This window comes from Staurois parvus, unplaced genomic scaffold (assembly GCF_062004578.1).
Source record: "Staurois parvus isolate SC_StPar_1 unplaced genomic scaffold, SC_StPar_1.0 ptg000198l, whole genome shotgun sequence".
Classification (NCBI taxonomy): domain Eukaryota; kingdom Metazoa; phylum Chordata; class Amphibia; order Anura; family Ranidae; genus Staurois; species Staurois parvus.
In genome coordinates, this window is record NW_028317994.1 from 16,437,699 (window position 1) to 16,576,460 (window position 138,762).

The following is a 138,762-nucleotide window of genomic DNA, read 5'->3' on the forward strand; positions in this document are numbered from 1 at the left end:
GACTGTTCCACACAAGTGCCCACAGAGAGTGAGAGAGACTGCTCCACATTGCCTCACACAGAGAGGCTGTACCACATTCCCCTACACAGAGAGAGAGACTACTCCACATTATCCCAGAGAGAGAGAGATTGTTCCACACTGCCCCACAGTGAGAGAGTCTGCTCCACATTGCCCCACACAGAGAGACTGCATTACAAAGCCAGAGAGAGAGCCTCAGCCTGCCCAGCAAACAGAATAAAGATACTGCTCACTTTTTTTCAATAAACATGAATTTTGGATTAGTTTTAAATTAAACATTCATCTTTATCTCTCATTCTGAACTCCTAATCTATTCTAGATCTGTGAAAGTATTGAAGTCATTAGTCCTTCATTGAGGCCAGTCAACTAGCATTTTGAGATGGTGATGATGATAATACCAACTGGGCACCCCAAAAACTGGGTGAGAGGACACAGGTCAGCCATGACATTTTTTAGAATAAGCTGTGATTGCCCGCTCCCCTTCAGAACATAGCTTTAATCCCAATACCATATCCCTATAGTCATTTAACTTGATTAAATCGTTTGCTAAGAGTCTGGACACTTCAAAAGAACCTTAGAGTAGCATCAACTGTTCTGCTGACCTTTGCCTAGCAGATAACTAATAAACAGGCATTTGATAAATCTGTCAATATCTAATTGAATGTTTAACAGGGGATCACTGCAGTATGTCGGGGTTTGCTTATCATCTCCATGTTTGTTAACAATAAATATCTACAGAGGTCATCAGCATTTCCCACTGAGTGAATTGGGATTAGCCATTGTAAACCCCCTTAACAGAATTTAACACAATACACATCCCTGTCTCATGCTAACAGCCCTCATAAAACCTTCAAGTCTAGGCTAATGCAGGCCATAGACGGGTCGTTTATCGGCCAAATTTTTGTTCGAATTAAAAATCGGCCGATATTCACGCCGTTAGTGGGGCAATGCCGTCGGCCGTTTTTCACGGATCTTCTCGTTTCTTTTTATGGGTCATGCTGGAAAATCCAAGAAAAACATTGGTGGCAGCATCCATGGCAGCAACGACCGATTTTTCGTTTATTGGCCGATAAACAGCCCGTCTATGGCCAGCCTAAGTACCTGCTTATGTTATGCAGATACCCATCCTAGCTAATCACTGGCTGTAAATAGTTGGCCTGGTGTAGTTAGCGAATACACATTTCTGTCTATTTCTTCCTGGAGAATCAAGACTTCAGTGTATTTCATAACTCCTGAGCTGTTATTAGTACAACCAAAATAAGGACATACAGTATTTACCTGTATCAATTAATTAGCAGCACTTTAAGCCCAACACCACTATCCTAGAAGGTACTAGAAACAGATTAGGCCCATTACCTCTCCTAGGTGAAGGCATCTGATACCCATCATATTTGTTCTCATTCAAACAGTAATTTAATGTGGGACTATAATATACAAATTCCCAAATGCAACCAGTAGGTAATCTAAGATATTAATATACAGTGGGGATCGAAAGTTTGGGCACCCCAGCTAAAAATTTGTATTAATGTGCATAAAGAAGCCAAGGAAAGATGGAAAAATCTCCAAAAGGCATCAAATTACAGATTAGACATTCTTATAATATGTCAACAAAAGTTAGATTTTATTTCTATCATTTATACTTTCAAAATAACAGAAAACAAAAAAATGGCGTCTGCAAAAGTTTGGCCACCCTGCAGAGTTAATATCTTGTACTGCCCCCTTTGGCAAGTATCACAGCTTGTAAGCGCTTTTTGTAGCCAGCCAAGAGTCTTTCAATTCTTGTTTGAGGTATCTTTGCCCATTCTTCCTTACAAAAGTCTTCCAGTTCTTTGAGATTTCTGGGCTGTCTGTCACGCACTGCTCTTTTAAGGTCTATCCATAGATTTTCAATTATGTTGAGGTCAGGAGATTGTGAAGGCCATGGCAAAACCTTCAGTTTATGCCTCTTGATGTAATCCCCCGTGGATTTCGAGGTGTGTTTAGGATCATTATCCATTTGTAGAAGCCATCCTCTCTTTAACTTCAGCTTTTTCAGAGATGGCATCAAGTTACCATCCAAAATTTGCTGAAATTTTATTGAATCCATTTTTCCTTCTACTCGTGAGATGTTCCCTGTGACACTGGCTGCAACACAACCCCAAAGCATGATTGATCCAACCCCATGCTTAACAGTTGGACAGAGGTTCTTTTCATTCAATTCTGTGCCCCTTCTTCTCCAAACGTACCTTTGCTCATTCCGGCCAAAAAGTTCAAGTTTAACCTCATCGGTCCACAGAACTTGTTTCCAAAATGCATCAGGCTTGTCTATATGTTCATTTGCAAAGTTCAAACGATGATTTTTGTGGTGAGGACGTAGAAGAGGTTTTCATCTGATGACTCTTCCATGAAGACCATATTTGTACAAGTATCTCTTTATAGTGGAATAGTGTACCACAACTCCAGTGTCTGCCAGACCTTTCTGGAGGGATCGTGCAGTCAAACGTGGGTTTTGAATTGTTTTTCTCACAATCCTGCGAGCTGTTCTGTCTGATATTTTTCTTGGTCTTCCAGATCTTGCTTTAACTTCCACTGTTCCTGATGACTGCCATTTCTTAATTACATTCCGAACAGAGGATATTGACATCTGAAAACGCTTTGCTATCTTCTTATAGCCTTCTCCAGCTTTGTGAGCATCAACTATTTTCAGTTTTCTAGACAACTGCTTAGAAGAACCCATGGTGCTGATTGTTGGGGCAAGGTCAGATGAGTCTGGGCATTTAAAACCTTTGAGATTGACATCACCTGGTCTTCCCAGACGATTGAGAACAATCCATGACACTGGCAGGTCTCAGCTTGGCAAAGGGGGCAGTGCATGCTATATATTCTGCAGGGTGCCCAAACTTTTGCAGACGCCATTTTTTTGTTTTCTGTTATTTTGAAAGTGTAAATGATGGAAATAAAATCTAACTTTTGTTGACATATTATAAGAATGTCTAATCTGTAATGCCTTTTGGAGATTTTTCCATCTTTCCTTGGCTTCTTTATGCACATTAATACAAATTTTTAGCTGGGGTGCCCAAACTTTCGATCCCCACTGTATGTATAAGACTTTTCATTGGTCAGATCATTTCTGTCAACACCCTTCTCAGGGACCAAAAAAGAGGGACTGCACAGTAGTCTGGAGCTCTCTTTTTCCTATCAAACAAGGGACATCAGCCAAAGTTTATGAAAGCCACTGATCCATTCTATGCTCATTGACTGGACGTTGCTGCACTTAGAACCAGGACGCCTGTAACAGTAAAATCAGTCTGTATATGCAGTAAAGCATGCTTGTTATACTCACAGTGGTACCTAAGGGGTTAATCCTCTGCATTGTGTAAAAAGGCTGTTTGATCCTGTCTTCTCTGATCCTCCTATTGTTCTGCTGTCCCCAGTCCATCTGCTGATAGCACAGAGCTTTTTGAGTCACTCTGCACATGTCCAGTTTGGTGTGTATTGCTAGAGAGTTTTTTTCTCTTTGCGAGGGTGTATGTGATCAGCACAGGGCCAATCAGCACTGTCCAGACAGAGGGTCAGGGTTCCTGCAGCCTCATAGGACAATCAGAAGAGAATGAAAACTCCTCCTACAAGCTTTATCCAGTGCTCTGCTGGACACTGATAGAGTCACAAAACTGCTATACTTTTAAGTATCTTCACTTCTAAAACCCTTTTTATTTTTCTGTTGCATATTTGTCTCTTTTCCTTTGTTACCCTTGTTTCTGCAAATAGCCATTCTACCTGTTTGTATTATTAAACAATGTTTACAAATTGCTGTTTCGGTCTCTAATGCATCTAGCCAGAACTTAAAGAATCCCTGCTTCTTATAGCACTACTATATGGTAACTCTCTGGATATTCCTGTCTGTGATGACAGTGGGTAATACAGACATTTAAAGAACATCATAACTAAATTAAAATGAATAGAAATAAAAAAAAAAGAGGTCATAACTGATATTGTGAATGTTTGATAGGAGTAAAGAGTTAACTGCGTAGTTGACGAAACCTAGTAACATTCACTCTCGGTCTGCTTGCACTAAGAATATAGTCCTGCAAGCCGAAAAATCTTTGTGCGAGGTGAGGCCGAGTGTCATTGTCACGAATCAGTGACAACACAGTATGAGTTTGAGTTGGTGAAGATGGCCAGGATCTGACACCATGTCTGCCACAGAAGGAAAATTCATAAATGGCATCCATATTATTTTAAATGCAGGTTTCCTATACCCAAACCAAACTATGTTATGTGGCCTGTGGGTCCATTTTGTGAAAAGAGCGGTTTTCTCTTTAGGTTGGAGCTTACAGGTAGGCATTTTCTGTATATAGGATTCCTTGAATCTTGGTCTTTGCTTCAGTTGTAGCTAGGAAGCTTGCACCCCCTGGGTCACCTTCTTGACTACTAATATGAATTGTTTGAAAACATGCAAATCAATTGTGCATATGCTATAGGGTTGGTGTTTGAACCCCTAGGGTCATTTTGCACCTGTTTGAAAAACCCTGTATCACCAATTGTGTACATAATCATTCATGATTGTCCATTATTAAAAAAAAGACTTGTAAATAGACTACTGCCGTTTCTAGCTACACTTCTACATATTATTCATATTGTCAAGGAAATACATGTTTTTTCCCAAAGATATGACTGAATATGTATTAAAGTGAAACTGAGAAGGATCAAAAGATGAAACATCTGTACCTTACTTTAAATGTGAGCTCCCTTTTATGAAAAAAAACAACAATAAATGTTTTATATATGCAATATTTAGTGTGATTCCGCACATCAAGTAAAATAAACATTTCAAAATTGTACATTTTTTTATGTAATTACTTTCAAATACTTGTATGTCCCAAAACATTTTTGCTATTGGAGTTACTTAAGTTGATGGGCATAAAACTTGATCAAATCACTTTTTTAGTGTGAAGGATTGGAAGGATAGGTTGGTAAAAAGCATGCCAGACATGTTATTAATCCAATGTGCAGTGACGGCTAACCAGCTTTATACTAGTTGCTACTCTTCCAAATACAATGTCTGAAAAAGGCAAAAGTTGCACATCATAAAGGGTTCTGTTTATGGAGGAGCTTTCTAGCACAAGAGTAAGTGTTTAAATTAAGTTCCATTTGCTTTAGAGTGAACACGGTTCTAATGGTGTGAAGTCAGGCTTTCCACTAGTGTAAAATGTTACTAAAATCTATACAATATACAAATTGAGAACAAAAATATGCAGAAATGGGAAATACTGCTGAGAAAAGGCTGTTATTGCTGACACCTTTCTTAACCACTTGCCCTCCTGAGGATTTACCCCCCCTTCCTGACCTGACTATTTTTTGTGTTACGGTGCTGTGTTACTTTAACGGACAATTGCGCAGTCATGGAATGCTGCACCCAAATGAAATTTACGTCCTTTTTTTCCCACGAATTGAGCCTTCTTTTGGTGGTATTTTATCGACTGTGCGGTTTTTATTTTTTGCGCTATAAACAAAAAAAAAAATGCTGACAATTTTGAGAAAAAACTATATTTTTGACTTTTTGCTATTAAACATGTCCAGGAAATTTTTTTTTAAAAAAATCAAATTTCGGCATAAATTTAGGCCAAAATGTATTCTGCTGCATGTTTTTGCTAAAAAAAAATCCCAATACGTGTAATTTAATTGATTTACGTGAAGATTATAGCGTTTACAAATGGTGATATATAGACTGGGATTTTTTAAAATATTTTAAATTTTTCTTAGTAATGGCGGTGATCAGCGGGGGGAACTGACTTGGTGTCACTGACATCCCTAGCGATACCAATACAGTGATCAGTGCTAATAAAAAGCACAGACACTGTACTAATGGCACTGGGCAGGAAGGGGTTAACATGTGGTGTGATCAAAGGGTTAACTGTGTGCTGTGTTTTACTAGGGGCTGTGTGTTAGTGCTTCACTGTAAGCACACTGCTTTGCATGGCATGCAAAGCAGTGTGCACGAGTTGACAGGGAGAATTGTTTTGTTTACTAACAGTTCTCTTCCCCCTCGGAGATGCTCGGCAATCACTTGGCGCAAGCAAGTAATCAACGGCCGGGACCCGGTGATTGACAGCCGTGGATGGCGGCGCGGGTAGAGTGCGCACATACCTCGCCCACGCCCCCTACCCGAAAATGCGAAATCACATATATATATGTGATTGTGTGCACTCGTGCCACCCTATAGCAGTATATCTGCTTTAGGGCGGATGGGAAGCTGTTAAATGCGCTAGCTGATTTGGATGTTTGAGTCGGTGTTTTTGCACTATTGGTTTTATTTACTACAGCTATATTATCAGTAAATAAATAAATCAGTAATCCAATCTCCTCTTAAACTGCTAGATGATTAGGAAGTAAAAATAGTAAGTACTGTAAGATTAATGTTTTCATGTTGTCATTTACTGTGACTGTTTTTCATGCATGTTGATTAGTGCGCACAAATAGCAGGTTGGCATTGCTTTTGTGTCTATTCTAGAGTGTGTAGCTGAAGAAAAAATATAATAGATGTTATCTCTCACACAGTACGCCTAAGTAGAAAAGGCTCCCTCCTGACAGCATGCTGCAGAATTGGGGGAGCAGTGATCTCATTGCAGAAATCCATTTTAGTCTTTACTTGTAATGGTGCTGCCTCTAGTTTATCAGATGATTTGTAAATGTTAGTTTGTTTGAATGCTGTGTAGAATAGCTTATTATGACCTGTTTTTAATACAACACTACTAAGTGAATGAAGATAGCAACAAATACATGTACTGTATGTCTTGTAAATGAAAGAACATATATATATATATATATATATATATATAACACATACAGTCAGGTCCATAAATATTGGGACATCGACACAATTCTAACATTTTTGGCTCTATACACCACCACAATGGATTTGAAATGAAACGAACAAGATGTGCTTTAACTGCAGACTGTCAGCTTTAATTTGAGGGTATTTACATCCAAATCAGGTGAACGGTGTAGGAATTACAACAGTTTGCATATGTGCCTCTCCTTTAACTGGCTCTCTGGGTAATGAGTGGGGAAGGAGCTACAGCGTCGTGACGTCACACCGCCGGCACCACGAAGGTCCCGGCAGCCATCTTTATATCCACCTCATGGTCAGTATTGTTATTTTTTTTCTCATGCCATACTGCATCCAATAAATTTATTCCCTAAACGGTATTACACTATTGGCCTCCTTTTTTCTTTTGGCCCTTGGTGAGCCACTCATTACCCAGAGAGCCAGTTAAAGGAGAGACCAAGGATTACCAGCAGTATTAAGCAGGGTGAGGAATACCTGACCAGACCAGATCCAAATCTTTAGGAATCATCAACAGATCCAGTAGAGAAATTTGTCTCTAAATGCGCAGTTACACTGTGCATCTGGTGAGCGCACAGCCTTCACTTAATTCATTATCACGGCTTGGAAGAAGCACTCTGATGGAGAGGGATTTTCATCTCCCACATTTTCACTAAGACTGCTATTTTGCACTGCGTGTCACTTTGTTAGTGACGGAATACATGTGATCACACAAGTCACTTGATATATGCTCACCATATATTAGCATCGACTATATTGGCACTGTGGTTATTAGACACTTTTTAATATTGTTTATAACTATTTGTATTTAGCGCCGCATCTTTTATACTCTGAGTTTTGCAAGGTTTTTGGTATCCTTTTTGATGCTGTGGCTGCTTCTTTGCTTTTAGCACTCACTATGTTTATTAGAAATCTGAGGTAGGATGGTTTACATTGCCTTTAAAATTATCTGGGATCTGCTACAAAAGGCATGGGTTGAAATTATCCCTAGACATCTTACTAGAGATGAGCGAATCGAAGTATCCGAAGTGGAATTCGAGTCGAATATCGGAAAAATTTTGATTCGTGCCGAATCCGAAAAATAGCCTAATTCGGACGCGCGAATCGAAATTTTTCAGAAAATGGCGGCTGACATGTGCGGAGACGGAGCGGGGATGTCTGGGAAGGCGCGCAGACAAGGCGCGCTGACCCATAATGCATTCCTCAACTACATGTGATCGCATCAGCCAATCAGCAGCCAGCCAGCCAGCACTGTGTAATGGTCGAGCTATAAATAGCGGCCATTTTGGAATTCTTCATTTGCCTGCAGTTATTGAACAGAGGCAGACCGCTCTGTACTAGGGACAGGGACAGAGTTAGGGCCACAGAAACGATAATTGGGGACAGAGAAAAGTTACTTAGGGACAGAGAACCATTACTCAGGGACACAGACTTGTTAATGAGGGCCACAGAATCGTTATTTAGGGACAAAGAAACGCTAGTTAGGGCCACAGAATTCATACTCAGGGACAGACAGAATTGTTACTCAGTGCCAGAGAATTGTTACTTAGGGCCACAGAAACGTTATTAGGGCCACAGAATTTTTACTCAGGGACAGACAGAATTGTTACTGAGTGCCAGAGAATTGTTACTCAGGGACAGACAGAATTGTTACTGAGTGCCAGAGAATTGTTACTTAGGGCCACAGAAACTTTAATTAGGGCCACAGAATTTTTACTCAGGGACAGACAGAATTGTTACTGAGTGCCAGAGAATTGTTACTCAGGGACAGACAGAATTGTTACTGAGTGCCAGAGAATTGTTACTTAGGGCCACAGAAACTTTAATTAGGGCCACAGAATTTTTACTCAGGGACAGACAGAATTGTTACTGAGTGCCAGAGAATTGTTACTCAGGGACAGACAGAATTGTTACTGAGTGCCAGAGAATTGTTACTCAGGGCCCCAGAAACTTTACTTAGGGCCACAGAATTTTTACTCAGGGACAGACAGAATTGTTACTGAGTGCCAGATAATTGTTACTCAGGGACAGACAGAATTGTTACTGAGTGCCAGAGAATTGTTACTTAGGGCCACAGAAACTTTACTTAGGGCCACAGAATTGTTACTCGCACAGACACAGAATTGTTACTCGCACAGACACAGAATTGTTACTGAAGGCCACAGAACTGTTACTTAGGGCCACAGAATTGTTACTCGCACAGACACAGAATTGTTACTCGCACAGACACAGAACTGTTACTGAGGGCCACAGAACTGTTACTTAGGGCCACAGAATTGTTACTCGCACAGACACAGAATTGTTACTCAGGGCCACAGAACTGTTACTTAGGGACAAAGAAACGCTAGTTAGGGCCACAGAATTCATACTCAGGGACAGAGAGAATTGTTACGGAGTGCCAGAGAATTGTTACTCAGGGCCACAGAAACTTTACTTAGGGCCACAGAATTTTTACTCAGGGACAGACAGAATTGTTACTGAGTGCCAGAGAATTGTTACTCAGGGACAGACAGAATTGTTACTGAGTGCCAGAGAATTGTTACTCAGGGCCACAGAAACTTTACTTAGGGCCACAGAATTTTTACTCAGGGACAGACAGAATTGTTACTGAGTGCCAGAGAATTGTTACTCAGGGACAGACAGAATTGTTACGGAGTGCCAGAGAATTGTTACTCAGGGACAGACAGAATTGTTACTGAGTGCCAGAGAATTGTTACTTAGGGCCACAGAAACTTTAATTAGGGCCACAGAATTTTTACTCAGGGACAGACAGAATTGTTACTGAGTGCCAGAGAATTGTTACTCAGGGACAGACAGAATTGTTACGGAGTGCCAGAGAATTGTTACTCAGGGCCACAGAAACTTTACTTAGGGCCACAGAATTTTTACTCAGGGACAGACAGAATTGTTACTGAGTGCCAGAGAATTGTTACTCAGGGACAGACAGAATTGTTACGGAGTGCCAGAGAATTGTTACTCACGGCCACAGAAACTTTACTTAGGGCCACAGAATTTTTACTCAGGGACAGACAGAATTGTTACTGAGTGTCAGAGAATTGTTACTCAGGGACAGACAGAAATGTTACTGAGTGCCAGATAATTGTTACTTAGGGCCACAGAAACGTTATTAGGGCCACAGAATTGTTACTCAGGGACAGACAGAATTGTTACTGAGTGCCAGAGAATTGTTACTTAGGGCCACAGAAACTTTAGTTAGGGCCACAGAATTGTTACTCAGGGACAGACACAGAATTGTTACTGAGGGCCACAGAACTGTTACTTAGGGCCACAGAATTGTTACTCGCACAGACACAGAATTGTTACTGAGGACCACAGAACTGTTACTTAGGGCCACAGAATTGTTACTCGCACAGACACAGAATTGTTACACAGGGACACAGAACTGTTACTGAGGGCCACAGAACCGTTACTTAGGGCCACAGAATTGTTACTCGCACAGACACAGAATTGTTACTCGCACAGACACAGAATTGTTACTCGCACAGACACAGAATTGTTACTCGCACAGACACAGAATTGTTACTGAGGGCCACAGAACTGTTACTTGGGGCCACAGAAACGTTAATCAGGGACACAGAATTGTTACTGAGGGCCACAGAACTGTTACTTAGGGCCACAGAATTGTTACTCGCACAGACACAGAATTGTTACACAGGGACACAGAACTGTTACTGAGGGCCACAGAACCGTTACTTAGGGCCACAGAATTGTTACTCGCACAGACAGAATTGTTACTCGCACAGACACAGAATTGTTACTCGCACAGACACAGAATTGTTACTCAGGGACACAGAACTGTTACTGAGGGCCACAGAACTGTTACTTAGGGCCACAGAACTGTTACTCGCACAGACACAGAATTCTTACTCGCACAGACACAGAATTGTTACTCAGGGAAACAGAACTGTTACTGAGGGCCACAGAACTGTTACTTAGGGCCACAGAATTGTTTCTCGCACAGACACAGAATTGTTACTCGCACAGACACAGAATTGTTACTGAGGGCCACAGAACTGTTACTTGGGGCCAAAGAAACGTTAATCAGGGACACAGAATTGTTACTGAGGGCCACAGAACTGTTACTTAGGGCCACAGAATTGTTACTTGCACAGACACAGAATTGTTACTCAGGGACACAGAATTGTTACTCAGGGACACATAATCGTTTAATTAAAGAGTATGTCAGACAACATGCAGAGGAGTGGCAGAGGAGGCAATGTTTTAGGAGCGAGCAGACGTGGCAGCAGAGGAAGGGGTCGAGGCAGCACTATTCGCAGCCAGAGGCCAGTGCTCCCGGTGTCATCCAGCGGTCGTGTCTCCACCGACAACCCTGCCGTCATCGATTGGTTGGCTCGGTCGTCTTCCTCTTCCCAGGTCACCTCTGACACCTACAGCCAACGGTCGGTGGGTACGTCAGACACAACCGTTAGTTGGCATGGCCCGGGACCAAGCCCACTGAAATCACGTGTCCTCTACCTGCCCCTGTCCTTTGGTGTTCCCTCACCAAGCGAAGTATCGCATGCTGTGGGCTCAGCCCCACTGTACAGTGAGGAAGAGCTAACAGAGGGCGGTCAGGAACGGGGGGGAGACATCCGCCTTTTCAGCAGCTAGGCGAAGAAGTAGTGGCGAGGAGAGTGGCCCGGTAGCCGGTCTAGAGACAGGTCTGTCTCCTGACCCAGACGCAGCCGAGGGGGCTAGTAGTGAGGCGGAGACCCTACTTGATGATGAGGAGGTTGATCGCACTTGGCAGCCTCGTCGTCATCAGGCAATTTCTTCCGCATCATCAGGAGAAGAGGGTGGCAGCTTGGCAGTGAGCGAAACAGTCGGTGGGTTGCCCAGGAGACAGCAGCAGGGTCGCAGCAGTGTCAGTGGAAGCAGTGTCAGTGGAGCCAAACGGCCACGGAGTAGAGCACCAGCTCCACTGCAGCCTACCACCACGGCCAGTAGTGGTGCCGGTGTGCACGGAGGAAGCAGCAGTCAGCCAGTGAGGAGTATCGGGGGCAAAGTTTCCTACTCGGCGGTGTGGCAATTTTTCGTCAAGCCGCCCGAGGAAGTAAACGTAGCCGTATGTCGACTATGTGGCCAGAAAGTCAAGCGTGGCCAGGGGGCCCATGTTGGGACTATTTGGGCCATGTTGGGACAATGGGAGACCTCCCATTGCTGCTGTCTCCATCGCCACACTCTGCCATGTGCCACTTTCAGGTCTCCTCACACACTGCTGGTGTGTTGAATTTTTTGACATAGGGTGCTGGCAGATTACGGGCCTCCCATAGCTGCTGCCAGGCCCCTAATCTGCCATAGGCCCCTATATACCGCCTCCTCATGCTGCTGCCAGGTCCAGAGTCTCTCATGGGTCCCTGTACGGCCTCCCATTGCTGCTGTCTCCATCGCCACACTCTGCCATGTGCCACTTTCAGGTCTCCTCACACTGCTGGTGTGTAGAATTTTTTGACATAGGGTGCTGGCAGATTACGGGCCTCCTATAGCTGCTGCCAGGCCCCTAATCTGCCATAGGCCCCTATATACCGCCTCCTCATGCTGCTGCCAGGTCCAGAGTCTCTCATGGGTCCCTGTACGGCCTCCCATTGCTGCTGTCTCCATCGCCACACTCTGCCATGTGCCACTTTCAGGTCTCCTCACACTGCTGGTGTGTAGAATTTTTTGACATAGGGTGCTGGCAGATTACGGGCCTCCCATAGCTGCTGCCAGGCCCCTAATCTGCCATAGGCCCCTATATACCGCCTCCTCATGCTGCTGCCAGGTCCAGAGTCTCTCATGGGTCCCTGTACGGCCTCCCATTGCTGCTGTCTCCATCGCCACACTCTGCCATGTGCCACTTTCAGGTCTCCTCACACACTGCTGGTGTGTTGAATATTTTGACATAGGGTGCTGGCAGATTACGGGCCTCCCATAGCTGCTGCCAGGCCCCTAATCTGCCATAGGCCCCTATATACCGCCTCCTCATGCTGCTGCCAGGTCCAGAGTCTCTCATGGGTCCCTGTACGGCCTCCCATTGCTGCTGTCTCCATCGCCACACTCTGCCATGTGCCACTTTCAGGTCTCCTCACACTGCTGGTGTGTAGAATTTTTTGACATAGGGTGCTGGCAGATTACGGGCCTCCTATAGCTGCTGCCAGGCCCCTAATCTGCCATAGGCCCCTATATACCGCCTCCTCATGCTGCTGCCAGGTCCAGAGTCTCTCATGGGTCCCTGTACGGCCTCCCATTGCTGCTGTCTCCATCGCCACACTCTGCCATGTGCCACTTTCAGGTCTCCTCACACTGCTGGTGTGTAGAATTTTTTGACATAGGGTGCTGGCAGATTACAGGCCTCCCATAGCTGCTGCCAGGCCCCTAATCTGCCATAGGCCCCTATATACCGCCTCCTCATGCTGCTGCCAGGTCCAGAGTCTCTCATGGGTCCCTGTACGGCCTCCCATTGCTGCTGTCTCCATCGCCACACTCTGCCATGTGCCACTTTCAGGTCTCCTCACACACTGCTGGTGTGTTGAATTTTTTGACATAGGGTGCTGGCAGATTACGGGCCTCCCATAGCTGCTGCCAGGCCCCTAATCTGCCATAGGCCCCTATATACCGCCTCCTCATGCTGCTGCCAGGTCCAGAGTCTCTCATGGGTCCCTGTACGGCCTCCCATTGCTGCTGTCTCCATCGCCACACTCTGCCATGTGCCACTTTCAGGTCTCCTCACACTGCTGGTGTGTAGAATTTTTTTACATAGGGTGCTGGCAGATTACGGGCCTCCTATAGCTGCTGCCAGGCCCCTAATCTGCCATAGGCCCCTATATACCGCCTCCTCATGCTGCTGCCAGGTCCAGAGTCTCTCATGGGTCCCTGTACGGCCTCCCATTGCTGTTGTCTCCATCGCCACACTCTGCCATGTGCCACTTTCAGGTCTCCTCACACTGCTGGTGTGTTCAATTTTTTGACATAGGGTGCTGGCAGATTACGGGCCTCCCATAGCTGCTGCCAGGCCCCTAATCTGCCATGGGCCCCTATATACCGCCTCTTCATGCTGCTGCCAGGTCCACAGTCTCTCATGCCATGTGCCACTTTCAGGTCTCCTCACACTGCTGGTGTGTTGAATTTTTTGACATAGGGTGCTGGCAGATTATGGGCCTCCTATAGCTGCTGCCAGGCCCCTAATCTGCCATAGGCCCCTATATACCGCCTCCTCATGCTGCTGCCAGGTCCAGAGTCTCTCATGGGTCCCTGTACGGCCTCCCATTGCTGCTGTCTCCATCGCCACACTCTGCCATGTGCCACTTTCAGGTCTCCTCACACTGCTGGTGTGTAGAATTTTTTGACATAGGGTGCTGGCAGATTACGGGCCTCCTATAGCTGCTGCCAGGCCCCTAATCTGCCATAGGCCCCTATATACCGCCTCCTCATGCTGCTGCCAGGTCCAGAGTCTCTCATGGGTCCCTGTACGGCCTCCCATTGCTGCTGTCTCCATCGCCACACTCTGCCATGTGCCACTTTCAGGTCTCCTCACACTGCTGGTGTGTAGAATTTTTTGACATAGGGTGCTGGCAGATTACGGGCCTCCTATAGCTGCTGCCAGGCCCCTAATCTGCCATAGGCCCCTATATACCGCCTCCTCATGCTGCTGCCAGGTCCAGAGTCTCTCATGGGTCCCTGTACGGCCTCCCATTGCTGCTGTCTCCATCGCCACACTCTGCCATGTGCCACTTTCAGGTCTCCTCACACACTGCTGGTGTGTTGAATTTTTTGACATAGGGTGCTGGCAGATTACGGGCCTCCCATAGCTGCTGCCAGGCCCCTAATCTGCCATGGGCCCCTATATACCGCCTCCTCATGCTGCTGCCAGGTCCACAGTGTCTCATGCCATGTGCCACTTTCAGGTCTCCTCACACTGCTGGTGTGTTGAATTTTTTGACATAGGGTGCTGGCAGATTATGGGCCTCCTATAGCTGCTGCCAGGCCCCTAATCTGCCATAGGCCCCTATATACCGCCTCCTCATGCTGCTGCCAGGTCCAGAGTCTCTCATGGGTCCCTGTACGGCCTCCCATTGCTGCTGTCTCCATCGCCACACTCTGCCATGTGCCACTTTCAGGTCTCCTCACACTGCTGGTGTGTAGAATTTTTTGACATAGGGTGCTGGCAGATTACGGGCCTCCTATAGCTGCTGCCAGGCCCCTAATCTGCCATAGGCCCCTATATACCGCCTCCTCATGCTGCTGCCAGGTCCAGAGTCTCTCATGGGTCCCTGTACGGCCTCCCATTGCTGCTGTCTCCATCGCCACACTCTGCCATGTGCCACTTTCAGGTCTCCTCACACTGCTGGTGTGTAGAATTTTTTGACATAGGGTGCTGGCAGATTACAGGCCTCCCATAGCTGCTGCCAGGCCCCTAATCTGCCATAGGCCCCTATATACCGCCTCCTCATGCTGCTGCCAGGTCCAGAGTCTCTCATGGGTCCCTGTACGGCCTCCCATTGCTGCTGTCTCCATCGCCACACTCTGCCATGTGCCACTTTCAGGTCTCCTCACACACTGCTGGTGTGTTGAATTTTTTGACATAGGGTGCTGGCAGATTACGGGCCTCCCATAGCTGCTGCCAGGCCCCTAATCTGCCATAGGCCCCTATATACCGCCTCCTCATGCTGCTGCCAGGTCCAGAGTCTCTCATGGGTCCCTGTACGGCCTCCCATTGCTGCTGTCTCCATCGCCACACTCTGCCATGTGCCACTTTCAGGTCTCCTCACACTGCTGGTGTGTAGAATTTTTTTACATAGGGTGCTGGCAGATTACGGGCCTCCTATAGCTGCTGCCAGGCCCCTAATCTGCCATAGGCCCCTATATACCGCCTCCTCATGCTGCTGCCAGGTCCAGAGTCTCTCATGGGTCCCTGTACGGCCTCCCATTGCTGTTGTCTCCATCGCCACACTCTGCCATGTGCCACTTTCAGGTCTCCTCACACTGCTGGTGTGTTCAATTTTTTGACATAGGGTGCTGGCAGATTACGGGCCTCCCATAGCTGCTGCCAGGCCCCTAATCTGCCATGGGCCCCTATATACCGCCTCTTCATGCTGCTGCCAGGTCCACAGTCTCTCATGCCATGTGCCACTTTCAGGTCTCCTCACACTGCTGGTGTGTTGAATTTTTTGACATAGGGTGCTGGCAGATTATGGGCCTCCTATAGCTGCTGCCAGGCCCCTAATCTGCCATAGGCCCCTATATACCGCCTCCTCATGCTGCTGCCAGGTCCAGAGTCTCTCATGGGTCCCTGTACGGCCTCCCATTGCTGCTGTCTCCATCGCCACACTCTGCCATGTGCCACTTTCAGGTCTCCTCACACTGCTGGTGTGTAGAATTTTTTGACATAGGGTGCTGGCAGATTACGGGCCTCCTATAGCTGCTGCCAGGCCCCTAATCTGCCATAGGCCCCTATATACCGCCTCCTCATGCTGCTGCCAGGTCCAGAGTCTCTCATGGGTCCCTGTACGGCCTCCCATTGCTGCTGTCTCCATCGCCACACTCTGCCATGTGCCACTTTCAGGTCTCCTCACACTGCTGGTGTGTAGAATTTTTTGACATAGGGTGCTGGCAGATTACGGGCCTCCTATAGCTGCTGCCAGGCCCCTAATCTGCCATAGGCCCCTATATACCGCCTCCTCATGCTGCTGCCAGGTCCAGAGTCTCTCATGGGTCCCTGTACGGCCTCCCATTGCTGCTGTCTCCATCGCCACACTCTGCCATGTGCCACTTTCAGGTCTCCTCACACACTGCTGGTGTGTTGAATTTTTTGACATAGGGTGCTGGCAGATTACGGGCCTCCCATAGCTGCTGCCAGGCCCCTAATCTGCCATGGGCCCCTATATACCGCCTCCTCATGCTGCTGCCAGGTCCACAGTGTCTCATGCCATGTGCCACTTTCAGGTCTCCTCACACTGCTGGTGTGTTGAATTTTTTGACATAGGGTGCTGGCAGATTATGGGCCTCCTATAGCTGCTGCCAGGCCCCTAATCTGCCATAGGCCCCTATATACCGCCTCCTCATGCTGCTGCCAGGTCCAGAGTCTCTCATGGGTCCCTGTACGGCCTCCCATTGCTGCTGTCTCCATCGCCACACTCTGCCATGTGCCACTTTCAGGTCTCCTCACACACTGCTGGTGTGTTGAATTTTTTGACATAGGGTGCTGGCAGATTACGGGCCTCCCATTGCTGCTGCCAGGCCCCTAATCTGCCATAGGCCCCTATATACCGCCTCCTCATGCTGCTGCCAGGTCCAGAGTCTGTCATGGGTCCCTGTACGGCCTCCCATTGCTGCTGTCTCCATCGCCACACTCTGCCATGTGCCACTTTCAGGTCTCCTCACACACTGCTGGTGTGTTGAATTTTTTGACATAGGGTGCTGGCAGATTACGGGCCTCCCATAGCTGCTGCCAGGCCCCTAATCTGCCATGGGCCCCTATATACCGCCTCCTCATGCTGCTGCCAGGTCCACAGTGTCTCATGCCATGTGCCACTTTCAGGTCTCCTCACACTGCTGGTGTGTTGAATTTTTTGACATAGGGTGCTGGCAGATTATGGGCCTCCTATAGCTGCTGCCAGGCCCCTAATCTGCCATAGGCCCCTATATACCGCCTCCTCATGCTGCTGCCAGGTCCAGAGTCTCTCATGGGTCCCTGTACGGCCTCCCATTGCTGCTGTCTCCATCGCCACACTCTGCCATGTGCCACTTTCAGGTCTCCTCACACTGCTGGTGTGTAGAATTTTTTGACATAGGGTGCTGGCAGATTACGGGCCTCCTATAGCTGCTGCCAGGCCCCTAATCTGCCATAGGCCCCTATATACCGCCTCCTCATGCTGCTGCCAGGTCCAGAGTCTCTCATGGGTCCCTGTACGGCCTCCCATTGCTGCTGTCTCCATCGCCACACTCTGCCATGTGCCACTTTCAGGTCTCCTCACACTGCTGGTGTGTAGAATTTTTTGACATAGGGTGCTGGCAGATTACGGGCCTCCTATAGCTGCTGCCAGGCCCCTAATCTGCCATAGGCCCCTATATACCGCCTCCTCATGCTGCTGCCAGGTCCAGAGTCTCTCATGGGTCCCTGTACGGCCTCCCATTGCTGCTGTCTCCATCGCCACACTCTGCCATGTGCCACTTTCAGGTCTCCTCACACTGCTGGTGTGTAGAATTTTTGACATAGGGTGCTGGCAGATTACGGGCCTCCCATAGCTGCTGCCAGGCCCCTAATCTGCCATAGGCCCCTATATACCGCCTCCTCATGCTGCTGCCAGGTCCAGAGTCTCTCATGGGTCCCTGTACGGCCTCCCATTGCTGCTGTCTCCATCGCCACACTCTGCCATGTGCCACTTTCAGGTCTCCTCACACACTGCTGGTGTGTTGAATTTTTTGACATAGGGTGCTGGCAGATTACGGGCCTCCCATAGCTGCTGCCAGGCCCCTAATCTGCCATAGGCCCCTATATACCGCCTCCTCATGCTGCTGCCAGGTCCAGAGTCTCTCATGGGTCCCTGTACGGCCTCCCATTGCTGCTGTCTCCATCGCCACACTCTGCCATGTGCCACTTTCAGGTCTCCTCACACACTGCTGGGTGTGTTGAATTTTTTGACATAGGGTGCTGGCAGATTACGGGCCTCCCATAGCTGCTGCCAGGCCCCTAATCTGCCATGGGCCTCCCATAGCTGCTGCCAGGCCCCTAATCTGCCATGGGCCCCTATATACCGCCTCCTCATGCTGCTGCCAGGTCCACAGTGTCTCATGCCATGTGCCACTTTCAGGTCTCCTCACACTGCTGGTGTGTTGAATTTTTTGACATAGGGTGCTGGCAGATTATGGGCCTCCTATAGCTGCTGCCAGGCCCCTAATCTGCCATAGGCCCCTATATACCGCCTCCTCATGCTGCTGCCAGGTCCAGAGTCTCTCATGGGTCCCTGTACGGCCTCCCATTGCTGCTGTCTCCATCGCCACACTCTGCCATGTGCCACTTTCAGGTCTCCTCACACACTGCTGGTGTGTTGAATTTTTTGACATAGGGTGCTGGCAGATTACGGGCCTCCCATAGCTGCTGCCAGGCCCCTAATCTGCCATGGGCCCCTATATACCGCCTCCTCATGCTGCTGCCAGGTCCACAGTGTCTCATGCCATGTGCCACTTTCAGGTCTCCTCACACTGCTGGTGTGTTGAATTTTTTGACATAGGGTGCTGGCAGATTATGGGCCTCCTATAGCTGCTGCCAGGCCCCTAATCTGCCATAGGCCCCTATATACCGCCTCCTCATGCTGCTGCCAGGTCCAGAGTCTCTCATGGGTCCCTGTACGGCCTCCCATTGCTGCTGTCTCCATCGCCACACTCTGCCATGTGCCACTTTCAGGTCTCCTCACACTGCTGGTGTGTAGAATTTTTTGACATAGGGTGCTGGCAGATTACGGGCCTCCTATAGCTGCTGCCAGGCCCCTAATCTGCCATAGGCCCCTATATACCGCCTCCTCATGCTGCTGCCAGGTCCAGAGTCTCTCATGGGTCCCTGTACGGCCTCCCATTGCTGCTGTCTCCATCGCCACACTCTGCCATGTGCCACTTTCAGGTCTCCTCACACTGCTGGTGTGTAGAATTTTTTGACATAGGGTGCTGGCAGATTACGGGCCTCCTATAGCTGCTGCCAGGCCCCTAATCTGCCATAGGCCCCTATATACCGCCTCCTCATGCTGCTGCCAGGTCCAGAGTCTCTCATGGGTCCCTGTACGGCCTCCCATTGCTGCTGTCTCCATCGCCACACTCTGCCATGTGCCACTTTCAGGTCTCCTCACACTGCTGGTGTGTAGAATTTTTTGACATAGGGTGCTGGCAGATTACGGGCCTCCCATAGCTGCTGCCAGGCCCCTAATCTGCCATAGGCCCCTATATACCGCCTCCTCATGCTGCTGCCAGGTCCAGAGTCTCTCATGGGTCCCTGTACGGCCTCCCATTGCTGCTGTCTCCATCGCCACACTCTGCCATGTGCCACTTTCAGGTCTCCTCACACACTGCTGGTGTGTTGAATTTTTTGACATAGGGTGCTGGCAGATTACGGGCCTCCCATAGCTGCTGCCAGGCCCCTAATCTGCCATAGGCCCCTATATACCGCCTCCTCATGCTGCTGCCAGGTCCAGAGTCTCTCATGGGTCCCTGTACGGCCTCCCATTGCTGCTGTCTCCATCGCCACACTCTGCCATGTGCCACTTTCAGGTCTCCTCACACACTGCTGGTGTGTTGAATTTTTTGACATAGGGTGCTGGCAGATTACGGGCCTCCCATAGCTGCTGCCAGGCCCCTAATCTGCCATGGGCCCCTATATACCGCCTCCTCATGCTGCTGCCAGGTCCACAGTGTCTCATGCCATGTGCCACTTTCAGGTCTCCTCACACTGCTGGTGTGTTGAATTTTTTGACATAGGGTGCTGGCAGATTATGGGCCTCCTATAGCTGCTGCCAGGCCCCTATATACCGCCTCCTCATGCTGCTGCCAGGTCCAGAGTCTCTCATGGGTCCCTGTACGGCCTCCCATTGCTGCTGTCTCCATCGCCACACTCTGCCATGTGCCACTTTCAGGTCTCCTCACACTGCTGGTGTGTAGAATTTTTTGACATAGGGTGCTGGCAGATTACGGGCCTCCTATAGCTGCTGCCAGGCCCCTAATCTGCCATAGGCCCCTATATACCGCCTCCTCATGCTGCTGCCAGGTCCAGAGTCTCTCATGGGTCCCTGTACGGCCTCCCATTGCTGCTGTCTCCATCGCCACACTCTGCCATGTGCCACTTTCAGGTCTCCTCACACTGCTGGTGTGTAGAATTTTTTGACATAGGGTGCTGGCAGATTACGGGCCTCCTATAGCTGCTGCCAGGCCCCTAATCTGCCATAGGCCCCTATATACCGCCTCCTCATGCTGCTGCCAGGTCCAGAGTCTCTCATGGGTCCCTGTACGGCCTCCCATTGCTGCTGTCTCCATCGCCACACTCTGCCATGTGCCACTTTCAGGTCTCCTCACACTGCTGGTGTGTAGAATTTTTTGACATAGGGTGCTGGCAGATTACGGGCCTCCCATAGCTGCTGCCAGGCCCCTAATCTGCCATAGGCCCCTATATACCGCCTCCTCATGCTGCTGCCAGGTCCAGAGTCTCTCATGGGTCCCTGTACGGCCTCCCATTGCTGCTGTCTCCATCGCCACACTCTGCCATGTACCACTTTCAGGTCTCCTCACACACTGCTGGTGTGTTGAATTTTTTGACATAGGGTGCTGGCATATTACGGGCCTCCCATAGCTGCTGCCAGGCCCCTAATCTGCCATAGGCCCCTATATACCGCCTCCTCATGCTGCTGCCAGGTCCAGAGTCTGTCATGGGTCCCTGTACGGCCTCCCATTGCTGCTGTCTCCATCGCCACACTCTGCCATGTGCCACTTTCAGGTCTCCTCACACTGCTGGTGTGTAGAATTTTTTGACATAGGGTGCTGGCAGATTACGGGCCTCCTATAGCTGCTGCCAGGCCCCTAATCTGCCATAGGCCCCTATATACCGCCTCCTCATGCTGCTGCCAGGTCCAGAGTCTCTCATGGGTCCCTGTACGGCCTCCCATTGCTGCTGTCTCCATCGCCACACTCTGCCATGTACCACTTTCAGGTCTCCTCACACACTGCTGGTGTGTTGAATTTTTTGACATAGGGTGCTGGCATATTACGGGCCTCCCATAGCTGCTGCCAGGCCCCTAATCTGCCATAGGCCCCTATATACCGCCTCCTCATGCTGCTGCCAGGTCCAGAGTCTCTCATGGGTCCCTGTACGGCCTCCCATTGCTGCTGTCTCCATCGCCACACTCTGCCATGTGCCACTTTCAGGTCTCCTCACACTGCTGGTGTGTAGAATTTTTTGACATAGGGTGCTGGCAGATTACGGGCCTCCTATAGCTGCTGCCAGGCCCCTAATCTGCCATAGGCCCCTATATACCGCCTCCTCATGCTGCTGCCAGGTCCAGAGTCTCTCATGGGTCCCTGTACGGCCTCCCATTGCTGCTGTCTCCATCGCCACACTCTGCCATGTGCCACTTTCAGGTCTCCTCACACTGCTGGTGTGTTCAATTTTTTGACATAGGGTGCTGGCAGATTACGGGCCTCCCATAGCTGCTGCCAGGCCCCTAATCTGCCATGGGCCCCTATACCGCCTCTTCATGCTGCTGCCAGGTCCACAGTCTCTCATGCCATGTGCCACTTTCAGGTCTCCTCACACTGCTGGTGTGTTGAATTTTTTGACATAGGGTGCTGGCAGATTACGGGCCTCCCATAGCTGCTGCCAGGCCCCTAATCTGCCATGGGCCCCTATACCGCCTCCTCATGCTGCTGCCAAGTCCAGAGTGTGTCATGGGTCCCTGTACGGCCTCCCATTGCTGCTGTCTCCATAGCCACACTCTGCCATGTGCCACTTTCAGGTCTCCTCACACTGCTGGTGTGTTGAATTTTTTGACATAGGGTGCTGGCAGATTACGGGCCTCCCATTGCTGCTGCCAGGCACGTAATCTGCCATGGGCCCCCGTACCGACTCCTCATGCTGTGACGTTGCAACAAGGTGGAATTCAACCCTACATATGTTAGACCGCCTTTACGAACAGCGAAAGGCCATCACCGATTTCCTGATGTTAAAAGCGGATAAAGGTACTCCCTGTGTAACTTAGATGTCAGCCATTGGCAGCTCATGCGTGACACCTGCGCTTGCTCAGGCCCTTTGAGGAGGCCACGCTATTCGTGAGTCGGCAGGACTATGGGATGAACGACGTCATTCCTCTGTTGCACGTCCTGGAACAAATGCTGTTAACAATGGCTGGTCAGGGTGCGGTAGACGTGGCGCACAGATCTCAACGCCACATGACCCCTGTGGGGGCAGGACAGGAAGAAGAGGAGGAGGTAGAGGAGGACATTGGTGCTCAGGAATTATTGAGTGAAATGGGTGGTTTTTCCACTCAGCGGACAGGAGTGGAGGAGCAGGAGCATCTGGTAGAGGAGGAGGAGGAGGAGGAGACAGAGGACCCAGACGCACCGTGGCAGTATGCTGTGGAGATGGAGGCAGGGAGTCCCTCGCATTCCTTGGCACAAATGGCCCATAGCATGCTCGGTTGCTTGCGTAGCGACAGCCGAATAATAACCATCAGACAGAGGGATGACTTTTGGCTGTCCACCTTGTTGGACCCTCGCTACCGTTCAAAAATGGTGGCCTTTTTCACACCTGCTGAGAGGGAGGCCAAAATAACGTACTATAAAAACCACCTATGTAGTCAGCTGGTCTCTGCCTGTCTGCGCCAACGTCCATCCTCAGACACTGTGGGCCCTGTGCGCTCGCGTTCCGCTGCCATGGCAGCAGGGGAGGGGTGGGGTGGTAGGAGCAGTGGCAGCTCCACCAGCAGCGGCTGCCTCAGTCTGCAGTCGATGATGAGTAGCTTTCTTCACCAGCGCAGTGAGGAAACTACTAACCAGCCGCAGCAGCAGCAGCAGCAGCAGCAGCAGCATCAGGTGGACCTGGAGCAGGACCTCAAACAACAGGCTTAGGCCTACTTGGACAGCACCCTGCCAACCGAGGTAGACAATCCCCTTGACTACTGGGCAACGAAACTTGACCTTTGGCCCCAACTAGCTGAATTTGCCCTTGAAAGGCTGTCATGCCCGGCCAGTAGCGTGGCATCGGAGCGCGTGTTTAGTGCGGCAGGAGGTATTGCAACTCCGCGGAGGACATGACTGTCCACCCAAAGTGTGGAGAGACTGACGTTTGTGAAAATGAATCAGGCGTGGATTAGTCTGGATTTCAAACCACCAGTTCCTGACACAACTGACTAAATCCGCCATGAATCATGCCCCAAACATGTGCCACTTTCAGGTCTCCTCACACTGCTGGTGTGTTCCATTTTTTGTCATAGGGTGCTGGCAGATTACGGGCCTCCCATAGCTGCTGCCAGGCCCCTAATCTGCCATGGGCCCCTATACCGCCTCCTCATGCTGCTGCCAAGTCCAGAGTCTCTCATGGGTCCCTGTACGGCCTCCCATTGCTGCTGTCTCCATCGCCACACTCTGCCATGTGCCACTTTCAGGTCTCCTCACACTGCTGGTGTATTCCATTTTTTGTCATAGGGTGCTGGCAGATTACGGGCCTCCCATAGCTGCTGCCAGGCCCCTAATCTGCCATGGGCCCCTATACCGCCTCCTCATGCTGCTGCCAGGTCCAGAGTCTCTCATGGGTCCCTGTACGGCCTCCCATTGCTGCTGTCTCCATCGCCACACTCTGCCATGTGCCACTTTCAGGTCTCCTCACACTGCTGGTGGGTTCCATTTTTTGTCATAGGGTGCTGGCAGATTACGGGCCTCCCATAGCTGCTGCCAGGCCCCTAATCTGCCATGGGCCCCCGTACCGACTCCTCATGCTGCTGCCAGGCCCGTAATCTGTCATGGGCCCCTGTTGTCGCTTGTTGGCATATTCCGCTCGTTCAGATGCTCCTTCTCCTGCTACTCCTCTTCACGGATTCCGTCAGCAGTCTTTCTTGGAATCCGTTTCCAAGAGACAACAGTTTGCGAGCACGCACCAGACGGTGCAGAAACTGAACGTCCTCCTGTCCAAGTTGCTGCTGCCAGGCTCGTAATCTGTCATGCGCCCCTGTACCGCCTCCTCATGCTGCTGCCAGGTCCAGAGTGTGTCATGGGCCCCCGTACCGACTCCAAATGCTGCTGCCAGGCCCGTAATCTGTCACGGGCCCCTGTACCGCCTCCCCATGCTGCTGCCAGGTCCAGATTGTGTCATGGGTCCCTGTACGGCCTCCCATTGCTGCTGCCAGGCCCGTAATCTGCCATGGGCCCCCGTACCGACTCCTCATGCTGCTGCCAGGCCCGTAATCTGCCATGGGCCCCTGTACCGCCTCCTTATGCTGCTGCCAGATCCAGAGTGTGTCATGGGTCCCTGTACGGCCTCCCATTGCTGCTGTCTCTATCGCCACACTCTGCCATGTGCCACTTTCAGGTCTCCTCACACTGCTGGTGGTTTCCATTTTTGTCATAGGGTGCTGTATGGCCTCCCATTGCTGCTGCCTCCACCGCCACACTGTGGCTCCACACTCTGGTTTTGGCCCCGTGACTGCCCAAATGAGTGAAGTGTGCGGTGATTCTAAGATCGACGGCACTCATCTGCATGTCATACTGCCTGACAGTATTATTTCTCTTCCCCAGCAGACTCCAAGGGCATTTAAATTAAAGGTACAGTGTTCAGCACTAATATTAAGTCTCTCTGAAGCCTAGAAACACCCTTTTTTAAGTTAAATTCACAGCGAATATATTCGACTCGAATCGAAATTTTTCCACGAATTCGCCGAATCAGTCGAATCGAATTTTTGAATACTTCGCTCATCTCTACATCTTACAAATGCACAGCTAGAATGTAGGGCTTGATGCTTGATCTCCGGACCTGAAAAATAATTTTACCACTGCCACCATTGGAGTGCTTTGCACTTAGACTCTTCAATGATTAGATCTTGCAGAGATCTCCAATTGCCTGCCACTGTTCATGTTAAAGCAAATATAGCAAATGTAAAATCTAATTTCTTGCAATTAAATTTAAGTCTCTTGCCATAATACCACAAAATAAAACAATTAAAAAAGAATGAAAAATAACATTGATTCACTTAACAGATGGCAGGTTACAGGAAATACCAGTCTTAGGTCTCTCTCTCTCTCTCAGATGCCATCCTTTCCATTGCAGTGGGAGGACCAAATGTGCAGACTACACTGCAGGCTGCTGAGTTTCAATGGTCATGATGGTATATCTTCCATCGTTAAGCATCGTAGAGCGCCTCCCCCCCACAGCAGACTTTTGAGTCTCAAGTCTTAAAATGTTAGTAAAACCAGGACTAAATTCACTATATCTGCTCTCCTACAGTACACAGAACATGGTAGTACAATTATTTTAGTAAATATAAACTGCTAAATACCTTTTCTCATCAGCAGTATATAGCAGTCTTGTGACTTCAATCAGTGCCCAGACAAGCACTGGTTTATCTTGTAGGAGTTTTCATTCTCACTTGATTGTCCTAAGAGGCTGCATGGTCCTTGACCCTCTGTCTGGACAGTGTTGATTGGCCCTGTGCTGATCACGTGCACCTTCCCAAAGAAAAATAGAAAACTCTCTAGCAATACACACTAAACTGAGCATGTGCAGAGTGCCTCTTAGAGCTCTGTATTATCAGGAGATGAAATTGGGACAGTAGAAGAAGGGATCAGAGAAGACAGGATCAAACAGCCTTTTTACATAATGCAGAGGATTAACCCCTTAGGTTCCACAGTGAGTATAACAAGCATGCTTTACTGCATATACAGACTGATTTTACTGTTGTGGGTTTAGTACAATTTAAGGCTATTTCACTGCATTTTAAAATGCCTGTCACCGCAAGGACACACAGATAATTGTTTCCTGCGTGATCCATTCACACTGCAACGCAGCCTGAAGCAACAAAGGAATATGCTTATTCCAGGTTGATAAGTTGTTTGCCCTATTTTATTCAAAACCTTTCTAGCAAATGGTACAACCTCAAATCAGGTTACCATGACATCTAGGCCTCTCATGGAAAATCTTATTGTGAGATGTCTCTTTGACCTCAGTTCTTAAGTGTGAGGTCTGAGAGAGAGAATTTTCTTCTTTGGAAGAAAGACCTTTGCTTGTGTCCAGGACCAGACCCAAGTATCCCCAGTGACAGGAGGCACTGTGAATTGGGGGGAGGCTTTGTGTCCACAGGGTGAGGTTGCTGTGGTTGGGATGGAAAAGTGAGGTAGTTAGGTGGTACTGATCCTCCATTTACTGTATCTGCCAAAAAATGTATCCGCCGCTTTGGCCTTCCACTCACTTACCTTATGAAGAACTTTATCAGTGCGACTGACAGCAAACTTGCATGTTCAACACATGCCACAAGAAAGATGCGCTCCCATCTCCCCATTCACTCCTTTTGATCAGTGTAACACATGGCCACCATGTACATGGAATTCTCTGGTCTCTGACTTCCCTTTGACTCTCTGCATATCATCTAGCAAAGGAAATCAGGGATCAGAACTTCTGTGTATCTGTGACTACAGCAGTTAGAGGGCAATGTGAGCACATATTCCTTTGGTCATATGTTGAACATGCAATGTGAGTGCCAGCTATGCTTATCAGAGGTCTCCATGGGGAAGGTGAGTAGATAGCCACAAATGTTTAGGGACTGGCAAGCAGGTGAGTGAAGGTTCGTGAAGTCAAAAGTGCAGGCTTACAACAAGTTTTGAAGGTCAGAGGTGAGCTGCAGGGATCTGTGTTCCCAGGTTAAAGGTTAAGCTTTGGGGATCTGGTGGGACCAGCATGCAGGAAGATGAGTGGTTGCATTGCCAGGTGGATGTAGTGGAAGAGAACACAAATTGACAACAGGCTTTGCAAGAGCAATGTGCATTGCAGGAGGTGAGTGATCAGGGAAAGGTGTAACAATAATGGTGTATGGTAATTGGGCATAACAACGAATGTCATGGGGAATGTGAGAGTCAGAGAGAGAGGAAGCCTACCTGTTGGCTTAGAAATTGCTACTGGAGGCAGAATCCCCCAGTAAAAAAATTAAATAAAAAATAGGATCTGGCAGAATCCCCCAGTAAAAAAAATAAAATAAAAAATAGGATTTGGCAGAATCCCCCAGTAGCAGAACAAAAAGTGACTTGGGCATTATCAGGGAAGGAAGGATAGATAAAGATTAGAGTAAAAAATAGGGGAAAAAGGACTGGTTTAACTATCCTTGTGCACAGTGCCACCTTGTGGATATATACAGAGACTTTGTGTTCCAAACAGAAGTAGTTTATCAACTGTAATGTTAAACAGCGAACACATTTTTCTCAAGCAACATTTACAAATAAGACACAGGTAAAAGAAATCCTTAGCATGTTTTTAATAAATGCAAAACATCATTTTAGATCATCACACCTATAAAATGTAAAATATGTACATCTTAACAAGCATGATTTATACATTTTCCTATGAGGTGACTGCCAGTCATTAACATTCAGAAAAGCAATAGGCAAGCTGTGGATTTCTGATAGCAAACAAAGCATGTTGGAAAATGTATTTTTGAAAAGCTGCAGAGCTACAGGTTGCCCAAGCTTTATTTAAAAAGGCATACATGGCATATTTAACATTTTATTTAAAAAAGCCATCAACACCTCTGTCTCATAAGTATTGATATAATAAAAACAAAATAAAATCAGAACTGCAATCTTTCTGTTCAGAATAAAAGTACACATAGGTCTAATAAGTAAAAATTTCCCTCTTCATTTAGCAAAGGGTAATATTCATGAACCGAACAGGCTAATTTTTTTTTTTCCGTTTGCCTTTGGAAGATCTGAAATTATGTATAAATATCTACACATCCCTGAGGTATTTTACACAACACAATATATTTAACAATTAATTTTTTGTACATTGCTTTACAGTTAAATTGCGCTCTCACTTAAAATTCCAAACAGTAGCAAGTCTGAGGACGCATGTGAAAACAAGTTACTTCCACAAATTAAAAAAAAATGTACAGAGTTTTGAGCTATATACAATATTGGACAGCAATAAAAATGGTTATATTTATATATATATATATATATATATATATATATATATATATATATACACACACACATATATACATATATATATATATACATATATACATACACACACATACATATACACACACACACACAGCATTGATAAAATGTGATGCAAGAATAAGAAATGACTGCCTAAACAGTATTTGTGGCAATCTAAACACAAACATAAAAAAAAGAAGTCTGCTAAAGACTTTCATACTGGCACTGACAATTGTAAATTCTATTTAAATAAAATATCAACAATATTTTGAGGTAATTATATCAATATACATGAATATATTGATTTGTACTGTTGTTTTCACGCAACTACTGCTCAAGTAAATGCCCTTCAGGACGGGAAGGAAAAAGACATGTATAAGAGCCTATTTATTCTCAGAGACTGCTTTTTCACAACCTATCACTCCCTCATTTGAAAGAAATAATTACACCAGGTTTACAACAGCATAAATGATTCTATACATTTAAAAAAAAAACTGACTTCTAAGATATTTTAACATGGGTAAAAAATAATACAATTGCCAGGGTAGCTTCCTAAAATAGGGTGAAACTGTCAAAATCTTTTACAAGAAAAATAAAAAATTTAAATATTGATTTCATTATTGTTATCCATTGTTATTGATTATCCGCTACTACAAGAACATTTTAAGTGTGAAATGAGCCTTTTGGAAACATTTTATTAGGATCCCTTCAATCTGCTCATCTTTTTTGTGCTTTTGGTTTTAACTTTTGTATATAAAAGGTTAATCTTTTAACTAAAGGTGCATTTCCTTGCTGTACGGTCACGTGCTTGACTATCATTCAGAGGATGGAGAATTGGAATACACTATTTCCACTGTTCACCAAACAGCTGGATCATTCAGGAAAGTTTGGGCTGCCCATGCTGGACTGTAGGCCAGGTATTACACATGCACTGTGTACAGAGTAATTATTTGATTATATCCCCACCTTCCAGGCACTGGAAACTTTGTTCAGTAAGCTTTACTGCATTGCAAACTCACTGCTGGTTTGGAGGATGAAGGACGCCACTGCTTTGCACAATACAAGAGAAGAGAAACTAAATATTTGCCAGCAAAAGTAGTAACTGCACAGAGCTTGCACCTTTTTTCTATGATGTCTGTTCATAATTCAAATTTAAAAATATAATTTCCTTAAAATATTAGTTATTTACACCCAACAGTTTTTTACGCCTAACAATTGATCGTGAGAAAATATCCAATTAATGAGGTCAGCTAATGTATGGCATCTCCTTAAAGTGGTTGGAAACCCTCACATATAAACAGTGAAGTGACTGGGCTCAGGTGATACATAGAGATGAAACAAATCCTCCAACATAAGTTGTACCTGTTTATCTGCAGTATCATATTCTCTACATCTGTTTAAAGTGCTGAATTTATAAAGCTTGCCTGAACTTCCAGAAAAAGGGACAGAGCTGAAATTAGTGGTGCACCAAAATGAAAATTCTGGTGCCGAAACCAAAACCGAAACTTCAAAATGCACTTGGCCGAAATCGAAAAAAAAAAATGTATATACCCCAATTTCTTGGTAAAATATGAAAAAGGATGTTACGGCGAGAAAACAGATACCAAACGTGTCATACTTTAAAATTGCGCACGTTCGTGGAATGGCGTGAAACTGTGGTACTTAAAAATGATGCTTTGGGTGATGCTTTAAAAATGTCTACAGGTTAGCAGTGTAAAGTTACAGAGGAGGTTTAGTGCGAGAATTATTGTTCTTGCTCTGACATTCATGGAGATACCTCACGTGTGGGGTTTGAACACCATTTACATATGTGGGCATGGCCTACGTATGCGTTCACCACTGTGTGCGAGCACGGGGGCACTTTAAACATTTTTTTTTTTTTTTGCACTGTCCCTTTAAAAAAAAAAATGTAATCACTTTTATTCTTATCACAAGAAATGCATGCATCCCTTATGATATAAATAATTAGTGACAGGTCCTCTTTCCGGAGAGATAAGGGGTCAATAAGACCCCACATCAAAAAAAGCATTGATCCAGTGCTTTAAAAAAGGGCATAGAGATGAGTGGAGGCCAACTTTCCTTCACTCATCTCTATGCCCAGTGCCGGGATTGCTCGATGGTTTCTCAGGTAAGACTCAGAACTACTGAGCAGCGGCCGGGCGTGCGGCGGTGAGGGGCGGGGTTTATTCGGCAACTGTGTCGGTGCTTTTTTTTTTTCATTTCGCCTGACAGCCGAAAGGGGTGTTTTCGGCCACTGAAATTTCGGGGCATCCCTAGCTGAGAAATTTCACTCTACTCTCAGAGCTCTCCTCACTGAGCTCTGCAGATTGGAGGGAATATACACCCAGCACATGGGAACAGACTGAGGCTGTAAATCTGCTGGAGGTCCCTCCCCGTCAACATTTTTCTCTTGGTGTCAGGAAAACTTGTAAGAAAAGAGCCATGTTAATAGCAGAGGAATGAGGCAGTAGACAGAAATGACACTTATGCTCTTAAAAGAAACAAGTACACACTATAGAGGGATAAGATTTGTTCCTACTTCATGTCTGAGATTTACAACCACTTTAAACATCACCACTGATTGCTTTATTTCCAAACACACCTTTGTTAATGACCAACCAAACAGGCACAATGGCAGCAGACTGAAAACTATTAACATTTATGGTTTGTGGCTGCTTTGACGCACAGTTGATTAGGAACAGTGGAAAATTAGATTTGAGTAGTTTTCAGTGCTGCTGTTAGAAACCCTGCTATTCAGCTGTTTGCAGAGTTTAAAAGAACAAGAGCCCTGCTAGGTCACATTTAGGGCTAAAACCCTTAAAAAAAAAAATCCATTCCCACTACTGGGTAGACAATCTAGTACTTACCTGGCATCAACACGCAACATGAGGGGAACCTCTACTACAAGGACACAGGCAGAAATAATAGTTTTTTACAGGGTTTTTTTTTTTTTTTAAGAGCTTTTATTGCTGTTTGTGTTGCCATTTGAGAGTTCCCTTATTTCCTGCCATGTCACTGGGGACAAGAAGAAAGAAAATTGTTCCAACTCGTAAAGCAGTATTAAACACATAAGCATTTATTATATTGCAGCTTACCAATTTTTGGACATGATAACTGCATTTGTTTTCTTTCTTTCCTTTATTTTTACCTGTTGATCCTGCCAGTAAGACTGTTTTTCAAAAGAACAAACTCCCCTGCAAATTTATCAGTTAGGAGTGTTGAGACAAACCTATCACTTACAGGGTTGCTTACAATGATCAATTTTATTTATGTAAAACCTTTATCCCAAATGGAAACAAAAACTGCTTGTGCAGCTGCAGTGTGAGTTTGAGTTTGCCTTCAAATTAGTTACTTAGTGTATCTAAATCTGCTAGGACATCTAATACTCTAATACCCAAATTAGCGATGCTGCTGTCCGTTGTGCCCATGTGCTCCTTCATCCAGAGTGGGGGCACTCTAATACAGGAGGTGTGTCACTGGCAAGATCACCAGTTGTAAACGGGAAAAATCCTACAAAAAGAAAACTAAAGCAGCCACCATATCTAATGATTAGTAAGCTGAAATATATAAAAATTTTTGGTTTTGAGTTTAATATGACTTTAAAAAGTGCCTGGAGTTCAACCTTTTAGTCAGTATCGGGGTATTTAAACTGGATCTGTACTTCAAAAAAAAAAAATAAATGCTAGTTTAAAGAGTATAGAATTGTGAAATGTAATTTTGCCTAGGCAGTACCTTCTACCTTTTTGCCCTGAATGTTTTCTAAAATACAGCAGTGCAGTTACTGATATTAGACTGCATCCAGACACTCCTATGCCTTAAGATATATGTATATATATATATATATATTTTTATTTTTTTTTGCAGTGCGATATAATTTAAGGCACTGCGATCTCTGACTTCTGGTCTCAGGAGGTTTGGTGATGTCACTACTGTGCTGCTCACTTTTTCCTGTCGGCTTAATATAATAAAAAGATAGCTGTATTTAAAGGACCTGCAGTGCAAGCACTCCGCTGCTTCGTTCTGTGTATCTGTGCTTTCTACATCCTTTCTGTGGCCTCCTAACCATGACCCCACCAGTCAACAAGGAGCAACACTAGCATGATGAACCAATGGCCTGCTCCTCCACAAAGAGGGCCACCTTCACACACAATGCAGAAAAAGGGCTGAAAAGTCAGCAATGGGGAAAAGATCAGCTGTAAAGAGCTTACAGCCAATATTTGTGATTAGTACTTTATGTGCTGCTTTTTTAGAGCTCAGCTTTCACAAATACAAGTCCTCTTTAACAACTGGGATTGCCCAAATAGCTTTTAAAAAAAACAAACAAAAAAAAAAGCTTAAACTATTTTTACCCTTTTCAATGAACACCAATTCAGTTAGATCTAGTGACGTGGGATACTCTTGCCTAATATGGTCATTTCTGAAGAAATAGTGACACATACATACATACATATATAGATCCGTGGGGTTATCTATTTGCATAACTAGAATAATGCCCGTTTGTTTTCAAGACTCCCAACAATTCTGCCTATCATTCTATCTATGGAGGATTTCATCTAGCATGCAAGGAACAATGAATGTCCAGTGAACAGGGATCTACAAAGTCTTATGCTGCCTAGGGAACAGAAAATATGCCCTCAGTGCACTGGCCCATTTATTCTTGTTTCATGGCTGCAGGTACAAGCAGAATAAAATGTACTGTGCTAAGTGCTATTTCTCCTACAAAAGGCACAATGGTATGTAATAGTTAAAGCAATTAAAATTATGCTACTGCTTTCTTTCAATGCTGATAAGCCAAAAAAAATTGCCAATCTTAATAGCAAGCTATATTTTTCCTTAAAGGCCTTGCACTTACAGAAGTGTCCAGTCATCAATTATACCTAAATTATATGACAAGATATCTTATTTATAATGAAAATTAACATGGTAAGGAGAGACCTACCAGCAGGTGTCTGAAGACAAGATTTCCCAAAGCTTTTTTGGTGCACAGACCAAAATAGTCATGACACAAGATCCAGGAAAAGTATATAGGCCAGTCACATGTAATCAATCTGACCAACTGATGCTTGCTGATAGCAGTGATTGTGCTCACTTCATCTGGAAGAGTCACCAGAGAAAACAACTCATACCAGTGAAGGTATCTGTCCATAAACATGTACATTTGGATAATATATTATTGAACAAGGGGCTCTTTCTTTTCAATTTTGACTTCATACAAATGCAAAGTATTATCTGGATGCTGCCTGTGCTGAGCAAGCAACATACTGTGTTCACAAAGCAGCAGAGAAGTCACTTGGAATGAGACCCAGAAGCTAGCGGAGGTCACTGGAGTAACGGCACATACTACAATTTCCAGCTTCCGGAGGGATCCCACAGGTATGGCACATAAATACTTACACTGGTCCAAGCTGCACCAATATAGAAAAATGCTAAACCTGGAATTCATCTTAAGTGTCATTAAACTCAAATTTTTTGTGTGCTTTATAATATAATATGTCTGTTGAAGCTTTCAATAATGAATAAATATCTGGTTGATACAGCTTTTCCCATGGGACCTTCCTCTCCTCTGGTTGCTGCATTGCCACTTGCAGTGTGCATGCTCTGCCATGTGCCTTGAGGGAAGTTTTCACTTCCTAGTTTTCTCCCCAAGCTGCCCCATATGACTGTTAATCATCTTACAGAGTAGTTCTGACTGTATGACATCATCTTTCCCCCTCCCCTACTGTCCACCCACCAGGAGAATGACTGGCAGAATCTCTCTTCACACCAAGATCTGTCCTATGTGACACACAAAGCAGAGACTTGTGTTCAATTCATGGGACAAGTGTAAAAGGGAAACCATGGAATACATGGCTAACCTTCAGTAGAGTTTAAAAGAAAATGTATATTTTAAAACTGTAGGCATCTCAAATCTCGAATAAAAGCGCTTAAAGGACTATAAAAATAATGCCAATTGCTTGACCCCAGTGTGTTGTGCCATTTTAGCAGGACACAAAGCTGTAAAAGGTAATATTTTTAGGTCACCAAGAATAGGTGTGATGTATATATATATCTCTCTAGTTCTTTCAAAGATCATTAAATATCTTATTCTGTTCCATGTGTACAAAACAAGACATATATCTATAGGTTCAATATGAGCTAAATTCAACCAAGGAACATGTTCTAGGATTAACATAAGCCCTTAGAAAAAAGGTAATGTATAGTTTGTTGCCAACTGTACAATGATTCTGTGCATTTCATGACAAAAATACAAAAACATATCTTAATTTCGTCAAACATGATGAAGATGCAATCTCGCTGCACTGACTAAACATGGCACTGTCCATTTTCCATGGCTTCCATGGTTTACAGTCTATCAAACATATACAAAGTGAAGGTGATGCCTCCATTAAAGAAAAAAAAAAAGTTTTCTTTCTGCTCCAGAGTACAATTGGGTCTGCAGATTTTGGAGAAGCCTTATTTGCACTCCTCACTGCAAAAGCTAGTACGGCCATACAGCTTTGCCATACGGTGTATCTCATTCTGTTCGCCATAACACAGAAAGGTCCATGCATTATCCCAGCAAATTGTGCTATGTTCATGCTCCCATAGACTCCCGCATTCTTTCAACTTTTACAGTGAGCTCTTTAAAGGAAGGACGCAGACTGATAGTATTGTTCCAGCATTCTGTCATGGTTTGGTAGATCTGAAAAAAAGAAGTTTTCAAATTTAAGTATACTGTGTGGTTCCTTTAAGAGGATATTACCATTTCTAGACAAATTCCACAGCACCAATACAAATATGTGGATACATATAAATGGAGTGTGGATAAACACTAAGCACATTTGAGACAAAAGCACAGAAAACATTTTATTACAGTATGCACCCACTAATGTATTTAGGAGTTTTTTTGATTCCTTGGTGTGTTCTGCTTTTTGATATTACATATGTTATTATAATTTTTAAATCTACTTTCTCAGTGAAAACAACATTTTACCTGCTGTTACTTTGAAAATGGTATGCCACAATTATCAGGAGATATAAACTAGGTCAACTTTGGTACTGCAAAAGTCCCCATATTTTTTTTTATAGAGTAGCTTTAAGTAAGATTTAATGTGGAAAAAAAACCTCCAGTCCAGTATTAATGTGGTAATTACTTCATGCAAATGGAAATGCAGTGATTGTAATGCTTTTTATGGAATAAATAAATTAAAAAATAACTAAAGACAAAACATTTTCTAATTAGTGGAGAGGGATTAGAACACGTTAGCTTCTTACTGCTATCTGTCCCCTCATTAGCGAGATTCGCCCTATTTGTCATGTTTACCATGATTGCCGAAAGAGAAAATAAAGGAAAATCACAAATTTTGGGTAGTCCCCAGAACAGTGATAGAGGGGAGGGGGAATGTTCCACTTGGGGCAGTCTTGCTTTACTAATCTCCATTTATGATTTATTGACTTCTGAATGAGCATTTGTGAGAATGTACCTTTCATGTAATCAGAAGATCGGGGGTGCAATGCCAGGATCCTGCAGACTCTCAGTAAGTTGTCTACCTGTATCTCCCATACAGGCAGGCAGTTACTGAATGGCAGGAAGATTCAATGAACTACAAGAGTGATCACCAGCACCTTCGCAATTAATTAAGAACTACAAGCTGTCAGCAGCAATGGATGATGGTACTTGTAGTCTATTAATTCACAGAAAACTCTGAATGAAAGAGGTGGCTGTGTGAGCAGAGCCCCACATGGCCACGCAGTTTACAAATTGTGACAGTGGGCGCGGGGAGAAGAACTCTTTTTTCCACTGTCAGAGAGAGGGCAGCGCTGGTGGAGGGAGGTGGGGGCATAGGAACATGATACACCCTAAATATTGGTGTAACATATAACATGCTTCTAAAGGTGAACCTATCCTTTAAAGCACAGGAGTTTTAGTGGAATGTTACATAATATAAAAGATCAATCACATGGCATTACAGTGCTGTACCATGTTAGTCATATAAATATCCAATTATCTCTATCCATACACTGATAGAAACTGAAATGTGATAAAACTGCAGATAAACCTTCTTTGGCTCTGCAGTGTTGTACTACGCCTCTGTAGTGTTGTAGTATATCTGAGTATATACACTGAACTAATTCCTAACAGAAAAGCTGCAGTACATCCCAAACATTGTCCTACAAAAGTTCAGTATTAACATTTTTCCAAACAATAGTACTCCACACTGCAAATATGTAATACCTCATTAGGGCAGCCCTCTGGTTGTGGCAGTCTCCCGTCATTCTTCAGCAACTCGATCAAGTGAAATACAATCATCTGTCCCTGTTTATCATTTCCAATCATCCTCATAAACTCCTACAAATAAATCAGATTTGGGAAAAGAAAACTTATTGCAAACATGAAAAAAATGTGCAAGTCAGATTTTAAACGACTTTTTAATGAACAATGCAATGCTACCACAAAATGTGTGCTGATTGAAAAGGGAAATTTAGTTTACATCATAAACAAAACATGCCTGCCTCTTCTCCCTGCAGTCAACATATACAGTATACAATGTGAATGTAATTAATTGACTGAAAGTACAGACATTATAGTACTTTTCCGCTGCATTTTATTCAAAAGTATAATTTCAACAATAAGTCACTGAACTTTAAAAGCTGTCGAAGAAACTTTGCTACTATGCAGTCAAAAACACCACTCATCCAGATTATAGACTGCTCCTAACATCTGGAGTAGATGGGTCTGATGGGCAGATGAGGACTATACAGTTTAATTTCTATTCTTCCTTTGTGTTGTGAATCATAAATCAACATCTCAAGTCAGATTTCTATAAAGAACTACATAGTATCGGTAATTTCTGTATTAGACAGCCTAGGAGTATTAGCCTAGGACAGCATTAGGAGTCTGCAGTGGATTATTCCTCACTATAAATAGGTAAACAAAAGGGGTCCATAATCACCTAACAAAAAGTAATGGGACAAAGTACCCCACCATTTCCCTTGAAAAAAAAATGTAGACTTTGATCTCCCAGATATAATTTATTGCTTCTGTGATTGGTTAAATGTTCAATACAGTTTTTCTCTTATTACAACACCGGAGCTGTGATTACAGCAGGTGCACCTTCCCTCTAAGACAGGGGTGTCCAAACTTTTTTCAAAGAGGGCCAGATTGGATGAAGTGAACATGGTGGAGGGCCGAACATTTTTCCGAACATTCTTTGAACCATTACAATTAAATGCAAATAAATTATTTTATGCCAATTTAATTGCAAACGACATACTTTTCATTTCATAGCATTAAGATCAACTGACAGCTGAGTTTTCACAATGTATTGAAAATAAATTTAAAAAAAGCTTACCTGCACTAATGTGAAGGGTGAAAAAGGTAGCTGGAGCTGAAGTCTCTGCTCAGCAGCCGGGAGGGGAAGAGAAACACACTTCACGCTGGAAGCCCGGCCCTGACGTCACCGCCCTCTGTCACTCCCAGCGCGGCGCAGTCACGCATGCGCACTGCTCTCAAGCAGAAGACTGTCTGCCACAGAAGGGAGGGCCGTGCGACAGCCGCATTTACACAGACCAGGGAGAACGCGCCGCAGTCAGGCATGCGCACTGCCCTCTGCTCTCAAGCAGAAGACTGTCTGCCATAGAAGGGAGGGCCACATTACACAGAGCAGGGAGGGCTGTTGGAGGGCCGTATTAAACCGACCCCTGGGCCGTAAATGGCCCGCGGGCCGGACTTTGGACATGCCTGCTCTAAGAAATAGGATAGGACTAGTAGGAATGCATCAATTTGTGTCATGACACCAGTGTGTGATGATCCTCAGTTATTAGAAAGCCTTGCTTGTTGTCACCACATTGTAGTTATATTATTCTGTACTACTTTTCTTCTGTACTTGGATATGTTAACCACTTGACCTCAGGAAGGTTTTACCTCCTTCATGAGCGGGTATTTTTTGCTATTCAGCACTGTACTACCGTAAAGCGGAGCTCCACCCAAAAGGCAAAGCTCCATTTGTCTGCCCTCCCCCCTCTGCTGCCACATTTGGCACCTTTTGGGGGGAGTGGGTACTTGGTTTTAAAAAAAGATACCCGCTCCCACTTCCGGCTCATTTCGTCGCGGCGAAGAAACTATGAAATCCCCTCCCACCACCATTTCCCTGCAGCTTTCTGGGACACTTCACATTACATCTGCCTGTTTTTTTCTCCCTACTTTGCAATTCGCTACTCTGTGTATAGAGCCCTGTGGTGTTTGTAAACAGAAAATCTACTGTGACCAGGTGGAAAGTGGTTAAAGTATTCATGGCACAATTTCATTTTAAACTGAAGAATTTTCCATTAAGCAATAGGAAAGTTGACTGTCTACTTGAATCAGAGTTTAATGTTATTGACCAAATAATTAATATTTTTTAAAGATCCAATGGGTAAAATAAATATTGAACACATCACCATTTTTTTTAGGTAAATATATTTCTAAAGGTGTTATTGACATGAAATTTAAACCACAAGACTGTAACAACCCAAGTAATCCAAACATACAAAGAAACCAAAACAAATAAGTCCAGAAATTAAGTTGTGTGATAAAATGGAATGACACAGGGAAAGAGTATTGAACACATGAAGAAAGGGGCAAAAAGGCATGGAAAGCCAAGACACCGGCTGAAATCTAGCAGTAATTAGAAAGCAATCCTGCCCCTTGTCAGTGCAAAATAATATTAGCTGGTTCAGTCTCAACTGATGGCCTATAAAAAGGTGGCACATTACCAAGGTGTCACACAAGAAACATCTCATGAAGGATAAAAGCAAAGAGCTCTCTCAAGACTTTTGCAACCTTATTGTTGCAAAACATACTGATGGCATTAAACTTCTGAATGTTCCAGTGAGCACTGTTGGGGCCATAATCCAGAAGTGGAAAGAACATGATTTCACCATAAACCGTCCAAAACCCAGTGCACCTCACTATATTTCTGACAGAGGGGTGAAAAGAATTATGAGAAGAGTTGTCCAAGAGCCAAGGAACACTTGTGGAGAGCTTCGGAAAGACCTGGAATTAGCAGGTACAATTGTTTAAAAAAAAAAAAAAAAACAACAATAAGTAATGCACTCATCCACCATGTCCTTTATGCATTGCATGCTCACCAGGCAAGACTCCATTGCTGAAGAAAAAACATGTTGAAGCTCATTTAAAGTTTGTTGCACAACATTTAGACAAGCCTATGAAATACTGGGAGAATATAGTCTGGTCAGATGAGACCAAAATTGAACTCTTTGGATTCCAGAATACACACCATGCTTGGAGGGCAAATGGCACTGCACATCATCCCAAAAACGCCATACTAACAGTGAAGTTTTGAGGTGGAAACATCATGGTGTGGAGCTGTTTTTAAGCATACGGTACTGGCAAACAATTGTATTGAAGGAAGGATGACTGGAAAAATGTACCAAGACATTCTTGATAAAAATCTGCTGCTATCTACCAGGACGACGAAGATGAAATGAGGGTGGACATTTAAGCAAGACAATAATCACAAGCATAAAGCCAAGGAAACTCTCAATTGGTTTCAAAGAAAGAAAATAAAGCTCCAAGAACAGCCCAGCCAATCATCTGACTTGAATCCAATAGAAAATCTATGGAAAGAAATAAAGATCACAGTTCATAGAAGAGGCCCATGGAACCTTCAAGATTTGAAGACTGTTTGTGTAGAAAAATGGGCCAAAATCACACCTGAGCAATGCATGCTAATAGTTTCGCCATAGAGGAGGAGTCTTGTAGCTGTCATTACAAACAAAGGATTTTGTATGAAGTATTACATTTCAGTTAGCGTGTTCAATAGTTTTCCCTGTGTCATTCCATTTTATTACACATAACAATTTCTGAACTTATTTGTATTGGTTTCTTTGTATGTATGGATCGCATGGGTTGCTACTCACATGTGGTGAAAATGCCATGTCAATAGCACCTTTAGAAATATATTTATTGAGAAAAATGGCGACGTGTTCAATACTGATTTTACCTGCTGTATGTTTCCACAAAAGTAGTTGTAAAAAATTTCATCTAACAGAAGGGGGAAGTGCCAAAGAACTGATGAACTTATAGAAAAATTAAGCTGATACTATAATTCAGGTAAGATTGAAAAGAAAAAAGGGCAAACAATTAAAGTGAAATCATATAAGGCCATATTGTGTTTATTAAGGTCCTGTAGCTATGGCATTTAAAAATAATTAAAGCACTTGAATAATTAACATCTGCAGCTTACAATATGTTCTTCCTAAGAAATGAAATAGTAAATGTTTTCTGAAATACTCAGTTTCAAAATTAGAATACTACAGGTTTAGGCCAGTGTCACACTGACCCGTTTTTCTTTCGCTTTCGTGGTGAAAAAAAAAAAAAAGCGGAAGAGAAACCAGGTGTAACCAAGTATGCCTATGGAACGCTTCACACTGATCGGTTGCTATAGGTCAGGTGCATTTTTATTTTTATTTTTAAATCCTGCCTGCTGCATTTTTGGTAAAAAAAAAAAGTACCAATTGAAATCAATAGAAAACATGGCAAAAATGCACCTGTGGTGTCCTATGAAAAAAACATGGTAAAAACTCCTAACTATTAATGAACATTTAGTTTAACTTTTTATATTGCTTGAGGGCCGCAAAATCATAAGAGGACCAAATGGGGTACCAGTAGGACACATCTTTTTTCTTTTCTTTTAAGTCCCGTGGTGTAGTGAACAGACTCACAAAACTAGCACCCAGTGCAAAAAAAAAAAAAAGAAAAAGTGAACACACTAAAGTGAAGCACACAAAAAAGTGCACAGGGTGTACATCTAGCCCACCTCTGAAGAGAAAGGGCCCTAGCCCCCCGGGGGCGCAAGGTCTACTGGTCCACCTGAGAAGGGAGATCCCATGAGAGGAGGAGACCTTAACCAAAAGACCATGACATGACTCTTCCACACCCCCCCCCAGACTTTCAGGGCAAGGCAAGCGAAAAAGTGCGTATGTGCTATGCAAAGATTGAGTGCAAGTGACAAACATACAAAAAAAAAAAGGGAAGGGGGAAGTGGATAAGTGCATGTGCCATAGTGCAGTACTAAGGCAGGAATAAAAAAATTCCTCTGGTCCTGGCCAAAAGGCCCAGCCCTAAAGGCAACTGTGGAAAAAAAAAATTGACTGGTGTAGTGACCAAGGTGCCTAAAACTCAAAGTGAGCTCCCTCACCATGAGAATTTCTGCACCCCTGGACTGCCACTCCAGGGGCACATACACCACGGGCTTCTTTCTCAGCCCGGCCCTCGGCCAGACCAGTGCAGCCCCATCCCTATCAGAAAGGCATCAGAATTTAGAAAGCTTAGGGAGAGCCTTGCCTACAACTGGGGACAAGCCTGTGCACCAGGCCAAAATCAGCCCGGCAGGAAAAGGCTCCCCCACCACTCTCACCATTCCCACCTAAATTACATCCTGGATTACAAACTGACTCCCCAATTGGCAAAGGGAGCCAGGGTTCTATCCCAGACAACTGATAAGAACAGATACTACACTTGATCTTAGCTAAAAGAACACATCTGTCCTCCCCTGAAAATTGCAACGCTTTTAATCTTTTTAACCAAGTGACTGCCTGCTCAATACATTCTGACCTCTATTACACATTTCAGTCAGCACATTATATTTTTGGCTAACGCATCTTGTCTTAAATGTGGTGGCCTTGGGCAAATCAGTCAACATGAAAAGGCAGAAAATGATTTCATTATGCTTTTACAGAATTTTTCACTGATGCAGTCAATGATGCCATGTGCTAGAAGTGCATACACAGCAGAGCCACTGCAATCAATACATGCCAGTTTGAATTTGGATTGTGAAACAAAATGAATCTTTTTGCATACTGACCGAAGGTGGGCTCTTATTTTTTTCACTGTATGTAAAGAGCTCATAGAGGACAACCCCGAAACTCCACACATCTGAAGCCACAGAGAACTTGCTCTCAGTGAGACTTTCGGGTGCATACCTGCAATGATAACAAACGTAATCTAAATGAAAACCTAACTATGACTAGACAGGAGAATCACATCGTACCCACTATTCAACTGAAAACTTATCAGGTTAAATCCAAAATGAGGACAAGCCTTAAATTATTACTTGGAAAGAAAATACGACTATTTTTACACTGTGGAATGAAAGTAGCTTCTGGAAGACACTACTCATGACATGATATCACATTTTTGGGTATGTGTGAAAATCTCTTAATCACCTTCTTTTATAGGCAACAGAAAAAAAGAAAAGAAAAGAAAAAAGACGGTGTAAAAAACATTCATATTTTAATGATCAAAATAAATAAGAGCAAAAAGCTGCCGTGTTAAGTTAACAATGAAATTTATATTGGAGTGAATGGGAGTCCCTCTCTAAGAGTACCCAGAGAACAATGAGTTCCTTGAGGATGAGTTTGTGGCAAATTCATTATTTTGCAAACATTTAGGCTCCGTTCACGCTGGTGTGATTTCAAAGGTGACTTGAGTCGTGTACCTGTGAGTGTGCATAAAATAAAATTGTTTTTAATGATGGCTGTCCACATCGATGCAAGTCAGCAAAGCATAACTTTGGAAAAGGTTCCTGTACTACTTTGGTGCGATTCCAGCATGATTTTGGCCCCAAAGAATATTGCAAACCACATTCAAGTTGCACTACATAATCACACTGAAAATCGGATCAAACCCAGACTGCAGCAGGAGGAAACTAGCTTTAGTTTAACACCCCAATGGTCAAAGTTTACTAACTTTAGCCACAGCTCATCTTTACAATATAACAATAAATTGTACCGCAAAGGTTTTTAACGACCAAGCTTGTTAAATGGTTTAACCTGTAAGGTCCGTTTGCAGTAATTAAAAAAACAAAAAACAAAAACTGCAAAGAATACTTGCCTAGGAGTCTAAATCCAAGCTCTGGATTCTTATTTGCAAGTGGTAGTACAAAACAAAACACCAATAGCATTTATGTAAATATTCATTTGCAGATCAAGGTAGCAAGGCAAAGAGCTGTAACATCCTATTCATTTTTTTTTTTTTTTTTTTTTAAGTCCGCAAACGTGCAAACTAGAACGAAAAACCCGTAAGTGATCACAAAAAAAGTGCAAGTGCGAACACCACACGAAAAAGTGCACTTAGGGGTGTGCTTTTGTCCTACCCCTAAAGGGGCTGGACCACTACCCTGATCCCCCGGGGCACGAAGCTCCTGACAGGGACAAGGTTCCCATTTGGTCCTCCTGGCCAAAAGGCCTGGTGGACCACCGTTCCTTGTGTCCAGCCGAAGCCGGACACCCAGTACTTGGTCAGGGGGCTCTCCCGAAGAGAAAACCCCCTAGGGATCAGGGGAGGAAGGAACCAAAAGGCCACACATCCTCCCCCTAGACTTCAGGAAAGGCCCGAGGACCCACACCCTCCATCCTGTGAAAAAACACACACAAAAGCAAGAAAAAGTGACAAAACGTGGGAGTGATTAAATTAAATAAATAAATAAATAGAAAATAAAAAAGTGGTACCGTGCCAAATTGTGCACAGACCAGGCCCTGAGGCCTGTAGCAAAAATTGCCCTGGTCCTAGCCAAAAGGCCTGGTCCTAAGGGCGCTGTGCAAAAAGAGTGTAAAAACAGTGACCTTGTGCCATCTTCACACAGTGGGGTCCCACACCCAGGTGTTACTAGTGGCACCCCTGAGGGCGTCTACTCAGGGGGCACTGAGTTTGCGAACTTTCTGCCTTCCCAGCCCCTGGCCAGACAAGGTAGATCTGTCCAAATCAGGAGGTACTGGGTCCTTCTGGTCTCCTCGGGGGAATTACTCACGGGCCCCAGCTACTACTCGTGGGCGCCACGCTTTCTGTCCCCCCGGTACTAGCCGTCCGGACCCCCATCATACCAGTGAGGGTACTATACAACAGCCATCCCCGCAAAGCTAGAATGGCCGGGAGCACCCCCACTGGACACTGATAAGAACAGATACTACACTTGATCTTAGCCAAAAGGCCGAGAAGCGATTATAACATCCTATTAATGACTTACTGTAACTCCTATCAGTGGAAGAAAATTAGAACTACCAAGAATGACAAACTAAAGCCACCTATACTTATATACCCTCCAGCTAAGTGAGATTCGTAATATCCCTTTCAGCACCAACATCTTCACCTGGTCTTCTTCTGGGTTCTGCATCTTCCGCCGCCTTGACCGACGGGCCCACGATAAGGTCACTCCCATGCAGGGAAGTTAATTAATCCTGGCATAAAGGTATACCAAGAATATACATGACAAACTAAAGCCACCTATACTTAGGTACCCCTCCAGCTAAATGAGGTCCGTAAGCTCCCTTTCAGCACCAACATCTCCAACTGGTCTTCTTCAAGGTTCTGCATCTTCAGCCGCCTTGATTGACAGGCCCACAATAATGTCACTATCATGCAGGGAAGTTAATTAATCCTGGCATAAAGATATACTAAGAATGTACACCGAGCTGCACAGTGGCTAAAGTAGTTTGCAAGCAGAAAGATAAGCTTTAACTGCTAAAGAGACATAGGGGCAGATTTACAAAGTGCTGAATGTGACTTTGCCCAAACATTCACTGGTGGTGAATCAATGCACTGTCATTTAAAACATATACTCCTGGAAGGTTCACCTGCAGTGAATGTTTGGTGGATGCCAAATTCAATGCTTGATTAATATGTCCCATAGTACACGGCTTAAAATTTTGAGTCTAGACCTACTAGCCAGGCACAAACCTTACTCTCCACCAGTTGCCCCACCCAACCCTGCCCAGGCCCGCCTCCAACCCCTCCTCCAGCCCTGCCCCCAACCACGGCCCCTTAAAACTTATGAAATTACATTTTTCTGTAGAATAAAGAGTCTAAAATATAAAACTATATACAGTAATGTATATCCCAGCTCCCCTGTACTCCATTATAGTGATATGACATGTATACAGTAATGATTACGGTATACATGTCATATCACTATAATGGAGTACAGGGGAGCTGGGATATACATTACAGTATACATGTCATATCACTATAATGGAGTACAGGGGAGCTGGGATATACATTACTGTATACATGTCATATCACTATAATGGAGTACAGGGGAGCTGGGATATACATTACTGTATACATGTCATATCACTATAATGGAGTACAGGGGAGCTGGGATATACATTACAGTATACATGTCATATCACTATAATGGAGTACAGGGGAGCTGGGATATACATACTGTATACATGTCATATCACTATAATGGAGTACAGGGGAGCTGGGATATACATTACTGTATACATGTCATATCACTATAATGGAGTACAGGGGAGCTGGGATATACATTACAGTATACATGTCATATCACTATAATGGAGTACAGGGGAGCTGGGATATACATTACTCAGTATCCCGATCACAGGCAGGTGAGCAGACGGTTTGTGAATTTGTCTTGCACTGGAGGAATTAGACACCATTTTTCTCACCCATTTGTCTCCAATACAAAGCCCTTGGGCCAAATTATACTACAGTACATTTATTTCAGTTATACTTGTCATTACTCACATTCAGTCCTCAGCTGTATATAAACAATATAATTCAATGAAAAAAACACAATTGTCTAAAAAATAGAACTGCCAGTTTTACCTACCAAAAAATAGGGCTTTCACCAGGCTCTTTGACCTTGTAGTATTCCTTGTCTTGTGGTAATACTTTTGTCAATCCAAAATCACCAATCTTTACTCTGTTTTCATTTTCAACTAAAATGTTTCTAGTTGCCAAGTCTCTATGTATATACCGCTTAATTGTAAGATACTCCATACCCTGTAAAAAAAAAAAAAAAGGTTCAACAACTGCCAGACTACACCAACTACATAGCTGTTCATCTAAACAAAGCAATGCAGAAAAAGTAGTTCTTATAGAATGGGACATTATTCTGTCCCCTACCAATGCCGACATGGGCACCCTTCACTTGTAATCTCTATAACCCTATTATGACTACATGGTATGTGTTACACAAGACCATACACATACCACCGCTGGCTGTTCCTCTTCTTGGCAAGATACAAAGATGCTGCAGCCAGAACAAAATGTTCAACTTGAAGTTTGAGAACCTAGTTACTTCAGGCTTGGAGATGTTATCCTATGCAATTAAGAAAGTGTGTGCAGTTTATGAATTGATCAGTCAGTGGTCATAAAAATGCATTGTCTTGACTACCTTTTCTGGGAATATTTTTTAATGCTTGTTCTGACAACCTGAAGCGGGCTTGTAACAACAGCATATGTTGCAAAAGGAAGGGAGAGAAGACAGATTGGGAGCGGTGGAAATGGTCATTGTCAGACAAAAATGTAAACTTACCCAAAATTAAAAAAACAAAAAAGCAGGTGTAAGAATAATAGCAAAAACTGCGTAGGAGATCCACGCTGAACAAGAACTGAAGAAGGAATTTGTGTGTAGAAGAGAAAAAAAAACTTTTTCTCATTTCACAGTTAATGTAATTTTGTCTTGGGAAATCTAGTATGCTGCTGAAATAAGGCCACCTCACTAACTAATGATTTTAAAAGAAACCTGTACTGAAAGTATAGAAACAGTCATAGCTGAAAATGCTAGCTGTCTGGCTGTCATTTTCTGATGCCCTGACCTGTACCATATATGCAGATTAAGACTGCGGACTTTCATATGATCATGTTTCTTCTGAATCTGTGGACTCAGAAAGTACTGCCACTACAGACTACCAAACAACTTGTATCCATACTGGTATATTTAAGATCTCTCAGTACAGGTACCTTCAGTTACTATGCCTGGCTATTGCTTATACACAGTAAACCAAACATACAGTTTAATGTCAATCCTACCTTGCATATTTGTGTGGCATATTGAAGAAGTTTCTTGATATCCAGTCTCTCTTTGTGCTTTTGTAAATAGTCCCTTAGACTTCCGTATGGCAAATACTCCATTATCAATCTAAGATTTCTACGACCTTATAAAGACACAATTGGTAATTTTTTGGTTACTTTTTGAGGGGAAAAAACCCACCACAATCAGATAGTACAGTCAAAAGAGACGATTACAGGTTATTACAAGTTACAGGTTATTCAAATTAGTAAATCAACCACCTCCTTTTGTTCGCTTTTTTTCCCTTCAAGTTGATTCAGTACTAAATCTCATGATATTTTCTTACCTTAATGTTCAATTTACAAATGTATTGCAAGATTATGAATGCTGTATGTATTTTTTTAGCATGAAATGGAGATTTATCTATTTTAAAGTTTTCATTACTTTATCACCACCACAAATGGATCAATTTTCTTTAGACACCTCACACAAGGTCACAATTTTATCAGTAAGAAGGTAGCAGTATTTCTCCTGTGTTAATCTTTTTAAATTGACTTTTACATGTTAAATCCCACAGGCATTGATAATATACCATACATGCAGCAAATTTAACTAATCTGCATGACAAAACCTTTAGTGAATTAAAAAAAATGATCACCACAATTTAATAATGCATGTTAATGAATTGATGCTACAGTAAAGAATGGGTGCTTCATGCCACACTTCATACATTATAACTATTCAAATACCTAGCTTTCACCATTTACTAAGAGAGCACAGTATACTCCTTATGCCATATTATGTCTGTAATGATGTCTACCACAAAACACTTATATATCACTGTCTAAACCAGAAAAACAAAAGTTTTTGGAAATCTTGTGCTCCCCTGCTGGAGGAGGTCAGTTACACAGCATCAGAACAATAAATATCTGCCTGCGTATCCCATGTTACAGATTGTTATAATTTTTTTAATTAACATATATATTACAATATGGTTTTTATGCCAAATTAGTATTCTTGAAGACATGATATAAGCAGAATTTTCCATTTACCAGCTGTATATATTGTATAAATAGAAAAACAGACCTTATATTGACTCACATATTACAAACTACTTTTTGCAATTTCTTCTAGGCTAATCAAGCCTCATAATATTTGTTATTCAAACTTTTCCTGCAATAGAGACCTGATCATGCGCCCACTCCATCTGTACCAACTAGTCACTTCCAACCGTGATCTATTGCTGGATGCAACCAACCAGCAGTAGATCACCACAGGAGTACTCTACTGCTGCAGGGAGAGGTAATACAGAGCTGCAACAGATTTATGACATCACTTCACCTGCTGTCTAAACAGAAAGAAAGCAAAAGCATTTTGTTTACATTGCTTGCTAGGGAGCATTCTGTAGCAGGATCAGAAGACCAGGAGGTGAACATTTAAGTGGTTGTAAAGGCTGATGTTTTTTTAGCTTAATGAATTCTATGAGTTAAGGTAAAAAACCTCCTGTGCCAGAGGATCCCCCTCACTCCCCTTATACTTACCTGAACTTTCTATAGGGGCACTTGCTGAAGAGGTGGAGCCAAGAGTGCCGGCAGGGGGACCTGAGAAGAGGAGGATCAGGGCTGCTCTGTACAATACCAGTGCACAAAGCAGGTAAATAGAACATGTTTATTTTTTTTTAAGTACCAAAAATAAAATAAAAAGCTGTCACTGACATCTGGTGGTTCCAGGACCAAACCCAGGTAGCACCCACCAGAGCCACTGTGTCCCAGTGTTTTTATAAAATAGCACTTGGGACATATAACCATTTAAGTACTGAGTGTCCTTTCAAAACTGAGTTAGGACAGTGGTTAAGAATTTTTAAGGACACCTGTAGTATTAAAGAATACAATAGTCTAAAACAGCTTTCTCAATCAGGGTTCCCAGGGATGCCTCAGGAAAATTGGCAAATTACACAATACATGCAAAATAGATTGTTCTCGCTACCAGTACTGCATTTTCTTTACAGTGGTTCCGGTTTGCTGAGTAAAAAGTGCATGCATGGAAGCCCTGCGAGCAACTCCCCCGTGCCCTGCCAGCCGATGACCTCATCCAACCGAGGGCCGTCCCATGTGGCTTTCTGGGATTGCCCGCAGCTAGCGGTCTGCTCTGTCTGTGGATGACGTTCTTCTGTCAGCAGCTGGGGAGGCACATGCTGGCATGTGAGAGGGTAGAAAAAAAAGACAGGGAGAAGGCTTTTCATTGCTGCATATGAGCTCTGGGAGGTACAAACTGTTTGTGATAATAGCAGCCATAGTGATTGCAGATTTGATCTTCCAGCTTAAATCGCCCCGTTCAAGATACTCAGTCGTCACACGATAAATCTCCTCTCCACTTGTTAGCAGTTTGCAAAAGAAAAAAAAAAGACTCTGATATTATCTTCATCTATGAATTGAACATTTGCCAATAGCTGAGTATGCCCACTTATGTCAGTGGATTCATCAACTTGTCAGGAAAATTTCCTAGTAGATGTGATTTTTCCAAAAATCAGATCTTCAATATCTGCAGACATGACTCGCCTTCCAATCGTGCATACAGACACCGGAACTTATGCAATTTCTTTTGCGGCTTGTGGGCCTAGCATTTTGTTGACAATTGCTATGCATACTGGCAAACTGACTGTTTCCACAATTGTGTGTGGCTTCTTGGCCTTAGCTACTATCTCGGCCACTAGATAACTGCCTCCAAGGCTTTCTCTGACACTCTGAATATTAATTCTCTCTCTCGAATATTCAGAGTGTCAGAGAAAGCCTTGGAGGCTAGTTATCTAGTGGCCAAGATAGTAGCTAAGGCCAAGAAGGCACACACAATTGCAGAAACAGTCATTTTGCCAGTATGCATAGCAATTGTCAACAAAATGCTAGGCCCACAAGCAGCAAAGGTTCCACTGTCTGTCTTGAGATGTTTCCGCGTGCAATACACATTCAAATGGTAGAGCAATTTCTGATCTTATCTCTCAGCACCTAAAAATGCTGAACGGAAGTTTTAGTCACTATTGTCCATTGGAAGCTTTTGCAGATTTTGACTGGGTCCTTAACCCTTGGAGTTCATGTGCACTGAAAACTTTTCACTGTGGCACAAGAGCAACTGGCAGAGATCAGGGAGGATCACACATTAAAAATAAAAAAATGGATAGGTTTTGGATATCGTTGGAGAGCGAGTACTCAGTAGTTTCAAGCACCGCCATTGAAATTCTGCTACACTTCTCTACGATGTACAGGTGAAACTCGAAAAATTAGAATATCGTGCAAAAGTTCATTTATTTCAGTAATGCAACTTAAAAGGTGAAACTAATATATGAGATAGACTCATTACATGCAAAGCAAGATAGTTCAAGCCGTGATTTGTCATAATTGTGAGGATTATGGCTTACAGCTCATGAAAACCCCAAATCCACAATCTCAGAAAATTAGAATATTACATGCAATCAATAAAACAAGGATTGTACATAGAACAATATCAGACCTCTGAAAAATATAAGCATGCATATGTACTCAGTACTTGGTTTGGGCCCCTTTTGCAGCAATTACTGCCTCAATGCGGCGTGGCATGGAAGCTATCAGCCTGTGGCACTGCTGAGGTGTTATGGAAGACCAGGATGCTTCAATAGCGGCCTTCAGCGCTTCTGCATTGTTCGGTCTCATGTCTCTCATCTTTCTCTTGGCAATGCCCCATAGATTCTCTATGTGGTTCCGGTCAGGTGAGTTTGCTGGCCAATCAACCACAGTAATCCCACAGTCATTGAACCAGGTTTTGGTGCTTTTGGCAGTGTGGGCAGGTGTCAAGTCCTGCTGGAAAATGAAGTCAGCATCCCCATAAAGCTGGTCTGCAGAAGGAAGCATGAAGTGCTCCAAAATCTCGTGGTACACAGTTGGACTTAATGAAGCACAGTGGACCAACACCAGCAGATGACATGGCTCCCCAAATCAACACAGACTGTGGAAACTTCACACTGGACTTCAAGCATCTTGCAGTGTGTGCCTCTCCATTCTTCCTCCATACTCTAGGTCCTTGGTTTCCAAATGAGATGCAAAAGTTGCTCTCATCAGAAAAGAGGACTTCTGACCACTGAGCAACAGACCAGGTCTGTTTTTCTTTAGCCCAGGTAAGACGCTTCTGATGTTGTTTGTTGTTCAGGAGCGGCTTGACAAGAGGAATACGACATTTCAAGCCCATGTCCAGGATCCGTCTGTGTGTGGTGGCTCTTGATGCACTGACTCCAGCCTCAGTCCACTCCTTGTGAAAGTCCCCAACACTTTTGAATGGCCTTTTCCTGACAATCCTCTCCAGGCTGCGGTCATCCCTGCTGCTTGTGCACCTTTTTATTCCACACTTTTCCCTTCCACATAACTTTCTATTAATGTGCTTTGATACAGCACTTTGGGAACATCCAACTTCTTTTGCAATTACCTTTTGAGGCTTTCCCTCCTTATGGAGGGTGTCAATGATGGTTTTCTGCACAACTGTCAGGTCAGCAGTCTTTCCCATGATTGTGATTCCTACTGAACCAGACTGAGAGACCATTTAAAGGCTCAGGAACCCTTTGCAGATGTTATGGCTTAATTAGCTGATTAGAGTGGGACACTTTGAGCCTAGAATGTTGCACCTTTTCACAATATTCTAATTTTCTGAGATTGTGGATTTGGGGTTTTCATGAGTTGTAAGCCATAATCATCACAGTTATGACAAATCACGGCTTGAACTATCTTGCTTTGCATGTAATGAGTCTATCTCATATATTAGTTTCACCTTTTAAGTTGCATTACTGAAATAAATGAACTTTTGCACGATATTCTAATTTTTCGAGTTTCACCTGTACTTGTGTGAACTGAGCTTTTCAAGTCAAACCTACATCAAGAACAAGTATAGGGAGCGACTGAGGACTGTGGACCAAGAACTCCATGTCTGTCTCTGCCACAATAGAGCGGTTACGTGGGTCATCCAAGGATCAAGTAACCTATTGATGGTGAGAAACATTTAAATTTTTTTTTTAAGTTTTGATTGGTGTGCCCTGGGATTCTGCCAAATTTTAAAGGATGCCTTGGTTGAAAAAAGGTTGAAAAACACAGATCTAAAATATAAAGTTAAGTACTACTGACCGTGGCTATAGTCAGTTACCCTGATCAAGCAGCAATTATCCAATAGGTTAGTTGTACAAACAATGGTCTACCGACCAGCCTGCCCATACATGGATTGAAATTCGGCCGGTCCCTGCTAAACTAGCCAAAATTTGATCCTTGAATCATCAGCTTTAGTTAATTTAGTGTTGTTAGGTGGCGTTAAATCCTCCCACAGATATCAATCTCAGCCCACACTATGCGTTGCCTTGCCATAATGGAAGCGGTTGTCCAGTCTTCTCCAAAAATAAAATACATAAAAGGCAGCAGCTACAAAAACTGTAGCTGCTGACTTTTAAAAAACAGCTGCTCACTTGCCCTCGATCCAGCCGGGTTCACCAGCCATCCTCTGTCCCTAGCGCCAGAATCTTAAGTGTGGGCACCCGATTGTGACAGCTTGCAGCTTCACAGCTGGATGCCCACTGAGCGAGCAGCGCTGTGCATTGTGAATGGTCCTGCAGTCTTCTTGGGCCTGTCACGTGTGAGAGGGAGTGGGGGAAGGAGAACTTCCACTTCCGATCACCTAGGCAGTTGGAGAGAAAGTGGGAGCAGGTACCTGCCAAAATCGGGTACCCATTCCCCAAAAGGTGACAATTTTTAACGGGGAGCAGGGTAACAGTCCTTAAAGTGGTACTTCCCCTTTTGGGTGGAGCTTCACTTTCAGCTCTATCCATTTTAGATATGGTTATAATAAAGCAGGCCATAGAAAAGTTTAGTGGCAAAATTATATATCGAGATAATAAATTACATTTTGAATTGTGAAACTGTATTTTAATAAAAACATAATAGCTCTTTGAAAGATAAAATGAAAAAAAAAAAAAAAAACAGCTTTTGCTGCAGTATTCAACTTCAATGCAGAGATTTAGTACTTTTTTTCTGCCACAAGATTTTGTGATGTCCAGCATTATTCAACCCTATGGCTCTGAACCTAGGCTGTCATAAAACAACCCCAGACTGTAACTAGTGAGAAGCAGCATGGTGATTACCTCATATCCCTGTCACGCTGCTTTCTCCATTAGCATGTTCCTTGTCAGCACATGACCTGATCAGGGGCGGACTGAACATATGGAAACTCGGGCACTGCCCGAGGGCCCGGGGTCAGTAAGGGGCCCCATGAGATGCCCCTGTACCTTTTTCATAGGCTTTTTTGAGTTTGGGCAAGGACACAGGGGCCCCATGATCCCCTATTGCCCGGGGGCCCCATGAGTTGTCAGTCCGCCCCTGGACCTGATTAGTGCCTCATGCTGCCGCTTGTTCTCACACTCCTGCCCTGCTCTACAGGAACTTCAAGAGAATATCAGGTCAAATTCAAGTACTGTACTTACACTGCTAGCACATTCAATGAGGCATTAATGGTTACAGAGCTGCATTAACCAATTCAATACCAGGCACTTTTACACCTTCCTGCCCAGGCCAGTTTTCAGCTCTCTCACTTTGAATGACAATTGCGCGGTCATACAACATTGTACCCAAACTAAAATTTTATCATTTTCCTCACACAACTAGAGCTTTCTATTGGTGGTATTTAATCACCGCTGGGGTTTTTATTTTTTGCTAGATTAACAAAAAAATACCAAAACTTTTGAAAAAAAAAAACACGTTTTTCTGTTTCTGTTATAAAAGTTTGCAAATAAATAATCGTTCTTCATAAATTTAGGCCGAGATGTATTCTGCTACATGTCTTTGGTGAAAATAACCCATATTAGGATGTATTTTTAGTTTGTAGGAAAGTTATAGAGTTCACAAACTATGGTATAGATCTGAATATTGATCAATCCTGAAGTACTGACAGCCAATCTAATTTCTTGAGGTCCAAGAATGTCAGAACAGTACAGACATCCCCCAAATGACCCCTTTTTGCAAAGTAGACAGTCTGACGTACTTCATAAGAGGCATTTTTTGAAGTTGTATTTTTTTTGTCATAATTTTTCAGAAAATGAAAAAATTTAAAAAATTAGTTTCACTATTTTTTTTTACATATTGTCACCAGTGCAGTACAGCATCATCATATAACTTGCATGGCGGTGATCAGGGACACTGACTGGTGACAGTATGAAAAAAAAAATATTTTTTTTAAATTATTTTTTTTCAAGTTTTTTTTCTTTTTCATATTTTACTATGACCAAAGTAGTACAATGTTACCATAGTAACACTGTACTACTTTGGGGAAGTGATCAGTATTTTTTTTTTTTTTACAGTTTGCTTATAGCAAAGAATTACTTTGCTATAAGCAAGCATTTACCTGAATGACATCGATTAATTCAGGGTTTTTTTTTTTTTTTGTGCTTAGCTGTTATTTGGCCACAGCTAATCACATGACATGTGCATGTGATTGCTGTGACCATTCACAGCTAGACACTAGTATACAATGGATGGCATGAATGAAGCCATCCATTGTATACAACTGTCATGTGACCTGCTGTGATTGGTCACAGCAGGTCACATGGTACCGGCAACGGGGGCCGATACTCAGATCTGTCATCGGCCGTGTCCGAGGTGCATGGCCGGTGACAAATCGTGCAGGAGCGCAATCTGCGCATGTGCGGGAGGACGCCATATTGCGTCCACCTGGAACGCTGATGACATTTGCCGGCCGCCATTCGGCCATAGGGCGGGCGGCAAATGGTTAATTTGTATCTTTTATAGATGCCTAGAACTTGGCCTTAATGTGTAACTAAAGGCATAGGCATTTTTTTTTAAGTTTTGGATAAAGGGATTAGAACACCTGTCAGTTTCTATTGCTTAATTTCCCGTTAGGAAGATTCACACTATTTGTCCTGTTTACCATTATCATCAAAAGTTGACAATCTTCCAATGGAGATACTAGTCCTGGTAACACCCCGGATTTGGCTTTGATACAGGAAATAAAGGGAAATCTCCCCCTTACTGGACATAGATGGCATAAAACACTGACAGGGGTTTTAACTGTGACGGACGTGGCGTCAGACCCCTAGCCCTTCTCATCAACTCGTGACCAAAGGACTAGCCAATCTAAAACCGCGCTGTCACGTGCGTAACAATACCACGCTCAGCTGCATCCTGCACAAAGATTTTCCAGCTAATGGACCACAATCTATGTACCGCAGCCTGAGAGCGATTATTACTGGGTCAGGTTAATTACACAATTAACCCTTCACACTGCCACCACCGCCTTTTTGTACGGAGAAGGAGGAAATGCACCAATATTAGCAATAACACTATGATGTTGGAATAAACGTCTGTATACACACTGTTACTGCAGGTAGAAGTTTAAAAAAACACACAGTAGCGCTCTTCAGAGACAGGGATTTTAAGTTTGCATTAAAGAGCTTTAGAAACAGTTCAACACTTTTCAGATAATAGGATTTATTACTAAAAAGGTCAAAAGGGTGCAATAAAATATTTACAGACAAATATGTAGCGCGCGCGCGCACGCACACACAGCAATAACACAGCAGAGAGATAACAGAAAGACGTTTAGAGAGGTAGAATACTTGCTAGAGTACTTGGTTTAAGCAGATTCAAGGGCCCTGAGCAAAAGGGTGCCTTTTCTCCCAAAGTAGGCTCCTGATGCTAAAAGGGAGAATTCTTCAACTTACTGCTCCAAGCATAACAGCCTTTTTCTAGGAACCCAGCAGGGTGTCTCCTTAAAGCAGAGAACCAATCGCCTCATTTGGGGAGGGGTGTTTTAGGTGGGGAATTCCGGCTATGACCAAATCCCTCTCAGTTTATATCATGGTCAATAACCTTCCCTAGGTACATGTAGCAGCCTAGCCACTTGTAGATTAATATGCAGAATGATATCCTGAACATCTAGACATCAAATATGCCATATCTTACTATTTCAGCTAGAAGTATATGGCTTCCTGCTCTCCTGTAGACTTTAACCAAGGGTGTAAGATATCAGGCGACTCGCATTAAACTGAGCTATTTGAATATATGCTTTGTTTGATTGTATGTACTCCCTATTTTAAGTTATGAAAAGTGTTTTTTACATGGGATATATGTTTTACTGCTATTCTGGAATGCTTTTGAACTCCTGTGACTGCCGGGTTTATGGCTTTACGATCAGCTTCAGAGCAAGAGTTTGCCAGACACCCTGACATCAGCTAATTGTGTTTACAACCATGAATGATATCCAACTGTGTCCTGTGCACTCCTGAACCCAGCACACAAGGACCACGTGTCACTCAACAGAGAGGGAGGGGGGAGCTGATTTGGAGTGATAAATGATACAAGATGGAGGGTCTTTACCAAAATGGATATTCGCGTCCATATTTGTACGTACAATTGCTACAATAACCCTCCCTTAATCCAAAATAAAATGAAAAAGTTTTGCCTTTATTTATAATATCTAAACGTTATTTCTTTCTTTAAAATAATAAACATGTTATACTTGCCTGCTCTGTACAATGGTTTTGCACAGAGCAGCCCCGACCCTCCTCTACACAGATCCCTTATAGATGCTTTTAGCCCCTCCCCCTTAACGCTGGGGGCACTTGTGTGTGCTCACTCCCAAGCCAGCTCTGTGTGTCTATGGGACAAACAGAGCGTGGCTCAGTCCCGCTCCCTCCTCACTGGCAGTGAACGACTGTGTCTCAGCCAATGAGGAGAGAGAGAGACCCGGGAGAGCCAAGGCTGCTGTGCACAGCACTGGGTGAAGATTGGGCTCAGGTGAGAATGCATGAAGATAAGAAACCTTCATCCTTTATAACCACTTTAAGCAATGGCGAAATCACTATATTTTTCTACATCTGTGTCCCATTAGAGATTTCCCTTACTTTTCTTTACTGTAGACAGAACAGGAATTGAGCAGAAATATCTTCAAAGATAGGTAAATGCTGCTTAGGCAGCTGTCTTAGACACTGTCCCCTCTCAAAATTTCCCCTCCATTCCTGTTCTAGCAACAACTAATTTTTTCGATGTTCAGTCAGTTTCACAATGGTCATCAGGAAAATAGAGAAATCAACCTAGCAGGGACAAAAACAACAATAAAAACATATTAGAGTTCTGTTCTAACCCTTTCCTACTATATCTAAAACAAGAAAAAAAGGTTTGGTTTGAGATCCACTTTGATGTATTATACTTCCAGAATTCAACAAAAGCTACCATCAGTGGAAAAGTAAACTCTAATTTCTATCTTCCTTACTACCTGCCTGGACATTATTTATTACAGGCAGACTTTCACAATAACGGTTGCCTCAAAAAAGATGTCATTCAAACCTGCTGTCTAATATAATTAATATAATTAATGGTCTATGCTAAACTTGTGGCTGTCATGAACTGCAATTGAGAATAAAATAAGATCTGCCAATCAATGTACTGTAATACCACATATAGAACCCCCCAGCAAATTACCTTATCTTACCATGATTCTGGATTCTGGCCCAAGGGCTTTACCCTTACTGTAGTTTTCAGGATGCAAACCTAAATTTTCATGTGAAATGACTACATTTACTTAGGTGGCCTTACCTGCACTGTAACACACTCCCTTGTATCTAACAATGTTCTCATGCTGCAGGGATTTCAGGATCTCAATTTCTCTTTCAAAATCCCTCATATATTCCTCGGTGCTATGCTGAAGCTTCTTAACAGCTACAACTTCACCAGTGTTGTCTTGTAGAGGGTCATATCGGCACAGTTCCACACTTCCAAAGTTACCCTGTAATGAAGAAATAAGCTTGCACAGGTTATACCTAGTTACATATAATACTGGGGGAACATTTCTAAAATCTGTGCATGATGAAGACTGTGCAGACCCTGACTTTGCTTGTATTATTTAGAACACATAACGTCCTACTTTTATTATATTACAAAATACGTAATTAGGTAAAACTTAATTTTTTCTGCTAGTGAGTCAATTAGAAAAAGAATAGATAGTAGTTTGTAATTATTTTCAGACCTTGGGATTGTTAGGAGGACATTTAGACAGTTACAGAGAAATGCCAATCCCTCCACGGGCTTCCGATTGCCCAAAGCATAAAATTCAAATAGCTAACATTGACGTACAAAGCTGTTCATAATACTGCCCCTAACTACATCACCAATCTGATATCCAAATACCACCCAAACTGTACTCTCCGCTCCTCACAAGACCTCCTACTCTCAAGTTCCCTGGTCTCCTCCTCCCACGCCTGTCTCCAGGACTTCTCCAGGCTTCCCCCATCCTCTGGAACTCACTACCCCAATCCATCAGACTGTCACCTACCCTCCTCACCTTTAGGCGCACCCTGAAAACCCATCTCTTCAGGGAAGCCTACCACGCCCTTACCTAATTGCCGATCTCCTCCACTCTTCCTACTACTCCATCCCCCACAGCTATTTCCTCCTGTACCACTATCCCCTCCCTCCTAGATTGTCAGCTCCAAGAAGCAGGGCCCTCGAACACCTCGTGTATTGTATTGTTACTGTACTGTCTCCCATTATAATGTACAGCGCTGAGCAAACTATTGGCGCTATATAAATACTGTATAATAATAATAATTATTATAATACATATAAACAAGCTGGGGAATACATGTGGTAAAGTGACACACAGAAAGTATACATAGTTTAATAAAGTTGGGAAACTGTGCGAATGACCCCAAAAATACACCAAGTAGACATTTTAACCCTCAAGCATGTACCTTGCCAAGTTGCTGCAAAAATTTAAGATGCCTTTCCTCAAAATGAGTTGGATCACGGTCTTCAAAGCCTCCAGAAAAGCCAAAGGCCCCAGTTCTCAAGTTGGGTAGCAAGTCAGTTTCTGCCAGAAGTTCATAATCTTCAGAGAAAAAAGCATAAAACTATAATTTTCTGTAAATCAGATTTTCAGTAAAGAGAAAACATTGCAAAGTAATTTTGAAATAGCACAACTTTATTTTTCTTTTTTACACAGTGGCTTCATACCTGGAGTAAACAAGCTGTTTAATTCCCTTATAACTGCTCGAAATGAAGGCCGAAAATCTGGCTCATAGTCCATGCAGCTGTTTATTAAATTGGCAAGCTCGGTCCATTTTGGTGTTGGAAGCTGGTGTCTATCTTCATAAAACTGCTGCTTCTATTAGATAAAAAAATCCAAAATCTCAGATTAGAGTATGAGAAAAGTCTTAATCTACATTTCCCCACACATTCTCATGCAATATAAGGCTTCATACACATGGACATCTGCACACATTTTATATGCCAATGTAAAATTTCTGGTGCTTTCCCACATAGCCTGCCATACAAGTGAATGGCTGTATGCCACTGTAGTCCTGTAAATGCAGAAGCTTCTGTGTAACACCGTTTAGCCAGTGCAATAAATCCAGTGTGCTTCTAGCTTCCTGTATTGAGATGAAAATGCTGCATTGAATCTCAAACAAAGTTATCAGCCCAGCCTGAGCTTTCCCTGTAGACTGCAAAACACTTCTGCCCATGGTATGGAGATGAGGAAAAGAGGAGGTGCATAAAGTAACAATGCTGTCTCCCTATAGATAAAGTATATTGCGAGAATGTTGTCACCCTTAGGTCCCTTTTCCATGGGCATTCAGTCTAGATCGGTTTTTCAGACGGAGTGAGACTGAACCAGTGAATGTATGTCTATGGGTGACGGATGTAAACAGATGATCATCTTTTACATCCACCTACGTTAATATCCATTCAGGTCTCTTTTTTAAACGGAACAGCCAATGTCAAGATCTATTGAATCGGAATAGATGGAAACGGAAGCCATATGTTTACATTTCTCTCGATTATACCCATTTTTAGGCAAGAAACATTTTTTGTTTTTACTTTTGTCACCTCTGTTTGGTCTCTGCAACAACTAAGAAAAAACGGATGTAAACCAAACTGAACTGACATAAACTGATGTAAATTGAACTGAAGATAGATGTGCAAACTGATGTAAACGGAATCTGTTTTTTCTGTTTTGTGACTGAATGGACAATGTTCATGTGAAAGGGGTTCTAAACAGAAGTGTATTACCGGCATTATCACCAGGTTTAAAAGGGAAAAATGACTGAAAAAGAAAAAACTAATACATCCACGATGTCTAAGGACTAATACAGCTGCAACATATTCCATTTGTGCTTTTGAGTTTAGAAACTCATTAAGTACATTACAGGGAGTGTAAGAAATTTTACAATAAGTTGATTGGGAAAAGCAGTGAGCAGAAGAAAATTTAGCAATGTCCTGTCTAGAAACTGTACTTTTTTTTTTTTTTTTAGTTTTGGATAGAATGGATAGATTTTGGATAGATTAGAACACCTGTAAGGTTTTTATTATTGTCTGTGCACCTATTATGAAGAGTCACCCTCTCTATTTGTCCTATTTACCATAATCACCAAGAGTGAAACTAAAAAAAAAAATTGGGTTGCCCCTAGAACAGATTTAGAGGGGAAATCTTCTAACGGGAACACTAGTTATGGTGATCCTGGTGACAGCAGTGCTGGGACAAGGTCATCCAGTGCCGAGGGCGAACATGCCAAGCTACGCCTCCCCCCCCCCCCCCCATCTCTTGTATTTTCCAGGAGTATGCAACTTAGTGCACAGCAGTACCCCCTAGGAGGCATTTCCCACTTATCTCACAGAAGTGCATACACCCCTCACATTTTTGTAAATATTTTATTATATCTCTTCATGTGACAACACTGAAGAAATTACACTTTGCTACAATGTAAAGTGGTGAGTGTACAGCTTGTATAACAGTGTAAATTTGCTGTCCCCTCAAAATTTTACTTTCACTCTCAGTAAACCTTCCCTGCAAGATGCAGGGAAGGCATACAATGAAAGCAGAGGCCTATAGAAGGAGCTAGAGGCTCCGAGCGCATAGCCTGTTCAGTGTTCCAGAGATCTTCTTATTGACCCTTCGACTTCCGGTGATGTCACTTCCGCCAGCGCGTTCCACGCTGCTTGTGCGGCCATTTCCGGGGTACAGATGTCGTTGATCAACTCTAGCACAGCCACACACCCAAGGGAGATTCCCTTTGCTACACCCAAGGCTTCAGCTGTCACTCTGGCTTGCCTGGCGGAACCCTAGAGGACGGAGAGTGGTCTCATACAGATGAGCTCTATTTTATCTTTTTTCTTTCTTGGTGCCTCCTGTTTCTTCTCTTCCTTAGGGAAGGTATACAGCACAGCGTCAGAGTAAGGAAGGCAGAGAAGATCGGGACTCACAGGGGGAGAAGATCCAGTCTTCCTTCCATGTACTGACAGCTTCACTCTGCCCCAGGGAGAGCTCCTATGTCTTCTACGTGGGAAGCAATGATCGAGGCTGCAGTTCTCTTCTTGCTCCGCCCACGTGTACTGCCTCTGGGAGTGTGACAGTCCTGATACAGCTGGCCAGACTGACAGGAGAGCGAGGAGAGAGCAAGTTTTTTCTTTGTGGAAAGGGGCATGACTCCTGATACAGATAGGAGGCAGGCAACCAGTAAGGGCACATCCAGTCTGTTTTTGGGCAGGCAACGAGCATACCATGGTGTGACATCTAGAATATTTTGTGGACTGATTTATCTGCAGGCTCACAACCCAGCGCCCTCTCCCAGCCTGTTCCCAGTGCACCCGGCCCTCCCGCTCACCCCTTGCCCCGGCCCTGGGAGACAGCCAGGGATTTCTCTAATTTTGGAGGGATTTCCTCTCACTTCTGGTTTTCGCTATAGGACAGAATGTGAAGGTAATCTCCTCAATGGGACACAGATTGCAGAAAAAAGCAAAACAAAAAAACTATACAAAATGAAAAAAAAAAAGCCTATAGTTCTACTTTAAAATTGTTAGATTTTTATAATAGGTGGTTGCAGTTTAAAAAGTACATTTTTCACAACTTTGAAATCTCTTGCAATTTTTTTTTTTTTTTTAAATGTGTGTGTACTTTGGGGAGATTCTCTTCACTTCCCATGTGGTTATATGGACAAGAAGCCAGGATACACACAATAATTAAATCCTGATAATCTATTTTTGCGCTTTCCGAAATTAAAAAAAAAAGTTTGGGCTGGAGCTTCAAATAATGTATCACAATGAATTGACAGAATATTAGCCTCAGTATAAGATGTGACCTTAGGTAGCTTTAGCTGAGGCTTAGTAAATTAGTATTCTAAATAGTTATCTAATCTAAGCACACTGCTGAACTTTAACTGGTATGAATTCTGTGCCAAGGTTATTTTATTTTGACTGAAATTTCCATATTAAAACGCATAAACGGTCATTGTGATTGCAAGGTAACAGCTATGAAAGGTAACAATGTCATATTTTATGACAGACCCCTTTGTTAACCAGCATGTGCATTGGCTGGGGGGGTTGGATACTTGATGATTATTCCTATCTCTGTAGGGATGAAAGTAGTCCAATTGACGGAATTATTTCTAATTGAGATGAGCTTCATCTCAAAAGAAGATCTCCCAAGATTACCTGCAATCTAAGACAGTCATTTTCAGCTACATTATTTTATTCCAAAAACATTTTATTAAGGAATAAGGAAGGAATATGACATTGCAATATAACCAGACAGGCAAAGAACAAAGTTGTCCAGTACATATCAGTTAATGGGAAAATTGCAGTCTTAAAGCCCACATATTACAGCTCCTGTTTTGGAAATGGTACATCATAAATGAGTCATGAACAGATAAGGAGAAACACCCATTGATGGGTTTGCAATGAAATGTTCAGCTATATTATATCCTTAATTTATTGGTGTCACTCTGAATGTACTTGGCAAAAAATCATGTAACTGTTCTAAGGAAGGGAAAGGTTTTTATTTTTTCATTTTAACAATTGTGCCTGTATTCTACTTCCTGGAGCCCATTTAAAGCTTTGCTCTCATCAGACTACCCTCTGGAATTTACAGGACTGACTGGTGTAAAAAAGAATCACCCCTCTATTTCTACTGCAGCTACTACATGAACTTATTCTACCATACAGGGACTGTGGGGGAACAATAAATGCTGTTGGACCTGTGAAACTACACTGGCCCTAGTGGTAGAGGCATGCTTGTTCACATCCGCTAATAAATGCATGCATTATAGATTTTACCAGCTGATTATAGCATGTAATATTCACTGAACCACTAACTGAGCTCCGGACTTACTGCTCTATTCAATGTGCTCCATTCTATTTAAACACCCAAAATCAGTGCTCCTGGGGGATACATTTATGAAAGAGGATTATGTTAACCACTTAAGGGCTGCCTTACAGCAGATATACTGCTATAAGGTGGCCTTCCTGTGCAAAATCACGTATATAAACGTGATTCCGAACTTCCGCCTAGGGGGTATGCGTATCGCTTCTGCTGTGAGTATTCCAATGGATGTCCGCCGGAACCCACCAATCGTCAGGCAGAGACACAGAACTGACCTCTGCCTATGTAAGCAAAGCAGAGCTCCATTCTGACAGGGGGAAGTGATGGATCCTGTATCCCTGCTAAGCACGGAATAAGATCCATCACTTCCCTTAGTAAAAGCACCTAACACAGTATACAAAACACTGGTTAGGCACACAGTTAATCCTTTGATCGCCCTAGATGTTTAACCTCTTCCCAGCCAGTGTCATTAGTACAGTATCAGTGCATATTTTTAGCAGTGATCACTGTATTAGTGTCACTGGTTCCCAGAACCAGTGTCAGTTAGTGTAAAAATATCACAATGTCGCAATATCACTGTCTCGCTATAAGTCGCTGATCGCTGCCATTACTAGTATGAAAAAAAAATTCCAGTATATATCCCATGGTTTGTAGATGCAATAACGTTTGCACAAACCAATCAATACACGCTTATTGGGACTGTTTTTACCAAAAAATTTAGCAGAATACCTATTTGCTTAAATTTATGAAGAAATATGATTTTTAACATTTTTTTATTGGATATGTTTTATAGCAGAAAACTATTTTTTTTCTTTTTTCAAAATTGTCTTTGTTTATAGCTAAAAAAAAAAAAAAAAAATGCAGCTGTGATCAGACACCACCAAAAGAATGCTCTATTTGTGGGGGGAAAAAAATTACATAAATTTAATTTATGTACAGTGTTGTATGACTGCACAATTGTCAGTTAAAGTAACGCAGTGCCGTATCACAAAAAATGCCTGGTCAGGAAGGGTGGTAAATTTTCCGGAGGTCAAGTGGTTAAACAAAAAGACAGTGTGCTGAAATAACCTGTTTATGGATTACTTTTCTCTGGACATTCTCATTTAGGTGGACTGGTATGTTATTTGTGGTGCGACTCACTTACCCTTTGAGAATCCAGGGCATTCAGGGGTTTATCACCACCACTGCATATTTCCCATAAGGTGGTGCCAAAACTCCATTTGTCTACCATTGGGCTAAGATTTTTTGGGTTGTCAATGCACTCAGGAGCAACCCAGGGAATGCGTTCCAAAAGAACTTAATGGAAAAATAAAAAGGAGAAAGCTGAGCATGCATCATCTTTCATTTAAACCAGAAATATGTTTAAAATAAAGTAAAAAAGCAGGTTGACATGAACATATCAAATAATATACAAAGCAAAGAAAAATACAGAAATCTTAACTTTACACCAAAAAGTAAAAACTAGATACTAATCCCCAAGTAATGTTAGTGAAATTAAATTAAAAAATAGAATATTCCAATGCATTGTGTCATGGGATTTCACAGCTGACCTTGCTTTTAAAGTGATGGCTGCTTGGCGGTCATGCATCATTTTATCTGGCATCAATACTTTCCAAGTCACTGATCTGGAACATGCAGCCAGTGAAGACAGTGGAACTTGAAAACTATTGACACTCTTAAACAGGGCAAGCATGAAAAGCATACTTTAATGTATTGAAACCAAAGGAACAGTTTGACACCCCAACAACCTGCATTTGCAGAAGAAATTAGCAATTGCATCCTACTTTTTTTTCCTCATGACAGGTAACATTGCTTTTGTCACCTATAAAGTATTTATTGGCAGAAAAAAATTGCAAGCACTGTGGACTAGCACAAAAGAAAAGTGGGTGTGTGTGTGTGTGTACAATTTATTAAAAATAAAAAACGAAAAAAAACCCACATGTACATATGTATTCACAGCCTTTGCTCAATACTTTGTTGAAGCACCTTTAGCATCAATTGCAGCCTCAAGTCGTTTTGAGTATGATGCTACAAGCTTGGCACACCTATATTTGGGCAATTTCTCCCATTCTTCTTTGCAGTACCTCTCAAGCTCCATCAGGTTGGATGGGGAGCATCAGTGCACAGCCATTTTCAGATCTCTAGAGAGATGTTCAAATTGGGTTCAAGTCTGGGCTCTGGCTGGGCCACTCCAGGACATTCACAGAGTTGGCCCGTAGCCACTCCTTTGTTGTGGTGCTTAGGGTCGTTATCCTGTTGAAAGATGAACTGTTGCCCCAGTCTAAGGTCCAGAGCGCTCTTGAACAGGTTTTCATCAAGGATGTCTCTGTATATTGCTGCATTCATCTTTCCTTCGATCCTGACTAGTCTCCCAGTTCCTGCTGCTGAAAAACATCCCCGCAGCATGATGCTGCCACCACCATGCTTCACTGTAGGGATGTATTGGCCAGGTGGTGAGCAGTGCTTGGTTTCCTCCACACATGATGCTTGGTATTCAGGCCAAAGAGTTCAATCTTAGTTTCATCAGACCAAAGAGTTTTGTTTCTCATGGTCTGAGAGTCTCTCAGGTGCCTTTTGGCAAACTCCAGGCGGGCTTCCATTTGCATTTTACTGAGGAGTGGCATCTATCTGGACACTCTACCATACAGGCCTGATTGGTGAGTGCTGCAGAGATGGTTGTTCTTCTGGAAAGTTCTCCTCTCTCCACAGAGAAACGCTGGAGCTCTTTCAGAGTGACCATCGGGTGCTTGGTTGCCTCCCTGGGTAAAGCCCTTCTCCCTCGATTGCTCATTTTGGCCGGGCGGCCCGCTCTAGGAAGATTCCTGGTGGTTCCAAACTTCTTCCATTTGCAGATGATGGAGGCCACTGTGCTCATTGGGACCTTCAATGCTGCAGAAATTTTTCTGTACCCTTCCCCAGATCTGTGCCTTGATACAATCCTGTCTCGGAGGTCTACGGACAATTCCTTGGACTTCATGGCTTGGTTTATGATCTGACATGCACTGTTAACTGTGGGACCTTATATAAACAGGTTTATGTCTTTCGCAATCAGGTCCAATCAACTGTATTTCCCACAGATGGACTCCAATCAAGTTGTGGAAACATCTCAAAAGATGATCAGTGGGAACAGGATGCACCAGAGCTCAGTTTTGGGTGTCATGGCAAAGGCTGTGAATACTTATGTACATGTGTTTCTTTTACGTTTTTTATCTTTAATAAATTGCAAAGATTTCAAAACAAACTTCTTTCACATTGTCATTATGGGGTATTGTTTGTAGAATGTTAAGGGAAAAAAATTTATTTAATCCATTTTAGAATAAGGCTGCAACATAACAAAATGTGGTAAAAGTAAAGCGCTGTGAATACTTCCTGGATGCACTGTATTTATATGTATATATAGGAGATATATATCTCTATATATATATCTGAACAATAAAGGTCCATAAAAAGTCTTTTTACAACAGGCTGTAAGGAGGTAGAGAATATGTAAATATTTTATTGTCTACAGTTTGGGTACAGGTGCACATTAGGGCAAGGGCAGCATTGGCCTATGGCACAACATATGCTAAGAGGTTACATTTACCAAGATGATTACTTCCGTAAACAAACTTACATCACCCAGTTTACCAAAAAAGTAGACTGAGTTTTAGGAAAAGACAGCTTTTAAGGCAGTTAAAGTAAAACTGAAGGCAAAACATGTTTAATTTTTGGATATAGTGGAGAGGGATTAAAACACCTGTCAGGTTTTTACTGCTGTCTGTGTCCCCTTTAAGGTGATTCACCCTCTCTATTTGCCCTGTTTACCATTATCACAGAGAGTGAAAGTAAAGGAATAGAGGGGGAATCTTCTAATGGGGACAATAGTTCTGTTTGCCTTGATGACAAAGTTTTAACTGTAGTTCTAAGGTTACATTCAGGCAGTACAAAATGCAAAATCCAGTTCCAACTAAATGCATTTCAATTCATTGGCAATGTCAATAAAACATTACATTGAAATGTACATTTTGAATTTGTTTCAGCAATTTGCACTGCTCAATAAATAAGTAATTTAAGATTGAATAACAGACACCCTTACTTTCTCTCGGCAGCACTGCGATACTGATTCCTGGATCACTGAGCTTGATGAAAGCAGGATTTCCTGTCTTACGATCTTCTTCTCTGATCAGCAGAATGTTCTTTAAACAAACATTGCCATGTACTAGATTTCGTTCCTCCTAAGTAACAAAAATGTGAAATAAAGAGTCAAAAATATATGTAAAAACTGCCAATGCACAGTTTTTACAATACTGAGGAAGAAAGAAAAGTCAGTTAAGCTGGACTTGCCAAGTCTAAAAAAAAGAAGCAAGGCGTGCCATATACACAAGGATCTTTAGGTCGAAAATAAAAACAGGTTTTGAGAGATCAGTTTATGGTTGTCTAAACATATTGCAGCAACCCCCCTCCCTCATTTTGTCTACCAGTATAAAGTTTGGTACACACAGATCAAACTTAGATCTGTGTGTAGCCCTCTGTTCGACAGAAGCCGATCATTAGATTGGCTTCTGTCAATTGGACCCACTGGAAAACCTTCTTCAGGTAGAGCAAACCAAACAGAAGCTGCTTTATGGATTATGCATACAAATTAGCCACAAATGTGAATATTAATACCTATGAGTAATAGAGGAATAAATGTGACTTTAACAAGTCCACTTAAAGCATAATACCAGGCACCCCAATCTGCAGTTTTGTCGTAAAACTGATAATTTAATTTTTAATAGATGCTGGTGGGTTGCATTGCTCTATGGCACTTTGTTATACAAGGACAATTAAGAATTTGTTGCTTAGACTCCGAATACTCAGCAAAGCATATAGCCATAATTGTTTTTCTATAGGATCTCAAATTATTGTTGCTATGCATTAGAAAAAGAAATTATTTTTTAGATATACGGTATTTTTCGCTCCATAAGACGCACCTGACCATAAGACGCGCCTAGGTTTTAGAGGAGAAAAACAAGAAAAAAAATATTCTGAACCAATGGATTGCAGACACAGTACAGGGGATGACCAGAGACTGCGGACATAGTACAGGGGATGACCAGAGACTGCGGACATAGTACAGGGGATGACCAGAGACTGCGGACATAGTACAGGGAATGACCAGAGACTGCGGACATAGTACAGGGAATGACCAGAGACTGCGGACATAGTACAGGGAATGACCAGAGACTGCGCACATAGTACAAGAGATGACCAGAGACTGCGCACATAGTACAGGGAATGACCAGAGACTGCGCACATAGTACAGGGAATGACCAGAGACTGCGCACATAGTACAGGGAATGACCAGAGACTGCGCACATAGTACAGGGAATGACCAGAGACTGCGCACATAGTACAGGGAATGACCAGAGACTGCGCACATAGTACAGGGAATGACCAGAGACTGCGCACATAGTACAGGGAATGACCAGAGACTGCGCACATAGTACAGGGAATGACCAGAGACTGTGCACATAGTACAGGGAATGACCAGAGACTGTGCACATAGTACAGGGAATGACCAGAGACTGCAGACAGTGCAAGGGATGACCAGAGACTGCAGACAGTGCAGGGGATGACCAGAGACTGCAGACAGTAAAGGAGATTACCAGAGACTGCGGAGCTTTGGGGAGGGAGGGGGAACGGGTACCTGAATTTGACAGGTACCCGCTCCCACTTCCGCGGAGCTGTCCTTGCTTCTTCTGCCCACGGCGGCTTCTGTGACAGCCGGGTGCCCACTGCGCATGAGCGAGAAGCGCTGGAGCAAGGAACAGGTAAGGTGCTGCAAGAGAGAAGAGCTGAGCGGCCGGCCCGATATTCTGACATGGTGGCGGCAGAAATACCGGACCGGCCGCTTTACATTCGCTCCATAAGACGCACTGACAGTTTTCCCCCTTTTTTTGGGGGGAAAAAAGTGCGTCTTATGGAGCGAAAAATACGGTACACGTTTTAAACCACAGACAAAGGTCCCTAAGCAAAAGTGATTATGAATTAGCATTTTCTTTTATTACTTGGACAGCGAGCATTATTAGGGATATGTATTTAAATGACCAGAGAGCTATTCAAGGTCAAGTGAGGTCACCTGGTGACCTTGAAATACCAGTTAGCAGGGTGGGGCTTTTCTGTCTATAAACACACTGCTGATAGTGTTTTGGTCCAGTTTTCAAATAGCCTGCTTAATGTCTGATAAAATGCTGGTTCATTTTTGATAAAAAAGTACTTATATAGCGAAGCACAGCAACATTTAGTCCGTAAAACCTTGCCCTTCAATCAAGTGGAATACCAGATGCTTGAGGACACATTATACAAGCGGTTGAGAAGTTTTTTTAGTCACACTAGTATCCTGTTGATATATGCCAACAGATATTTCATAAGGGAAGCAAGGCAGGAAAAGCAATTTACATACAATTTAAGCTATGTGAATTGTACATGTATTCCAACAACTCCCACTCCTAAAAGCACCTACAGTATGCCTAATAAAAAACATCAACTCTTCGTATTTATTTTTGATCAAGACAAGTAGATTGGGACCCTGATTTAGTTTCTTGGACAAGTAGTTTTTTGGAAAGATTTCCACACCCCTGAGCTATTTCAAATGCTGATTAAATCGCGTTCAATGCTGTGGAATCCAATACAGCGTTCTCTACACTGCTTGCCTGCGTGTTCAGGATGGGGAGACGGTCCGCTTTTTTACTACTCCACGTGAGGCCTCTGCCTGGCTTGATTCTCTCCACACTAACCACTAAATTTGGGTCTTGCTTGGACTTCCATGGTTGTCCCTCTATGCGGTTTGCTGTGCTAAGCTTTTTCACTCTAGAGCGGGGTGGTCCCACCATCTTGTTTAAGCCTGCGACTGTCAGGATACCTTTGCACCTGTTATGCCTGTTTCCATGTTGGAACAGCAACCTAAGGATGTGCCCCTGGTTCTCCAGGAGAACTCTCAAGCTCCTTGCTTTTGCTTTGTACAAATACACACTCAAGAACTACTTCTTAGAATTCCATCTGTTTTCCTTACAGTGCCTTACTGCCTTTGTTGTGCTCTGAGTTTTTGCTGCTGGCTTCCTTCCATCTGTCCCTTCAGGGGCAGAGAGGTACTGATATTTTGTGAAGCTACACCCAATTATTCCTACCTCTCATTGGATGTGAAAAGGCCCTATCATGTTATCTGTGCAAGAAGGCTCTACCCCCTGATCTTTTGCAGGGTGTACCATAACGTATTGCAGTGTATGGCACTCCAAATCTTCCTAGAAAAGCGATAAAGTTACTATGTCCTAATCCAGTTATTCCAGCATCTCTGTCACGAAGCGGAGTCTATTCTCAGGAATTGACACCTCTGGCTCACGCCTCATTACATTTTTTTTTGTTCTTGTTGAACTGTTTGGGGACTTAAACATTCCAGTGTTGGGGTTGGAGATGCGGGGTGGGTTATTCAGCCTCTGCTGCTTGGGTGGGGGGTTTCGGGGGAGGGGAGTGTGTTGGGTTTTCTTGTTTTTGGGGAGTGCTTTGGTAGCCTGTCTCACTGGCCTATGCTCTGTGCTTGTATTACGTGCCATCCTGGTCTAGTTCTGTGTGAGTGGATGCCCCCCTAAGTCTAAATCCTATATATCCATATTCTCAGGCCTACGACTATCTCAAGTGACAATCGTCTCCTGGAACGTCCGGGGCTTCAATTAGGCTGTAAAGAGATCACCAGTGTTCCGATTCCCTCAGAAGTTTAGCCCTCAAATTTGTATACTGCAAGAAACTTATTTGCTGGGTTCTAAAATTAGGAGTCTCAAGAGACCCTGGGTGAGTGCACACGATCATGCCACTTACTCTAATTACACCCGTGGGATGAGTAAACTAACTCGGAAGTCTCTTCCCTTTCAGGCCCTTGACATTCAAACTGACCCAGATGGCAGGTTTGTTATAATTCATGCACGCATCTCTGAAAAAGTGATGGTGGTTGTGGTGCTTTATCTGCCTCCCCCAGCATCTGTTCTCAACAGCATTATGCAATCACTGTTACAATATGATACTGATAAAGTGTTGTTACTGAGTGACTTCAATATGGTTGCTTGCCAGGATCTGGATAGATTACATATGGTGACCCGGACTCCTCATGACCTTTAGCAATGGGCCTCCACTTTTGCCCTTACTGATGTTTGGAGGCATCAATACACAACCAATAAAACACTCGTCACTCTCGGTTTCACTTAGCGTTGCATCTCCCTCGGTCTTTTGCTGGGTCAAGGAAGAACAAATTCTTTCCTGTGGAGTATCTGACCATGCTCCTTTGTCCCTGACCCTATCACTTTCTTCACCCCCTGGGTCTAGGGTTTGGTGTCTTTCCAGATTCTGGGCAACGGACGAATGTTTACATTTTACTCTTACAGAGTCCCTTTGTAACTACTGGGTATTGAAAGAAGAATCCTTATCTCCCTCGGTGCTATGGGATTCCTTTAAGGCTTGGATACATAGTTAGTCTGGCTGAAAAAAAAAACAAAAGTCCATCCAGTTCAACCATTTAAAAAAAAAAAAAAAAAAAAGAAACCTGTTATAATCCTACACCCACAGTTAATCCAGAGGAAGGCAAAAAACCTAGCAAAGCATGATTCAATTTGCTCCTGCAGGGGAAAAAATCCCTTCCTGATCCCCCGAGAGGCAAATCGGATATTCCCTGTATCAACTTTACCTATAAATAGTAACCAGTTATATTCTGTGTATCCAAGAAAGAATCCAGGCCTTTTTAAAGCAATCCACTGAGCTGGCCAGAACCAACTGTTGAGGGAGTCTATTCCACATCTCCTACTGTGAAGAAACCTTTCCGTTTTGGAGATCAAATTTCTTTTCCTCCAGACATACAGAGTGCCCCCTTGTCCTCTGTGATGACCTCAATGAGTGAGGTGAATATATCCCTAAGATCTCAGCTCTCCAAAATGAAGCAGGCCACTCACTGGAAGCTCTGGAGGAGGAGGCATCTAGACTGGAGGTGGCGTATGTTGCCACCCCTGACTGTGCCCGGTGCTCAGCCTGGTGTCAGGCCTTACAGCAACTCTCTTACAGAACAAAGCAAAAAAGCCCTGCTCCACTCTGCTCAGAGACTGTTCAAATATGTGGACAAAAATGGGAGGCTGCTTGCCTGGTAAGCTAAAGATTGAACCCCAATGATCCCAATTGGTTCTGTGCGAGATGTAAAGGGTCAGCTGATTTTCCCATTTCCTGGAATTTTTTTTAGAGACCTCTTCCCATCCTGACCTCTATATTTTACTTCATACTATCTCCCTTCCAAGGCTAGCTGCTTTGGACAGGGAAGGTTTCAAGAAAGATATCTCGCTAAAGTAAGTTGAGAAGGAGATTCGGAGCTTGCAGGGTAGCAAAACTCTGGGGGCGGATGGTCTCCCGACCAAATTTTACTCCCAATACTATAATAATAGAATTGTTGGCTCCTAGGCTCCATTCTCTGATTTCTCCTCTCTCGAGTCACTTCCTGAAACTATAGAGGAGGCAATTATTGTCTTAATTCCCAAACCTGGCAAGGAAGATTTGTGGAGTGTACGACTAATAGTTGTCCTTTGAACAGATTCTCCCAACTTATCTGTGGATCTCTGCAGCTCCTCCAGAGTTACCATGGGCCTCTTGGCTGCATCTCTGATTAATGCTTTCCTTGCCCAGCCTGTCAATTTAGGTGGATGGTCATGTCTTGGTAGGTTTGCAGTTGTGCCATACTCTTTCCATTTTCGGATGATTGATTGAACAGTGCTCCGTGAGATGTTCAAAGCTTGGGATATTTTTTTATAGCCTAACCCTGCTTTAAACTTCTCCACAACTTTATCCCTGACCTGTCTGTTATGTTCCTTGGCCTTCATGGTGCTGTTAGTTCACCGATGTTCTCTAACAAACCTCTGAGGGCTTCACAGAGCAGCTGTATTTATACCGATATTAAATTACACACAGGTGGACCCCATTTACTAGTTAGATGACTTCTGAAGGCAATCTGTTCGACTAGATTTTAGTTAGCGTAAAGGGGGCTGACAACAAATGCACACCACACTTTTCAGATATTTATTTGTAAAACATTTTGAAAACCATTTATCATTTACCTTCCACTTCACAATTATGTGCCACTTTGTGTTGGTCTATCACATAAAATCCCAATAAAATATATTTACGTTCTTGTACCATGACAAAATGTGGAAAATTTCAAGGGGTATGAATACCTTTTCAAGGATCTGTATCTCCTTATTGAATGTTGACGCAAAAATATTTGCTAAGATACTAGCCAGTCGCCTTTCCAAGGTGATTGAGGACCTCATTGGCGTCGACCAAACGGGGTTCATGCCGGGCAAGGGAACAGACATTAATATCAGACACCTTTTCCTGAACCTTTCTATACCCCATGTTAATACTGGTACCAGAGTTATTGCCACTTTGCATGTCGCAAGGAATTTGATTTGGTAGAGTGGGTCTATCTTTGGGAGGTCCTCAGCTGCTTTGGCCCAAAATTTCTTCATTGGCTTTAGTTATTATATAGAGCCCCTAGGGCGCAGGTCCACACCAATGACAGAGTTTCTGAGCCCTTTTCACTTCATTGCGGTATACGCAGGGCTACCCACTGTCCCCCAGCCTCTTTGCCCTGGCTCTGGAACCCCTGGCTATATTGATCAGGAAGTCTTCAAAAGTCCAGGTCTGCGAGTGGGGGCTCTGGAAGAAAAACGATCCCTTTATGCTGATGATGCCCTGGTATACCTCAATGACACGGGCCCATTGCTGCAGGCTGCACTGTGGATTTTTGACAACTGTGGGTCCTTCTCTGGCATCAGAATTAGCTGGTCTAAGTCACTTCTCTTTACTCTTGACGTACGTACTTCTGAGCTGGCGAGCCCCTCACCATTGCGTTGGGTTGACTAATTTAGGTATCTTGGGGTTCAAGTGACTAAGGAACTGTCTGGCTATCTGGACCGAAATCTTTTACCTCTACTTTCGTCCCTCAAAGCACAATGTATTGCCTGGGCTGGCCTCCCGCTGCATCTCCTGGGTCGTATCAACCTTATCAAAATGAAGTACTTACCTAAATGTAACTATATTTTCCAAAACGGTCCTACCTGGGTCCCTTCTTTTTTTAGTTATCTTGATAAATGTGTGAGCTCCTTTATTTGGAATGGCTCCCTCCCCCATTTGGCAAAATCTACCCTTTGGCTTTCTTTGGCTGGGGGGACTGGCCTTACCAAATTTTCAAGTATACTTTTGGGTGGCAGTCCTAGTCTGTTTACTGGTGGCTTGTGAGCTCTAAATCTAATGCTTGGTAGTAGTATGCTTGGATGAGGCGTTTGTGGGATATGTGTCTGATTTACGTAATTTTATATATATAGAGGGCTGGACCAGTGATCTCCAGCCCAGCCGCTCTGGGTAAACCCCTCTCTTTCCCATTTCCGTACTATTCCAGACCCCAAAAATTGGGCGAGGTATGGTATTAAAACTTAGGTTGATATTATGCCCTGGGGGCATGTCTATCTGCCTGGGAGGCCCTAGTGGATGTGGCTTTGCTGATGAATAAACTTACCTATAGTAATAGTGGTTGCCCTTGGAAGTATGATAAGGTATGGGCTCCATGGACATCTGACCAGTGATTCTCCCCCCCTCCCCCTATTCTTCAGTTGTCTTCTCTCACCCCCCGCCCCTCTTTTTTTCCCTTCCCTTATACCTCATTACCCACATCTCTTTGTCCTCTCCCGGCTTACCTTATCTTTTCTTTTCCCAATAATATGGCGGTACCCCTACCCTCCTGCTCTATCACCTCATATTTTGCCCTGCCTATGTGGCACGGTTCCAAAAGGCCGTAGAAGGTCTGCTGTATTTTTTACCTTGATTGTGCTTGTGAAATGCTGCATATGGCCTATGTTTATTATTTGTCTGTCCATTCATTGTATTGCATAGTATAGTTGGACTGTCCTGTTTGTTGCCACCCATCCAGTGACTATTTATGGCATTGTACCATGTTGTCTTGTCTATGAATGCTGTACTGAGAGTTTGAATTTAATAAAGCACTCCTTTTTTGTTAAAAAATAAATAAAATAAAAAAAAATCACTTTCCATGTATGCTGCTCTTTGATGTTTAAAAGTTTTGGTTTCTTGCAGAATCAACTGGTCCTCTGAACAATGGCCCTGAAATCCAGTTTAAGGGTGGCTCCTTTCTCTTGAAAGGTTCCAATACAGCCACCCATGTATGTGTGCTAGTAAGCTGTGTGTGCCTCCACAAACACTGCTGGAGACAGTATTGTATCTTATGATCTTGTATTTGACAGGAAATTAAGGGAAGCTGTTATGGATAGCAAGATCTAATAGGAAACTTGTAAAATACTCACTAGAAAATGCATAGCCCATGCCAGCTGTTTTGAAACTTCCAATTTCCACATAATATTAACTGTGTTTTTCTTCTTCTTCAAGTAGATATCCAGTGACCCAAACTTTGCATATTCCTGAACTAGAATACCTAAGAACAGAATAAAGTTTTGAAAATTTACAACAACCAACACAACCAATATTTGCCTATTTTATATTCATGTAAAAAATGTATGTATGTAGTGTAGAAATGGGCCAATGCACACATTTATAGGGATACTGGTCCAAGTGCAATCCCTGAAGAAGGTACAGTATGAGGAATATCAGTCAGGCACCAGGTGCGCTCAGCAGGACTTGCAAGAGGAGTTTCTATCATGATATTTATTGCGGCCAACAGCCTGTCTTTCTCAAGGCAAATGTAACAAAGGCACACAGAAATGTAAATTCCTACAAACCCAGCCACTAGCAACCCTCCCCCTTGATTACATTACCAAAGTGAAAAAAAGTATATAAAAAATAATTTTCAGAAAAAAAATGCAATCAACCAAAGATACCATGTAAAAGGAGCATACAGAGCACAATTCAATGTAATCAGATAACAGGGAAAAATGCTAGAACTTAAACGTTAACAAAAAAGAATAGACAGCAATGAAGGGGAAAGGGGAGGAAAGCACCAATACATTTCCTGAAATAAAGAAGTGCCAAAACAGTCAGATAGTCATGGGGAGAAATAACACATAAAAAGCAGGTGGGCAGCAATAAACACAAAGTTGGAAATTTCTCCTGTTGTCCCACTGATCGCCTGATTGAATATTTACTCTATATACATATACACAGTGTATATTATTATTATTATACATGATTAATATAGCTCCAACATACACAAACACACACACACACACACATATATATATACAGTTGCAAGAAAAAGTATGTGAACCCCTTGGGATTATGTGGCGTTTTGCATGAATTGGGCATAAAATGTGCTCTGAACATCATCTAAGTCACAACAATAGAAGAACACAGTCTGCTGAACATAATACTACACAAACATTAGATGTCGCCATGGTTTATTTGCACATAACATGTAAACATTCACAGTGCAGGGAGGAAAAAGTATGTGAGGCCCTAGCTTAATGACTTCTTCCAGGGCTAATTGGAGCCAGGAGTGAGCCAACCTTGACTCCAATCAGTGTGATGATATTGAATGTGTTGCTGACAGCTGTCCTGCCCTTAAAAAACACACCTGTTTTGGGTTTACTGGTTTCAAGAAGCACTGTCTGATGTGAACCATGCCTCACAGAAAAGAGCTCTCAGAAGACCTATGATCAAGAATTGTTGACTTGCATGAAGCTGGAAAGGGTTACAAAAGTATCTCCAAAAGCCTTGATGTTCATGTGTCCGCGGTAAGACAGACTGTCTACAAATGGAGAAAGTTTAGCACTGTTGCTACTCTCCCTAGGCGTGGTCGTCCTGTAAAAATGACTGCAAGAGCACAGCGCAGAATGCTGCATGAGGTAAAGAAGAATCCCAGAGTGTCAGCTAAAGACCTACAGAAATTTCTGGCACATGCTGACATTTTTGTTGACACATCTACAATAAGGAAAACATTAAACAAGAATGGAGTACATGGGAGGACACCACGGAGGAAGCCATTGCTGTACAAAAAGAATGTTGCAGCACATTTGAAGTTTGCAAAAGAGCACCTGGATGTTCCACAGCACTACTGGCAAAATATACTGTGGACAGATGAAACCAAGATTGAGTTGTTTGGGAAGAGCACACAACACTATGTGTGGAGAAAAAAAGGCACAGCACACCAACATCAAAACCTCATCCCCACTGTAAAACATGGCGGATGGAACATCATGGTTTGGGGCTGCTTTGCTGCCTCAGGGCCTGGACGGATTGTTGTCATTGATGGGAAAATGAATTCCAGAGTTTATCAAGACATTTTGCAGGAAAACGTACGACCATCTGTCCTCCAACTGAAGCTCCACAGAGGATGGGTGATGCAACAGGACAATGACCCAAAGCATACAAGTAATTCAACAAAACAATGGCTGAAACAGCACAGAATACGCCTTCTGGAGTGGCCCAGTCAGAGTCCTGACCTCAACCTGATTGAAATGCTGTGGCATGACCTTAAGAGAGCGATTCACACCAGACATCCCAAGAATATTGCTACACTGAAACAGTTTTGTGAAGAGGAGTGGTCCAAAATTACTCCCGATCGTTGTGCAGGTCTGATCTGCAACTACAGGAAACGTTCGGTTGAGGTTATTGCTACCAAAGGAGGGTCAACCAGTTATTAAGTCCAAAGGTTCACATACTATTTCCTCCCTGCACTTTGAATGTTTACATGTTATGTGCAATTAAACCATGGCAACATCTAACGTTTGTGTAGTATTATGTTCAGCAGACTGTGTTCTTCTATTGTTGTAACTTAGATGACGTTCAGAGCACATTTTATGCCCAATTCATGCAAAACTCCACGTAATCCCAAGGGGTTCACATACTTTTTCTTGCAACTGTATATATATATATATATATATATACACACACACACACACACTCCTTTTGTTAAGTAATTTATTCAATATCTCAATGAACACAAGAACAATTTCCAAAATTTTGACAAAAAACGGAGTTTCATAGAACATTTGTTTAGCTCATTACATGAAAGTAAGGTCAATAATATAACAGACTACAAAATCTTCAGTTTTACTCAAATTAGTTGATGAAAAAAGAAAATATGCCACAACAAAACTTCTACATCTAGTATTTTGTATGACCTCCATGATTTGTAATGACAGTACCGAGACTTCTAGGCATGGAATGAACATGTTGGCGACATATTGCAACGTCTATCTTTTTCCATTTTTTAAGAAAGCCATCTTTTAGAGCCTTGATGCTGGATGGAGAGTGATGCTCAACTTGTCTCTTTAGAATTCCCCATAGGTGTTCGATTGGGTTCAGATCAGGAGACATACTTCGACACCGAATCATTTTCACCCTGTTCTCCAGAAATGTAACAGTGGCCTTAGATGTGTGTTTTGGATCATTGCCTTGTTGGAAAAGTGCATGATGACCAAGGGCATGGAGTGATGGTAGCATCTTCTCTTTCAATATAGAGCAGTACAGCTGTGAATTCATGATACCATCAATGAAATTCAGCTCCCGCACAACAGCAGCACTCATGCAGGCCCACAGAAGGACACTTCCACCACCACGTTAAACTGTAGGCACCATGCATTTTTCTTTGTACTCATCACCTTTGAGAGGCCATACAGTTTTGAAGTAATCAGTTCCAAAAACATTTATCTTGGTCTCATCACTCCAGAGTAGAGTCGAGTAGTTGTCTTCTTTTTCAGCATGGGCCCTGACAAATTATAGGCAGGCTTTTTTGTGCATGGGCCTTAGGAGAGGCTTCCTTTGTGGATGACACCCATGCATGTTATTCCTCTGCAGTACACGCTGAATTGTGTCACATGAAACAATCACCCCAGTTTGGCTTTCTACTTCTTTATGTAACTGCAGTGAACTTGCATGGCGATTTGTTTCAACCATTCTCATCAGTAGACGCTGCTGTCGAGGTGTTAACTCACATGGACGGCCTGAACATCTCTGAGATAGTTGCAGTTCCATGTTTGCAAAATTTTTGTATCACTTTTGCTACAGTATCCTGGCTGATAAGTAAAGCTTTGCTGATCTTCTTGTAGCCTTCACTTTTCTTGTGTAACGAAATTATTTTCTTTCTCAGGCCTTGTGACACTTCTCAATAGGAAGAGGTTTTCTTTGTAAAGTAACGTTCTTTTATAGTCAACGGTCTCGTGTACACATGTTTAATAAATAATTAGACTCACCTGCAGTTGAATTCTTGTTAATTAGGATTTTGTTGTCTAAAATTTAACTTTGCTCCTAAGACTTTCATTGCGTTGTATTCATTTTTGCAACATGGTCTTTAATGAATTTGTTAGGAAAAATACTTTGTGTGTGCAAATTAACAAATCTTGTTTCAATGGCCTGCATTTGTTGGGAGCATTTTGTAGTATAGTGTCGCATAGAAAATGTTGATTCTGAAAGGAAAGGTTTTCTGACAAGCCTGTTGGGGTGTACTCATTTTTGCTGAGCATTTTATTTATTTATATATATATATATATATATATATATATATATATATATATATATATATATAGCACAGTGCTGGAAAAGTAACATAGGTCACTCTTTACAAGCAGCTTTGTCCAGCTCTCTCTGCCAGCACAAACCCATCCCACTCAGCTGAGAGGGAAGGGGAAAGCTGTTAACACTGTTGCTGGGGTTAAAATGCCAGCATATTGCAAGGGAAAGGAGCTTTTCCTGTCAAAGTGTGGGCTCTACTTGTGCAATGTAATCATTGCAGGAGCCGAGAGGCATGTGAGCTCCATGCACACAGTTCACTTAGTGTGTATGCCAGGTCCAAAATGGGCGAATCTGTGGTAGTTTTCTATGAAAACTAGTGCAATTCCCTTGCTAATTAGGTGTGGACTCTGCACCAGTTTCTACTTCACTCTGAAACAGAAACTGCCATTGGTGGTGCAGATAGACCTGTTTCAGTGGCACACACCATTCATGCTAGTTTCCTGTGCCATTACAATGGCACAGGAACATTTTTAATTCCCAGGAATGTGTCCACAATGCAGTATATTTTAGTTACCTTTAGTATAAATATACAATAGAGAGAAATACTAATGAGTATAACTTACTCTCATCACCGCACACACAGACTCCATAATTTAGGATCAAATGCCTGTAGGAAAGTTGGCTCATCATGCTTGCTGCTTCAAAGAAAGACTAAAAACACAAAATGAAACAAGAGCAGTTAAAGTGACACTAAAGCTCAATTTTTTTTTTTCTGAAACAAACATATTTACACTTACCTGCTCTGTTCAGTGGTTTTCAACAGAGCAGCCCCGATTCCCTTCTTTTCTATCCCCACCAGCTCTCCTGGCTTCTCCCCCTGGTAACAGTGCCCTCAAGGAAAGCCCCTCACCCTGGTGGCACCTTTGTGCTCATTGCTGAGCTGCTGCTCTATGCGTCCATAAGACACAGAGCCATGGCTCGACCCTGCTCTCTCCTCATTGGCTCACTGGTTGTGATTGACAGAAGCGGGAGCCAATGGGCTCCAGCTGCGGTCTCAGCCAATGAGGAGGAAGAGTCCCCAGACCGCAAAGGCTGTTGAGAACATCGCTGGATCGGAGGGGGCTCAGGTAAGGATTGGGGGGGGCACCTGTACGCAGAAGGTTTTTTACCTTCATGCATAGAATGCATGAAGGTAAAAACCCTTGATCTTTAAGAACCACTTTAAAATAATGTAGGATAAGCCCCCCACCCCCCAGATTCCAATTAAACACTAATCCAAAATCTGAAATTGCTATTTTGCAAAGAAGAAAGGGGTGCGCATGTTTAAGTTCTTTCTAAAAACATGTTAAAATTAAAACAGATGCCAGCAATTATCAGCTTAAACATACCAATAAATATCACATTATTCACCCAAAATACAATTAAATTGGTACTGCCATTCTATAATGTAACAGGTAAGTCCTCCTGCTTTGACTGCTCATAGCATATAATGTTGTCTATATTATGCTGAATGTCAATAAGTTGAGGGGCTGGAAATTTATGAGCATCCACATTCAGGTGGGAGCCTGGCACTGAAATAACAGCCTCTGCGTAGCTCACACAATTATGTACTAAGAATGAACATGAATGGCTCATTCACACTGCCCACTCAATAAATGCTCACTTTTAGCATTCGAGCACCTGTCAGTTTTTTTCCTATCAGTGAGCTATTCACCATAGGGGGAGGTTTGAAGTGCATTTCAGCATATCGCACATTTTATAATTTTATTTCTCAAACTTTATTTATAAGTGACACTTCATTCATGTCTACGCATAGCAGTGTGGTGCGGTGAAATACTGTATGTCTGCATTTTACAGCAGTTCATCAAGCCACACTGCACCTGCCAGCTGTGTATGGGACACATAAAAATTATTTTCCTTGTGCCCCATTGGTGGCTAGCAGTGTGCAAAAACAAGTCCCCACACTGTGTGAAAAAGTCCTTAAAGTCACAGCCACACTAATGAACAGATGATATGCCTTTAATACACATTTCAGCAAAATATAACATTTTATTTTCAGCTGGCCTGTACAATGAAAAATTCTGAATGCTCTACAGAGATAATTATAATGTCTACTTATTAAATGTACTAGCAGCAGCCCATTGCAAATGTAATGCCATGAGTCACTAGGTAAAGCAGCAAAATTAAATTAAAATTTTTACTAATTTATTCATGTTTAAAAGCACGAAATGTTCAATTTCTTATACACAGATAGCTACAAGCAAACTTCAACTTCAATTACACTACAACCATAGTTCACTGGGATGAAAACCAACCTCAGAATAATTTCTATGTATCTTATCCAAAACCTTCAGAAGAACTTCTGTTTCATGAATCTGATTGTAGTCTCCTGTCTCCTCACGTTTGCCTCGGAATATCTTAGTAAAGGTACCCTGACCAAGATTTTCCAGCTGAAATAAACATTGGAGGAACATTACAACATTTATAATGGTATGCAAAAATCAAATATTTTCAGAACCTTTTTTTTCTCAGAACAATACATTACAGAATCTAATGTAAAGGAAATACATAGTACAGAGATTAACATGTCAAATTGCGATTGTGAGAACATTTAGTTAAATTGCAAATGATGACTTTCTGTACAAGCAGAAGAGACAAAACAGCACAATTTCCATGGAGAAAGACCATATTCTTTAATATAAAGTTGTTTGTTACATTATTCTATGAACATTCTTAATACATATAGGGCCTATGCACTGTGGTGCACTTAACATGCATTTTGTTATTTGAGGAGGCTGCCAGTGCACAACAGACCAAAAATCAGACCTGTACTATCAATTAAATGCAGCATACTGCAATGCTCAGCAGTGCGCTATCATGTATTGTAGTGCACTGCAACAGAGGTGCTTTGCTTAATTGCACTGGGAAGACACTGGAAATGCATTACTGCAACAGTGCGAATGGGTCTTTATAGACCATAAGAAGTGTCCAACCGTAATGGCCAGTTGTGCCATACTCCCTATATAAAGGAAAATATTTCACCTAAAATAAGATTATAGACATTAGATTATGGAAATTGGAACACAAAAATAGCTTTTCTTTTTTTTGTTTTAGTTTTGGTTAGCATTCACATTTTGTCTGAATCCATTGGCCAAATTATCCCTCACTCCTGTTTTGCCAATAGAAAAAAAGTGTCACAAAGATAAAAAAAAAAAATACATACCACGATAAAAACATTTTTGCAAATTCTAAACCCTTTTCCACTCTGGGACAAAATGTGTTTTTAATGTTTTTAATCTGGCTAGGATACGGGGGGGGGGGGGGGTGAGGGGAGAAGTTTCCAAACAGGGACACAAATGACGATAAAAACCTTCACAGACCCTCTAACCATTCTCTGTGCCATCCAAAATGAAAAAAAACATTATGGTTGGAGTAGGGCTTTAAATTTGTAATTTTGAAAAGGTAGCTCCATGCAAAAACAAATACGAACATAAGCAAATCCTCTGCAAAGATTTTTTTTCATAAATGTCTTCCTTGGTGTGTCCAGATTATTCATAGGACCATGCTGATGTTCAGAAACTACAAAGATTACCAATACAATTTCACAATAATTTTCAATTGTTTTTTTTTTTCACTTGTTAACTTGATAAGGAAAAAGGATAAATGAAAAGAAAAAAGTATTCTATTACCCTTACATACTAAATTCCACAAACGAAAATGTATGTCTAGGTTGATTTCCCCTGGAGGTAGACCAACGGTTACACACTAAAGTGGCATAGACTTTAAGTACAGAAGGACAACATAGTATATCTATGCTCCTCAACACATCTGGAACGTCATGACAATCATTTGCTTTGGGGCCACAAACTCTAGCCCCTTCCAACAATGGCCTGTTCCTTTATACCAAAGTGTAGTTAGTGGCAGGTATACAACCCTGGTTTTTTTTTTTTTTTTTACAGCATACAAGAGATGAGTGAATGAACTGCCACATTTAGAAAAGTAATGGCCGAAAAAGACTGAGCGGTCCATCGAGTCCGCTTTTTTTTTTTTTTTTTCGTAACAAGCATGTCTGAAGCTATTTACTGTCGACAGGCTCAGTACTTCTGCTGGAAGTTGTTTTTTCCAAGTATCAACTACTCTTTCAGTAAAATACTTTCTGAGATTAGTTTTGAACCTTCCTACAGTTAGTTTAAGGTCATGTCCCCGTGTTCTTGATTTTGGTTTCCTATTGAAAATACTGCCTGAACCTTATTCATCCCCTTGATGTATTTAAAAGGTTTCAAATCATGTCTTCACTTTCCATTCGTTCCTCCAGACTGTACATATTAAGTTGCTGAAGTAGCTCTTGATACCATTTTTGTTACCCTTCTCTGGCCTCGTTTTTTATCAATATATTTTTGTAAGTGAGGTGTCCAGAACTGGACACAGTATTCTAAGCAAGGTCTAACTAAAGATCTATGTAAGGGAATCAGGACCTCCTTCCTCCTGCTGGTGATCCCTCTAGTGATGCATCCTAGAATTCTATTCACTTTCCCCACTGCCTGGCCACACTATTTGCTCATTTTGCAATCATTTGAAATAAGTACCCCAAATCCTTTTCCTATGTAGTGGAAACACTGTACCCCCAATGTTGTATTCTATCAAGCGATTTTTTTCCCTAGGTGCATTATTTTACATTGAGAAACATTTGATCAATGTTCCAGCAATGCCAAATTATGTTCCATATTACAGACACCTCCCAGGATAGCAACCCTATTGAACACCTTTGTGTCATCAGCAAAAATACATACTTTACCCAAAACACCTTTAGTTATATCACATATATAGGTTAAATAGAACAGGACCTAGTACAGAGCCTTGGGGTACACCACTAGTGACTAGTCTCTTTCTGAGTGAACCCCATTTACAACCACACTCTGGGATCTATCCTTTAGCCATCTGCATATCCACTGAACCACCCAAGGGCTAAGTCCTAGCTTATACAACTTTTGTATTAGATCATTATGTGGAACTATATCAAATGCCTTGCTGAAATCAAGATATGCTAGATCCACAGCACCACCCTGGTCCAAAACATTGGTAAAATAGTCAAAAAATTAGATTAGTCTGACATGATCTGCCCTCAGTAAAGCCATGCTGCTTTGGGTCCAGCAAATTGTGTGTTTTTAAGAGATTAACAATCCTTCTTTAAACTCACTGGCCTGTAATTGCCAGCTTCTACCTTGCTGCCCTTCTTGTGACTATGTACAATATTAGCTGTTCGCCAGTCATGGGGAGAGTCTCCTGTTAGAAGAGATTGATTAAAAAGATATGTTAATGGTCCAACAACTATACCTCGGAATTCTCTTAGAACTCTGGGATGAATACCATCAGGGCCCATTGCTTTATTAATCTTTAACCGAGTCAGTTCCTCTGCTACCTCTGTCTCCAGAAATCCTAAAAATGAACCATTACTAGACCCAATAGGATTTCCCAACTTATTACTGTTAGTACAATTTCTTTCTAAGACAGAACAGAAGTAATTGTGTAAGTGGTTTGCTACAACCAGGTCTCCCTAAACATAAATGTTTTTCCCAGTTTTCATATTAGTGATATTTTCTATCACTAATGTGCCAAAAAAGGTTGTATTTCCTTTCTTAATAGATTTAGCAATTTCCTCCTCTTTCTGTGCTTTGCTAACACTGATAATGTGTTTGGCCTCCTTTTGTCTATTCTTATACTCTTCTCTGTCAGATACACCTCCTGTTTCCTTGAATCTCCTATATGCTGATTTTTTTTCCTTTACTGTCCTACTCCTCTCTTTAGTGAATCATATTGTTTTTTTTTCCGTTTATTTAATCTAACTTGCCCGACATATAATCTAGTTGCCTCCAGGATGGTAGACTTCAACACCGCCCACTGATTACTTGCTCCTGTCATTTCACACCAACCTTTCAATTCATTGTTTTAGAAATGCACCCATTTCAGCAAAATTTGTCATTTTGAAATCTAAAACTTTTGTATAGGATTGTTCAGTTCCTATTTTAATATCAAACCAAAGACATTGGTGATCACTAGAACTCAAATTGTCTTCCACCTCAACATTAGACACGTAATCCCCCATTTGTCAGTACTAGGTCTCGAATATGATCACCTCGGGTTTCTGAGTATTTCAATTGTTTTTTTAAATTAATGTTAGCGTTGTTACTTTTGACAAATATGGCAACTCCACTTCCCCTCTTCCCTGCTCTGTCTTTTTTGTATAGTGTATACCCTGGTATAGTTCTTTCCCAGTCTTAAATCCTTGAAACATGTCTCTTTAATTGCCACAAGGTCCAAGTTGTCCCTAGACATCAAAGCTGTCAGCTCACAAGGCTTGTTGCCTAAAACTATGAGCATTAGTACACATGACATGACAAACACTGCTATATGCTAATTTATTTTTACCACCAGAAACTTTAACTAAGCAACACAAACAGTCACATTTGTATCAACCTGCTGTGGACAAAAATGCTCCTCAACAAGTAAATCTCTGCCCCCATTTCTCAGTTTAAATGCATGTACAAAAAACTCATAAATTCCATACTAAGAAGCTCAGTGCCCTTGTGTGGGAGATGCGGACCATCTCTTTTGTACAGCTCAATGTCAGACTACCTGATAGCATCATAAGCAACATAACCAAAACCTTCAGTTTTGCACCATTCCTTTAACCAAACACTGAATTCTACTACAGGTAAAACTCAAAAAATTAGAATATCATGCAAAAGTTCATTTATTTCAGTAATGCAACTTAAAAGGTGAAACTAATATATGAGATAGACTCAGTACATGCAAAGCAAGATAGTTCAAGCCGTGATTTGTCATAATTGTGGTGATTATGGCTTACAGCTCATGAAAACCCCAAATCCACAATCTCAGAAAATTAGAATATTGTGAAAAGTTGCAATATTCTATGCTCAAAGTGTCCCACCCTAATCAGTTAATTAAGCCATAACACCTGCAAAGGGTTCCTGAGCCTTTAAATGGTCTCTCAGTCTGGTTCAGTAGGAATCACAATCATGGGAAAGACTGCTGACCTAACAGTTGTGCAGAAAACCATCATTGACACCCTCCATAAGGAAGGAAAGCCTCAAAAAGTAATTGCAAAAGAAGTTGGATGTTCCCAAAGTGCTGTATCAAAGCACATTAATAGAAAGTTATGTGGAAGGGAAAAGTGTGGAAAAAAAAAGGTGCACAAGCAGCAGGGATGACCGCAGCCTGGAGAGGATTGTCAGGAAAAGGCCATTCAAAAGTGTTTGGGACTTTCACAAGGAGTGGATCGAGGATGGAGTCAGTGTATCAAGAGACACCACACACACACAGACGGACATGGGCTTCAAATGTCGTATTCCTCATTAGCCGCTCCTAAACAACAAACAACGTCAGAAGTGTCTTACCTGGGCTAAAGAAAAACAGACCTGGTCTGTTGCTCCAAAGTCCTCTTTTCTGGTGAGAGCAACATTTGCATCTCATTTGGAAACCAAGGACCCAGAGTATGGAGGAAGAATGGAGAGGCACACACTGCAAGATGCTTGAAGTCCAGTGTGAAGTTTCCACAGTCTGTGTTGATTTGAAGAGCCATGTCATCTGCTGGTGTTGGTCCACTGTGCTTCATTAAGTCCAGGGTCAACGCAGCCATCTACCAGGAGATTTTGGAGCACTTCATGCTTCCTTCCGCAGACGAGCTTTATGGGGATGCTGACTTCATTTTCCAGCAGGACTTGGCACCTGCCCACACTGCCAAAAGCACCAAAAGCTGGTTCAATGACCGTGGGAATACTGTGCTTGATTGGCCAGCAAACTCGCCTGACCTGAACCCCATAGAGAATCTATGGGGCATTGCCAAGAGAAAGATGAGAGACATGAGACCGAACAATGCAGAAGAGCTGAAGGCCGGTATTGAAGCATCCTGGTCTTCCATAACACCTCAGCAGTGCCACAGGCTGATAGCTTCTATGAAACGCCGCATTGAGGCAGTAATTGCTGCAAAAGGGGCCCAAACCAAGTACTGAGTACATATGCATGCATATACTTTTCAGAGGTACGATATTGTTGTATGTACAATCCTTGTTTTATTGATTGCATGTAATATTATAATTTTCTGAGATTGTGGATTTGGGGTTTTCATGAGCTGTAAGCCATAATCATCACAATTATGACAAATCATGGCTTGAACTATCTTGCTTTGCATGTAATGCATCTATCTCATATATTAGTGTCACCTTTTAAGTTGCATTACTGAAATGAATGAACTTTTGCACGATATTCTTATTTTTCGAGTTTCACCTGTATATGAAACACTTTTGCTTGTTCATTATGCACAGGTAATACCTCTGAAAATGTAACCGTACAGCCTAACTGTTGAGGATCCTGGCCAAAATTCTGGAAATCCTTCTGTACAGAATGCACATCATTCTGGGATAAATAATTTGTGCCAAGGTGCACAACAACATCAACATTGCACTCTTCACTAGCTTTTTTGACAATTTTTAAAATGCACCTTTTGTCTCTCCTAACAGTAGCACCAGTTAAACACCTAACTTCCTTAGACACTTCCACATGATTTCCTAAAGAAATACCTCTTAAAACTGAATCACCAACAAGATGACTTCTCCTTTTAGGAGCCTTATCCACAACACTTGCCTGGATTGCAACCTCCAATAAAACAGTTACTATTGGCAAAGCAATTTTTTTTCAGCGTCCTTGCAACCTTTGTATCTGCTTCTAACTCAGAAAAAACACTATAGGTGTTATGAAGTGTCAAACCAAAAGCTGCATGTTTATGGTTCACAGGCCTCACTCTCTCTGATCCAACAGTTGTCCACACTGCCCTTCTCCTGAGCAGTCTTTGAAGAAGAGGTGGCTTTTTGCACGGCAGCTCAACAGAACAAATTGGGTTAGACAGTATGCCGCAGTGTAACCAGATTTTGGCTTCCATTATTTTTACATTTAAAAATTGGACTCAATTAGCAATATATAGCATTTCCACTTTAATTTTCCTTCTACTTAACATTAAAATGGCACCCCAGGTAAAGAAATAAGGAAACAGTTGAAATAAATGTGAAACTTTTAAAACTTCAAAAAGATTTGTAATTCTGTTAAGTCAGTTTTGTGAGTCACACATATCCATCACATTGCACAGCCAGATGCCCGTGTCCTCGTTCAGCTTCACCCCCTCTTGTTTTACCTCTCTGCTTCCATCCTCAGTCAGTATTATCATTCTGTTCATTCACTGTCCAATAAGCAATGTAGTAACAAAAGGAGTTTATAAATCTGAACCAAAAAAAACTGCAAAGTTATTTTTCATCATGCAAGTGGCAGAGGGGTGCAAGTTGCAAGACTGGCAGAACAGAATTATAAATACTTAACAGATGAACAGATTCACATACAGTATATGTATTTCAACTGTGTACTACCTGTTTGCCTGCCTGGAGTCCTGATATTAGGACATATCAAGCAAAGAGAATGCAATCTTTATTAAAACAAATAAAACATACGTAAGTCAAGTCTTCACTTCTGATCTTGTGAAAAACCATCTGATTCACATTAGTGTGCCGCTGCAAGGAAGGAGATAATGGGACCTCCGACACTCTGTTGCTCCTGAAGATAATCAGGTTTGATTTCTCTATAAATTACAAACATTTTACTTAATATAAGAAGATGAGAGATATTACAATTACCGTTCTAAATTCATCCATTCCTACTAGGCATTAGACAAGAGTTCAAAAGTATGAAGCATAAAGATCTTTTCTCCACACACACTATGGTTCTTAGCATATGTAAGATGATTATTTTACCATATATTTTTAGTTTAATAATAAATAAATAAAAATGTACACAATTCGTAGTTCTTAACTGTTGATCCATCACAATTTTTCAGAAAGGACATTTCATTTAATTACCTGCGTGAGGTTTTTACATACGGTCCTGGTACCTTTTTGAATTTGGCAGCTGCAGATTATTTATATTACTTTTAAAAGAACATTTTTGAATATATGTGGTCTAGCCAGATTTAAACAGGGCATGAAACAGCACTTAGAATGATCTGTAAATAACACGGGCATAGTTGTGATGTTTTTTGAGTGGATTGTTTCACACATATCTATGAAATATACCAGTGGATGTTTAATTATACAAAGTATCTCTCATATTTTAAGGCATACAAGGGGCATTACCATTTCCAGCCCTAAGTGGTCCATTTATCTACTCAAGGCACTGAAGTCGTCCCTTTTTTATACTTATTTTAACTTTTTACTTCCCAGTCTTTCTACCAGACCCTATATCTACTCATGTCATGTTTATGTCCCATAAAAGCAAAACATTATGTTCAATTTAGTCTTCCAAGCCCCATTCCCCTTTCTCCTTCCCAGCAGCACATACTGTTCCCTTTATTGTTCTGTTCATTTTTCAGAAGCTGTCCTAGGTAAACTACAAGTTGTTCACTGCTTATACAAAGATACAGTCTCTCCTCCATATGACATGCTCATTCGTACCAGGTATTATTTTTGTTATACTGCTGGGGAGTATAATTTAAAACAAAATGTAGAAATGGTAAAACTTTGAGATGAGATGACCAAAGTAACGATCTTCAGTCAGATTCATTTCACCTCTTTTGTATAAATAAGCACTTCAACCTTTCCAGTAATAATTGTATGTGCCTCAGGTGCTTCATTCAAGTTTTCAGAAGGATGCATCAAGGAATTGAATTCAATAGCCAACTTAATGAGATAGTCATATAATTGCTAAAATATTCTCTAGGCCTTTATAGTGGACATCTCAGTCATAGCAACAAACTCATTCCCTACAGATTAGTTTAGCACTTCAACTTGCAATGTAAATGAACACAATAAGTAAGGTTAAAGTAAACTTGTGAGAATAGAACTATGGGAGCTTCTGCTGCAGACTTGTTTTTAAACATGCAGACTCAGTCATCCTCATCCTTCTTTATCTATGTAGTAAGTTAATGCAAAAAAACAAGCAGTGCACAGCTCCACATATTTACAATGTCATCATCTACATGTTCATTCTAGATCAGTGCATGTTTAAAAACCTTTCCTTTAATGTTCTGCTTGCTTTTAAAATGAAGGCTACCATGTCTGACCTTTGGGTTTAGGGGGGCAACATCGCGTAAACTGGAAAATGATGCCATCTGAGCGGACAGTTTCTTTCTGGTAGCAGTTTAACAAATCTTTCAGTGAGCCAAAATTTTTCTTGGCACCTCGTAGGTTGTATTCCCCATTTGAAGTTTTTGTTATTAAGCAGTGTTTATATTCAGGTACTCCAGCACGCTGGAAAAAAATATATAGAAAATAAAAATTAATCCACTGTAATCAACTCATTAATTTTGAATGTTATGAACCTTTTATAATTACCTCTACTGCAAATGTGAGGAAGTACTTGTTAAACTCTTTAGGACTGCATCGAAGTATGAAAATTCCTTTTTGGCTTCCTGCTCTTTTGAGCTTGTCAATGGCAAATTCCATCCTATGGATCAGGAAGGAAGGGGGGGGGGGCAGGGGAGAAGCATCATTAACAAGATGACCAATACCATGCTGCAATTTTGTACAATTATTTGGGGTAAGTTGTTCCAATTAGTTTGAGGTAACAGTTTGAGGTCAGAAAAAATTAAGCATTCCATCTATCAATTGACTTGTGTATAACTAGCCTGTCAGGTTTTTCCTGAACGATCAATGTCACCGGCTATAGTCGGCACCAATGATCACTGTATTGTGCCAGCACGGAAGGCTCCCCACCGACAGAATACAATACCACAGTGGGAGGATTCCCCCATCACCATGAATGGCCTGCCTTACTCCACAGTCCAAGACATGACCAGTCACCTGATACAACTATTCTAGTTTGCATATGTGGTGACTGGAATAAATGCTTACAGTGTAAATAACCTCCATCAGTTTCTGCAATTTGTGTCCCATTGGTGAGATTTTCCTTCACTTCCTGTACCATAGCCAAAACAGGAAGTGAGGGGAAATCCCTCCAAAGTGAGGGAATCCCTGTGTGTCACCAGAACAAGTCCACATTGAAAGATTTCCCCTCTAATAGGTTGGATTCACACTTGAGCGTAGTGTCTAAGTATTTTTTGTGCCATTTGTTTGGGCGATTTTTGCTTGTTTTTATACAGTGTTTTTCAGATGTTTTTGAGCTTTGGTGTTTTTTGTATTATCCAATACAGAAAAATATAATCTGTTGCATCATTTGTTGCAAAGGTTTTTCAGCTTTCTTAGCTTTTCCATCAACTTTTATTTCTTTTTTATTATTCATTTATTATTTTCTTTTGTTAGGGTAAGGGGTTAAAGATAAGGTTAGGGTTAGGATTAGGGGTTAAATTTAGGTATAGGGGTTAATATTTTGTCAGGGTGCTAATAATAATAAAAAAAAAAATGAATAAATACATGTAAAACAAATAAAATACACAAAAAAATCATAAATATAATTTATTATTATTAATATTAAAATAATAAACACCCTAACATAAAACAAATTAAAACCATCATTTTATTTATTATTTATGTATTTATTTATTTTGTATTTCAATGGTTTTTTATTAATTTATAACAATTAACACAGGAGCAACAAATCACGCCCACACAGGGGCTATCAATTGCACATAGAAGAATTAGAAAATTAGAGAGATCAGTGCTCTAACACCAACAGGGCAAAAGATACACCCACAGAGGGGCCATCAATGGCACTTAAATAACAAAACATAAATATAACACTGATAATAATTCAGACTAAAAGGCAGCTATCCACTGCCTCACCAAAAGCAGAAAAAGAAAAAAAAAAAGGGGGGGGGGAAAGGAAGGAGAAAAACAAAAGAAAAAAGATAACCAAACCAAGAGCAGGGATCCAAGAACGCCAAAGCCGAACAACATCACATCCCCAGGCTAGCCGGGGGGAGTGTGGGAAAGGTATATTGCAACCACGGCTCCCATATTTTGCAAGAATTTACATTGGGAGTCATTGCAGATTCTCGACATTTGTTAATTGAGCATCATAGTGGTCATACGGTCCTACACCCCCTGAAGAGGGACAAACGGGCGCTTCCATGCCTGAGGTATTTATTTATATTGAATTTATTTATCCATATATTAATACTATTTTTTTATTCTTTAACCGCTAACCTACAGGGCACTTATACCCCCTTCCTGCCCAGGCCAATTTCCAGCTCTCAGCGCTGTCACACTTTGAATGACAATTGCGCGGTCATGCAACACTGTACCCATATGAAATTTTTATCATTTTTTTGTCACAGATAAAGCTTTATTTTGGTGGTATTTAATCACCTCTGGGTTTTTATTTTTTCTTAAACAAAAACCGCTGACAATTTTTTTCTTAGTTTTTGTTATAAAATTTTGTAAATAAGTGATTTTTCTCCTTCACTGATGTGCGCTAATGAGGCTGTAGTGATGGGCACTGATAAGATGCACTGATGGACACTGATAGGTGGTACTGATGGGCATTGACAGGCATCACTGATGGGCACTGAAATGTAGCACTGATATATGGCATGCATAGGCGGCACTGACTGGCACTGATAGGCGGCACTGATTGGCAGCACTGTATGGCATTGATAGGTGGCACTGACGGGTGACACTGAAGGGCAGCTCAGATGGGCACTGATATGTGGCATTGATGTGGCACTGGTAGGCACTGATATGTGGCATTGATATGGCACTGATGGGCACTGGCACGTGGCACTGTTCAGCACTGACAGCTGGCACTGATGGACACTGACAGGTGGCACTTCTGGGGCCACACTGATCATCAGGGCACACTGATTATCAGTGCCCTGATGATCAGTGTATATGTCCCCTCCGCGGAATGCCGATTACCGGCTCTCCTCTCCTCTTGAGCTGTCAGTGTGACAGCTCGAGAGGAGAGAAATGCCGATAACCGGCATTTCCCTGTTTACATGCGATCAGCTGTGATTGGACTGTGAGGGACACAGAGCACCTCTGATTGCCACGCTGCGTGCTACCTGAGTCGCGCATGCTCGGTGAGAATGGAAGGCCGTCAAAAGACGGCCTATCAGAACGAGAGAACCACCTTGCGCCTGTCATTGGACTATATGGCGGGCGGGAGGTGGTTAAAATTTGAGCAGAAAATGTGCGAATTGCGTGTTTCCAAATCATTTCTATGGAAATAAAAACGCTCAAAAAAGCACAAATCTGCTCGATGTGAGCAACAAAAAAAGCTCCAGAATTTGTTTGAACTGCAAGCATTTGGCTTCAGGCGACTTGGAGTGGAGATGTAAACCAACGCCATTGAGACTAATTGATTTTTTTCTCCTCAAGCGTTTTAGAGCTTCAAGCTGCAAATCACTCAGGTGTGAACGGGGCCGTAGTGTTCTGATGTCAGCCCAAAATGTGGGATTTTCTTTTACTTGATGATAATGGTAAACAAGTGGCACAGACAGCAAAAAAAAACCTGGCAGGTGATCTAATCCATCTGCACACTCCAAAACTTAAAAAAAAAAAAGTTACACTTTAACTTAAAAAGTTATACTTTATGGGCAGTGGATTATGCCTGAATGTCCAACTGATCTAAACTCTACAAGCAGTTTACAGAGAATAATTTAGGTTAAATTATATCACAATAAATTACAGATAACCACCATTAGCCTTTTTATATTAACCTGGCCAAAGAAAGGTAATGTTTTTTTTTTTTTGGTTCAAAAATTCCCCCATTCACACAAACGAGGTGGATGGAGAAATTTGCCTTTAAATATTTAAATTGCATGGAAACATGCAACCTATCACAAGCCTAATGCAGCAGGTAATGCCACTATTAGTAAACACAACTTTGCGACTGAAAACCACAGAACTGTTTTCCCATTGCCAATTTATTTTGTTTTTAAAAAAAGGAGAAGCCATCTTTAACCGCCTCACGCCCGCCATATAGTAACAATGACGGGCACAAGGCAGTTCTCTCGTTCTGGGAGGATGTCATATGACGTCCTCCCATTCTAACCGCGCATGCGCGGCTCCGGGAGCGCGCAGCACAGCGATCGGCAGTGCGATGTGTCCCTCGGACACAACGGATCACCGATTAACGGAAAGAGCCGAAGATGTCGGATCGGTCATCTGATCAGCTGTGTCCAATCACAGCTGATCGCATGTAAATAGGGAAATGCCAGTTATCGGCATTTCTCTCCTCACGAGCTGTCATGCTGACAGAGGAGAGGAGAGCAGAGCCGGTAATCGACATTCCACGGAGGGGACATGTGCACTGATGATCAGTGTGCCCTGATGATCTATGTAGCCCCAGCAGTGCCACCAGTCAGTGTCCATCAGTGCCAGCTGTCAGTGCTCATCCATGCCACCTGCCAGTGCCTATCAGTGCCACATCAATGCCACATATCAGTGCCTACCAGTGCACATCAATGCCACATATTAGTGCCCATCTGAGCTGCCTTTCAGTGTCACCCATCAGTGCCAGTCAGTGCCGCCTATCAATGCCAATCAGTGCCACCTGTCAGTGCTGCCAGTCAGTGTCTGCCTAACAGTGCCAGTCAGTGCCGCCTAACAGTGCCACATATGAGTGCTGCCTTTTTGTGCCCAGTGATGCCTGTCAATGCCCATCAGTGCCACCTACCAGTGCCTGCCCATCAGTGCCACCTATCAGTGTCCATCAGTGCAGCCTATCAGTGCCCATCACTGCAGCCTCATTAGCGCACATCAGTGAAGGAGAAAAATCACTTATTTATAAAAATTTTATAACAAAAACTAAGAAAATTGTTTTTTTTCCTAAATTTTCTGTGTTTTTTGGTTTGTTTAAGAAAAAATCCAGAGGTGCTTAAATACCACCAAAATAAAGCTCTGTCACAAAAAAAATTATAAAAATTTCATATGGGTACAGTGTTGCATGACCGCTCAATTGTCATTCAAAGCGTGGCAGCGCTGAAAGCTGGAAATTGGCCTGGGCAGGTAGGGGGTATAAGTACCCTGTAGGCAAGTGGTTAAACTAAATACCTGTCTGCTTGGAAAACAACACTGAGATTCAAGACACCCTTTTAAAGAATAACAAGGTGTGTGTAATCTCTCCTCTCCATCCAGACTCTGCAGACAAATAGATATTGCAAAGGAATATAATATGGTACTCATACACAGCTCATAAGCTGAATGAGAGAAAATCAGTCAATTCCCCCATCCACACTAATAACATGGATGGAAGAATCCCCACTGCCGGCTACTGTAGGGTGCAGAGGCAGCCTGAATACAATGCCAATGCTGAGTAGTGACTGGATGAAGTCACAGTTTGACCAATATATTTCCACCTGGCTCAGTAGATTTTTTTTTTTTTTAGTTGACCTTTGCTCAGCCAGGTGGTGCCTGCAAGGTCACCCATGGGTTAAATTTCAGCCAATTCAGCAGGAATCCACCAAAATTCTAGCGGTCTATGGACAACCTTATTTAGCTGCTGTTCTCAATGTGCCTTCACTGGTTACTAGAGGATCCAACAAAGACTGAGTAAATATACTGATGCGAAAGGGGTTGCTTTCGAAGTGAAGTTCTTTCTTGAAGTGTGTTTAATTCATCATTTATATAACTCCCCCACACACTACAGTACTTTACAGAAAACGTTTCTTAGCCAAATAAACTACAGTGGATATAAAAAGTCAACACATCCCTGTTAAAATGTCAGGTTTCTGTGATGTAAAAAAATTAAACAAAGATGAATTATTTCAGAACTTTTTCCACCTTTAATGTGACCTATAAACTGTACAACTCAATTGAAAAAAGTAAAATAAATGTGGTTGCATAAGTGTGAACACCTTCTTATAACTGGAGATGTAGCTGTGTTCAGAACTGAGCAATCATGTTCAAAATCATGATAAATAGGAGTCAGTACACACCTGCTATCATTTAGAGTGCCTCTGATTAACCCCAAATAAAGTTCAGCTGTTCTAGTAGGTCTTTCCTGACATTTTCTTAGTCACATCCTACAGCAAAAGCCATGGTCTGCAGAGAGCTTCCAAAGCATCAGAGGGATCTCACTGTTAAAAGTTATCAGTCAGCAGAAGGGTACAAAAGAATTTCCAAGGCATTAGATATACCATGGAACACAATGAAGACAGTCATCAAGTGGAGAAAATGTGGCGCAACAGTGACATTACCAAGAACTGGATGTCCCTCCAAAATTGATGAAAAGACAAGAAGAAAACTGGTCTGGGAGGCTGCCAAGAGGCCTACAGCAACATTAAAAGAGCTGCAGGAATATATGGCAAGTACTGGCTGTGTGGTACATGTGACAACAATCTGCTGTATTCTTCATATGTCTGGGCTATGGGGTAGAGTGGCAAGACTGAAATCTTTTCGTACGAAGAAAAACATCCAAGCCCGGCTAAATTTTGCAAAAACACATCTGAAGTCTCCGAAAAAGCATGTGGGAAAATGTGTTATGGTCTGATGAAACCAAGGTTGAACTTTTTGGCCATAATTCCAAAAGATATGTTTGGCACAAAAACAATACTGCACATCACCAAAAGAACACCATACCCACAGTGAAGCATGTGAAGCAGTGAAGCATCATGCTTTGGGGCTGTTTTTCTTCAGCTGGAACTGGGGCCTTAGTCAAGGTAGAGGGAATTATGAACAGTTCCAAATACCAGTCAATATTGGCACAATACCTTCAGGCTTCTGCTAGAAAGCTGAACATGAAGAGGAACTTCATCTTTCAACATGACAACGACCCAAAGCATACATCCAAATCAACAAAGGAATGGCTTCAACAGAAGACTATTAAAGTTTTGGAATGGCCCAGCCAGAGCCCAGACCTGAATCCGATCGAAAATCTGTGGGGTGATCTGAAGTGGGCTGTGCACAGGAGATGCCCTCGCAATCTGACAGATTTGGAGTGTTTTTGCAAGTAAGAGTGGGCAAATATTGCCATGCTGATAGACTCCTATCCAAAAAGACTGAGTGCTATAATAAAATCAAAAGGTGCTTCAACAAAGTATTAGTTAAAGGGTGTGCACACTTATGCAACCATATTATTTTAGTTTTTTATTTTTATTTCTCTCCATCTAAAAAATTTCAGTTTGTTGTTCAACTGAGTTGTGCAGTTTATAGGTCACATTAAAAGGCGGAAAAAGTTCTGAAATTATTTATCTTTCTCTCATTTTTTTACATCACAGAAACCTGAATTTTAACAGCTGTGTGTAGACTTTTTCTATCCACTGTAGTTTGCCTAGTTAAAACTTTTATTCATTTGTTATCATAAGCAACAAGATCTGAAAAACGTGGAAGAGGAGGAGATAAATGGCCAGCTCACGACATCCAATTTCCCTGAAGGAAAATAAAACCTCATTCACTTCATCAACACATTTCTGAGATATCAACAATGACAGCTACTGCTATTTTTTCTCATAACTGGCTTATTTTAACATGGTCCACTTTCCGAAAACAGAAACCCCCTGCACTTACCTTCTAGTGGTAATTGGCAGCAGTGACCATGGCCAGACTGTGTCTGCTAAGTACCACCTGCTACTTAAAACATTGGGCTTCTAAAGGAAAACTGGGATGTAAGCTGGATGTCAGTGCTGCTGAATGCTGGCAGCACACCAGAGCCAATTAAATAGCTTAAAGACAAAGGATCCAAGTCAGGCAGGCAGGCAATCAGCAGCAGAAGGAGAAGTGTATAGGCTTCCCACTGTCTCAATGACATTGTAAAACCAGCCACTACTTGCATACATAGAGAAACTGTCATTGGTAAAAACATCGAGAATCAAGTGGCATTACTCACAGTTACTTTTTCCAAACCACATCTAAAACCAATAAATAAGTTCATGAAAACATTGTGGGAATCTGAGGATGGTTGGTGTGCCAGAACTTGAAGCTGAACTCAAAGATTGCATGTAGTGTGTGCATATGTTCAGGGGGTTTTCAAATGCAAAAATGTTTTCAAATGCCTAGTACACACAATGAAAATATTGTATAAATGATGGTCCGTTTTTTTCTTACACATGCTAGTCTCAAATTAAAAATGAATAGGTTACTAAAGTCACAAAAATTCTCATAAAACAGAATACCACTTTTCGAGATGTATTATATTGTAATGTATTGTTTTGTTTCTGAGCATGTGCGGTCTTGGTCACTCATCAGACAAATGCTGTACTGTTTAACCACCTCCCGCCTGCCATATAGTCCAATGACAGGCACAAGGTGGTTCTCTCGTTCGGATAGGCCTTCCATTCTCACCGCGCATGCGTGAATCAGGGAGCGCGCAGCGCGGCGATCCCTCGGACACAACGGATCACCGATTAATGGAAGGAGCCGAAGATATTGGCTCGGTCATGTGAACAGCTGTGTCTAATCACAGCTGATCACATGTAAACAGGGAAATGCCGGTTATCGGCATTTCTCTCCTCTCGAGCTGTCACGCTGACAGCTCGAGAGGAGAGGAGAGCCAGTAACCGACATTCCGCGGAGGGGACATGTACACTGATCATCAGGGCACTGATGATCAGTGTGCCCTGATGATCAGTGTGGCCCCAGAAGTGCCACCTGTCAGTGTTCATCAGTGCCAGCTGTCAGTGCTGAACAGTGCCACGTGCCAGTGCCCATCAGTGCCACGTGCCAGTGCCCATCAATGCCACATATCAGTGCCTACCAGTGCACATCAATGCCACATATCAGTGCCCATCTGAGCTGCCCTTCAGTGTCACCAGTCACGGATCGCAAGATCGCCGCCACCAACATGCGACAATCTCACGATCGCGGCGTCAGACCCCAGACCTTCTCACCGAACTCGTGACCAAAGGACTGGCCAATCCAAACCGCGATGTGACGTGCGTAACAATACCACACCCAGCCGCACCCTCTATATATATATATATATATATATATATATATATATATATATATATATATATATATATATATACATATACAGTGGGGCAAAAAGTATTTAGTCAGCCACCAATTGTGCAAGTTCTCCCACTTAAAAAGATGAGAGAGGCCTGTAATTGGCATCATAGGTAGACCTCAACTATGAGAGACAAAATAAGAAAAAAAATCCAGACAATCACATTGGCTGATTTGGAAAAAATTTATTTGCAAATTATGGTGGAAAATAAGAATTTGGTCATCTACAAACAAGCAAGATTTCTGGCTCTCACAGACCTGTACCTTCTTCTTTAAGAGGATCCTCTGTCCTGCACTCATTACCTGTATCAATGGCACCTGTTTGAATTTGTTATCAGTATAAAAGACACCTGTCCACAACCTCAAACAGTCACACTCCAAACTCCACTATGGTGAAGACCAAAGAGCTGTTGAAGGACACCAGAAACAAAATTGTAGACCAGGCTGGGAAGACTGAATCTGCAATAGGCAAGCAGCTTGGTGTGAACAAATCAACTGTGGGAGCAATAATTAGAAAATGGAAGACATACAAGACCCACTGATAATCTCCCTCGATCTGGGGCTCCATGCAAGATCTCACCCCGTGGAGTCAAAATGATCACAAGAACGGTGAGCAAAAATCCCAGGACCACACGGGGGGACCTAGTGAATGACCTGCAGAGAGCTGGGACCAACGTAACAAAGGCTACCATCAGTAACACACTACGCCGCCAGGGACTCAGATCCTGCAGTGCCAGACGTCTCCCCCTGCTTAAGCCAGTACATGTCCGGGCCAGTCTGAAGTTTGCTAGAGAGCATTTGGATGATCCAGAAAAGGACTGGGAAAATTTCATATGGTCAGATGAAACCAAAATAGAACTGTTTGGTAGAAACACAACTCGTCGTGTTTGGAGGAGAGAAAATGCTGAGTTGCATCCAAAGAACACCATACCTACCGCGAAGCATGGGGGTGGCAACATCATGCTTTGGGGCTGTTTCTCCGCAACGGGACCAGGACGACTGATCCATGTACAGGACAGAACGAATGGGGCCATGTATCGTGAGATTTTGAGTGCAAACTTCCTTCCATCAGCAAGGGCATTGAAGATGAAACGTGGATGGGTCTTCCAACATGACAATGATCCCAAACATACCGCCCGGGCAACGAAAGAGTGGCTTCGTAAGAAGCAGTTCAAGGTCCTGGAGTGGCCTAGCCAGTCTGCAGATCTCAACCCCATAGAAAACCTTTGGAGGGAGTTGAAAGTCCGTGTTGCCCAGCGACAGCCCCAAAACATCACTGTTCTAGAGGAGATCTGCATGGAGGAATGGGCCAACATACCAGCAACAGTGTGTGCCAACCTTGTGAAGACTTACAGGAAACGTTTGACCTCTGTCATTGCCAACAAAGGATATATAACAAAGTATTGACATGAACTTTTGATATTGACCAAATACTTATTTTCCACCATAATTTGCAAATAAATTCTTTCCAAATCAGCCAATGTGATTGTCTGGATTTTTTTTCTCATTTTGTCTCTCATAGTTTAGGTCTACCTATGATGCCAATTACAGGCCTCTCTCATCTTTTTAAGTGGGAGAACATGCACAATTGGTGGCTGACTAAATACCTTTTTGCCCCACTGTATATATATATATATATATATATATATATATATATATATACACACACACACACACACACACACACACATATATATATACAGGCAACAGCATAGCACAGCAAAGAGATAACAGATAGAAGTTAAAGGGTTAAGTTACTTGCCAGTAAGCCTTTGATGTAAGCAGATCCAAGTTTTTTAGAGCAGAATGGTGCTTTGATCTCCCCCTGTTACGATGGAAAAAAGGAAGATGTCTACAATTCAGCCTTCCTTAGGCTTGACAGCCTGTTTTAAAGTTTCCCAGCAGGGGGTGGTTCTGAAGTAACCAACCAATCCCTGGTGCAGGGAGGGATCGTCGGGCGGAACCCTAAACTGGAGCCCACATCTTTCCTAATTCATATTCTGGTTCATAACTTCCCAGCTGCACAAGCTACAGTCCACCCGCAGGTATTTTATTATGCAGATAATCCTGAGGATTAGATATGAATTATGAAATTATATGTGGCACGGTTCGCAAAATCTATGTTTCGGCTCCCCTGATGGTCCGAGAATTCGAATGACCTATCAAACTGTTCGCCTGCTCCTAGCCAATCTGACGGGATGTCTGGTTTTAATGTAAGTCTCTCCTATTCCAAGATATGAAACATAGGGGAAAAATTGATTCGAGAAGTGTTCATCTAATTCTGACACCTATGCTGAGTTAATTTATTAGCCCAGAGTCCCTTTCAACTCCTGGGAAGGCTCTGTTATCTTTTCACGAGGTGTGAAATTACACTTTCTCCAGACAGTGCAGCACCACGTGGCTCCCTGCTGGGATCTGGCCTGTGACACTTTTAACACACACACATCTGTCACTGTGCCTCTCACTTCCTGAGGGGGGAACGAGAACGAGGAAATAACATATCAGGAGGGTCAATTCCTCCACCAAGATGGAGGTTGAAGCCAAAATGGTTGAACTGCGTCCATCTCTGATGCGCACGTTTGTGACATCACCCATCAGTGCCAGTCAGTGCCACGCATCAATGCCAATCAGTGCCGCCTATAAGTGCCAGTCAGTGCCGCCTATCAGTGCAGCCTATCAGTGCCAGTCAGTGCCGCCTATCAGTGCCCAGTGATGCCTGTCAATGCCCATCAGTGCCACCTACCAGTGCCTCCTCATCAGTGCCCATCATTGCCACCTATCAGTGTATCAGTGCATCTTATCAGTGCCCATCACTACAGCCTCATTAGCGCACATCAGTGAAGGAGAAAAATCACTTATTTACACAATTTTAAACCAAAAACTAAGAAATTTTCCAAGATATTCTGTGGTTTTTGGTTTGTTTAAGAAAAAATAAAAAACCCAGAGGTGATTAAATACCACCAAAATAAAGATCTATCTGTCACAAAAAAATTATAAACATTTCATATGGGTACAGTGTTGCATTACCGCGCAATTGTCATTCAAATTGTGACAGCGCTGAGAGCTGGAATTGGCTGGGCAGGAAGAGGGTATGAGTGCCCCGTAGGTAAGCGGTTATATGAACATAATTTGTTCTGTTATCTTACGGGAAAAGAATTTGTGGTTGTCTCCTCGGATGATCTGACATGAACTGCCGTGATCGGCTGTCGAAAGTTGTGTACTGACAGTCAGATTATCAGGCGATCACTCCAAAACGATGGGTTTTTTTTTGTCTGGTAATCTCTTCGCGTGTACTAGGCATAAGGGTTGCTGAGTCTGCACTTAAAGTGTTGCTAAACCCACAAGAGTAAAATCAGTCTGTATATACAGGAAAGCATGCTTGTTATACCCACTGTGGAACCTAAGGAGTTAATCTTTTACATTGTGTAAAAAGGATGTTTGATCCTGTCTTTTCTGATCCTCCCCTTCCTCCACTGTCCCCAATATATTTCCAAATAAAACAGAGGTTTGCGGACAAGCTGCACATGCTCAGTTTGGTGTGTATTACTAGAGAGTTCTATTTTTTCTTGGGAGAGTGCATGTGATCAGCACAGGGCCAGTCAGCACTGTTCAGACAGAAGGTCAGCAGTACTACAGCCTCACAAAGGAGAATGAAAACTCCTTCTACAAGCTTTAACCAGTGCTCTGCTGGACACTGACAGAAGTCACAAGACTGCTCTAACGTCCGATGAGAAAAGGTAATTAGCAGTTTATATTTACTAAAATAATTGCATTTCCATGTTCTCTGCACTGTGGGAGACCAGATATAGTAGGTGCTGGGTTTTTCAGTGACAGGTTCACTTTGATTTAAAATATATATTTTGTTAAAACAAATGTCTGTTTTGTTGCAGTGTTGAAGAGGATAGCATTTTTAAAGGGTTTCCTAAAACAAAGACTGGTCTCATATATGAGCTCTCCCGTACCACCACCAATTCTGCCTATATCACTAGCATATTTATTAGTAAAGGCACAACGGACATTCCATTTGCCCCTTTTATCATACAGGCTCTTCAAGCTAACAGCCTGGGCAAATTTAAAGGATTTGGCTACTTCCTGGAATACATTTTCAGCAGCAGATTACACACTGTTGATTTTGTGAGGACACTGCATTAGAATACATATAGCTTAAGGCCTAATTGAAGCAATTACGGACTTCTCTTGTCGTGATTTAACAGCTGCTTAACATTTTGGCTATAGAATAAGATCTGATGATTTTGCAGTGAGAACACTCTGTACAACCACTTCTTTACCATGGTAACCTACAGTTACACAAGTATAGTTTTACCAGACTAATTAGCAGCTACATTTTTGGCTCAGGGTGGAAAAAACATGTTCTGTATGATGAAGAGGCAAAATCTGTGCTTAAAAGTCTGTTCATATATCTTTGTATACTTTCTTTCACCACAGACAGGTACAATGACAGAATAAATCATATCTGTTCATGAACCTTCACAAATACTGTGTTAATCACCAAGCTGTAACTTTGAATATTTTGGAAAGCTGGCTCAATATCACTTTGGGCAAATGCACACTGAACGCCCCATTTAAGTGCATGGGCAGCAGTCAAATTTTGTGAGCCAAAGCAAGGGGGCAGTGTGATGCGCATTTCAGCACATAACACAGTTTACTTTTTCTTTTACATTTATTTAAAGTGCACAAAGCGACACTTCACTCATGACTTCGCACAGCAACGTAGTGCATTATGCTGCTGTACAGCGACATGCAGTGCCTACCTGTTCACTGCTATAAAATGCTCCATGTCTGCATTTTACCATAGCCCAATGCACCACACCTCCAGGCTGTGTTGGTGTGCAAACAAGGCATATAGAAGACAACTATTTTCTATGTGTCTTAGTAGTGACTGGCGTTTATCCAATGTGCAACAATGCCAATTTCCAACCCTCTTTCTGAACAAGCCCTAACAGTTGACTGGATATCCAATATACAGTACCTGATTTTGTGTATATAATACATGTGCTCTGGATCGGTCAATCTAGCAAGTTTAAATTAATCTAGAGGAGAAGCAAGAGAATGAGGGCTGTGCAGGTAGACACTGCTTGACTCATGGAAGAGTGGGACAGTTTTTCTAATTCACATTGACTGATGAGCTGACAATTTGCAGGCATCTGTCTACCACCATAAACAATAGATCTGTTGAACTGTTTGTTGTCCTATGTCTATCGACAACTTTATATGGATACACATGCAAGTGATCTGCTTCTTATCACATTGAAGAAATGTTTGAAAGATAGATTTGGTGAAAGCCATAGTTATTTTTTATTACAAGGTTCTCACAGGCAACACACATTGCTTGTATCCTCAGTATTATGGGGTGAGGAACACTTTACTGATGGACGAGGCCCTTTAAGACAGGGGTCTTGGTGGGTGCCTGCTCTTTTGTGCAGTGAAGGGTTGTCATAGTACCGGTGCGTGCCATGTCCCACTTGTTAGGTGGAGCCAGGCTTCACTATCAGGGGGCAGTGCTATGGGGGGGCCAGAGATGGAAATGCAGGGTCATAAGGAGAGGATTGCCTGAGCAGGGTGTATGAATTGCAGTGACATTAGCAGTGGGAGTGAGTGGGCAGGTACGAGATTTAGAAGGTGCAGGGGAGGCCATTCATTATTTCTGTGAAGACAATCCCAATATTTGTATATTTGTTTTTAGAGGTCTGCTTCACTTTGACAAAACTGCAAGTGGGACTGAGTTGACAGTGAGGGGAAGTTGTATTACTGCAAGCAGTGTTGGGGAGAGGAAATGTGGATATTGAAGATTGCAGAGCATAAAACCAGACCTCTCAAACCTCTTCCACAGGTGGCTGATTGCAAGTGAAGGGTCAGCTTCACTTTACCCACTGTCCATTCTGGCTGGGCTAGGAATTTTGGTGTGGGAAGCTGGGTGCAAAAAGATCTCGTTGGGGTGTGTGAGAGCTTAACTGAGGGCATCCTCAATTTTTGGGTGGTGAGGTAAGGTGTCAATCTTCAGGAGAGCTCCATAATATTAAATGTCTGAAATGTAACAAATAAATTTGTGACAACCAGAAATTTTGCCATAATGTCATTAATTGGGTTATGACTTCCTGAAAGAGGCAGAGTGAACCATCCGGACTTTATAGTGTGACTGTGCACAATACTGACTATATTGTTTCTAGCCAGTGCAGTAACAGATTTTGTCTGAACAGCGATTAAGAAAAAACGTTGACTATGACACATATTACATAGATATTTACATATGTACATGGAAGACAACTAGATTAGTTACATACAGGTGTGTGCATTTTGCTGAGTACTAATTAATTTTTACCTCCCCACTTATTTCCCTGTAAATCAATGAGTTCAGCTACCACCTATGATTTGTGGAATACAACACTATATGGTTTATCTTCATAGATTTTATCTCAGCAAGGATTTCACAAGAATGCTGACTGCATTGACATACAGATTATAAAAGGAAAGAAAAGCCTGTACCTCTATGCTAAAAACAAACATGAAAATATTAAACACATAAAAAAGGGTGACTACACAAATTCCTTTAAGTAAATTATACAATAACTAAAACATTTGTAACTGGGTCCACACCAGATATCTGCAATGAATAATAAAAATGGACACTTTTTTTGCGCACCTATGATTTTTAGTGCACGCAAAATACTACTTTCATAGCATGATCCTGATCTGTCCAAAACATGCTTAAGGAAAGAACAGCATTGAGGCGCTTATGCCACTTTTCAATACTAGGTTCTAGCTACTCACGGAGCCTTGACCTGTTTTCACGTTGCAATTAAGGCTGGCCATACATTATTCAATTTTCTTGAGATTTTTGCTTTAGATTTACCAAAAACCATATAATAGGAGGTCAAACCCAAACAACACTTTCAGTTGTATCCAATCAGGCAGGACCTTGCACTACATAGTTGAAGGTAAATCTAAAGGAAATTGGACAGGAAATTGTATAGTGTATGGCCATCCTTAGCCTGTCCCCAGCCTGCACTAATCCCCATACCTTTTAACTGTCAAATGAAAAAGCATCAGTGAGCAGTAAAGGCTCTGGCAGTTGATAGCTGAAAAAGGGGGTAAAGTATACCACCAAGTGAGGGGCAGAGAGTAATCTGCATAGAAGTCAAGATCCTGTGATAACATTGTGCACCTTTTTTACAGCCAGCTGGGGTGCATTTTCATGATAACCCTGTCAATTATGGCTAATATATCCAAAGAGATTGGAGTCAACCCTTTATAGTTAAAGAGGAAATGACCCACCTTGGAGCTCCAGGAGCAATTACCGTTAGATGCAAATATGCATGACATACCTAAACCAATGCTAGCTATATACGTTTAGATTATTTTTGTTCAGGCCAACCCCCCCACCTGCTGAGCAGGCCAAATTGTAATCCATGTATAGTAAGCTTTCGTTTGTCCTCATCCAGCAATGTCAAATTCATGCTCCCCATTGTTGTCAACTTTGTGTATTCTACCCGAACACGGTCTTCATTCTTTGCCCACTGATTGGCCAATAATCTTGAAACATCAGTTTTTGCGCACTGGACTTGCATTACCACAGCCTGGCTGAACCAATGGCATATTACAGGATGCCTGCACTACACATGCGTAAGCAGTGTACAATTAAAAAATAAATATTAGAAAACACAGTCTCTAATACCAAAAAAAAAATCTTCCCAATTATTTTTCCAAACTTCAGTTCCACTTTAACCATTTAAAAACCAAAAACTATACTTACGACACAGGGCCATGGCAATAACTATGAATCCCTTCAAGTACTTGTGGAGGCACTACTTCTTTGCAAAGGTAATGGTGTGCATCTGCTGTTAATCTGTAATATCCATCAATCAGTGACACAAAGGATAGCGCTTCCTTTAAAGAAGTAAAGTCTACCTCCTGGAAAAAAAAAAAGTAGTCAATACTGGGATAGCACAGTTCTTGACATACAACAATTAGATATAGGGTTAAAAAAAGCAGTAAAAGGTCAACAGTATAGCATGCATTTCTTACAGAGACCTATGAACAGTTTATCAACTCCTCAGTTAATATACACTGTAGCAAAACTTTCACGGTTAGATAAAGAATTCACACTCAAAATTAACTTAAAATAAACCCCAAAACACAAAAACAGAGATAATATGCTACCAAAACAATACAATGGACACTGTATTTATCTGTTGTAATAGAATTAAAGCAGACTTGCACTCAAAATTGAAAGTACTGATCATCACTCCCCAGCCCAGCGAAGCATTGACTATGGGGAGGACAGCACTGGACTCCATGTAGCTGCTCACTTTTAAGTTAAAGTAGTTATAAAGGCTAAATATTTTTTTAAGGTAAAAATTTTTTTTAGATTTAACTCCTCCCCCCTAAATATTTACCTGTGCCTGATCTCGATCCAGGGCTGCTCTCTCTCCCTCCTCACTGGCTCCTGTCGCTGTCAATCTAATCCAGTGATTTTGGGGGGGCGGGGGGGTTTCGCCAGGCCGCACTGTGTGTTAATAGATGCACACTGTGCGGCTCAGAATCATGCCTGCACTGAGTGCCCCCATAGCAAGAGGCTTGCTATGGTTATGGTGGTACTCAAAGGCAGGAGGAGCTGGGAGTGCCAGTGGAGGACCCCACAAGAGGAGGATTGGGGCTGCTCTGTGCAAAACCATTGTACACAGCAGTTTAGTAAACTGCATTGGTTATTTTAAAAAGAAAAAAGATTGTTTACAAATCACTTTAACTTAAATTACCCGATATTAGCTAAATGTAATATCGTTCATGCCATCTCTGGAAGAAGATTTTAGTCAATTTAAAATATATTAGCGTGTCCTTGAATTACCTTAAAAATGAGCGAACAAAGCCCATACTGATGCTCCAGAAAACATCTCAAAAGCCAATGTTCTGGATATGCAAAATAACCGTGTGGTCTTTTGACATTTTCATTTTATTTATTATCCAGGGCCCTCACACATTTTTCAAAACCGTTAAGTGGATGTACCTTAAAAAACATTAATGCAGGAAAATAATGTACATGGCCCCTTCAGCTTTGTAAAATAACTGAATAGCGTTAATCCACTAGCTGTTTGTTGATTTAAAAACCTGCACATCCTCTGAAACTGTATGATGTCAGCAAACTGATGTCAGTATTTTACAAATGAACGCTTCTAACAATAGGTATCAGAGCACTTATTGTGCATAGCATGTTTGCAAATTCTAAAAATAAAGCCCAGCACTGCTGCAAATCTATTGTGCACCTCTGCAAAGCATTACTGTCCCTGCTAATATAGAGGAAGGGGTGTCCCTCCTGTCACTCATTCAGCAGCCTATTTTCTTTGCACAACAGCTACAGGAACAGCAGGAATGGCAAAGAGCTAGCCTAAAGCTAGTCACTGGGTAAATATAACTTCACACAGAATAGTTAATAATAAAATATATCTTTGTATATTGAACATAATGTTAAAAAACTATACCCTGAAACGAACCTTTTCAGAAAGTGAAGGGCTCCCTGTCTGCTGGTCATGTGATGAGAAATGCCAGCAATCTGCCTCAATCCCAGCCTAATTTACTGATACATGTTTATCCCTGCCTGGTCAATTGACTTTCCTGCAGAGATAGCTAGGTCAGTGAAAGAGTAATATAGTTGGATATGCTCTGCAGACATATTAATATTCCCCAATCTGACTGTAAACAGTTGGATCTGGCGAGCATTCCATGCCTCTAGACTCAATAAGGGCTGGTTTACAATGAGATTGATGGGAACGCAGCATACATGCAATTCCCACTCGGTTATGATTTGACAGCCCATACATCTAAATGAGCTGCTAAGCGCATCAGGTCATGGGAAAAGTAGCACTTGCGCTACTTTTAAAAATGCACTGCACCAAGCTGGGTGGTAGTGTGGTACCATGCGATTTAGTGCCTGCAAACGCAATGTGTTTTGCAATCTGCTTCTGGGGTGCCATTAACAATACATTGGCACCTGCATTCAGATCGCAAGGGCAGTGCAATCACCTGCGCTGAGAGCAATGCGCATAGAACACAGCTTTCCTGTATCGTATTCTGGTGTGCATCAGGGCCTGTGTTAAGAGGGGCTTTTGCATTCCTATACACATCTATGGGGATGTCAAACTCAAGTCAAATGCAGGTTGAATGCACCTGTCCAATAATGATCTCAAAGCATTTCAAACAGACTTGAAGCAGATGCCGTTGTCACAAGCCCAAAGCCCATTGACACAGACCCAAAGGCTATTCAAACATGATGGATAAGGAAGCCGCACTCAGAAAACTCAAAGAATATAGGCATACACAGTGAAACCAGCACCACTGCTATGTTAGCATATTAGGCAGAAATAAAACATTAGCAGCCAATTAAAACATAAAAGTGCACTTACATTTCTACTGAAATCAGTAGACAGATCTGTCTTCCACAACTAAAGCTGCAAGGCAACTACAGTTTCCCATATGTCCTGCCAGGCTTAGCCTCTATCTGTGGCAGAGGATGACTGTCTGGCTTTAATATGTAAAGGACTTGGACCAAGCAGGCAGATCAGAAAATTCAGAGTAAAATCATAAGTTCTTATCTGCATACCTGTTCCAGTGTAGTGACCAAGTAATGAAACAAGCAAGTACCCGGTGAGTCTTCCAGTCCCCTTCGATTCCTGTAGCATTCTGTCCACACCAAGCAAGAAAGCACATTTTTGCTGGTGTGGTCAGTTTTAATTTCTCAGCTGCCCGATTCTGCAGGATGATGCACTAACAAATAACATGCCTGTGGTCCCATAGTCAGTTTTACTGCAATGCTCCCCAGCCACCCATCTTCTGCATGACTGGACAGCGGCATTCACGACTGTCCTATGCATCAATTGCTACCTGCCCTCAGACATGCCCCCTGCACTCAGGAAGAGGTATGGACAGAGAAGGCATACAGTGTTTAAAAGTTTACTAGAATATAGTTGGTTTTTTTAATATGATTGTGTGCTTTCTTTACTTGACTTCACATAAACTTTAAGCAATAAAGTAAAGCACATTTACATCTTAGTAGGAAGGAAATCAAGTGTCAAAATAGAGCCCATTTTCAGGAAGGAAAATGAAGTTCTTTGCAAACAGTTGTCAACATGCAAGATAGCCTGCTGATCGCTGAAGAACATTGTCTGACACAGGAAACCTGACATTGGTGAGATCTGTAAGAAATTCAATAGCCCAGTTCACCACATGATTATCAGTTACAAAACACATAACATAAGCAACATTTGTGTCTACACATTGCTTACTTTCCCACCCATCAAGTCACTGTTACCCTTGTTTAAAAAACATCTGCTAGCAATTGTATTTTTTGTATTGCTTCGCTGCACAACCCTCATTTAGGGGTCACACTAGAATTCTGTATGGGAAATCCACATTATGTGTGCGTTTCCCAACCTCGTTCAAAATGCACTAGGTGTGTGATCTGCTGTGGTTCCTAATGACACCCCAAATGCAGATCGCAAACTTAGCGCAATTTCGAAAAGTAGTGCATGAACTACTTTTGATGCAATCCAGTGCGGTATCAGTCTATTCCAATAGTCCCCTATGTTATAGCATATAAGTTACAGGTCCTCTTTGATTGTTATGTGGTTCAGAGCATAGTTGCTAGGAAACTGCCTTCAAAGCAACAAACATCCTTTTAGAACCATAAAATGGAGGGATATTAAAAATGGTGATTTCAAGTGGGGTAAGGAAACAGGAGGTACAAATATGAAGCATTTCAACCACTCTCACTTTGCTCTAAAATCAGTGAACCTGTGCCAGATCGTGCACACTAAAATATTTACATATTCAGTAGTAAAAGTACTTTAAAGAGGAATTAAACTTTCTCAATCAACATTAACTATTTTAATCCTTATGCTGCTTGTGATGGAATGCCTGTCACCCCGATTGGGTGATTGCGTCACAAAACTGCTTCCTCGCCGCTGGGAAGCAGGAACAAGGTATAATAGCTGGGCATTGCATCCAAGACTAGGCGACACTAGCTTAGATGAAAATGGAACCACTTTATTGAACATGAACAAAGGTTTTTATATACTTCAGAAATAGGGGCAGTCCCCATATGAACCAATATTACAAATATTATACTTTGGGATAAACAACCCACACTGATTAGGTAAAAGCTTGATCACATTACCCTAAACAATGCAAACTGTAAACAGTACCGCCAGTGGTTAACAGTGATCTAATTATCAGTAAACTAATCAACAGCCAGGCACTCAGGCAATTATTATTATTATTATACAGTATTTATAAAGCGCCGATAGTTCACTCAGCGCTGTACATTACAAAGGAGGACAGAACATGTGACAGAACAATACCAATACAATGCAAAACATGAGGGGATTGAGGGCCCTGCTCTTTCGAGCTTACAATCTAGAAGGGACGGGATAGTGGTACAGGAGGAGATAGCTGTGGGGGATGGAGTGGTAGGAAGAGTGGAGGAGGTCGGTCAAGTTAGCAGGGGGTAGGCTTCCCTGAAGAGATGGGTTTTCAGGGTGCGCCTAAAGGAGAGGAGAGTAGGTGATAATCTGATGGGTTGGGGAAGGGAGTTCCAGAGGATGGGTGACACCCTGGAGAAGTCCTGGAGGCGGGCATGGGAGGAGGAGACCAGGGAACTAGAGAGAAGGAGGTCTTGTGAGGAGCGGAGTGTGCGTGCTGGGCGGTACTTGGATATTAGGTTGGTGATGTAGTTCGGGGCAGTATGGTGGACAGCTTTGTACGTCAGTGTTAGGATTTTAAATTTGATCCGTTGCGCAATCGGAAGCCAGTGGAGGGATTGGCAGAGGGGGGTGGCGGAAACGGAGCGGTTGGAAAGGTGAATGAGTCTGGCAGCCGTATTCAGGATCGACTGAAGCGGGGATAGCCAGCGGCGAGGCAGGCCAGTGAGGAGGGAGTTGCAGTAGTCGAGTCGTGATATGATGAGGGAGTGGATGAGCTGTTTAGTGGTTTCTGGGGTTAGGAACGTGCGGATTTTGGTGATGTTGCGGAGGTGGAGTCTGCACGAGTTTGTTAAAGATTGGACTTGGGGCTGGAAGGATAGGTTGGAGTCCAGAATGACAACAAGTACTCTGGCCTGCAGGGCGGGTTTGATATTGGCGTTGTTGGATGTGATGGAGAAGTCAATGGGGGGTGGGGTTCGGGCTGGGGGGAAGACAAGAAACTCGGTTTTGGAGAGATTCAGTTTAAGGAAGTGGAGCGACATCCAATCTGATATGTCGCTCAGTAGGTGTGTGATTCGGGCAGAGACCGAGGGGGGTGAGGTGGGGGGTTGAGAGATAGATTTTTTTGCTTTGATTAATCAGGGAGCCCACCCCAGACAGACTGGCAAGAAGCCCAACCCTGAATACACAAAGTCCAATACACATGTGGTCTTTCAGGTGTCTGCTTTCACTTGTATAATCTGTCCATCATAAAACAAAACTCGTACAATATTCCAACAGTTTAAAAAAAGTGAGATTCATTTATCTTCATAAATTTCTTCAGGGAGGGTGGTGATAAATACTGTATTTCTTCCCAAATAGAGGAGCTTCTCCAACCCAGTCTGCATGAGGGCCACCATATTTCCTCTGACCATTAACCTGTACAAGATTAATATTATACCTTTCCTTCCACTCCAGAAAGGAAGATTTATTGTCTTTATGCAGAGAATTAATCCAAGCCTCACTCTTAGCGTTCATCACAATGTTGTCCATCATTCGAGAATGATCTGCTCTCTCCATCTCAGAGCAGGGCAAGGCTATCCCCTTGTCCCCTCTAAAAGTCCCTGTCCTGGTTGGGTCTGTCACACAGCTAGCATTAGCAAAATAAATAGGAAAGTATATCATATTTACTGGGTTTTTTTTTGGTTTTTTTTACATTTCTTCAGTTACTTCCTTGCAAACAATGTCATAAATCCCAGGAGTCTTCAGGAGGGGAGAATGGTTTTTCTTAGCTAAGCACACCCTCCTGCATGCAGGCCTGGCAGATGGATTTCAGGAAGTACAGGTGAAACTCGGAAAATTAGAATATCATGCAAAAGTTCATTTATTTCAGTAATGCAACTTAAAAGGTGAAACTAATATATGAGATAGACTCATTACATGCAAAGCAAGATAGTTCAAGCCGTGATTTGTCATAATTGTGATGATTATGGCTTACAGCTCATGAAAACCCCAAATCCACAATCTCAGAAAATTAGAATATTGTGAAAAGGTGCAATATTCTAGGCTCAAAGTGTCCCACTCTAATCAGCTAATTAAGCCATAACACCTGCAAAGGGTTCCTGAGCCTTTAAATGGTCTCTCAGTCTGGTTCAGTAGAAATCACAATCATGGGAAAGACTGCTGACCTGACAGTTGTGCAGAAAACCATCATTGACACCCTCCATAAGGAGGGAAAGCCTCAAAAGGTAATTGCAAAAGAAGTTGGATGTTCCCAAAGTGCTGTATCAAAGCACATTAATAGAAAGTTATGTGAAAGGGAAAAGTGTGGAAGAAAAAGGTGCACAAGCAGCAGGGATGACCGCAGCCTGGAGAGGATTGTCAGGAAAAGGCCATTCAAAAGTGTTGGGGACTTTCAAAAGGAGTGGACTGAGGCTGGAGTAAGTGCATCAAGAGCCACCACACACAGACGGATCCTGGACATGGGCTTCAAATGTCGTATTCCTCTTGTCAAGCCGCTCCTGAACAACAAACAATGTCAGAAGCGTCTTACCTGGGCTAAAGAAAAACAGACCTGGTCTGTTGCTCAGTGGTCCAAAGTCCTCTTTTCTGATGAGAGCAACTTTTGCATGTCATTTGGAAACCAAGGACCCAGAGTATGGAGGAAGAATGGAGAGGCACACACTGCAAGATGCTTGAATCCAGTGTGAAGTTTCCACAGTCTGTGTTGATTTGGGGAGCCATGTCATCTGCTGGTGTTGGTCCACTGTGCTTCATTAAGTCCGGGGTCAATGTAGCCGTCTACCAGGAGATTTTGGAGCACTTCATGCTTCCTTCCGCAGATGAGCTTTATGGGGATGCTGACTTCATTTTCCAGCAGGACTTGGCACCTGCCCACACTGCCAAAAGCACCAAAACCTAGTTCAATGACCATGGGATTACTGTGCTTGATAGACCAGCAAACTCGCCTGACCTGAACCCCATAGAGAATCTATGGGGCATTGCCAAGAGAAAGATGAGAGACATGAGACCGAACAATGCAGAAGAGCTGAAGGTCCCTATTGAAGCATCCTGGTCTTCCATAACACCTCAGCAATGCCACAGGCTGATAGCTTCCATGCCACGCTGCATAGAGGCAGTAATTGCTGCAAAAGGGGCCCAAACCAAGTACTGAGTACATATGCATGCTTATACTTTTCTGAAGTCCGATATTGTTCTATGTACAATCCTTGTTTTATTGATTGCATGTAATATTCTAATTTTCTGAGATTGTGGATTTGGGGTTTTCATGAGCTGTAAGCCATAATCATCACAATTATGACAAATCACGGCTTGAACTATCTTGCTTTGCATGTAATGAGTCTATCTCATATATTAGTTTCACATTTTAAGTTGCATTACTGAAATAAATGAACTTTTGCACGATATTCTAATTTTTCGAGTTTCACCTGTAAATGCTACATCTGCCCTTACTCAAGATGGCCATGAAAAGCTAGGGAGGTGTTTTTCAAAGTGATTACTCAGCAAAGTAAAGCATAGAGACATGGACGGATGGGGGAGTTTGCTTTGAGTATTAAAAATGAATTAAATAGCATTTTCAGTTTGTGGTACTCAGATGCAGTTTAGTTCTGCTTTAAAACGTGCCCCAATCCATCTCCCTGTCCTTCCATTATGGAGAAGATCACTTTCAAAGTGCACAGCATATGCATTATCATCTCAGATTTTTCTATGAAGGCCAGTTAACACTGGGATCCTACAAGAGCATGTTCCACATTCCTGTGTGATTCCAGTACATTCCCGTGCAGTGTGATTTTGCAGCCCATTCATTTAATGGGCTGAAATTGTACCAGAGCACAGAGAAAGTAGAAAATGCACTTTAAAAAATGCGCCACACAAAATTGCATGGTACTGCGTTACCATGTAGTTTGGTGCCCTCAAACACACATTTGTGATGCCATTAACAATGCATTGGCACCCAGATAGCAGAGACAGGGCACCCAGATCGCAGAGGCAGTGTACCTCCAGTGCACAGAAAATGCCTTTGCCACACCGCATTCTGCTGTAAAGCAGCTCAGAAAACATCTTCGCAGGCTGTCAAACTTCTAATGTAACCAGTTAGCAGGTGATTCTAAGCTGTTAGGCCTAGTTTGCACATGTTTTCCGAGAGGTGTGAAAAATAGGCAGTTGTTTTACCAGCCCCTGACTGCCCCCTTTAAGCTGCAATGGCAAGCAGACAGGAATGCACATATCATGACTCTGGCTATATTTATTCCCCATTTTGTTTGGTGAGCGAAATCGGCACAGTACACGACCCATTCAAGTGAACTGTGCCACGCTGCAAACATTCTGCAATAATTTTACCAGGTTAAAACAGGCAGTAAAGAAGCAACATATCCCACCCCTTCTTCATTTGTCCTTCATTGAAAAAAGTAGTTTTATGTGGTACACTGAATATAACACAATCTCTGAATTGGGGAGATTCATCAGACTCTCTCCCATTCAATGATTGTGTTACATACAGTGTACACTATGAAACAACTTTTGCCAATAAAGGAGGAGAAAGTAGGACGAGCAGGGAGTGTCCACGTTGGGAGCTTGTTCACTGCAGCATTACTGGCAGGAAGAGGACGGGACATCAATGCACAGAAGATTTCTACAGGATCCAGCTGCCTGCACAACAAAGAACCTAAGTCATTAAAGGTAAGTTAGGTCACTAAAGCTAAAGTAATTTTTTGAAGCTAAACTTCAGCTTTCAAGCTTTTTAACTGCATATTAGGAATAAGTAAAATAGTTTTCATATTCATAATCTCGGTACAGGTTCACTTTAATAAGAATGGTTACTTTTTTGGTTTATTTTTAATATAGTTTTGACTACACTGTACAATGTGATGCTATGGATACAAGAAAAAGGGGCAAGAAAAAAAAAAAAGCGTTTATTCCTAGGATCTCTTGGAATAGGCATTGACTTGTAGGTTGCAGGTTAGTAGCTTTTTGACTAGTGCTAATGTAAAATAGGCCATATGTATGCAGTCCCATGTACAGTAGTTATCCTCCCAAATCCCTAAGGCTAAGAAGACGGTCAGTCCACTGCTTGTCTGGCAAGGCCACAGCCCCTGGTAAGATCAATGGCTGCTTTTCAGAGGCAAAAAGAGCATACTTGCCAAGCTCTATAAGTGGATGGAGGCAAAAACTCAAACACAGACAGAATGCCCATGAGTTAAATCTGGGAATTTATCTTGTAGAATCAAGATTCAAAACATAACACAGTACAGGAAAGGATACATGAAAGATGAAAGAGTATGGATTCTTTGTTTGTTATTGAATTTTTTTTTTTAAACTATGAGCACAGCAGAAAGTAAAAGTGTTATTATGAGGCTTGTTCTCTATTATACTAAATGCTTTGGATTTACAGGAAAAAAATCAGGAAGTACCTTGAAAAATGAATCAGGAAATAACAAGAATCAAACCTTACCAGAGATTTGTTGTCCTGCTTGTGGATTGTTACTATCCGACTCTCAGAGGAATCATCTTTGCTATCTTGTTTAATGCTCACATCAATGATATCAGGAAAGTCACAATAAGTTTGCAAATCCTGCAAAAAAATGCACAGGGAAATTGTCTCGTAATCTAAAACTCTTGTTGCACTCTTATAGCAATGGTATTCTACAACTGACTAGACCAGAATAGAGAAGATATTATGATTTGTATGATGAGAGAAGAAGCACTCAGGGCCAATAATTTATGATAAAGAATATTAGTCTAAAATCAGCCAAAACATTCTTCCCATTCTGGATAGCATGGGGAAGGATTGGAATATCTTTTTATTGCTGCCAATGGCTTCTGATGCTGCCTTAGTCCCTGTGAGTAAAGGGAGAGAGCAGAGAAGCCAGGCACAGCGCTGGATTGAGGACTCAAACATTTAGGGAGGTGGGGGAGGACATTAAGCTGTAATTAATTTTTTTACCTTAATGCAAGGAATGCATTAAAAAGTAAAAATGTTTTAGCTTTAGAACCGCTTTAATGTCTTAGGGTGACAATGCGCTTTCATTGTACTACATTACACTGAGGATCACTTTTGTCACCCTATAATGCTCATTCCCAAGTTGGACTACAGAAAACCTCCCACTCTCCATAACATAGTGGAGGTGTTCAGTGGCGTGGAACTGGGCAGGGCTAATTACACTGTTTGTGAATTCAGTGCAGCACATGCAAAGTGCACAGGAAGTTACAAGCTCAATGGGAATTTCTAGAAGGATCAACAGGTATTTTTGCACTTATTGGACAGATTTAATCAAACTGTCAATTGTAAATTTAACGGACCAAAATATGGGGAAATAGAAAGACACATTTTTAGGGTTTACATACACTTTCATCCCTAAAACCACCATTACTAAAATCTTCGAAAATTGAAGAATATTATTGCATGCTGTGGGGCAAGCATCATATTTCCTCAATGTTCTTTTAAAGTAGACATTTAATCAAGTTATACTGTCTGTTACACTGCATGCCAGATTCCCTTAATGCAGCCCTCTATTAACAACTAAAGCTGGCCATGTATAAGATGAAATTTGGCCAGTTAAGCAAAGACCTAAGGAATCTTGATCCATGTATGGCCACTGTGGTTGAGCAGAAGTTGATCTACGGAAAACTGCTCGACCAGCAAAGAAGGCTGTAGTTTGTATTCTGATGGTGGGTTAGATTCCCTGCTGTCAGAATATGACACACTGGGAAGGATTCCCCTATCCACCTTGAATGTGTGGATGGGGGAATCAGGTCAGTTTTTTTTTTGTTCAAACCACTGGTTGAACAATAATAAATGGACTCATACGCTAGTGGACTCCAGCAAAGGAGGATACAATGCTGCAAAGTTAGCACGGGTGAAGTTTAGATTTTCTTCAAACTAACTAGACAAGCTCAAAAAGACAGAGGTGTCTCTTGATACAATGGACATATAGGTCAGCAGGTCCTGTTTGGCCTTTATACTGAGGATGGGGAATAAAAAAAAAAATCACAAAATATTCATGACATCGATTTAGTCTTCTAAAATATATCTATAAAGGGAAAATTCACACTATCACCCCATTAAATCGCAGAGCAGCCAGAGTGATTCACTGCTTAGTCTGCTCTGTGTTACCGGCTGTACAATGGGGCAGTGTGATGCGCAATTCAGTGCATCACACTGCTCCTTTTCTTTTGTACTAGCTTTATTTGAAGTGCAATGAGCTGCCTGACATTGCAGTGTGATTCGGGCTGGTGCGCTACGGTAAAATGCAGTATATCAGCATTTTAGAGCAGTGCTAGGCTGTGTTGAAGTATGAATGTAACACACAGGAAACAATTGTTTTCTGTGTGTCCTTATGGTTACAGACGTTTTACAATGTGGTAAAACGTCTGTCACCACGTAGAGTGCGAACTGGCCCTAACCAAAAAAGTTTTTCTTCTTAGTTTTGTATTCAGCAGGGAAGAGTTACAACCGCTGCCAGTTCATTTTTTTCACTGTGTGTACCATTCAGTAAATTTCCTTTCATTTCTGTCCCAAAAGCAAAATATGAAGTTTAGAAGAAATCTCCTATGGTGGGGGTAATTCCCCTCTTTCTTGTCCTTGGAACAGGTGGGGAATACATAAGCTTTATCTGCTTTTGGGACAGATGGTGATACAACCATCTTGGTTGCAGAAGTGGAACCAACATGTCTTTGGAGTGTGGAGGGAAACCTACATAAACACAGGAAGAACACGACAACTCCATGCAGATAGTGTCCTGACCAAGTCTCAAACTAAGGCCCCTAGTGCAAAGCAGAAGTGTTAACCACAAAGCCATTGTATTGCCCTAGATATACACTAAATAATTACATTACAATACAAAAAAGATTTCAAACAGAATATAATAAATAGGTTTACCTGGTCATCCAATGAGTCTTTGTCATCCGATCTGCCCCTTAAATATCGAATTCCATCATTTCCACTTACTACAATTGTTGCAAAAATCTCTCCCCCTAGTGAGTCTCTGAAGGCCTCCTTAACTTGAAATTGTTCAGAATAAAACGCTGACTGGAGGGTCTCAAGATTTATGAGATATTTAAGTTTTAAGTCTCTGGCAGTAGCCTTACACTGACTGAATTGCTGAATGAACCTTCGAAATCTATACCGTATCCTCTTGCGAGTCAAAATGTGGTAGTCCTGAATTTTGGCACGTATACACTTTGGCAAAAACTTTTTGTAACTGTTTAAAAAGAAAAAACAATGTTTATTTATTAAATTCATAACCACAAAGTATTAACACGTGTTTTCATAATATTCCTAATGCAAATGTTCTTTGAATTGGCTGTTCAATACCTTGCCTTTGTAATTATGCGGTGACCGCTGAATAAAGCTTTGGACCTGTCTGAAGACTCCTTGGTGTGTTGGTGACATATTTGCAGCTTCAAGTTGTCTGCTTTTATGCTTTTTGCTGTCATATATAAAGGATTAGGAGTGGTCGCTAGCCGATATGGAAAGTAAAACTGCTCTATCCAAGAAATGAATTTTCCGGCAGCAGCTTTATTCTTCCAGAGAGGTGCATTTATTGGGTCCCAGCACAGGTACAGACAAAGCAGATTGACAGGATACTTAGAATATTCATGCAACAATCAGACACCTTCAGAGGACTCAATTTCTCCTGTCATAACTCAGCCAAAAGAACCTTTCCTAATATATATGTTTTCCCCATTCAGTAAAATATCAAGCAATATGATTGGTCAGTTTTAGTAGCCCCTTTGATCTTCTCGGTGACAGGTAATGCCTTTTGGCCGTGTACAGGTTATTTACAGGGTATTCTGGAATATAGAGCTGCCTTAGTTTATGTCGTATATCTGCCTGGAATTAATCTATACAATCAGGGGGTATTGATTTAAAATTCATGGAGGTCCGGTCAGAAAAATGTTCTTGGAGCAGAGGTCCAATTCGCATATTTGTCTGATAACTCAGATCCTTTACATCGCAGCCCCTTCACATTTATATCACAGTCACCCCTTTACATCAGTGTCCTCAGTCTCCCCACCCTACTTCACATCACAGTTCCTCCCCCCACATCAAAGTCTCCCCTCCCTTTACATCATAGTTCCCCCTCTTTATGTCACAGTTCCTCCTTCGTGTCAGTGTGACCCACCATCCCTTAGCCCCCCCATCATAACACTAGAACCCCCCTTTTTTATAGCAGTGTCTTGAGCCCCCTTTATAGCAGTGTCCCCCCCATAGCAACATCCTGAGCCCCCCTCTACAGCAGTGTCCTACCCTCCCACCCCTTTACAGCAATGTCCTGTTAAAATAAGTTATCTCCCACACTTCTTAAGGATTGCCACATCTGCAAGTCTTTTTAATCTTATGAGATCAGTCCAATAGATTGCTCCTGATGAAAAATTCAATCTGTCTGACGTAAAAAGGTACCCATAATAACTGCACTTTTATTAAAAGGAAAAGGTTTGCATTCTAGAATAAAAAGTTACCTGACAGCATTGTAAATTGCAATTGGGCTTTGTTCTTTTTCACTGGCTATACGCATCATGTCAAGAACAGCCATCCCTAGGCATTCCTCCTGTGTTTCATGTGTAATGGGCACGGTGATCCAGCCATTGACAAAATCATCTCTCCACTAAACATAAGGAAAAAAAAAACAGAAATTCTGTTACAGTATTTTTAATGCTTTAAAAGCAAAATAAAAAGGCATGCACATGCTCAAAAGATCAACAAATTTGGTTACACTGGTCATATCTAAAAGGTAATTAGCCATGGAGGATACACTCATTCCCACACCTTTGAGCTACAACTACACAAACGATATCCTACTTAGTCATAGCGAGCAGGTGAGCTATGTCAGCACCTATTGCAACCCACGTAAGTGAGCAATCAGTGCCCACAAGGGTCACCCAATGGTCCAACAACATAGTCAACATCACCTGCCAATAATGCATAGGGAGAGAAGAAGAGTAAAAGAGGAAGGAAAAGACAAGGAAGATGTAGAAAAATAGTAAGGAGCTGTTCCACCCAGAACAACTCCCACATCCCCATCATTACCACACATTCAGATAGGGGGATTATCTGTCCAGGGGTCCCAGACTTTCAAATCTGGCCTGCTTATCCCTTGAAATACTGGTCAGCTTTCCATGGAGCATTATCCAAAAAAACTGTGCTCTTGGTCGTGACAATATTTGGATATGCCGTACAGCGTGTCATTGAAAATCGCCATCTCGGCAGTAAAAACTCTAGTCTAAAGACGATGGACTTTAGGACAAGACTACCAAACGTGGTACATAGTGCCAGATCAGTAAATTCTAAAAATATTCTTAATCTACTATCCTACTTAGTGCAGTTTTAAAATTGGCCACATACAATCTTATTTAACAAGTTTGAGCCCCTCCGTTACATGGATCAACATTACCAGTGCATGTTGCACTGTTATATTTCCAATATTCATAAAATCATTAATTGCATATCTAATTAAAAAAGGCATTGAAGCTTTGAAGCCTGGAAGACCAGAGCAAACATCTCCCCAGAATATCCACTAATAACACATTTTTATGAGTATTTTTTAATTCAACTACAACTTTTTTTTAATGAAAACTCTAAACATAAGATCAGATGTTTTTTAACATATGCAATAGGCCGCTACTTCGCACAACAGTGATCTTAGATCACACTAGGCACACACACACGGATAAAGTTGTTAGTAGCCTTATAGCTAATTGAAACAATGCTTTATTACTTCTGAAAAGTGATAACAAATTGTCTCTTTTATACTCTACATGCCTTTGGTATATTAGAGAAAGCCAAAGAAAGTGCGAAAAGTAAAAATTATTACATAGATATTCTAAAATGGTCTGGACAGATTTGTTGTGACCCCTAGAAAAGAATAAAAATAATTGGATCATAGTAATAATGCAAACTAACAGCTTTGTGTAATCAGTATAACACGTCTTCATTTTGTAATTGGCTAGTCCGCCTTTTTAAATGGAGAAAAGTAGTCACTTTGTTGTTTGCTACCATCATGTGTATGACACTAACATGGATCAGAGTAGGCAAAGAAAAAAAGTTGAAAAATCACCTATATGTTTTAAGTATTATTATACAGGATTTATATAGCCCCAACAGTTTGCACAGAGCTTTACAATGTGAGGGCAAACAGTACAGTTACAATACAACTGAATACAGGAGGAATCAGAGGGCCCTGCTCGTTAGAGCTTACAATCTAAAAATGCATTCAATTTAGATCATAGAAATGAGGCACCGCTGTGATTTTAAAGCTAATAAAGGTGCAATTCCACAAACAAATGTGTATCCAACAATTAATTACAAAATTAGAGTGTCTATGGTACATCAAGGCAAAGTTCAAACAACACCCATGATTTTTGTGGGTAGTAGAAATTCACAGATAAATTCTTTCTTCATTTGACCATGGGAAAAAGTGCTTAAGACCTTTCCCCAAGAGTAGTCTCACTCACCAAAACAAAATGCCTCTCATACTTCAATGATGGGCATAAAGTGCTCACTCGGTGTCATCTTTGTCCTAGGATATGCTGTGTCAAACATGGTTCACTTTAGACAATCCGTTATTGATCCCATGGCAAAGGGGGAAAAAAAAAGACTCTGATAGTGTAATACCTTCTAACATTTGCATTGGTAGAAATTATTTGATTGATTCACTTTAGGCAGTACACATATTAATACAGAATACAATTTTAATGTTTGAGCATTCATTTATACACATTTGGTTTTGTTCAGCTGTAAGACCATCTCTAAAAAGCTCGATTTTTCTTTGACAAAAGTTACAAATATTAAGTTTAAGGTCCAAGGGAGTGTAGTCAACATCCCTGAACATGGCCACAGGAGGAAAGTCTATTTCAGAGTAGAAGGATGGACCATCAATAACTGCACCATCATTTGCTTTTGAAGCCAACAGTGGGCTCAAAGGAGGAAGAGCCACAGGCAATCCACTATTAAAACAAAATAAATAAACCCAACTGTAATTCTGTACAATGCATACAGACAAGCCATACTCCTAGGAAAGCGCGTTCTTTGGTTGCTTACAGCATCTGGTATGTCTTGAATCTGTACAGAGCACAGTAAAATCTCAAGATTATCAAGGAATTCTGGACTGAATCATACTGCCCAGTGTCAGAAATTCTATATCAGTTGCAGGTCACAGATCCTTCAACAAGACAACCCAAATCACACAACTAAAAGCACCCCAGAATGGCCAAGAACAAAAAATTGGAATATTCTGAAGAGGCTTTCTATGAGCCCCGATTGGATTCCTATCAAACATCTATGAAAAGAGGTGAAATATGCAGTCTGGAGAAGACCTCATTTAAATTGCTACTAAACCATGGCCCTGCACTTACTTTATCTGGTCTCCCACAGTAACCAGAGCATGGAAATGCAATTAGTTTAGTAACTATAAGCTGCTAAATACCTTTTTTCTTCAACAGTATATAGCAGTCTTGTGACTTCTATCAGTGTCTGGCTAAGCACTGGTTAAAGCTTGTAGGAGGAGTTTTCATTCACCTCCAAATGTCTCATGAGGCTGCATGACCCCTAACCCCATCTAAACAGTGCTGATTGGCCCCTCTGCTGATTACATGCACCCCCCCCCAAAAAAAAAAAAAAAAAAACCTCTCTAGCAATACACACACCAAACTGAGCATTTGCAGCATGCCTCCTAGGGCTCGCTACTATTAGTGGATAAATTGGGGACAGTGGAAGCGGTGGATCACAGAGGACAGGATTGAAAAAAAAAGAAAAAAAGTTTTTCCCCCATTGCGGAGGATTAACCCCGCTTAGGTTCCACAGTGAGTATAATAAGCATGATTTACTGCATATATAGACTGATTTTACTGTTGTGGGTTTAGTAACAATGTAAACCAAAAACAGCTGGAGTACTTTAGAGTGGTCAAACTACCTACCTTTGGCCAGGTGCTGAAGTTAAAGCTACAGAAATTGCTTGGCTGCAGTGATTGCCTCTAAAGGCTGTGCAATATTAGGTTGCGGTCCCATATTTAAAATATTTTTGCGAAATCAAAAATTGAGCACAAAGTCTGATTTAATTAAATAAAAAATGATGGAAACCAAATTACTTTGGCTATTTCAATATATTTTAGAGACAATTGTGCATTCTTATTTTTTTTATGGAATGGCACCAACAAATTTGTCCATGCTTTACAACAGCCATACTTATGTGAGAGTGCATTTAACAGTTAATATAATACTGCCCAGAGTCTATAATCAACCACATTTGGTGGGAAAATCTTTGCACATTTAATATTCCATTAATGTCTCTTATACAACCCTCAGTAATATAGATTAGTTGGAAAACTATTCTCGGTAAGTATATTATTCATTTCCACAACAAACTAAATGGGTATTCCCCAAAACGCAGAGGAAAATTTGACATTGTATTTTACAAAGATTTTACATACAACACCAATGCTGTTCCCACTCACTTAACTGATTTGGGAGGTGTTTCTATGCATACTTGTTCTACCTCTTCAGTTTCATTATAGGCTTGTTGTCCAGTGCTTTATAACCACGCTTTTTATACAGCATATTTTTAATGCCACATAGATTTTATCCTTCTCATAATACGTGTGAATTTCTGCATACATCTGCATGTCAGCTTTATTCTGGCTCATATATTAAAAAAAAACAAACAAAAAAACTTGGTATAGGTCCTGTTTATAAATAAACAATTGAAATATTTTAGCTATGCCTATTTAAATGAAGAAATACATTTATTTCCACATAGGAAAAAAAGCCCTTAAAATAAATGATCAACAGAACTGGCATGCTGCTGAGTTCATGGTAACATATAACAATTACATAAATTGTCACATGATCCAAAAATGATAAGGAATTGAATGGATAAAGGCTATTTGCAGAGCAGAAAAATGATCTCTGGTGTAGTTCAGGCATCAGCAGTCCATGCACTGGCTCCAACTCTGCACAAAAGATTAAGAACATAATTGGGAACATGCTGTCCTTTCTGTGGACACACGAACTTCGCACAGGAAAGAAAAAGCAGCTTATTAACACAAAGGTGACAGGAACATTCTAGCTGCAAAAGTATATATTAGAAAGTGAATATCTATGCATGTATATTTCTTGGCTTGCACATGTTTTTATTTCCTGTCTAAAAAGTCATTTTATGCATTTGTACATATGGTAGGCAAAGTCTATTTCTAGGTAGCATCCAACAACCTTCATTTAAAATAATAACAGTTAAGAGCTGCCCTAAAATACTTGTCAAAAAAGGTTTTTCAGGCTCCCATGGTGAATGGTCATGCAACTATGTGTACTGCATCAAAGTTCAGATTGGCTGTTTCTGCCTTGATATTATTCCTGTCAAGGGAAAAAAAAAATCTTAATTTGGAATCACGTGACCATGCCTACGCACTAGGGTCTAGTGACTGGATGTTGATATGGGAGCGCAAAGTAGCTTTCTCTGCAAAAGGTGAATGTGTGTGTTCTACGATACCTACTAGATTAGGTATGATCTTGTGGGATCAGGGACAGGTTATTATACAACTAGCAGGGGGGTAGGCCAATGTACAATACATGTTTACCTGCAATAACAATTTACAGAATCTGTTATCTGTAGTCTACAACACATCCCTGGAAGAGCCCTCTGACACATTTCTTTCCTTAAATTTGGCAATAGATGTCATGCAGCAGAATTCAATTTTCTTTTAGCTTAAGAAAGAAAAAAAAATAACAAACACGACATAAAACAAAAGCAGTCCATCAATCCCATTGTCCAGGAAAAAAGTATATCTAAAGTCAAAACACAGCTTTACTTTCAGATAAAGTAGGTAGTTTGTATTTGCTGCCTGTGTCCTATGTGGGAGATTTTCCTTTCCTGTCCTGGAGACACAACTAGTGAGATGAAGCTATCCACTGTGAGAGGAAATCTCCTCTTAGTTGACATCAGGACAGGTATTTCCATTGTAGGATTAAGAAAAACTATACTATTTTGAGTTTTCCATTATTTTCTGTCTAAGTGACTAGGACTGAGGGTGGATATCCCCAGCGGCGGATCAATAAAACTTGACAGAGGTATTAATACTTTCACACCCTATCCAAAACAAAAGAAAATACGAAACTGGATATACTTTAGGACTGGTGTTAGAATTCACAGTAGTAGGATGCACAATATGAAAACAGAAACAAAAACCAATAAGAGGAAGAGAAACTTATTGCAAATCAAATTGCTTCACTTTCTGCTACAGAAAACAAGTTCTCAGGAGCTGACAAAACATGTTTATAAATTCTATAGTGCCTCCCAAACCTACAGAAATATTGATTCAAAACGCCATGGTGCTTGGTAGACAACTCATAAGTTAACACATGTAAACTAAATAAAATAAAAAAACCCACAATTTTTTCAAAATTTTAAGTTGAACTCTGGGCACAAGCATTTTCATTCAAATATATTCCTCAATGGCTACAAAGGTTATAAAACTACTTTTTGCGCACCAAATATCTTTACAAACCGTTATTAGCTTATAAAAGCAGCAATGACATCATAATTGTGCTGTATTTAGTCTGCAGAGAGAGGGACCCAACAGGCTACTGCATGCTGCCTAAGGAACTACAGGAGTGGGGTGTATACAAGACCAGTCACCTTGCACAAGGAGAGAGCAGCAGTCCCTGGTCTTTAGAACAGAAAGCTTCTGCTTCCGCTTTCATTTTTCAATTACTACACCAATCTGGAAGAAATACACAAACACAGCAAGGTTCAAATAGGAAAACACATGCTAGTTGTATATAAACAATATTTATGTATCCTGAGGTTCAACTTTAGGTAAGCACAAACTAACTGCAAACCGAATGCCTACTCGTGTATATAGTGACTGATAATGCACCTCTGAGTTAAAGAGCCCAACAGCTTAATCTATCAAGGCTTTAGGCACATGCATCTGAATAAATTCAACAATATTTGCATGGAAACAATGAGACTATAATTTGTGGAACATCCATAAACCAAAAAGATTTTTACCCTAAAACTTTCTCTAAAACCACATTTTTTTTTATTTCTTACACAAAAACAGAAGGGTCGTTCATCAAAATAATCCCAACTATGTAGGGAGGGATTATTTTGATGAATAACACTTCTGTTCTTGTGTAAGAAATAAAAAATGCTTTTTAAAAAAAGTTTTAGGGTAAACATCATTTTTGTTTATAAATGTTCCAAAAAAGAAAAAAAAAAAAAAAAGAGTCCCATTGCTTCAACAGGAAATGTATACTATATCAGGGATTAAGACACCCATAATGCAACATATATTATGTATTTGTAAAGTCTTCAAACCCAGAAGACAGAAATAAACATCTCAGAACACTAGCAGACTCCTTCCATAAGAAGGGTTGAAAGGACAAAACCATCAATACCAGCAGAAACACGGCCTTTAAAACCCGAACAGAAAATCTACTCCAATACAAAGAAAAAAAAGATAAAATAATCGTGTACCTCTAGTAACCACATACAATCCAGCATTAGAAGAGATAAGAAATAAACAAAGATTTACAACTCATCATAACATAGGATGAAACTCAAAGAAATATTCAAACAACCCCCATTACTAGTATTCAGACAACTACCCAACCTCAGACAGAAACAAATCAGCAGGAAACTTCATTTTGATTATGAAGTCACAGATAAAAGAAACTAGGCCTTGCAGCAAAAAATTATGTAAACTGCAATCAAATTAACCTATCAAAAAGTGTCAGACACACAAAAAGCACCTTCAGTATCAAAGGATTATACAACTGCACCTCCAGTAATGTTGCGTGCCTCATCCAATGCAAAAAATGGAAAAAGATCTTATGCTGGTGAAACAGGACACAGCCTGGGTTCGCACTGATGCGGTGCAGAATTTGCACTGGTTTCTGTGTGAATTCCGCACCGTAACACAATCGCACCACATTCATGCGAACCGCTGCGGGTATATATGTTAACAACACCCCGAAATCAGCTTCACAAAACACGGTGCGATGTACAGAATCAGATTGCATGGATGTGAATACTCATGACCTCAGATTCTAGAGCAGACCAAAAAAAAAAATAGGGTCCTGCACCTTTTTGGTGCAGATGCGGTATGATTTGAGCATACAAAATGTATGGCTCAAATCGCACCGCACAGAATTTGCATGTGATTTGCACAGGAATGCGGTACGGTTCCTGTGCGAATCACATGCGATATGCCGCACGGCATCAGTGTGAACCCAGGCAGAAGCTACAAACAAGGATCAATTTACACAGACACCATCAAGGAACATAAGGAAGATGATTCCTGCACACCTGTGGGACATCATTTCTGACAAAGACCTTAAAGTGGAAATTTACTCTCAGCCAAAGAACAAAAGGTATACCGCTCAAGCAAACAATCCAGATCAATCCACAACAGGTGCAGGCTCTGGCTCGCCACCACACACGATGCAACAGAAAGAAGGGTCAGCCGTACACCGGAGGATAGATGAATATCGTGTGTAATTATTGATCCATAGGACACACAAACCACCAGGACATGAATACAGGACTAGTTAACGCGTTTCACACAATCTCATGCTTAATCATATCCGAATTATGATTAAGCACGAGATCGTGTGAAACGCGTTAACAAGTCCTGTATTCATGTCCTGTTGTTTTGTGTGTCCTATGGATCAATAATTACACACTATATTCATCTATCCTCCAGTGTTTGGCTGACTCTTTTTTCTGTTACTCTCAGCCAACACTGACTATTCAAAATCCTTATGCTGCTGGCATCAATAAATCAATAGGAAAGCATATTATATTTACTTGTTTTATTCCTTTATTTTTTCTTCAGCTACTTCCTGGCTTTCATGCCTTGGCAAATTATTTCATACATGCAAGGAGTCTTCGGGGGGGGGGGGGGGGGGTTCTCAGCTAATCACACAATCCTGCCTGTATGCCTGCACTAAGAGCAGAGGGATTCCACAAGGTAAATGCTACATGAATCATCTGCTCTTACTCAAGATGGCCACACCTGGAAATGCTAGGAGGTGGTTTTTTTTTTCAATTATTTCCCAGCAAAATAAAGCATGGAGACATGGATGAATGGGTGAGTTTGCTTTGAATATGAAGGATGAATTAAATAGCGTTTATGGTGCTCAGATGCTGTGTATTTCCACTTTAATGTTTTAGTTATTAAAAGGAATTTCACATCCACTCAGCAAAAGAAATTTTTTTGACCAAAAGACAGTTTGAATCTTGGTTGGTTCAGCAGGGAGTGGCCAATATTTGAACCACGTGTGGGCAGGCTGAATGTACACACGTTGATCAATTGATCAACTTGAGCAATCACTGTCTTCTGCTGCTGAAGATGGCAGCCTGACACCTGATGGGTGTCAGGCTGCCATCCTGCCATGCTCTACCATGACCATGAATGAGTGCTAGAGAAAACAATCATGCTTCCAGTGAAGATCGAAATATGCACCCCTCTGCCAAATATACCGCACACACCCATCCACACGCGGTGAGTTTTGTTTTCCATTAATTTTTTCCTGTGTGTGTCAGTAACCTGTACATTAAAGTGTTATGAACCATTTTAGGAACCCTTGTTGGATTGCTTACATGATTGATTGCAAGTGTGCTGTAAAGGTTTTTGTAGAAACATACAAAAATGTACACTGTATTTTTGACTCGTGCTTTAGCTCGCTGAAAAGAGCAGCACTTTGTGTTCTCAAAAAATGAAAAATCACAAGACCAAGACCTCAAGCTATTTCCTATTCAGTATTTCTTACAACTGAAGTCTACTAGCAGATTGTCATAGGGGTAATGATAAATACAATAGGACCACAACAAAGCATTTGTGTGTTTACGAAGCTTTGGAACAGTATCGTTAATTAAAAATGTAACCTTCCTGTAACGGTTACCTGCACTGATATTAGGGTACTACTATTTTCAGCCTGGAGCTATGCCAAGCTATGATCTGCATGAGTTTTTTTAAAGTGGAACTTCAGTCACCCAGTCAACATGAACGATTTTTAATCCTCATGCTGTTAGCATTACTAAATAGATAGGAAAGTGTATATCCCATTTGCTTGTTTTACATTTCTTCAGTTACTCCCTGGTTTCCATGCCCAGGAAAATAATGTCATACATCCCAGCAGTCTTCAGGAGGGGAGGGAGGTTTCTCAGCACAGCCTATGTCTGCGCTAAGGGCAGATGAATTCCAGGAAGCAAATGTTACATGAATCTGCCTTTATTCAAGATGGCCTCTACCAGAAATGCTAGGGGCGTTTTTCAAAATGATCTCTCAGCAAAATAAAGCACGGAGACATGGATGGATAGGGGAGTTTGGTTTAAATATGAAAAATAAATTAAATATTGTTTTTGGTTTGGGCTGCTCATATGCAGTGCAATTCCACTTTAAAGTCTCTAACCTAGAAACAGAGGTCTGGTCACCACAGAACCCCCTCATCTTCACCTAGAACAGTGAGGTTGTGAAGTCTGCTTCTCTATACTGTTTTCAGTGTGGTTCTATCATTGCATTTAAACTTCATCTTCCACATGCTCTCTGTACCATAACATAAAAAGTAATATTGTGCAATCTGAGTGTCATCTAGATGCTCCAGCCACAATGTAATAACGGTTTCTGCTGAATCAGACAGTGATGATTAGAAAATTGTTCTAAAATGTACTCCAGCATCTTCCCCTACTCAGTTTTCAGTTTTAGATTTCCAAAACCGTTAAAAGCTATTGCAGTGTGTAATGCAGGCCATAGACGGGTCGCTTATCGGCCGAATTTTCATCCGCACGAAAAATCGACCGATATTCACGCCGTTAGTGGGGCAATACAGTCGGACGTTTTTCGCGGATCTTCTCGTTTACTTTTATCGGTCATGCTGGAAAATTCATGAAAAACAGCCGTTTTTCATGGACATTGGTGGCAGCATCGCTGCCAGCAACAACCGATTTTTCGTTTATCGGCCAAATTACCCATCTATGGCCAGCCTTAGTGGAGCATCTGAATGATGTGCTGATAATCATTTTTGTGCCATGGTGAACAGGAGACTCCAAACACACCTGTTGCTGTTGATGGTTCAGGCACTGGTCTATCAGAAAAAAAAACCCATCTGGACCTTGGCAGTCCACTTTGCTGATGTGCTTGAGAGGTACCCCCTCCTCTACCCAGGAATTCAGCCTTGGTAGGCCCCTTTATGTCTAAACAAGTTTCAGCTCCATTGAGAAGGGGAGAGCATCCAGAAGGAAAAGTACTGCAGCAGGCCTCTCTACCAGTCACAGAGTGCTCTCTGCAGAGTTATGCAGAGGACACTCCATGGGATGCCACAGGCTTCATAGTGCAGTCTGCATTATATAACTGACTCATAATATACAGGTGCCACGTAGAATAAATACAGGAGGGGCCAGCAAAGAGTGGACAGCGGTATCCTTTTACCTCTATCAATAGGCCCCCTAAGTACTCACATAAACTATCTCTGATCTCTCAAGTAGCTGGAGAATGCAGAACATGGTATGACTTTCAGCCTAAAATAGCTAGGCAAGGAACACACCTTTTCATCACCCCAGAACATGTGGACCATAGAGAAATAATTCACAAATAAATATTAGCTAAACCCATAGATGCTTTTTTCACCACTATTTTTCCTTTACACTACCACATGTATATAATTATGGAAACAATTCAGGGGTTGGATGGCACAATAGGTGCAATATAAATCATTTTGGTTATAAAATCAATTTATAGATAGTTAAAGAGAAGAAAAAAAATGGAGGAGGAGAATAGAGGAGCAGGGGGAGAGGGATTGGATTCCAAGGGAAAAAAAAGGAAATTTCTCTTCAAATGCAGGGCAGTTAGTAGCTATGGGAACGCTACAGAAATCATTTGATTTCAGTCATTACCTTTAAAAAGTATTTTAGGTTAAGGGACCCATCACATTTGTCCATGCCATTTTCTTTTGTCTTACCATTTAAAATATTCTGGTATATCAAAAATCCATCCTTTAATTAATAAAAATGTAATAAACAATGACGAATGCCAACTACTTGGTCAGTTTTAAGACATTTCAGAGAAAATTGTGGGTATTTTTTTTAGGGTTATCTGCCTATTGCCAATAGGAAAAAAAAAAAAAGTGCTGATAATGATAACTGACTTCAATTCAAAATCGCATCCCATTGACTCCAATGCAATATCGCGTCCCATTGACTCCAATACAAAATCACATCCCAGTGATTTCATTGCAAAATCATGTCCCATTGACATCAATAAGAAAACACCCCTTATTGACTTCAATGCAAAAACGCCTCTGCTTAAGGCTAGGTTCACACCTATGCAGTTTCCGTTTGATCGGTTTCTGCAGTGCTTTTTGCAGTGCGTTTTTGATGCGGTCTTCTTGTTGCTATGCAGATTAAAATGCAACACGCATCAAAAAGCACCACATGCGTTTCTGTAGGGTTTCCATTGAAGTCTATAGAACTAAAAATGCAACTTTTTGTGTTTAAAAAAGTCCCTGACCCTTTTCAAAACAACACATCACGTGAAAACGCGGAGATGTGAACATGTCCCATAGCAAATCATGTTAAATGGACTGTAGTTCGTTTCTGCAAAATGCTTAGGTGTGAACCTAGGGTAAGTTTTTTTAATTTTATATACATTTCATTTTATGTCCAATTTGTGTGTGTTACTTTCAATAAAAGTTATTTTACGTTACTGCATTGTTATATTTTAAATTCATATTCATTCAAATTTATAATTAAATTGTTGAATATAGCACAATTATATATCAAACATCATGTAACAATAGTGTTGCGATAACCCGTATAAATGAATATAATACATATAAACAAAATCAATAAAATACAATATAATACAAAAATCCTTCTACCATTGTGACAGTTCAATCAAAATAGAAGTGCTCGTTCTACACGATGTTCTCCAAAATGCTGAAACTTTTCAAAACCAGTGCTCCACCCTGACTTTGTGCACCTCCACCCAAATATATGGATGGCCGCTCACCTCATACAGTGAACCTATAAATGAATATAGGTCGACCAAGCAAAGTAATTCCATCAAAGAGCTGATGACAGGCACCCCCCTCAGATGATACAATACACGGAACTCTTCACAGCGTACACTCCACATGTAGGAAGAAAAGCTGCCATAGCATAATACTGTTTATTTCAGATTAAAATGTATTCCAGAGTAACACTCACACGGGAAAACTTTCCCTGATGAAGCCAAGTGGTTGGTGGCGTAACGCGTGGGGCAGAGCCTAGTGACGTCATTGCCGGTATTTGCGGACCAGAAGTTTCATATAAAAAACCGCTGTTCTGTTTTAAACCATGTGAGTGTTACTCTGGAAACCATTTTAATCTGAAATAAACGGTATTATGCTATGGGAGCTGTCCACTTTTCTTCCTACATGTGGAGTGTAAACTGAGAAGAGTTTCGTGTATTGTATCATCTGAGGGGTGCCTGTCATCAGCTCTTTGCTGCCATCCAGAGCATCTTTGGTGGAATTACTTTGCTTGGTCGACCTATATTAATTTATAGTTCCACTGTATGAGGTGAGCAGCCATCCATATATTTAGGTGCAGGTGCACAAAGTCAAGGTGGAGCACTGGTTTTGAAAAGTTTCAGCATTTTAAAGCACATCATATAGAACAAGCGCTTATTATATTTTGATTGAACTGTCAAGGATTTTTGTATTACATTGTATTTTGATGAGTTAGCGCAGTGGTCGGCAAGCCGCGGCTCGCGAGCCACATGCGGCTCTTTACACGCTTTAATGCGGCTCTTGTGTGCCGGGCGCCCGCTCCCCTCCCTCCTCTCGGGCGGCAGGGACTCTGCAGCGTGATCAAAAAAAAAAACCAGCCAGGGCAGCGCGCTCAAATGCAATGATTGGCCAGTCTCGCTGCCACTCACATCCTGATAGCCAGTGATTGGCTGTCAGGATGTGTGTAGGCGGGGCAGCGTGATGAACGTGAGAGGAGCTAGGCTCCTCTCACAGTCCGCCCTGAAGACCGGAACGGCGCGGCAACATGGCGAGAGGAACGCGCGGAGCAAAGGTAAGTGAATTGACACAGGGGGGACTTGGCTTACTACTTGCTACTTACTTACTACTACTATATGAGGGATGAATTACTATGGGGGATGAATTACTATAGAGGGGATGAATTACTATAGGGGGGATGAATTACTATATGGGGATGAATTACTATGGGGGATGAATTACTATGGGGGATGAATTACTATATGGGGGATGTATTACTATATGGGGGATGAATTACTATATGGGGGATGAATTACTATATGGGGGATGAATTACTATATGGGGGATGAATTACTATATGGGGGATGAATTACTATATGGGGGATGAATTACTATATGGGGGATGAATTACTATAAAAACTTATTGAAACTAAAAACAGTGTACCATCCTATGTATTTTCAGTTTTAAAAATGTGGCTCTCAAAATAAATTTCAATCGTGGTTTTGGCGAGATTTGGCTTAGTTGAAAAAAAAAGGTTGCCCACCACTGAGTTAGCGCAACACTATTGTTACATGATTATGATTTGAGTGTGGGTTCACTTCAAAGTGTCATTGCAGCAGCTCAATAGTATGTTTTTTCACAAATTTTTTGTTTATATATATATATATATATATATATATATATATATATATATATATATAAACATTTCATAAACATTTATACATTTCATACATTTTTTTGTTTATATATATATATATATAAACATTTCATAAACATATATATATACTGTTCATTTCAGTTTCAGTTTTTGGCCAAGTACCTCCTGAATTTTTGGTTTCGATGCAGTATTTATTCATTACCAAGTATAGTTTGCTGATTTTAACAGTTGAACTTATTCATTTGATTCAGGAAAAGTTTTACTTTACAGATAAACGGAATTTTCTGCATACATGTTATACCATCAATTATTGCTATATTCTCTATGTACATTAATTTACAACTTTCTTCACAAAATAGCGCTACCTACTGGCTGTTAAGGTAAAAGAGAAAAAAAAAAAAAAAGGCAAGGTGGTGAAGGGTGATGCATGAATTGTGCACAACACATGCAACAGTGGACTGTATTTAACAAAATTGAATTATGATATCCACCTTAACCACTTCAGTACTAGGCACTTTTACCCCCTTCCTGCCCATTCCAAATTTCAGCGCGATCCCACTCTTAATGACAATTGTGCAGTCATGCAACACTGTATCCATATGTGCTTTTTTTTGTGACAGATAAAGCTTTCTTTTGGTAGTATTTAATCACCACTGGGTTATTTTTGCTAAACAAATGGAAAAAGATCAAACATTAAAAAACAAAAAAAAAAAAATTGATGAGGCTGAACTTATGGGCACTATTAGGCAATGATGAGAACTGATATGCTGCATTGTTAATCAGGGTACTGATAGATGCCCTCCCAGAACTAAAAATTACCATGCTGTAGCTGTCTGTCAGCTATAGTGCGGTTGGCAAGTGGTTAAATCGTAACTAAGAAAATTTATCTGCAGCCTTCCTATTTTATATAAAGGCCTTGAGGGTGCCACACAAAAAGCTGTTGGTAAAAATCGCTCTTTGTCAAATCTTAGCATCAATTTTCATAACTATGGGCATCAAATATTTGACAAAACACTGCTGTCTAGACTCACCAAGGTCATTACCAGTACAATACATCCTGACCAAGCGGCATAATGCCAATTACATTTACTGCACGTGACCTTATAAAAAAATCCAGATCCCATCAGATAATATAGTTGACGGGGCCCAGCTGTGCTTAAAAGCAATAAAAGCATTTAACAGAAAAGAATTTCCTTAGCTCTGGGTTGTAATGGAGAATTCTGGGTATACGGAAACATTGAACAAACAGGTGCAACTGATATATGTAGGTTTCAGATAAATATACATTTAGGAGGGGGTTTAAACAGAGCTGCCTCCTCCACCCACTTTTCCAAACAAAAAAAACACTTATTTTTGTAATTTAAGAGAAGTAGAAAAAGGCTGGAGGGTCTTTGTTCCCTCACTTCTTTTCTAGAGACACAACAGGAAGTTAGACCAAATCGCTCCAAAAAGAAGGACAAACACCTCCTCTTAGTTGTCACTGACTGAAAGAATTAATCTTGGTTTCTATTGTGGTGACAACTAACATTTTTGATTTCTCATCACTTTCTCTGCCTCAAGACAATGGTCAAAGGGTACACAGCAACAATTCTCTGAACAGACATTTTATTTCCTCCCATCAAATAAGAAGACATTGTACTAAAATGCCTCTATTTTCATAGTTTTACATCTAATTTCCTGTTACAACAGTTGCACAGGATGTATAAATATGACCACAAAGTCCGACAGACATCAGAGTTTGACCATGCTGTCCAGTGCACGAACTGACCTGCTCAGGCATAGCCCCTTCTTTCTCCACAATACAAATGTGCACCTGTGATGGTGGGTTTTTCATTGCACATCAATGCCAGCCCAGAACATTGATTTGAGGGCAGAAATGACATTTCCATCAAGAGAGAAGGGCATTTGAGGCTTTTTAAAATTGTAAATACTGTATAAGTAAATTTGCAGATTCCATTATAATTTGTACAAATCTAATTAGATCTACTGCAATGTTTAAAGCAGTATTAACACCTGGCCTAAAGCAGATTGACAGCCGGGCGGGACACTCGCCGTTGTGACTGGGTGTCATATGATGTCCTGTCAAAACGAGCAGTTCACGCGGCCGCACAGTGGTACGATCTGTCACATATCACTACACTGGCCCGTTGCCAGTGTTATGTGACCGCTGTGACCAATCACAGCAGACCACATGTCAATTGTATACAATGGATGGCTTCCTGTCATGCCATTCATTGTATACAACTGGGTTGTTAGCTGTGACTGGTCAAGACAGTCACATGAGACAGACAGGGCCATTCACAGGCCATCTGTATCATGTGATCAGCTTTGCCCAACCACAGCTAATCATAACAAAAGACTGAATTAATCAGTTTCATTCAGTAACAATAATTGCAAATATCAATGAAATACATTGGTATTAGCAATTGTAACCTGTTAGAAAAAAAATCCTGATCACTTTCCCAGAGTAGTTCAATGTTACTATGGTAACATTGTATTGCTTTGGTCACAGTGTGCTGAAAAATAAAATAGTAAAAAAAAGAAAAAAATGTAATAAATAAAGAAAATAATAGAAAAAAAAATACAAATGTAACTATTATTATTTTCACCAAAGAAATGTAGCAGAAAAAATGTTGACCTAAATTTATGAAGAAATGTTATTTGCAAAATTTTATAACAGAAATGAAAAGTGTGGGGTTTTTTTCAAAACGTTTCAGGTGCTTTTTGTTTTATTTAGCAAAAGATTAAAAAACTCAGTGGTGAATAAATACCACCAAAAGAAAACTCTATTTGTTTGAAAAAAATGCTAAAAAATTAATTTGGGTACAGTGTTGCATGACTGCACATTGTCATTCAAAGTGCAACAATGCTGAAAGCTGAAAATTGGCCTGAGCAGGAAGGGGTATAAGTGCCCAGTATTGAAGTCGTTAAACCCAAAGCCAAACATGGAATATATTGCAACTTACTAATCCTTAGCTGTGGTGGCTGTATCAGTTCTTTTTTCTTAGGCTTTTCCCCGTTTTCACCTGGTGATCTGGCCAGTAACACCTCCCGTATTAAAGTGC

The 138,762-nt window shown here is 41.9% G+C and overlaps 1 protein-coding gene and 1 pseudogene across 1 annotated transcript; both read right to left on the reverse strand.

Moving 5' to 3' along the window:
* Positions 1 to 27,813: 27,813 nt before the first annotated feature.
* On the reverse strand, positions 27,814 to 121,668 carry JAK2 (Janus kinase 2). Its single transcript, XM_089678142.1, has 20 exons — positions 121,520 to 121,668; positions 119,937 to 120,258; positions 117,510 to 117,629; positions 107,620 to 107,777; positions 91,335 to 91,446; positions 91,064 to 91,250; positions 89,460 to 89,587; positions 82,260 to 82,394; positions 80,568 to 80,655; positions 75,843 to 75,970; positions 67,556 to 67,694; positions 64,625 to 64,776; positions 59,340 to 59,490; positions 59,078 to 59,214; positions 57,924 to 58,113; positions 47,337 to 47,461; positions 46,132 to 46,304; positions 42,364 to 42,481; positions 36,732 to 36,845; positions 27,814 to 35,198 (listed from the first exon to the last, which is right to left on the reverse strand). Exons 1-20 carry the CDS (start codon positions 121,591 to 121,593, stop codon positions 35,091 to 35,093), a joined length of 2,859 nt encoding a protein of 952 aa, XP_089534268.1. The 5' UTR covers positions 121,594 to 121,668; the 3' UTR covers positions 27,814 to 35,090.
* On the reverse strand, positions 44,357 to 44,499 carry LOC149461599 (U2 spliceosomal RNA; annotated as a pseudogene).
* Positions 121,669 to 138,762: the final 17,094 nt, after the last annotated feature.

Excerpts from the sequence above, each read along its gene's own strand:
- JAK2 (XM_089678142.1), bottom strand. The coding sequence starts at position 121,593 with ATGGCTGTTCTTGACATGATGCGTATAGCCAGTGAAAAAGAACAAAGC. Across the intron at positions 120,259-121,519 it reads GCAATTTACAATGCTGTCAG|TTACAAAAAGTTTTTGCCAA; the intron begins GTAACTTTTTAT and ends CTTTTTAAACAG. Across the intron at positions 46,305-47,336 it reads ATGCCACACAAATATGCAAG|GGTATGGAGTATCTTACAAT; the intron begins GTAGGATTGACA and ends TTTTTTTTACAG.